Raw genomic sequence first — 116,234 nt, 5'->3', positions numbered from 1 at the left:
TTGGAACTATGGAAGTTGTGCACTTTTCTGCTTGCAACCCAAATGAACCCCATCGAAAATCTTAATTAAGAAATTAACCATAAGTGACACAATTCAATTTTGATACTTCCTCCGTGTTTAAATAGAACTAGATTAAGTCCCGTGCCACACACAGTTTTACAAAATTTTATAACGAATTATAATGTTAATTCAAAATCTACCAAAATATAATCCTCATATTTTTAAATGAAATTGAAAAAGTTTGAATCTTAATTTATATCAAGAATTGAGCCCCAAATTCTGATTAGACCAAACAGTGAACAAGGTAAAACATCAAAAAAAAGGTAAAAGATATAAAATAATATTTTATACAATAAAAATATGGAAAATATGTGAATATTTTCTTAGGAAGTGAATCACAATTATATGATTTGGTGAATATTTTTTTTTTTAAGAAAGTGAACTGCAATTATATAAAGAAGTGAATTTATTTTTTTTAGGAAGTGAATAAAAAAACAAAGAAAAAAAATTTTGGAGGGAAAAAACAGCACCAAGAAGTGACACGTGTCATTCTTGGCGTCTGTTTTAGTATTATGTTATTGATTTATTACATACTCTTAAGGACTATACATAAGCATTAAATACGCTTCTTAAAATGGAATAAAGTTGGGAGTTCATGTCATAGTCACGTGAAAATCGGTGTAATTAATGTTTATCTATCCTTAAACAGAGTATATTTTTTTTTTGGCTTCTTAAGCAAGCTATGTTTATCATTTTTCGCATTCTAAAATTACCATTTTTTTTCCCTAATTTTGATAATCTCAAATGGGTAATGCTATATATAGCCCTTACGGCTATGAATAAGAATTTAATAACCTTTCTTATTTGGTATTTAGTATTAATTTAGGAATGCATGATAAATCATGCGCAAATCAGTGTAATTAAAGTTATTATTTCATTTTATTTTTCATCTTTAGCTCTTTATGTGTAACCCTGACGATTATGTATAGCATTTTCGATCTCAAATTACCTACTAGTATTTGGATAAATCCAATGACTCAGCAGCAAGTCAAATGAGATTTGTCATAATTAGCCATATTTATTGTATCCAAATATTTGGATTCTTATATTGTTTCTCCACGAAGAATTCTTGTGGAAAAATGCATATGGACTTATAAGACTTGATCACTGAAGCCCACTATAGCTCAACTCATATGGAGACAACTTGGGCTAACCAGCCCACCAAACTCACTGACCTATCATATTGCCAGTAAATGCCAAAATGGGTCTTGAAGTTTTTGTATTTTTTGTTTTTGTTTTTTAGATTTTAATTAATATTATTATGAATAATGCACATCCTCAAAGTCTCAAACCTAGATACATTTGGTTGAAAAATAATGTGGTGAGGAATATGTGATATGGTGAAAAAAAAATTAAAAAAAAATCTCTATTTTATGTATGATGAAAATTGTATGTATAATCAGTGCTTATTAGGCTGAACATGAGGAGTAATATTATCTAAGAAGATGTTAATCCCTCGTATTTTCATTTCTTAGGAATGGGTAGCTGATTGTAGACTTGTAGTTTTGTAGTTTTGTTTAGCATATGAAATTGAAATTCTACGGGCGGCTCTAGAGTAAGTAATTTCATTTGGTGAGAGCCAAAACCTACTAACAAGTGTAACTTCCCATAAATAAATATTACGATATACAATCAAACAATTCCACCTTCGCCCACTTCTTAGATTTGTTAATTTTTCATAAACTTTACCATCAACCAAACAAGCACTCAATGTACACAAGTCACCCATTGTCACACAAACGTTAAACAAACTTCATCCATCTGTATTAGTCGCTATACTGCTAATATTCATGTATACCACATCATCAATGTGATAAGTGCAACGCATCGCAATGCAACACAAGCCTAAGCCAAGTGTTGAACCATTTTTGAAGATTTTGGGACCAATGTTGAAAACTCGGGTGAAGATAGGTTATACATATTGGGGTTATATGATGTTGTTTGAAATCATATGTATATATAAACCACTAATCGATCATATAAAGCTCGTGGTGGACTTAACATGAGTTATTAAAGGGAGGTGTGTATAATAGTATAAGGCAAAGTTGATGGCTTCAACCATCTAACCTCCTAAAGTCTTGTGGGGTCCATGAGAAATTTCTTATCATTTTTTTTTCTAGGCCCAAAAATAAATAAATTAAAGTGGGGAGGGGTGGGGGTGTCCTCCACAGTCATAAATTTTGGTTTGCATCCATAATAGACGTACAAACAAGTTTATAAAGTCTCGAGATTTCGAGATTGAGTTTGGTTTAATTATATGAATATTCTAAAAAAAATTGTAATGAAAATAAAAAAGATACAGGAGATGGTTCCAATATAATAATTGGTTTGCAAAATGAAATGTGTCAGAAATTCTTCATTGGGTTACCAAACCTAGCTAAACTCACGAATTACCATTGTTGATGCTTGCATGGGTTGAAATATTGATGTTACACATGCCATTACCATTGTTAATTTTGGTTGTTTACAATTGTCCATAGCGAAGCCTTTGTTCATGAAACTTCATTTCATGGGTAGCAAGAATAATTATTGTTAATGGGAAATCATCACAGTTAATTTTGTTTTCACCAACATTCCCTTTTATCCCTATTTCCCTAATTTCTTTTCATTTTTTTTCACCATGATTAAAGAAAAAAAAAATAATAAATAAAATCAAGGCAATGATATATAGACTGATAGAGTAGTAGATTTTTCTCTCAAATTCTTTTACCAACACACTTATTGCAAGTTGAACATGAGAAAATAAATATTCCATACACTTCATATACCCAATTATTAAATCATTGCCTCAATCAAATAGTTTATTCTCACTTTGTATATCAAGGAATAGAGAGTAAAAATAGTCATTTCAATCATGTAGTTGTATTTTGAGTTCTCAACTAACACGACATTTTGTATGTTGAGTCCCTTAGGTTTTGATTGATAGTTTTGAATGATGACAAACAGCTAAGGGAAACAGGTCCTTGAAAGTGTTCGATACAGTTGGGGGAACCAGCTAACATAGAACACTGTTTCCCCAGACAAGTTATTACTTACATGAGTTTTCTTATTGAACTAACTTGTCTTTATACAGGGAACAGTTATATGATAAAAGTGTTATGTACTGGTAGGGAACCAGTATGTACTGTTTCCATGGTTGCTACGTGGTACAGCAGTCACTTACTTTATGTTGTGCATTAACCATGTTACATGTGCAGTAGTTGAGTTGATTCCAAGACTTGGAGCATAGAAGCCTTTCGAAGATATTTCGAAGAAAGATTGTTTGCTCATAATAGAAGTATTCAAGGAAGATTCAAGTCTTGAAGATTACATGAAGAAAAGACGATTTATGCTTTAATATGTTATCTAGGTTTTCATGTAATATGCTCCGTAGTATGCTTGCATGTTTGGGTTATATAAGTGCTTAAAAGTATATTGAAGTATGATATGAAATCTGGTACAAAGTTGGAACAGGTTTCATAACATGTTTCAATTCAGGGAACCAGGTCGGGGAACCAGGTTCACTGTATTCGAGCTGCCGTTTTGGAAAAAGATTTTACAAAAAGATTTTTTCGAAAAGATTATTTTGAAAATATTTTGTGCAGCTGGAAATAAGATGAAATATTCTTGGTTACCTAAAAACTAGGAGTATTTATCTTAATTGATTCTATCTTTGTGATTAAATCAAATAAGATAAAAACTTTCCTAAAATTACATTATATCTTATTCTCTAAGATTGTGTGATTTAAGGAAACTAGGTTTTAGGAATCTAAGCTTATATAAACTCATCTTATTTCACATATTTCGTGTGCCTCTCCAGAAATTAAAAGAGCAATTATTTGAGAGCATATACTTAAGCACTAATCCCATTCATCAAGTCATATACAAGAGCATTCTAGTACTTAAATATTTTCTCTTAATTAGCTTCGTAGAAGTGAGATCAAAGGGGAGTTCTTGATTCTTGTATTGAGTCTTTAACAAAGTGGTTAAAGGCTGGGTGAGTGTTTGTGAGTTCAAACACATTGGGCTTACGAGTGTAAGTCGAGAGCACACTCGGAGTAGAGTGTGGGGTTTGCTGGTTCCCGGAGTAGGGAACAGCAGAGTGTTCTTTGTCTTTGTTTTTCGGAGTAGATTAATAAAGAACTTAGGATAGGAGGACGTAGGCCTGAGTTGGCTGAACCTCGTTAAATTTGTTGTGTTCTTTATTGCTTTGTTTCGTTAAATTTGTTGTCTTCTTTATTGCTTATTTATATTCCGCTGCGTACGGGAACCAGCACAACTGGTTCCTCACACATAATCCGAAAAGAAGCAAAATTAGCCAACGATTACTTAACACTCAATTCACCCCCCCTCTTGAGTGCCCATTGAACCTTCATTGTAGAAACTAGAAATACTTCTTCATAAGATTGCAAGAAGATACCACCTTTCAAGTATAAATTAGAATATCCTTAATAGTGTCATGTAAAAATTTATAACTTGCATACAAAGTTTAACAGAAAAATAATGAATGATTGAATTGACAAGTATTTAACATTTCATTTGAAATAATGAGAAAACAACAATCTTGTTTTTCATTTTCCAATCACTACAACACCATAATTTTATTTTAGATCTTGCAAAAAAACAGTGACATTTCGCCTTTCGTCCCAAGAATATAACACCACAAACCCATAAACCAAACAAAAACAGAACACTGTGAAGTCCTCCTTACTTTGATACATAGTACTTCTTACATTACCAACATCTCCCTATAATCTTAACTAAAATAGTCCATAATTTTTCAAGTTCTCAACCTACAAGATTGATATGCGCCACATTTTCATTTTCCCCTGCTTTGGTCCCAATATTTGTGTTCATCTCTACTGCTGGACCACAGGGCTAGTTTTCTGTTGTTGCTGTAAGAGGTCGAATTTCACGAGCGAGCACGATCTTACCATGTCTCCCGAGAGAGGAATCACTGGGAGGTTGTCGCAGTTGCATATTTCGATCATGAAACCGTCTGGATCATGGAAGAAGAGCTGATCCACGAATATTCCACCTTCTTCGACTCGTGCTCTTATATGCTTGATCCCCATTTCTTTCAGCTTCTTCTCTACTGCTCCCATGCTTTCACACTACATGTATAAAATAGTATAAAGTATAAACATGAGATAACTACTTAAGCTATGTAGATATTTCAAATGTATACCTACAATGTTTATATGATCATTTGAGTTAAATTCCTGAAAAAGAAAGTTAAATACACTAGCTCAATCATATGACTAACATTCTTTTTTAATTTATAGAAGAAGATTAAAGATGAGAAACATATAAGTCTAGTGGGTATTCCACCTATTGTCGATTGATTTCGGATGGATGGATCCCCAACCAGCCTTATATATGATCATCCTCTTCTTCAATGCGGACCTTGAATTACCATTCAAATTTTTGAAATGATATCAAAGCCAAGGAGGATCTCATCCGAACCCTTCAAAAAAACAAAGATCACATCTCTTTAGGAAGAGTTAGTTATAAGTCACCTAAATTGCTCCAAAACAAAAATTGAATCCCTACAGTTCATTTACCATACTTGCCAATTACTATAGCTATTACATACAAAACTTAGTACGTAGGACTACTCAATCACCTTTGAACTATAAGAGTAACAACTTGTTAAAGTCGCGTTAGTTACATATACTAATATTTTGAAAATACTTTGATCCAACAATTTATAGACATGGATAAAAAAAAATATCTATTGTAGCGTACCCTGTGACTAGGACCATCATAAACACATCTCAATCACGGCATGAGTTGTTGCTGACTCTTCTAATGGATAACACTATTGCGTATTACGTAACGTAGTACATGATAGTCTAGAAATTTCGAATCCTATATGCATAGTTCTATTTCAATTTCTTTATATCAACTTCAATTACGTAATCATAGTGACTTTCTTGTGCATTGAAACAACCTGTGTCGTATAAAATGACAATTATATATAATTTTTTTATAAATGATGAAGATATCTTAAAGGTGATTAGCCATCCATTCGTAATTATAGCAAGACGACAATGATATCTTCAATAATCAACATCCCACAGATTGTACATTTAGATCACCCTGGGTTCTCTCATGTATCGTCATGTAGACTCGAACTTGAAACCTCCAAATTCACCATTGTTACTTAATAGTGAACAATAATAAATGAATAATATAATTCTCTTTTTCATAATTCATTTGTAATTGAAGTAATGGACAAACGAGAATATTCTGTGTACACTAATCATGTGCATTAGAACGTATAAATAGTATGCTTCAAACCCGATAAGGACTAAACACTTGTCAGTTGTAGGTAGCTGAATGTACATGCATTGTGAAATCACCATTTTGAAACTAAAACACGTTTCTCTTTTTATTTTGGAATTTTCAATTGATGACAAATTGATAATGTTGCCCAAAGTAACAAATAAAAGTGGTTCATGAATCATGGATCATGGCCTCAGGTCTTAAACATGTCACTTTTTATGTGTAAATGTTAAGGTTGACAATTGACACGTAAAAATAATTTGTTCATGTAAGAGTATACGTCCAACTAGTTCATTTGTTTGTATACCACTCAAAAACAAAATTCTCATGGCATAAAATCATCTTAAACAAAACTTGATCACATCTTAAACAAAACTTGATCACATAATTACGTACGAGTGTACGACTATATAAATTCAAGTCTTTAATCAACTAAAGACATGCTTGATTTATCTGATTTTGTTTGAATTTTTTTTATTGACAAATATTTTTGTCTAAAATTATTATATCCAATTTTTTTTTAATATAAGCTTATTTTATTTTAAAGTAATACTTTAAACTTTTTTTTCTTCTAAAATTATTTTTCAGAAGCAAATTAAACTAAAATGCAACAATCATACCCTTAAAATAAAATCACTCTATATACTTAAATTAACATTAATTCCTTCTTTAAAAAAAAAAAAAAAAATCCTAATTTAAGTGCACTATTAATAGAAGTAACAATTACCTGAAAAGAAATGTGGTTATCCTTTGGATTAATTTCTGTTTTTTTGGGCAATTTCTCTGGTTCAGGCGCCTGTAACAAGTGTATTCCAATTCCGTACCCAAACAGCCTAAATTTTCCAAAAAAAAAAAACAAAATTAATAAAAAAAATATATAATCAAAATCAACCCCAGAAACCAAAATCATTACGACATACTCCCTCCGTTTCTCAATACATTGCCCGTTTTTAATCCGATGCATGGATTAAGAACTGGAGATTTTATATCGAAAAGAAAGCGAACCCTTTAAATTAAAATGAATTGAAAATATAGGAAAATTACCAAGCTCCATCAAAATCAAATGAACCGGGTCGTCTAATTGGAAAAAACCCAAGAACATCTTGATAAAAGCTAATGGATTCTTCAATTGAACGACAAAGAAGAGAAATATGATTTATAGATTTTAGGTGAAGCGGGTTTCCTTGAACATCCTTCATTTTTTTCCTTGATTTTTGCCCCTTTATTTTTAATGAAAATCCAAAAAAATCGGCACTTTTTAAAAATTAACTGATTAATTTGATCACAAATAACCTTGAAATAGGGAATTGATTTGATAATTTAATGAAAATTATTAAGAAAAACAGAGGAATGATGAAAAAACAGGGGAATGATAATATCAGCAAGTTTTTTATTTATTTTTAGAGTTTTGGTTGTGTCATTTGTGGAAATTGGGAAGGGTTTATATAGATGGAGAATCGAAGATGTAACTGCCACGTGTATCTTCAATGATTCTATGACACGTAGGTTCCACGTTGATGTACACATGACATTAAATGGAATTTTATGATCCCCTAGTTTAAAAATAATTGGTACACTTGACTTTGTAGAAATTTTATTCGACACGCTTTATTTTCATATATGTCTAATTATATGTAATATTACATGTTGGATTGATATGTTATACAATATAAAATAATTTGTATAACAATATATTGGAGTGTATTTCATTTGATATTGTTCTAATGTTCTCCTAGTACAATGTACGCTCATGCACCGCTCTTTAACTAGGTTCTCATTTAATGTTAGGATACATTAAACGTTGACACTTACAGACTTATGTAATTTATACGAAGTATATTGTATATGATTAAGAAAATGTACATATTACCATTTGAGAATTGAGATTTCTTAGATTCCAATAATGTAATTGTATATTTTTATAATGTTTTAAACTGTTTAGCATTATACTTCATAACTAAAGATGGTAATGCTTAAAGGTGTGCATTAACCGTAACATCTCAAATACATATGAGAACATTTATACTACGTAGAAACAAAGATAATAACTAATTTGAGAAAAATATACGGAGTACTTTATACCGGAGTAGTATTTAGTTTTACCCAAGGAACATGATTTTTCCCTTTAAGGCAATTTTCTGATGATTATTGTAGTTAAGGTTGATGATAATGATAATAAGACCAGACAATTTCTGATTAATACGTCATTAAAAAAAATGTGATTAGGCTGATAAATTTTAACTACTTCACAACTTGATTTTAGTCGGATCTGAGTCAGCTTTTCGGCTAGAGTTTTTAATCAACAAATTAAATCCAGCTCATCGATAATTCTATACAACATACTTCGTATTACATATTGTAATTAGTATACGCGTATTAAGTAGTACTTAATTTTTTCCTTGTGTTTGGTAATATAAGAAAGGTATCAACCAATTAGAAAAATTCTTCTTTTTTTTTTTTTCGAAAATGCTAAAAAAAAATTATTGTCACAAATGACTGATGATATTTTGGATAAGGACGATGATGTGACAGGTAATAAATTAGAAAAAATAATAATTAAAGACAATATATGACATTAGGAAATTGGAAAATATGGAGATCATAACATAAATAGAAAGATTACTGGAATAAAAATAAAGAGGTAACAAAATCTTCTTAAAAAGGCAATATATAATACAAACAGATGGAAGGATATACAGGATAAGGATATGATATGATATGAATCATAAATTCATATGATAAATGGGTTTAATCAGGTTGAATTCATATTGTTTGGTTCAAGTGTTATTAATTTTAGATGGGATTTTGATAGTATTGTTGGGACCGGTCAAAAATTATAAGCTCAAATTACTCAGACCGACTTCCAAAGAAATATGCAACACTTCCTTAATACTTGTACAAATGTTGTCCCATTATTAATACTTAACGGTATGTAGTCTCACTATATATCTTTCTTTCAATCGATACTTAATAAAAAACGAAGTAATAAAAACTGTGTAACATAAACTTCGAGTTGAACATATATTTAGAAATAAAGGGAGTAACAAATAAGTCATTGCAGGATCGGATGTTGTACAAAGACAAGAAATATAAGAGCCACTAGCCAGCAATAGCATCATATGAGAAGACAAAGATAGGCAGTAGTAGCACCAGGTAGCCGTGCACATGGGCTCGTTCGCACCGAGTGCTAGGTGCATCAATGTGCGAAGAGTCGTACCTACCGGCTTTGTAATTATACGATTAATTACGTCAAGTTGAATAAAGATAGCCACGCTTCTGATAGTTTTTGTTTTGGTGTCTTGTTAGTAATTAGTGATAAATTGATAATAGTACGTATAATTTGATTTTATTTTTTTTGAATAAAAACATAGTTTAAATATAAGGAATTTAACTGGTATGAAGTCTCACCATTTTCATGGTTGCAAGATCGATTCTCATATCTTACATCTACCGGTTGAAAATTAATCTCAATTAGACCAATCGAATGAATGCATGCATTATGTACGCAGTTGATAAAAAAACAACTAAAAAAAGGGTGCTTAGCATTATAATCTACAGCTAATTAATGTCAATCAATAAGCAACGTATGATTATGATCAATAAAAAAAATCATGTAACCCTAGTTGCACTGCCGAAAGCCATGTGATTTTTGGACTGATTTGCGTATAGTTGTATATTAAAAAAAAAATGTAGTAAAACTTACCAAATGTTACGTATTTACACTGTCTTGTATGTTTGATTTTAAAAGAAAATTATCCTTCCCTACTTGAGGTTGACAACACGGTTGCTGATTGCCGTGAATTTTTTGTTGTTAAACACGGGTGAATGGTTGATGATGTAATTTCATTGTATACATTCACTAAATACAGAACATGTATAATACTCCCTCTGTTTCATAATGATGATCCTGTTTATGTAAATCGATATAAGTTTTTACCCATCTTTAACCGCAAATATCTTTAGTATCACATTAGCAAAAATTATAAAAGTTAGATATTAATAATGTACTCATCAAGACGAATCAAACTAGATACCACATGACTATATTTGTTCTTATAGATTGAGAGAAATTAAAAACATTCTCTTTTATTTTTAAAATGTCAAAGATTTCAAATAGGAACATCATTATAAAACGGAGGAAGTATACATGTTTTTTTTTAATATATTTGCTTACGTTGAATTTGATAACATGTAAAACGAACGATCAATGGTAAAGAAGATGTAGATGGGAGAATGAAAGCGATGAAACCACATGATTGTAAAGGAAGTGAACTAGTGAAGTATACTTTTAAGGACATACCTAACAAACCTTGGACATACTTTTAAAGGTAGAGGATTTAATTAAGTAAAATGTTATTTTGATTTTATGATTTGATTAAACTTAATCCTTATTAATATTTTATTAACCTTTAAAACTAAATGTTACCAAATTTGTATTAATGTGTAAGTTCACATATGAAATTTTTATAATTTATTAAGTACGTAATTAATTAAGATATTTAGTGATAAATCAAACACAAACAATTTGTTCTCATTTGATTTGATGTCTAATTAATTCAAATATAAGTGAATATCTACTACTTAATCAAATAAATTGAACTGAACACAACCATCATTCATTTTTTTTTTTTTTGGTGTTTAGAGAGCCACAAGGACGGATGATGAGAATCGATCTCAGGAGCCCCTGAAACCGAGAGAGAAACTTTAACCACTTGAGCTATCCTCACACCCCACACAACCCTCTTTCATCAATTCAAATTTTTATTCATTTTTTTTTTTTCAATTCACTTGAGCTAACCTTTTTTATTCAATTTTTTTTTTTCCTTAATAGATCTTATTTAAGTTAGTGGACCTTATATAAGATCCTATTCATGCTTGTATCAATTCTTCTTTTATCTATATATTCTAAACATATCAACCGTTATCTTTATCTAAAGTTATTAGAATACTTTATATTATCTTATTTTAACTTGTTAGCACAATAACACTTATTTTATTTGAATTGATTAAACATAAAATCAGTAAAAATAAGATAATAAAAACATATTTCCTCAGTTTCTTGTTAGTTGACACGTTTCTTTAGTCACGTTTGCCAATGCACAAACTTAACCACTAATATATTTAATTACTGATAAGCAAAAATTATAAAAAGTTGATATTTTAAAAATATATATCGTGACGAATCTCATAAGATCTCACATTACTATCTTTTTCATTACATATAAAGATCAAAATATGATAAAAGAGAAGTATGTGAATAGTGCTAAACTCAAAACGTGTCAACTAAAAAAACGAAGGTAGTGGTTCATATATTTCGTCAAGCTATTGTAACTAAAAGTATGTAGAGGGTGTTTGATTATTCATTCAATCCCAAAAAAACCAGGATAATTCATTCGGATATTTATGTAGCTAGCTGTGGGCCTTGTGGCCCTCTAAGATGATGATAAATTGATAATGATGAAAGATAATACGAGTAAGAAATTTAGGGTTCGAAAGTGATAAATAGTGTAGTGTACTGTGTACATGTTACATGTATAAGGTGATTCACGGGTAACCGACCAGTGGGAAAGTCTGACATATGTCAATATCTTTTACATGTCGAGACTTTGAGATACTTCCAATCTTCCAGACTCTTCTTTTATTTATCTTCGTTTCTTTATCACATTTTGCTCACTTCAGTTTTCCACTTAATTTTATTACGTAGTATTATAATTTTTGTCTTATCTCTCTTTCACATTGGATCTTTTTCACAATTGCTTTTATATGTTGACATTGAAGACTACCTAATTAAACATCACTATAATTCGGTGTTTCAAGTAGGGCATATATTGTGGGGCATTCAATGTTATTACTCTTTTGATTCTTTTGCATTGAAAATTTGATATCATAATTATTTTTATTGAGTTGGTCCATTGGTGTTTTATGTTGTTGAACCGTAACATGACAAGGTTACAATTTGTATCAATCTAATAAGGTTCTTAAAACTCCTGCATTTTGAAATTTACACTTATGCGTGCTATTATGAATAACATGTAGAATCAAAGAATACTAAGATTATTATATCCAGTTAAATACTTACGCTAATATGAGTGTTTTATAGATTCAAAGAATTATCTCCAATATTGAAAAATAAATAAAATGTTAAATAATGCACAAAATTAAAGTTTATACTTACCGTCTTACGAATCTAAATTTTATATTCATTTCTTGTTATTAAGCCTTTTCAATGTGGTAAACTTGTGTTAAGTAATCTGCTACTTCGATCCCTCCATTTTATATTGTTCTTTTTACTAAGAATTTTTTATGTGAGATAAAATTGATCAAAGTAAGAAGAACCATATAAAATGAGAGTATTTCTTTTATTAATGAAATTATGCAAGCACGACGATAAACACTAGAAAAGTTGCGGCTCCCTTTTTCACATGTAAACAAACTTTATTTTTGTCATATGAGAGTTCAAAACTTCCATTGTTCCATTGAATTGTTAAATTATATTACCTTTTGTAATGTGAGCAACCACAAACAAATTTCATTACAATAAAACACGATACTTCATTACTTCCTTTATCTATTTTCTTGTTCCTTTAAGAAAAATCATTGGAAATATATTGTGAGGGTAATTTTGTTGTAAAAAGGAATACTCTAAATAGGAACATCATTGGTGCTCCCAAAAAGAAAAATGATTATGAGAACAATAAAAAAAGACTAATGGAATAATAAAATTGTGAAAGAAAATTTAAATTTATATCAAACATTAACTCTAAAAACAATTTGTTTATACATACACACAATGAATTAGACAAAAAATTGTTCATGGCTAATATTTATGATGTATACATTGAGACAAATCTAATTAATAAGATCTCAATGATATAATGACTATATTTTTACTTAAGTATAAAATACTCCGTACTTGATGGTGTAAGCGAATGCTGAAAAGTTGCAATTTAAATTTAAAATTGGTGTAAAAATTGGAAGTAGTGATTTTTATTTTAAAATGTCGAATCTTCTATTTATAAAAAATATATTATAAGCAGTTGATATTCTAAAAATGCCTATTAAAATATTATACTTAACATATTAAGCTTTGTTCTTTTCACGTTATTCTTACTAAACTAAAATTATATTTTTAACAACATTAAACTTAAATTATCTAGACTAAATTGAACTTATATTTACCAAAATAAAATTTCTTTAAGGTGAACAATGGGCCTAACATTCATTCTTAATATCAACAAAACCTAATCAAAATAAGACATAAAGAATGTAAATCAATATGAAAAAAAATAATGGAGGGAATATTTTCGTAGGTTGCCTAATCATTTATGAAGATTCTTTCGTGGATGATTAAAGCTGGTTGGTCCTCTATTATTATAATTTATGATTGTATTCGAATAAAATATTTTACTCTAAGAAGTTACTAGAAATAGTAAACTTGATTGCATAGATTAAAAAATACGTAGTATAAAAAAAAAATCAGGAAACAAGTTCAAAAATTGTGAGGTTGCCATAATAGACCAAATCATTTTCATGTGTTTTTTGGCTTGGTTCAACTTCAACAGTGGCAACTAGACGCGGTTTTATCTCAATAAGGTTTCATTAAAGATTTTGGCGCACGTGGTCAATTGCACCCCTTGACTCCTTGAGCCGCGCCATTGCTAGTCTTTTCATCAAGTGAGCCAGGATATATTAGTTTGATTATAACCCAAGTTCGCAATCAATCGCCTAAATATCATATCATATCATATCACTAATAAATAAGTTGGTCCCGCAGCTAGGCCACGAGACAGCGACACTTGACATTCTCGTTTTTCGTCAAGTGTCGTGCGCGACAAATAGGCTTTTATTATGACACATATAATGCTAAATAATCGAATTTTGGATAGACTTTTTAAGATAAAAATGTTGTATAGAGTTTTATTATCGATATACTACTAATATTTCATATATACAAAATTAATCATAACTTTTAATAAAAATCTAATAACTCGGTTCTATTTCCATCATAAAATTTGTTTTAAAAAATTCTGTAAAAAAAAATTGGATTAGAAAAAAATAACCAAAACGTAATGTACTAGGAGAATTAAAAATTTTATATGCTTAATAAATAAATAAAATAAATATATTAAAAAAACACGCAACTTATTAAGACTCTAGAAATCTAGATCATCACAACTTTATGAGCGATGGTACAACTTTACGAGCGACGGTAACATATTTTTTATTTTACAAATATGATTATCAAGTGGTTATTAAATTATGAGTAGTAAATTCGAATAACATAGATATTTTTCTCACATATAGTTATAAATCTATAATATGTATTGCGCTTTTACAAAATTCAATGATATCCGACATACAAATATCCTAAATTAAAAGAGATATACACCTCTTACATAACGCTGTTTATATCAATGATATATATGTTATAAAAATTGACATGTAAATAAAATGTTAATCTTATTAGTAAACAACTCGGGCATTGCCCGGGACACAAAACTAGTCTTTACTTAAAATTAAGCCTCGTGCTTATATGAGTACATGTCAAGGGATTGATTATGGGTGAATAAGATTTAATTTGGGGAATGTTCTATTCACCAATTTTCACTTATCAAAACTTAGATAACCCTTGTTAGAATTTATTATTCGTGAACTTATTATATATGAACATAACTGAAAAATAAATTAAGGTGAACAAAACAGACTCTTAAACTGTAGACCTTCCTAACCAAAAATTTAAGTTGATGGTTGAAATTTAAGATTGATCTATGTTTACTATCAAGCAATGTGAGCTAAGTAGACATTTAGCCAAGAGTCAATCCATATATATCTTAATTACGGAGTACTTAAATATATTGGCTAAATGCCTAAATATGTTGAATTCCACATAATATATCCATATATGTGTTATGTTTTCATTGATTATATATACTTCGTTTAATAATAGGTATCAGAATTATTTTGTGAATAAAAGGATACCATGTAGTTAAATACTTATCACAATCAATTTAATTTTTTTTAATCAATTATAATTTGCCATGTCTACTATATTTGCCACATAAACTATACGAGTAATATGACACTCTTTGGACAATTTTGTTTGGATTGAGGTTCATTATAGATTATTAGGAAAGCAACCTCAAACATTATTATTCAAGTGAATATAAAATAATTCAGGTTTAGCGTCAGAAAATCAATGAAAGGCGAAATTATGACAAGCTATGCATTAAACGATAATTAAATATGCATGTATTTACGCTGTCAAACAGTCGGACTAGGAAAATAGATCATAGATGGTAATTGGCACAAAAATAAATTTACTACATATATATACAATACATATTGCAAAGAGTAGCCAGTTTAGTAGAAAATTAATACGAAATATAGATAAGTTAAGTTAATGCCATGCATAATGTTCTGATAACCTTATTTTCACTTATGTCACAAAATATATATATATATATATATATATATATAAAAATAAAAATAAAATAAATAAAAAAAATAAAATAAAATAAATATAATTAAATAAATATAAATAAAAAAAAACTTATATACAGGATAATAAATTGAAGAAAAATATGTAAGTTCAAATAAGAGTTAATAATTAAGAAATACTCAAGTTCAATTTACAATTAGAATATGATTAAACAAGGTCTAATATATAATTGATGATTTTAAATAAGTGAAAATCAGATAAATAGAGTGCAACTCAAGCAACTTAAGTATGTAATCTCAACAATAATTATAGTTTTTGACAATATAAATACATGATTAATGAGCAAGTTGAAAGAAGATTATTATTAAGGAGTACATATTTTATACGTAAATTATAATACATGCATTATTGTTGGAGGTGAAATCAATGATATAGCAGTTTTCAACTCCTAACTAATATAAGATCCAGGTGGAAACAATTAATTAGCGATAATTAAATATTAATTAGTCTGTGGTAATCAATAATAGACCTTAGTACAAATTGTTTACTAGTACTACGAAGTAATTAAATTGACGGTGATATAATGACATGTGACTAATGTACTTGTTTAAGAAATCTTAGACATAAAATTCCAAAAAATTATGTATAATGCAGATGAAAGTAGCAATCACAGATCAGATCATCAATACAAGGTGGGGCCCTCGCATATTTGTACATTTATATACAAAAAGAATACCATTTGATGAATGAATTATAGGATTATTAGGTAATGGGAGTATGTACATGCTCCGTAGTTTATTAGATATGAATAATACTATTTTGTGATATGATCATTAAGTAGATGAAATGTGACAGCAATATTAGCTTAGGAAGATTAATTAATGAATTATATGAGGTAGGGGAGGAGAGGGGGGTTTTCGGTGAAATTTTTTATATACACTCGGGTGCAAGGTGTACATAAAGGTATTTTCTACTCATTTAATAACCTTCATTGGGTGCATCTACCTATATGTGCAATTGGGTGTACAGAAAATGTTCTAGGTATTCGGCGGTAAGGGAGGGACAGGGTTTATTTTTGATTGGGGGTCAGGGATCAATATGAGAGAGGGGTTGGTTTTTGGTGGTGAAGAGGAGTTGGTCTGTGGTGGAAGCAGAGGTAGTAAGTCGAATTTATATAATTTTTAACCAATTAATTAGGTGTTGACATGTGGTAGGAAGACTGGTTAGAATAAAATCGAAAACTTATTATTTGAAGCACGACATTTATAGTACTAAAATTACAAGAGGATCTTATGACACAAGAAAATGTAATTTTAGTGGTTTGTACAACGAAATATTTGTACTGATGTAACCTTCAAAAACAAATTAAGAAATTGTAGGAAAAGGACCCCTTCAATCATTTTGGTGGAATTGATTTTTACCTATTGATATTGGTGGGTTATGGGTCTACTATATTTGCTAACAAAAGGTCTATAATTGCTAAGTTTTCTTCACTTTGTTGAAAAATTGTAAACTCTCTTGTTGCATAAATCGATCGAATGATGGCCAATCTTTCTTTTTTAGCCGGTGTATTTCTCATGATTTCCAGCATAATGATTATTAATTTACACTCCTTCCATTTCTGAAAGTTCGACTCACTTTACATTTACACGGTATCTAATGAGCATCTTTGACCACTAATAACTTCGGATATATATAAGTAAAATTTTTAAAAAGTTGATATTTGAAAAATATAGCATTAGGGGAATCTAATAAGATCAAACTTGTTAATTTATTTTGATTGTATAAATCATAAAATGTGGTCAAAGTTATTTTATTTTGACCACATGAATAGTAAGTGAGTCGAACTTTCAGAAATAGAGGTAGTATATTATGATGATATCTAGTCCAAATCTGGCACAAATTTTTCAATTGTGTACATATGACAATGGTTAATTATCTATATATATATCTAATAAACGAATTAAATCTATCAATATTTCACTTGATTGAATATTTTTTTTTTTAATAGATATTCACATGATCTAGTAAATGTAAAGGCTTTTCATGTTACATGAAGATAGTACGTATATGTTTCAAACAAAAACTAAATATTTCATTAGCTAGAAGCAAAGCTACTATTGAATCCAGTTAAGAGTCAATTTGAGCAACCATATATATATTGTTAAATTATTGTTCTAGTATTCTAATTGTTAGAAGAAAAAAAAAATCCATGCATATATTGTAAAAGAATTATTCAAATTACCCTTATTGTAGGATTGATCAACGACATATATAATACAGAACTAACTGTTCTTGGAGAACGAAGCTAAGGACTTTAAGTGTACACACCATGTGATATGGCAAGTAGGCAACGTTACATGTTTTGAGTTTATGACTAATAATGAGTGTAAGTGTGTAAACCCACCTTATAAAGCGTTCACCCGGCCATGAAATTTCTAATGTGAATTGAACTATGAAAGCAAGCCTTTGAGTTTGTCCCACCATCGTTTCTCGTAATCACACCTAGGGAAAATCGGGAAATGAGATTATGGTATCAAATTAAATAAAATTTGACCAAAATATTTGCAATGGGACAAACACTTAGAGACGGAAGGAGTAACACCTACTCCATATGAAGGTATACCAAAATTTACCTTGTTGCTAGAATGAATTCTAGGTAAGTGACATGAATAACCATGGTGCTGTTTGCAAACAGCACGTCGTTTTGTTACTTTGGCATGCCCATTACATTGCACGGCCCTTCCAATTCCCATGCATGCTGCATGCTTCTTTTGGTTTCTTCTTTTCTTTCCATGAATGTTATGTTAACCCACTAAAAATAGAGTATGAAACTGTACTTAATTATCTTGACTTAGATATGCTACCATGCATAAATTAATGTCTAATTCTAGTGATATAAATATATAAAAAATATAGAAAAAAATGATGAAAAATATTACCCCCTCTTTTTTATGATATATTGACACATGTTGACTTTTTGCACTGTTTTTATGTAAATATTGACTGTAATTATTTTTTACTAAAGAGTTTCATTTTATCAAATTTTTTAAACTTTTGCAATTATTTATAATTAGGGCCAAACGGTGTATTGCCAAGTGTTCCAAATTTAACTTTATCAATTATTATAGGATAACTATAGTATTTTTATTGTTAAATTAAACCTCTAATTTGCTTCAGAATTTCTTAAGTTAAAACGTCAAAATAGATAATATTATGGAAAAAAAATACTCATAAAAATGTATAACTATAGACAATGGCCAAAAGCCATTGTATTGTATTTGACTACTCGAAAATTTTGTGGACGTTTATTGTATAATGGTTATGTGATGATGAATTTGATTAATTTGTCCCTTGAAATTTCCAAACTAAACAAAGTGAGAAATGGACCAATAGAAGCTCAAAAAGATGTAATTATTTACCCCTTTGAAAAGTTGGGATTTGGGAAGAACATTTCATATTAATCACAATTGAAAATACTATCTCTAATTCCTGGCTATCAACGACTAATATATTTATACATAACACACACACACAAAAAAAAAAAAAAAAAAAAAAAAAAAAGACAAATGTTCCGCATAGTTTTATTAAAATATAAAGCTTTAGTCCAAGTGATTGATTGTTATAATTTAAAATTATTTTAATTTCAACGTAATTTTATAATACATCAATCATCTATAAAACGAGTATTATGTTTATAAGATACGGTGACCTACTGACGTATATAAATTGTTGTTTGATATTCAAGCAACCACATATTTGTTTGGTCACTCTTTTTGTAGTTAGCAAGTTCGTAATACCTAATACTCCTATCCTCATATCACATTTTTATTAGGTATTTAAATGCATCGTCAACATCATCTATGATTATGAACTCTAATCCATATGTATTATACAAACAATATCTCTAATATACTCCGTATAAGCAACTATCAAAATTCAAAATTTAATGTAATATGATGTCATAATTGTTTTTAAAGGTTTACACACATATCATATATACAAAGTATATATTTAGAAATTCACTTTATCATTAGAGATTCAAGTGTTACGAATTAGGGATGTCAAATAGCTTTATTGGTTCAAGACTTCAAGTACGAACTTACAAAGTATGTAGCTTCTTACAACTTTTACATGTTATTAACTTTTTATCGTATCCATACTCAAGTCCAGCTCACCAACAACGCATTCACCTAAGGATTTACGCACAATAGGTTACAAGTTCGCCCCCCTCCTACATTTGCTATCTCCTTGTGACACAATTGAAATTTGCATTGCAAATGTCTAGTTCCATAAAACAGTGTTCAACAAACTACACTGCTTAAATATTGACAACAAATCATCAGCCTTTAATCAGGCAAACAAAAGCTCTACAACATGCGTACTTAATCCGAACACCCAGTATCATGGTAGCAAACATTCACACAATCCAACTTCTATACAATGAAGTCATAGAACATCCACAAACTTCACAAAATTAGCTCAGTTTAGGAACGGCAACTAAAAAATTTTACACATTTGAGCCAGCTTGGAGCCGATGAGACTCCAAGAACAGTCGTATGGTCTTATAGATGAGAGATGGTTCAGCCATAGCTCCATTTCCGTAGTCTCCACAAGCCAGCCTCTTTGTAACAGGAGGAATCAAAGTAATGCCGAGCTCATCAATTGACAGAAGATGCTTCTCTGTAAATGGGTTGTTCCACATCATGGTGTTCATAGCTGGAGCTACAAATAAAGGCTTGCTGTAGTCCCAGGCCCGTACAACGCATGTCAGCAGATTGTCACATAATCCTCCAGCAATCTGTGAAACAATAAATCAGCTACATATTTAGACATCGCTGACATATATGTACTGTACAGAATGTAACTAGAAAGAATAATGATGCTGAGTGTGAGATGCAGATAAGAACCAATATCCACCAATCTCTTTAAAGAATGATACATTGATCTGGCGCTACTAAAGGAACAGATTGGGTGCTTGAAAACTGCAAGGTTCATACACATTCAACTTTTTACCCATTTAAAGTTTAAAACCTAATTCCCTCCTATGATACACAAATTCAGGTACCATGTTAGACAAGGGTACAAGTCCAAGTGTCACACTCGACCACCTATTTCATGAAATATTTCATGATTTAGGGGTAGTTTAAAGTGTGAATAGTCCATACCCAGGTCAAAGATCCGACGTGGATACTAGTAATAGAATGAAGATTTTAAGTAACAAGATTTCCATCAGCCCAAATACATTTTAATTGTTAAACATCTTTTCTAGTTTTCCAATCTAGTTAAGGGACAAGAAAGTTTGATCAAAATGTGGTAGTAAACCTAATTCAATGTTAGTTAAGATGCTTTAATCTTTACAGCTGGCATCAATAGGGGAAAAGACTTCTCATTGTGTCATACTATGCATATTTCACCCCTGTGACTAAAGTGTGAAGGAATGCTACCAACTCAGCCATCACTAAATCCCTTTATCAACTTATTACATCACAATATTTTGTATTCACCTAGTATAATGATGCTCACATAAAATACAGAATGAAGGCTATTTCCCAATCCCAAAAAATCATCCTAGTGCCTTAGGTGCATTTCAATGAAACCACAAAAGGCAAATGACCCTTATTTGTATCCTCGTGCCTCATACACTGGTTTGCATAATTCCACCAAAGCTTTGTAGAGCAAGAAGTGATCCCAGGGCTGGTGAATAACGATCTTAGACTTAATCGTTTCTAAATTATCTAGCATTCTAGTTCCAATGTTTTCTGGCTCTTATTTAAGCTAGGCACCTACTACATGTACAATGAAAAACCCCATATCTTAGTGGCTTTTTGTGGCTGGTTTACCCCCATTCCTCCAGTGCCAAGCTAAGAAAAAAAGGGCCCCAGGATGAGGGGGAAAGGTAACTTAATGGTAACTGAACCGCAAACCTAGTCTAAAACGAGTAATTATAAACAGTGGCAAAGCTTTACTATAAGATATGTCATCACATCGCCACGATATAATATTATTGGAAACAAAAGTCAATACAGTTGAGAAGCAAGCATACAGATAGGAAATATGAAAGGGATCACAGCTCTATAAAAAGTTTGGTGTGACTTTTGCAAAAGAAACACTATACTGTGATCCCACATCTAGTTAAATCAAAAAGTTGTTTCAACAAGTCCTCTTCGATTGTCTCTTTCTCTTCACACGGACTGTGTTACAAAGCTTGTTTTTGACAAGATGCTTGATATATCTACTTTTATGGGTACAAAACTTTGAATAATTCTAGCATTATATAACTAATTCACATCATGATTTTTAAATGTGTATATAAGTGACGCTAAAACTTGGGTATTTCTAATGTCACAAAACATCTAAATTTTCATTTGGGCTGGTAACTGGAAAGGCTGCCAGCAGTAAAGCGTCATTGTTATGCTGGCCTCACCTTTCTGATGCAAGACCTGCTTGGGGCTTAGGGGTCTGTTGTAATAAGGATGCAATGGAAAGTATCTTTTCTGTACAAGATTAAGATGAATAATAAATCAAGTGGACTCACATTGAGTATTATATCAAGAATTAGGTGGGTAAAAACTGTGCCTCAAGCAAAATTGTTGGTTTAGCAGTTGCGAGATTTCATGGTATTTTTCTTCACTCTAATACTAGAAAATTTCTATAGGCAGAGTACAAACTACAAAGGCCAAATAGTTAATTAAGACAAAACTGCAGCCCACTTATGCTGCTTCAGGAAGTAACTTCATTATGTGGCTTCAGGCCTTGTTCAGGCTTCCTAACAAGGACAAATAAAATGCATCTGGCCATCAACTGGATCTTTCATGTGTTCTTTCTTTTCGGTTAAAGATGATATAAAGTTAAGTATGCTTTTTGTTGTCTTATAGTGCTTTTACATGTAACATTTGGAAGGGGCACTAGCAACATGGTAAGTCCGCCTAGGATTGTCTTTTAAATGTACTGTAACTTCAACTACAACAGCCCCTAGGCCAAACCTTAAAAGAAATACTCCTATCAAAATTTTACACACCAACACAGTCAGGCATCATCACTTTACTCCAATAGAGTGGAAGACTAAAGATGAATCACAGTTTTCAGCAATCAGGAGGGTTTAGCTGGAGCTAAGTAAAGAATTTAATGAATTATACAAATTTATGAAGTTATGGAATAGTTTGTACCTTTCCAATTTTCTTAAAATATATATATAAAAAAAAAAAAAAAAAAATAACTTAAAAAAAAAAAAAAAGGGCAGTCTAAAAAAGATTGCATTTGATTAAAATAAATAAATAATATAAATAAAAATCTATATACATGGAATTAAAAATTCAGCTACTGAAAGACTTGAAATTCAAGTGTACTGTAATAGATAATTAACATGTTTCCATGACAGCCAGTACAAAGAAGATTGAATGTATGAGTTTCATTATGAACTAAGAGAATCATACACATTATTTAAAACATGATTTAGCACAAGAGTCCAATTTTGCTAGAAAGGCCGCATTGGATCTTAAAGTTATAATCTTCAATCTCTGTCGGATTAAACATAACGCTATACTATAAAGCTGTAAACAAAATTGTAAAATAGATTAATACTAAATTGCATGAAGATGAGGCATTGGATCTAAGGGATGGAGGAGGAAGATTTTTGTCGATGACTACACGGAATAATCACTTTTGGTTCATGTAGCCGACCCCACTTATGGGATTAAGGCTTTTGATTGATTGATTAATACTAAAATTCATTCCTACTTGCTATCTTGACATTCCCCAACTCAAGTTTCCAAATTGATTAATGCACGAATTATCTACGCTGCCTTCCATAAAACAGAATGACTTCATATATCCATATATTTTAATCAACTACACAAGGTTAAGTTTGAGACATTGGCAAATCATCATATACAGTCTTTCTTAACCTGCATGTTTATTCAACCTAAAATACTATGAGAGAGGGAGATAGCAAGACTGATTACGTTCAAATTATACACTGTTATGACTTAGAAAGTCTGAAGTCATGATAGACATAGTGTTAGAATCCAACTCCTTTCGACGTATTAGATGCTCTTTAGATGCTTTCCTAGAGTTTACTTTATGTTTTCTAGGCCTGAGATCCCATTATTGTGTTACTCTCACTGGAGTGTTCACTAGGGATTCTCCTTGTAATCAAATTATAGCTCTTTAGAGGGTGAATGATTGAATGAAATCTTAAGCCTTCTACCAAGTGTTGCCTTGCTTTTATGCTTGTTTGTTGTTAGACCTTTAAAGATATTGTGTCTTACTTGCATAATAGCTCCCCTCCACACCAACTTGATGCACTAAAAACTCGTGGTTCGGACCCGCTTGTGCCCACCTTGAAGTATCGGCCGTCACAAGCCCCGACCACCCGCACTCCGTCGCCCAAATAGACGTGAGTGCTCCTGAGATTTAATTGCCCGCTTGTGTTGCTTTGTGCTCACAAGCCCCTCATCCGCACAAGGCTAGCATTCTTGCCGCCAAAAGGCTAGAGCGCGCCGCACGTTTCGGGGCCCAAAATCCCGGACTGTGACAATGTGACACATAGCCTAACAGCCTTTAAAGAAATATCAATGTAAAGGCAAGATAAAAACTCAAAGTGAATATACACTCTCCAATCCATATTGAGTGCTAACTCAGGTTATGCACATCTTTTTATGTAGTGAGGTTAATGCATTAGTGCTTAATACTAAAGCAGTGCATTGACAATTCCGCAAATGGCATATTTAAATCTTGAATGAGAAAAGTTAGATACGTGACCAGATGATACATAATGGACAGTTAAATTACCTTGCCAAGAGTATTTGCTGAAAGAGGGGCAATAACCATGATGTCAGCCCACCTGCGAAGCTCAATGTGAAGGACATTGTCACCTATTTTACTCCAACTGGACCATTCATCCTCATCTGTGTACAGAATCACATCCTCTGGAATTGTCACGCTGTCAATAAAATGCAATGCAGATTTAGTCGCCACTGCTTTTACATCAGCCCACTCAGAAAAGCAATGACAGAGGTTCCCAAACTTGATCGCAGCAACACTTCCACTTGCAGCTAGAAGGATCCTGGGTCTCCTAGGTGTGTCATTAGCCTGTACAGGTTCTATGTGAGTAGTAACAGGTTCTCCTTGTGCCATGACCAAAGAACAAGCCAACTCTGTTCAAAAATCTGAGATATATCCATAGCCATAAAGTCACAAATTAAAACAGCTTACTTCATTCTGTCCTATTTAATGCAGCTAATGAAACTAACAGATGCAATAAAATGAGAAGATTACAAGCAACCACATTTCAGAATCAGATTACTTGAACCAGCTAATGATTGGAACAACTAAAGCAAATCCTGCGGTACCCTCACCCCCCCCCCTCTCCTCCCCACACGGATTCACAAGCTCAATACTTAAGAGAAACATCAAACTCAGCAAATGCAACTACGGAGAATAAGAGGGCTTCTAAATCAATAACTGTTTTTGACAAAACAAGAACAAATTCTCGTGGGTATTTTTAACTCTTATGTCGATACAATAAAAGTACCTACAAGGATTGTTGGTACTTTTACATCACATCTTGGTACAACATTGTACCAACGGAAGATCAAAAAGTACCAATGAGGACTTGATATTGTCCTACAAGTCAAGAACAGTTTTTTTTTTTTTTTTTTTTTTTTTTTTTTTTTTTTTTTTTTAGAGAGCCACAAGGGCGGAACAGTTATTGGGAGAGACTTTCTCCCGAGCATAGACCAGATGCTGCCAGCATGCCTGGTATTGCCTTATATAGCTTATATTCTGGTTATGTTTGGTAGCATTACAGATAATGAAAATTATAAGTCTTGTAACTCGCAAATTCGAGTTTAAACTTCGAAAGTAATTCACAATCAATTCTGATGTTTGAAGTCCCATTTGCATGCATATATGTCATAATTCCCTTCATTTTCTCTAAAACTCTAATCCAAAAAAGCAACATCAACCTAATTTCATCCACGAAGATGAACAAGAAAACCCCTAATTGCGAAATCACAAAACCCTAATTCATGTTTCCGCACACAAAATCCGTCTTCCGGAAGACAAAACAATCAAGATACAAACTCATAAGCAATATAAAAGAAATACTAGCATAATTCGTGTAACGTAATAAGTAAATGCTAATACTAATTTGAGACAAAAGCAACGAAGATTGAGGAATTTAAAAAGAAAAATGAGAAAAGATTACCTTGGCGTTGTAGGTGGAAGGAGCAACAATGGTATCGAGATGGTAGGCGATGGTGTAGGCCGAAAAGCGGCGGAGATCGGCGTCGGAATGGCAGAGGAGTTAATAACGAGGAGAAAGAGTGTGAAGGGGACTGAGTCAGGGGAGAAGGAAGCGCCAATTTGGTTTAAGAGTTCCAACTATTTCACGCTTTGACTTCCTAATTCCTAGTTTTCCTAATATAATTAAAAATGAATGGTTTAAAAATAAAATAAAATAAAATAAAATTGAATTGCTAAACACCGCCGTAAAAAATACCAGTACTAAGGGTGTACATCGGTCCAAAACCGGACCGGATCTGTTCGGAACGGGACCTGAATTAGTGAATTCTGAGGACCGGAGACCGAACCTGATTCAACAGGTCTGATTCCGGATTAGACCTGAACAATCAGTCCGGTCCGAGTTTTGGACCTAACAAACCTGTTTAGTATTTTTTTCGTTTTTTTAATAAATAACCTGTTGGACCTGCATATGGACCTGCTATGATAAGTTTAGACCTGTTGCATAATTTAATAATTTACATAATCTCAAATTATCAATCACAAAATTACATAAATTCTATAAAGTCCCAATTCTCAAATTATCAATCCAATTAGACCAAACAAATAATCCAAGACCAAACCCATCAAAATTAGCAAACTAAACATCAACAGATTCAACACCAACAAAACCAAAATGAATCAAAATTATACCGTGAGGAGCAAAGTAACGCCATTATAGTCTCCTTCTTGGTCATAAACACATAAATCCTCACACTTAATTCAATATTTCAAATACAATTATACCCAAACATTATTAGATTTATATTTTTAAAAAAATACATACAGGTAGTAGCGGGGCTAGCGGCGGTGGCTGTCTGGCTGATGCAGCGTGCAGGGAGGGTTGTCGCGCTGGTGGGCTGTGGCTGATGGGCGCTTGGCCGGTGTCTGGTGGTCGCCTGAGGGGAGAGATTGAGTGCGTGAGGCGTGACTGGGTCTGGCCGTCTGGGTGTCGTGACTGAATGAGGCTGTGAGGGAGTTCTGGTTTAGAAAGGAAAACTGATTTTTTGTTTTGATTTTTGAATTTTTTTTTTTTCCTTTTAAAACACAATTTTACCGGGTTTTAGGTTCGGACCTGAAACCCCCGGTTTTAGACCAGAACCGGAATCCCTGAATTTCAAGGAGGGACCGAACCTGAATCTACAAGTCCGGATCAGGTACGGTCCCAACAAGTCCAGTTCGGGTCGGTTTTTAGGTCCGGTCTAGTTTATGTACACTCCTAATTATCACCGCCAACATTTGGTGCGAATGGACAACCATGCCCTTACTACTTCGCCACCCCTTATCCTCCCCGGCGACCCACCACCCCATCCGAACGGCGACAACCACCACCACCCTGATCGGTGACCACATCCCCCTCGACCCACCACCTTCCCTCATTGGCGGGAAAGTGGTAGTTTTTTTTATTTCCGGCAACTGCGGTAATCGGAGCCCAAAACCGATTATCGGGGCTCCAGTTTTCGTGCACAATAAACGGTTACCGTGGAGCCCAAAACCGGTTACTGTGCTAAGTGGAGCCCAAAACCGGTTACCGTGGCCGATAACCGGTTTTGGGCTCCGATTGCCGGAAATAAAAAAAAACCACCACCTTCCCTCGCCCGAGGGAAGGTGGTGGGTCGTCATTGAAGGGGATGTGGTGGGTCGTCGGTCAGGGTGGTGGTGGTGATCGTCAGTGTGGTGGTGGTGGTCATCGCCAATCAGGGTGGTGGTGCTAAGGTGTTAGTGATTAGTGGCAAGAGGGAAGATAGTGGTGAAATACTAAGGGCATGGTTGTCCATTCACACTAAATGTTGGCAGTTTTGATCATTTTTTATGGTGGTATTTAACACCCAACGAGGAAGCCCATTTTATCGATAAACAACAATTGTTTATTTAGTGGCATTTCTATGAATAAATGAACAAAAAAATCATAGTCGGTATGGTAATTTTGTATATAAATCAATATTTTTGAGCTTATATTTACTAAAATTTTGTTGATTTATTTGTCAAAATGTCACTAGATACACGTTTTTGTTTTTTTTTTTTTTTTTTTTTTTTTTTTTGTTTATCATGATGATAAACTTGTCCTTTCTCATTAAAAACAATAAGATCGATTACACTCTCTATGTAAATAGTGTTTAGATTCTAAATAATTAAAAATATTTAAGAACCAGCTGTTGTTGTTCACGATGCCTAGTGTAACATCAGCATCGCAAACCTATTCTATAGAATATGATTTTGGCACACATATTGTAAGAGCATAATTTTTTAATGCTCTTGTCACATGGAGGTGTATTGTCAATATCAGTTTTTCTGTTCAATGGGTTGACTATTTATAAAAGTGAAATTGTTTGTAATCAAATAAGACCCCAAATAGCTATATCTTAATATATGAACGATTTTCAGATTCAAAATTAATAAATTAAAAAAAAAAGTTTTAAGAACGAGAGAGATATAATAATTTGTTCATTGAGCCGTTAGTGGATACAATTCTAGTGGGAATGAGCAAGGGTCGAATACTCAAATCTTTATTATTATAGAATCGAATATCCCATAATCAATAACATTAAAAATGATATCTAATCAATTGGTTGTTGGTCAAGTGGTGCTTGGGGTTGCACTGGGTAGGAAGGACCGCGTGTTCGATCCTAGCAACAACAATTTGGAGGGGATTGGAACTTAACCAACCATAATTGAGCCCCGAACCTAGATTAACCCAAAGGGTGAATCGGGTTGAACACCAAAAATTAAATAAAATGATATCTATAAACTGAACCGATAAGCTCAGGTATCCGAATTTAAAATTTACCACATAATCTCGACTTAATTACTAACAATATTACTATTTGTTTAAATTATAAAGTGATTATGAAAAAGAGTGAGTTCATGTATAGGATAAATATATTTAAATAAATATAAAAAAAAAAAGGAAAAAAAGTGCTTATCCAAATAGTTATTGACTACCCATTAATATTACAGCAAAAATTGTTACCAACAATTGATCCAATATTAAATTATCAGATTGAGTACCCAAACTACTCTCCCGTAAAAAAAAAGCCCTGCTATAATCATCGGATTAGGTACGCTTTGTTTCAAATTAGTTACAAATCGAATTTTGGGTTTTCGGGTAAATTTGCTCTTCCTAATTTTTAGACATTAAATTAATTATAGGAGACTTTTTATTACGATAAATTGTACTTACCACATCAAAAAGTCTAGTTGTTTATGTAATCAATTGTTTTAGTTTTTATTTTAAAATACCACCTAAAAAATTAAAAAAACTTTGATTTAACCTCCACTTTATAACTTCTGGCAAGAAACCGTTTGCAACTACTTTTTTCATCTTGGGTTTTTCTATGTTATGACCCCATTTTTTCGCTTTTTCTACGTTGTGACATGACATTTTTGATTTTCTACGCTGTGACCTTGTTTTACGAATAGTCACTAAGCAGTAACCTACGTCAGCATGCATTTACGACGGACGTTAGATATGCAATTAATTCGTCACCTAACCGTTACTGTTCAAACAAAGGACATTCTCTCTCCTTCAAAATTCCCTCCTCTTCTCTGACTTCATTCCCCCTGTTTCATTCATTCACTGATCAAAAAAGAGAAAAACCTAACCCTAAAAAGAGAAATTTTCACAGAATTGTTGCGCAAAATTCGCAGTCTGTCATTCGAGGAGAACAATCTCGGAGGGGCGTAGTAGCGTGGTAAAAAGGTATGTATTTCATTCGCTTATTCTTCGTTTTACACTTAATTCTTCGTTTTAAAATTGTCGAATTATGAATGTACTGGGTTCATTACTTGAAAAAGCTTGGAAATTTCGTTGAGTTGTATTGTTTGCATTTTGGTTTGTGGGAATTTGCGTTGATTGGTTGTGGGTGATGTTGGTTTTGGGTAATTTAGTTTGTGTGTTTTTTCGATTTTGTATAATTGGCGTGATTGTTGTCAGTTATGTTGTACTAATTTGTGTGTGGGGGGGTGTTTAATTGTTCTGGGTATGATGTGTTATTGTAACTAAGTTGGTTGATTATTGATAGATGTATTGGTAACATATTGCAGATGGAGGAAGAGAGGATTTTGAAAATCCATTATCTTGGTAATTGTGTGGATTTAACAATAGATGATGTTGATAAATGTTTGCTAATTGATGTGATTAATGATATGTTTGAGGAATTTGGTAATAGAGGGTTTGAGTTACCTGAGTATCCTGGGATACATTATTGCTATAATCAGAAGGCTGTTAAATTAGTGGATGATGGGACATTGATGAAAATGTTTGGGACTATAGAAACCAAAGAGATAAATTTGTGGGTTGGTTGTTTGACTGAGCCTAATTTTATACTGAATTTGGCTAGGACAGTGAAACCCCAACAAAAAAAGCCAAACACACATGCCTCAACTTCTGTTACAAGCCCAGATTGTGCTACTGGGCCATCTTCTGCTAGTGGTCCATCTGTTGTTGGTGGGCCATCTGGTGGTTACCTAGAACCCCCTCCCTCAAGCCCAAAAGAAGCAAGCCCATCTAACCCATCCTCATCTAAACCAGGTTTTTGTAAACCAGGCACCTTCAAATCAGGCCCACCTAAAAAATTTCAGACCAAAGTTAACCACCTGGAAAGCCACAAAACCTGTACAACTTGAACACCCAGCCATTGGATCAGGGACCCTTACTACAGTAGATCCTCTTAGGAGGAGCCCAAGGTTGACTGGGTCCTTGTCACCCCAAAAGTTACCCCCCCAGTCAGTGGGCCTAGGTTACCTAGGATGTTAGAAGAAATATCCCCTGATTCTCCCCCACATGTCATACTATGTGAAGATGATTGGTTTCATTCAAATACCTCTCAATCCCAAATGCTTTCTCCTCCACACAGAAGAAGCCCAAGACTTTTGCAAGCTAACCCCAACCCTAAGCTTAATGTGGCACCATTCAGACCCCCAAGAAGTAACCAAAATTCATCCCCATCTGAGCCAACCAGGAAAACCAGAACTTGCCAAACCAGAGCTGTTATCTTTCCTCATGGTAAGAAATTGCCCAACAGCACTGCAAAGCTTAAGGGTGTGTATGTTCCAAGCCCACAACCTCAGTCATCCCAAACTACAACAGAAGTTCAGAGTTCTAGGGTACTTAGGAGAAGAGGTGCAAGTGGTGAGGTTAATGATGATGATATCATGCAGTACAATGATGACAGTAGTTCTGAGAGTGATGGTGAGTACATACCTGATGTGGAGCAAGAGGTTGAGAATGACAGTGAAGGTGAGGAAGGTGATCCAGGTTTGGTGGAGGAGAATGTGGATGAGTTACTACATCAGAATTATGTAGATGGAGGTTGGGAACCATTCAGGTCTAGTGTGAAGTATGTTGATAAGGAAGGGGCTCACATGGGAAAGTTGCTTAAAAAGGGTGAGGTGTATGATGATGCAGAGTTTGGGAGAATTTCCTTAAGGCCTTGTCAGTTGTTTGTTGATAAGGATCACTCTAAGGAAGCCCTTAAAGACTATTGCATCCAAGAAGATTTTAGTTTGGTAGTTAGGAAATCTGAAATTGGCAGATACATTGCTGAATGTGCTGATATCATATGTAATTGGAGGATATATGCTACTGTGCTCCAAGATGGGTTTACTTGGGCCATAAAGAGCATAAATCATGGTCATACATGTGACCTGAATATGGTGAATAATCCAATGTGTAATTGCAAGTGGGCAGCCCAGAAGTTGTTGGAAGATATTAGGGCCAGCCCAGATATCAAAGGGAAAGCCCTTAATCAATTACTCTGGGAGAGATTTGGTATTACAATGGCCTGCTCATCTCTGTACAAAATGAGGAGTATTGCTATAGACCTCATTCAGGGAAGGCATGATGAGTCCTATCACAAGCTTAATGTGTACTGCCATTTGCTGAAGGAGAGAAACCCAGGGACAGTGGCATTTTGTACCTGGAAAGCCTTGCAGCAACCTGAACAACCTCTACAATTCAAGTCTATTTTCATCTCCTTTGCAACACAATTTGAAGGCTTGATTGGTGGTTGTAGGGGCTTAGTTGGTGTTGATGGTTGCCATTTGAAGGGCAACTATGGAGGAATCCTTTTATCAGCTGTGTCTTTAGATGGGAATAATGAAATCTTCCCAGTTGCTGTTGCTGTAGTAGACTCAGAGAACAAACAAAGTTGGTCTTGGTTCTTTCATCACCTGAAGAACACTCTCACTGGCACAGGAAGGGTTGATTGGACTATAATGTCAGATAGGCAGAAGGTATGTAATTGTTCTAAGTAAATACACTAAAAACTAACTTAAGTGAGAATTTCTTTTTTTTGTTATTCAGTAACACTAATATGTCAAAATTTGTGCAGGGAATTGACCCTGCTTTGGATCAAGTGTGGCCAAAAGTACCTAGAAGATACTGTGCCAGGCATTTATGCAAAAATTTCAAGGCTGATTACCCAGGCATCCTGATGCACAAACTGTTCTAGGGGGTGACTAATGCTTACTCTGCCTTCAGCTTTAAAAAAGCTCTTCAAAAAATTCAAACTACTGCTGGACTTGGAGCTGTGAAGTGGTTTAAGGAGGTGGGGCCCCTTGAGAGGTGGACAAGATGGAGATTTAACCCACAACTGTGTTCTAATGAAAACACTAACAATTTTGTTGAGAGTTTCAACAACACTATTGGTGTTGATAGGTGTTATCCAATCCTAACACTACTTGAAGGTATATCATTTAGGTTAACACTTATGCTATATGTTGTTAGTGCATGATTAATGACTTCACTTTTTTTTAAACCCTTTACAGGAATTAGAAGAATTGCTATGGTTAGGCATGCTTCAAGACAACAACTTGCTGAGCAATGGATAGAGGAGGGCATCTGTCCTAACATTAGAGAGAGGGTTAGGGCTTTGACAAAGGAGTCTAGGTTATGCCATGCATATCCTTCTGGGAGGGGAGAGTATGAGGTGTCTGATGGTAGAAGCATGCTACCAGTTTCTTTGAACAGCTGGTCATGTGTGTGTGGTAGATGGCAACTAAGTGGCATTCCATGTAGGCATGGAATTAGGGCCATACTTGATGTTGGGAAAGATCCAACTGATTTTGTCAGGGAGTGGTACTATGTGGCTAGGTATAAGTTGGCATACAGTGGAAATATATTTCCCATTCCATCCCCTGAGCAATGGCCTGACATGGATGTCCCCAACTTGGTCCCACCTCCAATGAAAAGAAGTGTGGGCAGACCTTCTAGAAATAGGAGAAGAGAAGAGGGAGAGAAGAGAAAAGGGAAGAGGTCTGCTACTGTTCAGTGCAAGAAATGCAAACAGCATGGCCATAATGCTGCTACTTGCAAGGGTGGTTTGACTAAGAAGGAGAAACAGGCTCAGCAAGGCAAGACACCCAGCACTGCTACCAAAGGCAAGACACCCAGCACTGCTTCTAGAGGCAAGAGAACAACCCAGCAAACTAGTCAGAGTGAGATGGATTTCAACATGATTTAGCAGATGATTGGTGGCAGCTCATCTCAGACAAATGTAGGGTCCTCAAGCCAACCAGTGATGCCATCTACATACACAAACAGCGACCCTCCTGCTCCTGAAGGCCCTTCCTCTCAGCCTAACCCTGCTACATCTTCTAAAAGGCAAAAGATAATGAACAGACTTGCCATGTTATGAGCCCCTGTGTTCCAACAGGCCATGGATGATTTGAGCATCAATGTGGGATTTTTTGGACATATTAACCCTACTGTTAATATTTTGGAGCTTCTTTATGGAACATACTTGGTTGCATTTTGTATTTACAGCCTCACATCTGATTATGGTTTGTTTTGTTTTGTGAAACTGATGTTAGGAAATGTTGGATGATTTTTTGGGTGTTAAACACTTATGCTGTATATGTTGGCTGTCAAACTATTAACATTATGTATATATTGGGCTGTTAGTATCACTTATGTTGCCTTTTTATCATTGTTGTACTGTGGATTCTTACAGCAACTGAAACAAATTCAAATGTCATTGAACATAAACAAATGAAACAAAATGGTTTTTCCACCAATTTTATTAACACATAAAAGATACATCTTACAATAATTTCAACTCCCTCTTTTAAACAACACAATTATGACTAACACAACATACATGAAAACCCCAAATTTAACTACTTCCCTAATGTAGCTAATGAGCTCTGTTATTTTCTCCTTCAAATCTGCAATTTCGATTTCATCACCCCTCAAAGCTTCAAGACCTTGCACATCCCCTTCATCCATCCACTTGAAAAACCCACAATCGTTGCACTTAAAGAACGCTTTCCTAGGGTTGCGAATTGTTGTTGAAATCTTCAACTTCGCCATTTTTGGAGGGTTGCAGAAACATCGTGGGCTCAAGAATTACAAGGAACATGATGAATTAGAGGGGAACGAGCAGCGAGAACTAGACATGGCTTCTTCCTTCAATTGAATCTGCAACTACTTACAATGGAGCCCTAGAAATATTTAGGGATTTATACGGGGAGGAAGAAGAAAGGAGGGAAGCACTGTTTTGGAGGGAAGTATTCCCCCAAACGTAATAACAGCCTAAAACTAACCACTCCCATAAACTTAACGGAAGACATTAACGTCAACTTAACGGCAGTGTCACAACGTAGAAACGTTAGGTACTTTAGGGTCACAGCGTAGAAAATCAAATGTCATGTCACAACGTAGAAAAAGCGAAAAAAACGGGGTCATAATGTAGAAAAACCCAAAAATTAATTTGCTTGCCAAAAATTTGCTCAATTTAGGTTTTGTGGGTCATCTCTTAAGGATTTATTTTGTGTCAAGACTAAAAAAATTGCCGAAATTATCTCATTTTGCGTAAAAAAAGATATTTCGATTTGCATGTTTCGATTTGAATGCGGGAAATTTATCAATTAAATTTTTTTTGAGGTTCTAAAATACAATTGCCTTTAATTTTTTTTTTCTTCTAAAGAGAAACAGGACATCAAAAAAAAATCGAAGATGTCCCTTAAAATCCTCCAGTGAAGCCTGAAGTAAGTAGTAAAGTCCCAATTTCGATGATTCGATCTACTTCCATGTTCAACCTTTCTGAGCCCTAACCAACTGTTTACTGCACTAATCAATGCACGATTTCTTCTACTTTTCCCTCTTTCTCATCTCCAATCTCCAATTTTTTTCACAAATTTGCAATTGAGATTGCAGATCTTCCCCATTTCCCTCTTTCTTCTGTTCTTCATTAAGATCAAAAGAGGGATTAAACAGAAAAAACCCTCAAATTAAATCATAGAAATGAAGCCACTAAATCAAGCAATCATGCTCTTTAAAAAGCCAATTTGCAGCATTTTCATCCTTTCTTTCTCTCTCGTCCTTGCTTTGGTCTTCTTATCGCCTTCTTCTCTCTTCTCTGAGCTCTCAGTTCCTTCTTCTTCATCCGGGTAAGCCATCAATTTTCATGTCTTTTTTTAATACAGTATTTTATCTATCATTAATATTCTGGATTTTGTTGATATTTGATGTTTTCTATGATTTTCTCAATTTGTTTAAAAACCCAATTCGTTGAACAAGAAAATAAGTTCTGGGTTTTCTTAATTGTTCTTGATTGCTGAAAATGTTGATGAATTTGGCAATATAAGTTATGATTCAGTGTAGTTTAGCTTAATGTCGGTTTCATCTGTTTTGGTCTTTGTTAATTGGACTCGGCTAGAAGTGTCCGGATATGTGTTCAAGTGCTAAGGCATGATTTTCATTATTTTGGAATAAACTGAAGTGTCTATGTCACTAGTTGTCTTGTTCACCTCTAAGTGTTAATTATCCGACACGGGTACTGTAATGTGAAGAGTTGGAGTAACATAGATTTTGGTCACATAAAATTAGTACCAATAAGCTAGAATTCTAAATTTCAACAGTTCAGAATTAAGTTTCAGGCTTCTTTTACTTTGCTCCAAAGCTACAAGTTAAAGGATCACTTAAATATGGATTTTGAGGAGGAGAAAGAGATTGTGGTTTGTAGAAAGTGAATTTTAAGAAGTTGGGCAATCCTTAAGTTAACTGTAGAAGATTGATATTCATTGTAGCCTAGCTTAATGTATAGTGACATACTGACATTGTTGCTCATCTGATTTCAAATTTATGATTTTAGTGTGAGAACGGATATATGGAGCCTCAGGCGTATTGTAGAGTGGAGACCTTGCAATTGGTGGCTTGAGGACAAATCAGCTGGTTAGTATTATTCCTCCGTCTCATTTGTTAAGCTTTTAGCAATTGTTTCCACATGGGATATGTTCTATCTTGGTCTAGGTAATGTGAAATGCGGGAGCAGTTGTCGTTTACTCTCCAAGTGAATATGTGAAATGTGTTTGATTTGCAGACATTTGTTATTGACATACTGCAGCTCTACCTGCAAAGACTAATGGGTATATTCGTGTGGATTGTTATGGGGGCCTCAATCAGATGAGAAGAGATGTGAGTATTCCTTCATTTGTTTGTTGAATGTACTCCGCATCTGTATTACTGTTTAGTTAGCAGAAAGAGGGTAATTTTTAGTTGAACTGATCCTGTCGAATGCATTGTTTCAACAGTTCTGTGATGGTGTTGGCATTGCACGTTTGCTGAATGCAACCCTTGTTTTGCCAAAATTTGAAGTTGCTGCCTATTGGAACGAATCTAGGTACATTTTATCTATCATTGATGATCTATATTTTCCTTTTTCCCTGAAGAATTTGCTTTTATAGTTTTATCTATGTATAATGTGGCTGAAATGGTTTACATTCTTCTTTGTGTTTGTTTTAAACTTATCACATGAATATTGGCATGCCCTTTGGGTTTACTTGTAGCCTCTTAGGTGGAACGGTGGACTGTGGTAATTGGTAACTAAGATGGCGGGTATGTTAGTGAATAAAAGATAGTGAGGAAGAGCAAAGAGGATCTTTCATCTCATGTAATTCAGCTCTGATTTATTGTGTTTTTTTGGAGAGAAGAAATACTGTAGAATGCAGCTGCTCATAAATTAGGGTTCTGCGTAATTTGAGATTTGTTGCCTCTAGATATTTTCTCAAAAGTTGTAATCAAGGAATGTTGACAATGGATCACTTCCCTCCACACCACTTCTCCTAAGGACCTAGCTAGTGTTGGAATCTAAACCCTTACCATTTCTGTTGATTTCCAATGCATGCTATGAGTGTGATGCCACATGATAGATAAAGCTATTCCATTGTCTAGTTGGGTATGAGGATGCATTGAAAGCTCTAAGCTCAACAATTGTTGAATGCAGCTAGGAAGAGCATGACAATATTGACAATATTGTTCATGCAAAATTTATAAACTATCAAGCATATTTGGGCTGACAGGTTATATGCATGCCTTAGTGGTTTTGCAGATGTTTTTGATGTTGATCACTTCATTCAGGAGATGGATGGTTTTATTCAAGTAGTCAAAGAACTGCCAGCAGAGCTTACATCAAAGGAGCCATTCCAAGTTGATTGTAGAAAACGCAAGGGCCACTTTGATTACATTGAAACAGTGCTTCCTCCCCTGTTACAACATCGATATATTTCATTTACTCCCCAAATGAGCCAAAGAAGAGATAGGTATTATCATATTGAATTCTTGGCTATTGGATTAGAGTTGTAGCTTTGTTTGAAAGCCTGTGTTACCTTACTAATGTCTGATATGACTAAATTGTATGGTTGTCTGACCTTGTTACAAAAGTTAATTCTTTAAAAGAAAGAGAGAAAGGGAAAGGGAAAGAGAAAGGGAATGCAAGGATAGTAAACAGGTTTAATTGATCAAGGCTCATTTGTTAGTTAAATTGAGGGAAATTGATCTGATTGAAATATAATAGTCTTTTCATCTTGCAGGTATCCTCACTATGCCAAAACTTCTCTCTGCCAAGCTTGTTATAAAGCGTTGCGCCTCACGGAAGCTTTGGAGAAGAAAAGCGACGAACTACTCCAAGCCATACCTAAGCCATTCCTTGCCCTTCATCTGCGTTTTGAACCTGACATGGTTGCTTACAGCCAGTGTCAGTACTCAGGACTCTCCACTGAATCCATGAAAGCCATTGACGCTGCTAGAGGAGAGAGAAAACCATGGACTGGGGAAGCAGCCCATATTTGGAGAAAGCGTGGAAAGTGTCCTTTGACTCCTCGTGAGACGGCCTTTATCCTTCATTCACTTGGTATTCCAAGAAACACAAATATATATTTAGCTGCTGGGGATGGTTTAATGGGAATTGAAGGGTTGACATCTATCTACTCCAATGTATATACAAAATCTGCCCTGCTTCGGGATGAAGATTTCAAGGCCATGCATGGGAACACCAAAGCTGCCCTTGACTACCATGTTTCCATTAATAGCGACTCCTACATTGCCACTTATTTTGGTAACATGGATAAAATGGTTGCTGCTATGCGAGCTTTTAGAGGCATGTATAAAACTCTCTTCTTGAATCGGAAAGCTTTCTCTGAGCTGACTTTTCAAGGGCTGAAAGGGAAGCAATTGAAGAGGGAACTATGGAGGGTGCATAGAGATGAATTTGTCATGGGTAGAGGATCGGCTTTACCAGATTGTTTTTGTGAATTCAAACTGTAATCTAAAATAGGAAGTGCCATAAATTAGTTTTTCGTTTCCTATTTCAGATCCATTGATGTTATACACCTTTTTACCAGTGTGTATCTTACATGTATGATATTTTATAAGGCTTAGAAGCATAGAAGTCATCATTCTTTTGTACTAGATATCGTTATGACATATAACCGCTTCTGTTTATTCACAAGATATGATTGGATTTTCATAAGATCTCGAATAAGACTCCATAGATGAATTTTCTTCCACGACATTGCAGGTTCTTAAAGCTTGGGAAGGTTGTGGATCATTTTCTGGTCTGTCACCATATTGTTCATGATAGAAAGATAGGTTTTATGTCCTCTGATTCATTGTATACATTTGAACTTTGAACCAAAAGAACTACAGAAGTGTTCCACTCAAACATTGAATCAACAACAAATGTCAAACTAATGTCGTTTAATAGGAAGTAGATTATATCAGAAGGATACCCCGTACATAAGTCAAAAATTCACATAGGAGCAATGAAGCACCACAGTGAAAAATTTTCCCTCACAAAATACAGTTACAAAAGACATCATCCATAAGCTCCCTCTTAAGTAAAATAGCACATTAAATCAAACTCAATCACATCATTTTTTAACTTCAAACCCATGTAAATGCTCATATTGATGTTGTGTTGTTCTTCTGTATGTTAGCTGGCAACTTCATATTGTATTCAGGGTCACATCATCATCATCAATTAGCCTAGATATTTAGACAGATTGTTGCTTACAGAACTTGGAAATATGTAGCACTCCGCAGAAGAGATTCGTTCACATACAGAATCACATATCAGAAGAGATGTGCTCACAGAAAAATGTAGCACCTCTGAGGAAAGGCAGCAATAGTAAATAAGACGTTCATGGTTGCTAACAGAATTATGTAGCAATATCTCCAACAACGTGACAGAAACTAGAATGCCCCGGCCCTCTTCCTCATTTTCTGTCAAAACTGAGAAAAGATGGAGGATGATATTATCAGTTACAGTTCAATGACCAAACAAGAGCGGATGGTAGGAAATACCAGCTGCAAACTAAAGAAATTCAGAATTGCATCATGCACTCATGAAGCATCAGGCATAAAAGGCCATTCCTCTTCACTAGATTCTGAGCTTTCATCTTCCCTCCTCCGTCTTCTCCGATGAGACCTATGTCCTCTCATTGTTTTCGACAGTTCTTTTATAGAGGAAGAACTACTTGCCTCCATTTTATCAGCCAGTATCTCTACCTTCTCCATCATACCCCATCCCACAAAGCGGTTCCTCAACTGCTCAATAGTCGAAGAGTAAGGTGGGATGCCTTCATCAATCATCATCTCAAAGTATTTAATCGCGTCATCTAGCTTGCCTTTCTTCTTAAGAAAACCATGGATCATTACAGCATAAGTAGAAACTGAAGGATAAAACCCCTTTCGTGGCATGCTACCCCACACCTCTTCAACCTTATCAAATCTCCCCACTCTAATTAACATTTTAAGCAACATATTCCATGTATGCCGATCTGGCTTACAGTTCTCCTTCTCCATTCTAGAAAGCAATCTGACAGCTCTGTTAACCTCATTACGATCACAATGGAAAGCCATGATTGTATTGTAACTCCATGTGTCCGGACTTACCCCACCTTCTATCATCTCATCCAAAAGTTGGTGCGCATCTTCAACCTTCTCAATCGAACATAACTTCTTAATGATACAATTATAAGTATATAAATTAGGCACCAACTCATATCTCTTCATTCTATCAAGCACCCTAAAAACCGAGTGAATGTTATCTCTTTTGCAATAAGAACGAATAAATATCGAATAAGTACAAGCATCCGGAGCAAGTCCCTTGGATTCCATCGCTCTAAACATAGCATACGCCTCATCCAAATCCCCTCCATTACACAAGGCCTCCAACAAACTATTATAAGCAGGAACATCCACTACACAACCTCTCTCAAGCATTTCATCAAACACCTTGCGTGCTTCCTCAGAATTACCAACATCACCCCAACCCCTGATCAAAATCGTATAACTTTTCACACTTGGATCAAATTTACCCTTAATCCTATCAAAAAACTCCTGCCCATCTTTGACAAATTTCTTCCTACACAACAAATACAACAGATGATCCAAATCATTCAAACTCGGCTCGAGTCCGAATTCATTCATTCGATTAAAAGCTCGAATCGCATCATTTGGTAAATTTGCTCTACAATAAGCACCAAAAATAACCCAGAAAATTTCTGGGCACAATTCAAAATTTTCCCCTGATTTCACCTCAGAAAGCAAATCCCAAATCAGAGGAAATTGCTTACTACTACCCAAAACATCAATAAGAATCCTATAACTATGAACATCAGGTTGAAAACCCGGCAATTTTTTAGCCCAAAGAAAGAATCTGTGAGCAGAAAACCCCAGATTTTTGGTTCTTTTCAATACTTGCTCAACCAAATTTGTAGAGAGTTTTGAAGAAAATGGGGTAAGAGCAGACTCAATGTCGTGCTGAGGCCCCCGGAAGTCGCTGAGAACTCGAGAGATATCGTTAATGTCATCGGGGGACGCAGGTGCCGAGTCCGATGAAATCGGGAGAGAATGGCGGGAAGAAGCGCCATGAATGAAGCGGAAGAAGATGGTGGAAGCTGCTCTGCTTCGAGAGCAAAGGGTTGTAACAGCCATTTTTAGTGGGAAGTATTTTTTTGAAAGTTAGTTAGGTTGCATTTTTATTTGGTGATTTTTAGATTTCAATTTATGGGGAAAGAACTTTTGTTGGAAAATTGTTTATAGTGTGTATCTATGTACATTGGTATATGATTTTTGGAAAACATTCTAGTTCTTTCTCCATCAAGATAAGGCCTTCGTAAAGAGGGTAGTAAATGATCTCAGCCACATCGAGTTTTAGTCTGATTGAACTAAGCTTGATAAGAATTATTAGTGTTCAAATTATTGATCTTAAGTTTGAACAAGCTTTTGAAAATCCTGTTGGAGCTTGACTTGTTAAGAATTTGGCTTATTTGAGTTTTGCTCACAAATGTACTCGTTTGCATTTCGAGTTTAAGTTCGAGATTGATTGAATAAATTTATCATTAAAAAGTGATTTCTTTTAAGTTTTAATGCATGCATTTAAATTTATATAAGATGTATTCATTCTTTCTATAAAAAAAAGGTTATGACGGAGGTTTCAAGCCTACATATGATGGAATAATTAGTAATTTTAACAAATATGTATGTATGAGTAAAAGATACGAAATATATAAATATGCTAATAAAGTACTTTTAATATTAATATAAAATTATTCGAGCTTGAACGAGTTTTGACTAAGTTTTAATTGGACGTGAACAAAATTATAAATGAACATGCATGAACGTAATCGAGTTAAACACGTTGTTAGAGCTTTGTTCATTTATTGTTCACAAGTAGTTCATGAATGTATCAACTTATTTATACCCGTATATGTAAGAAAAAAATTATACATTTGTGAGTGTCTTTTTGTAGAAATTTATCTAGACGTGGGTAAATATTATAATATTAGGTTAGGTCCCGTGCCATGCACGGTAATTTTCAATAACTATTCTTTAAATAACATTATATTTAATTATAAAAAACTTTATCGTTATTAATTTATAAAATGAATTTATTATGAAAGTCTATTATTAGCAAAATAGATACTTTAAAATGCGTATATATATATATATATATATATATATATATATATATATATATATATATATATATATATATATATATATATATATCGTTTTTGTTTTTGTTAATCAAATGAAAATCTTAACAATATGTATTTAACTTATAAATAGATTTCTTTTTTGCAAACTATTATTCATTCTATCTTATGTATGTTGCATTTTTTTTTTCTCAATAATCAACGACTTAAAATATTTTTTCATATCTTTCTTGGCAAGGTTTTCATACATGATTAAATACAAAAGGCTATATTTTTTTAAAAAAAATCCTTGATTTTATTAATGGTTAAGTAGTACGTAGTTCTACATATGTCATAAATTAGATTAAAAAGTTTATGATATCTATATATATTTGGAAGGATACATTAAATCTTTTCTAATTTTTTTCTTTTTTTTTGAAGAAAAATCTTTTGCAATATTTTATTTATGTATAATATTAATTTCCTTTATATATATATATATATATATATATATATATATATATACAAAAAAAACTAAAGGACACACCGGAAAATGACACGTGTCATTGCTGGTGTGTCTTTTAGTATATATAGTTATTGATTAGCACGATGCCTAATACAATTATACAAGGTCTACGATTCTCAATCGACCTAATATTCCTATTAGGATTTTTTTTTTTGAAACTACCCTATTAGAAATGTAAAAAGATATATTACTGTGATATATTTTCCATATGAACCTATTATTATGATATATTTTCCACATAAACATATATTATTATGATATATTTTTGATAAATTAAGATCTCAATGACAATTAGAATATTATCTTATTGGGAAGTTTAAGGTGATAGGAATTAGCGCGGAAGTCTTGATTCTCGTCTATAAATAAACCCATTAATTCTCAAAAACTCACAAAACAAATTCTCTGAATTTCTTCTTCAATAATTCCTCAAAACCAAGAATTTCTTCAGCTAAGAATCATGATAATCCCAAAATACGAAGTAGCAGGTCCATCTGAATACTTGGCAATAACAGGATGGAAAATAGACGAAATAAAACTATCAAAGAAAGCATTGATATTACCAGGGCAACGTTACGTTCGAGTGAACGTATCACCCGTAAATTACACCTTGAATGTCCAAGCAATGAGCGCGGAGAAACTCCCTTTTGTGCTCCCTGCAGTGTTCACAATCGGCCCTCGAGTCGATGAGCCTGCGAGCCTAATTCTATATGCTAAGCTGATGGCACCCCACGACATGTCCTCTAACCATGTGCATGAACTTGTACAAGGGATCATTGAAGGCGAAACTCGGGTTCTTGCGGCTACTATGACTATGGAGGATATTTTTAAGGGTACTAAGGAGTTTAAGAAAGAAGTGTTTGAGAAAGTTCAGTTGGAGTTAAATCAATTTGGACTGTTTATTTATAATGCTAATATTAAACAACTTGTTGATGTTCCTGGTCATGAGTATTTTTCTTATTTGGGTCAGAAGACTCAGATGGAGGCTGCTAATCAAGCTAAGGTACTTCTTGATTATACTTGTTGATTTTTGTTTTTTTTTTTTTGTTTTTTTTTTTATGAATTAGTTATTTCATTATATGGGTTTAGATTGATTAATTAGTATGTTGAAGGTTTTAATTTTAAATTATACTGAAATTTGGGGTGGTTTTCAATTAGCTATTTGATTAATTTTGTGCAAAAGCGTTGTTAAATTTTGACAATACATGGTGTATATGTCTAGGAATCTTTGTAGTATTCTTGTATGAACTTGAAAATAAAATTTGGAAAATTGTTTATAATTCATATTTGAGGGATTAATTAGTAATCTTATTTTTCTTGATCTAATTATAATGCATGTATATGAAAGACATTTTTTTTTTTTTTACAGATAATCAAAGAGATGAATTTTTTTAGTGTAAATGTGACAACTTGAAGTCTAAGATTTTTCAAAACATTAAGGCAGGGAAATTTCTAATTGATGATATGTTTTGGAGAATATATTGGTTAATTTTTGCTTGCAAGTTGCAACAATTATGTTAGAGAAGAGATTCATCAACTTAGAGATAAGTTCACTGATATATTATTAAAAAAAATTAAGATTGGACTGAGTTTCTTTGATGTGTTTGTATCTTTAAGGTGGATGTAGCAGAGGCACAGATGAAGGGAGAGACAGGAGCTATGCTAAGGCGAGGACAAACTCAACAAAACGCAGGGAAAATCGATGCAGAAACCAAGATCATATCCACACAAAGGGAAGGAGAAGGCAAGAAGGAAGAGGTCAAAATAAAGAGAGGTTATGATTTTTGAGAATCAAAAAGAGGCTGATGTTGCAAAAGCCAATGCTGAACTGGCAGCACAAAAGGCCGGGTGGTCCAAGGCGGCTCAGCTAGCAGAGGTCGAGGCTAAGCAGGCTGTTTCAATCCGACAGGCCGAGCTGCAAGTCGAGGTGGAGAAGAAGAATGCTCTCACCAGGACTGAAAACCTCAGGGCTGACCTCCTCAGTAAGGCCACTGTTGAATATGACATCAAGGTACTAATTTCTAACAAAACTCTGCTTAATTTGTTCAATTTGCTGGTCTATGAGATTATACTTCACATGACAGCAGACACATCACTCTGTTTAATCTTCTAATGATGTTTACGGCGAAAATTTTTGGTTAACAGGTCCAAGAAGCAAACCAAAACCTATACAACAATCAAAGAGAAGCGGATGCCATTCTCTACAAGAAGCAAAAGCAAGCTGAGGCAGAGAAGGCATCAGCAGACGCTGCCTTCTACACTCGTCAGCAAGCAGCTGATGCAGATCTCTACAGCAAGAAAAAAGAAGCAGAGGGAGTTGTGGCCCTTGCTAATGCCCAAGGATATCACCTTAGTACCCTACTTAAGGCCCTTAACGGAAACTATGCTGCATTGAGGGATTACATGATGATCAATGCTGGAGTGTTCCAAGAGATGGCAAGGATCAATGCTGATGCTGTACAAGGTTTGCAGCCGAAGATTAGCATATGGTCATCTGGGTCTGGTGGGGCTACCTTGGAGGGTGGAAGTGGGTCTGGTGGATCCATGAAAAGTGTGGCCGAGGTCTATAGCATGCTTCCCCCACTTGTGAAGACGGTCCATGAACAAACTGGGATGCTGCCACCTGCTTGGCTTGGCACTTTGACTGATACCAATGGCAATGATTAAGTTACAGACCTTGCAGTATCTAACTGAAGTTTTGATAAATTCAAACTTGATTGATATAGGAACTGTTTTATATCTAGTTTACACCACTAAGTAGATATGGAAACTGTTTTATTTCTAGTTTTCACCACTAAATAGATTTTATAATCGTATATTATTTATAATAATTTTCAAATTTGCGAACTTTTAGGTTTCTTGCATTTTCAAATTGCTTATTGAATACATAATATGATTTTATTAAATACTCTTGCCAGTGCACATCTTTAACCATCAATATTTCTTTTTATTTTTATTTTTTTGACGGAGACTGCAGCAGCTAGCAGTAGTACTATAAATCAAAAAAGGCCACATTGTCTGCACTAACAACAGAAGCAGCAGCCGGAGGAGTTTCCTGCATCCAAACCCTCACTTCTTCAAGAGAGGATTTGACTAATTTTTGCACAACCATAATTCCCTTATTTTTTAATATATTATGGCAAAAAATGATTCAGAAGTATGAATAATGGTAGGTAATAATGGTAAAAGTTGAATGTAAAATTTACTTCAATTTAAACTAATCATCATCTAACTCTCAAATGGTGGAGAGAATTGAGGTCCATTGTAGGAAGTTTAACAGACTTGAGCATTCCCAAAAATCTGTTCAAACTAAGTATACACTTCTGTCAAACATCTGACTTGATAGGCTAATTTACAATTGTCCATCCTAGGAACAGAATTTGCATATTCAAGAAAAGGAGAGGAAAAAGAACTGAGTGAACAGCTCAAGGCTTCAAATGTGTTTGATTAATACGTAACGAGGAGTGTCGTTCAGAACCCTTGGAGAAGGGCAGCCAGCTACTTCAGGATGTAGGTATGCCGTTTCTTACCCTTCACCTGTGATTTGAGCCTAACAGAGTTGTTTTCAGCTACTGTAAGCAATACACCTCTCTTCCTTGAATCAGTGAAAGCAATGAGTTTGCACAAGACACATGAAAACCACAAGTAGGTGAAGTAACCATTATTTGGTGCCTGAAAAACAGGGACAATGTTCAAACAAAATCTTGCGTCTTGTTATACTGCAACATACTCAGATAGCTGTGGGCAAGTCACGCTTGAACAGGCAATGTACTTCAGTAGCAATTTTTCATGCACATGTTAACTGTATGGTTGTATTCATACCAAAAGGAAAAAGTTAACACTTCACAGGAATATTATGTGACTGAAACAATGCATTATTGTCTCAGCACTGATTCACCTCGTACAGACCATGCAGTTTGTGTCAAAAAAAAAAAAAAATAAAAAAAAAAAAAAAGACCATGCAGTTTACCGGATTGCTAAGGCAGTTTTCTGAAGTGAAACCAAGGATGCCAATATGGAATTAACCTAAACAATGACAGAAAATTGTAGTCAGCTTCTACTAATAAATTGATATGGTTATCACACTAATACATCCTTCTCTTTTACACACAATACTCCCAAACTTAAAAAAAATGAAGTGAAAACTTGCAAGTGAAATTACAAAAAGCAACCTGACCCCCAACCCAAAGAATAGTAATGTATGTGAAAAGAAGACAATTGATCAAAGATTACAACATGGCAATTGCACCAAGGCATATTTTAGTTTGTCATTCCAACCAGAATCAAGAGTTTTACCATGTCTTGTACGGTAAAAGTATGTTACACCAACTCATCATGATGTGGTGTGAGTTACATAGTTGATCAGCACCTAAAAAAAGGGATGAGGGAGAGTGTAGTTAGCAGCCTACTTGGTCATGTTTTATAAGTGAAATTTTGGTTAGAAAAATGCTAGAATATACAAACCAATAAAGTAACATTAATTTCAGATGTATCATTCATATGCTTCAAAGTAAATACAATCCAGGTTCGTGCTTCTATCAAACAGTAAGCAAGCAAATCATAAAGAAAACCTGCCAGAAGTTCATCTATTATCTCTCATTGAAAGGTCAAAGATTATACTTTCATAGTAACTTTTTAGTGTAGGATTCTATACAAAGTGAGCTTGTTATTCCAGCTCCGACAGGGAATAACATACTTGAAACTCTTGGTTAGAAAGAAAGAAAATCATTACTACATTAGATACGAATCTACTCAGTTTTGTGAAAACATTCTTGGACCTCAATTCCAAGATATTATTGTCTCTCTAATGGCCCCTTCAACTCTTCAATTTTGTTTTACATATGAAGAACCAAATTGAAAGCACTCACCAGAATTATCATCTAAAGGCTATGATATGATGCCAGTTGCATACAATATGCAGAGAACAAGAAAATTTTGCTAGTTAAGACTTCAAAAGTAGTCATGATCAATCATCTCTAAAATCAGGTGCTCCATGACCCCAGAAAATCTCAGCCCCCAAAACCAGTGTTAAATTCTTTTCAAGATACCACCAGACAGTCCAGTAAACATCCATCATAGCTCTAAAGTTTTCCTCTAATCATCTTCTTCAACATATATATTTTTTTTTAACAGATAGTGTGGCGTTGGGGGTGGGAAACAACAAGGAAACACTTGACTAGGGCCCAGGAGGAAACACATAAAAACACCGAACAAATTAATTTGATAACTAAAAAATCCATGCATCTATAAAAAAAATATTATATATAAAAACAAAAAAAAAGGCACATGGTTGAAGAAAAGTTGGCAACAGACAAAGTTGAATAAGCAATAGGATTTCAAAACATACCAAAAGCCACAACAGTCAGAAGAGGACAGATCACGGTGCTCTTGGGACCAAATATATACACGATTCCTCCAATATGTCTCTCCTTTAAGTCTTCAACCATTAATAAACCACCAATTTATCAGGTTCATGAAGACTTTATCAATATGAAAACCCACTGATGAAATTTTAAGCACTACCAATCAACTGAACCCAAGAGTATAGTCATTTCTTGGTCTGTACAGAGTTAAAGTTCCCTCCCCATTATCATACAGACGCTGTATGGTGTTCAGCTTCATGGCTGGTAAACTTGCAATCGTCAACCAACTGATGCAAAACTTCCCATTATCTCGCAGAAGCTGTACGATGTTCTGCTTCATGGCCGTTAAACTTGCAATTTTCAAGTAACAGATGCAAAATGAATGAAACATCAGATGATGTTCCTTTGGGGAGATACATATCCAACAACTTTGAGTATCTTAAAGCAATATAGATCTCCTGCTCATTCAAACTAAACGTGATCAAATTTCTCCATTCCCTTGATCTTCCTTCCAAGCAAAGACCATGGAGCAAGGCAACAAAAGTAAATGATTCGTCAAGGATATTCCTATTCATAATTCTTTGTATCAGCTGCAAAGCAGTTGTGAGCATTCTGTGCTGACAAAGATAGATGAGAATGCAATTATATACCGACTTTCTGGGAGACAAATTATCAGAAAGCATTCTTTTGAAGAGGTTCAGAAAGATTGAATTTTCATGCTTTTCAGTATCATATTCCTTCTCAGCTATTGCAGCAGGCACAATATTGGTAAATCCATTAACTAGATAGTTAAATGTAACATTGTTTGGGGTGCATTTACTCATCAGCATTCCTTCAAATGTGGATGCTGCTTTTACAAGGTTGCCCTCTTTGCAAAATCCACCAATAAGTATGCTATATGTAATTACATTAGGCATCAAACCATGACATAGCATCTCCTTGAAAATTTTCTCAGCTCCAAATGTATCTCCTTGGCGACAATACCCATTAATAAGAGACGTATAAGTGACGACATTTGGTTTAAGTTTCTTTTCTACCATCTTTCTAAACATCCTTAATGCATTACTAAGGTCATGTTGCTTGACATAACCATCTATTAATGTTGAATAGGTGAATTCATCAGGAGAGAGGTGTCTCTGAGTCATTTTCTGGAAACAGAGCATTGCATCATTCATCCTCCCCAGTCTGCTGTATGACTTAATCATGGCATTGTATCCCACAACACCAGGATCTAAATCTTTTTCAACAGCAAGTTCAAAAATCTTCTTCGCTTCATCTAGATTACCATTTCTGGAAAATCCGTCAACCAATGTAGTGTAAACAAATGCATCAGGATGTACTTTATGGTCAAGCATCTCACAAAGCAACTGTTTTGCAGCTGAAAGCATCCCTTTTCTGAATAATCCACTCATAAGAACATTGTAAATTCCAGCATCAGGGATAACTCCCCTCTCAATCATTTGCTTTCGAATGTTTGATGCAGCTTCAATCTCACCACGAACAACAAGTCCATGCACAAGTGCTCCATAAGTAACCATATCAGGTTTATGACCTCTCTCTGTCATTTCAATGAGCAAACTGGAAGCCCTATCAGGGTCACCTTGTTTGCAATAGAAATGAACGAAAGGAGTATAACTATATTGATCAGGTGTCAAACCCCTTTTTCTGGCCTGCTCTAGAAATGCATTAGCTTCCTTCACATTCCCGTTGTTACATAAACCAGAAATTAGAATGTTATATGTCATAATATCTGGCTTACAGTAACTCTCCTTCATTCTTCTAACCATGTCGTAAGGTTCCACTGAACAACCATGTTTATACCGGAAATCAATTATATTATTATGAATCTGAACATTGACTGTCAAACCCCTCATCTTCATCTCCTCCAATAGTTTATCAACCTCTTCAAACTTCCCTTCTCTGCAAAGTCCATTTATCATAGCTCCATATGTCTCTACAGTAGGTAAAAACCCTTTCAACTTCATCTCTAGCAAAAGACAATTCGCCCTCGCAATCTCACCTCTCTTGCAGTACCCATCAATAAGAGTATTATAAAACACAACATTCGGCACACAATCCTTTCCCCACCTATCCTCAATCAATTTCCTTCCCTCATCAACTTTCCCTCGCTCGCACAAACCCCTCACCATGATACTCGTACTATAGTTATCGAAACAACACCTCCCACCACCACCACCGCCATCTCTCTTAAGCATTTCATCATACACCACTAGTGCAACCTCCATACGACGACACTTCACCAAACCATTAAGCAATGAATTGCAAGCATAAACACTAGGCATACAATCAAACTTATCATTCACTAATCTATACAATTCCCTAGCTTTATCAACTAACCCAGAATCAGAATAAGCTCGAATTAACACATCAAAAGCATCAATAGTAGGCAAAATACCATCATTTTTCATGCAAATTAACACATTTTCAACCTCATCAAATACCCTATTACTTCCTAAGAGCTTAAGAAGGGAAGAAAACGCATACCCATCAAGAGGAGAGCAATATTTTCGATTAGTAAACCATTCATAAAACTTCAACCCCAAGCCAACATCACCAATTCTATCAAAAACAAGATGGGCAATTTCTGAAGCTTCAATTGATTCTTCAGCGAGCTGGGGTTCGAGAAATTTGTCCCAATTTTGGTGGGTTCTGAGTAAATTGCATGCTTCATTGGCCAATTTCTTGATATGGGGTTCATAATGGGGTATTTTTGCTGGTTTTGAGTTGGGGTTTTGGCGAGGTTTGATGAGAGAAAGCAGTCTTTTGGACATGAGAGAGAGATTAAAAGGAGAAGTGTGTTAGAGTTGAAGAAGTGAATCTTGAGTGTTGGAAACATTGACGTTTGAATTTGTATTTATGCGCAGTTTTTCTGGGTTCAGTGATGAAAATGAAAGTATGGGAGTTTGAAGTTGTTGAGGGAAAAATAAACCAGGGAAGAGGAATGGGAAAGTGGACTTGACCCGAAACCTATCCATTGGGCCAAAAGAAAATTGTGTGTTAGTCGGGGTCCGATAGAATTGTCAAATTGGGTGCATCGTGCACGGGTTGGTTTTGAGTCAAGTCATTTTAGTCTCTGTTAATGTGGGGCTAGCGGTTTGAGGGTTGCAAATGAGCTGACATGTTCATAAGCCACTTGTGAACAAGCTCGATTATCGGCTTGCTTTGTCAATGAGTCATGTTCAAACACCAATACATCATTATGATTTCAATCGTTAATATCTCTAATTACCAATATATTAAGATTATAAACATTTGATATTAAAATAGTATAAATCGAGACGAATTTAACAAGATCTCACATGACTATATTTTTGTTTAAGTATAAATCATTAAAGCTAGTCAAAGTAAAACACATGAATAGTGTAAAAGTCAAACTGTTACAACTATAGTCACTCAAGGTCATTTTAAAAATATTTAAACTTTTTTCTATGGCACTAATTGTGAATAAAAAGAAACGAAGAGAGTATGGAAATTGATACCATAAGAGTACTATTATAGATGTTTGATTATGAAATACTACCTTTATTGATTGTTATATGCAACTTTAGAATTTTTAATATCTCACAAATAATACCCTAATGTTGTAGATAACAATTAACAGAGGTAGTACTACAATTCAAAATACTTGACACGGTTTGACTTTTTTAGCTCATCACTAACTAAATTTGACTATTTAAGTAAAGTACACTTTTTAAAAAAAAAAAAAAAATAAATTGTGTGTATGAGAATATATTAGAAATTTATGACACGTTCTCTAGCGCCATTGTGATCACAAACATATAACTAAAAAGATTTAAATGGTATAGAGGCGAATCTAAGATACTAAGTTTGGAGGGGCACTTAGTGAATAATTATGCAGACATAGTCTTTTATATAATCAATATAATTGAATTTTAAACCAAAATAAAGGAAACAAAAATATTTTTGGTGGGACCGGTGCCACCCAGGCACCCATCTAGGTCCGCCTTATGCATCGACCAGTATGAAAAACAGAAATATAGCAAGTAAAAAAATGAAGGAAGTCCAAAGTATTATAGAGTAGGATAGATAAAACAGGTCAGAATACAGGCAGAAATGAAACCAAAAAAAGAAGGAAGTCAGAAATGTAGCCAATAATAGAATTAGAGATTAGACATACATACCTCCATAAAACAGGTCAGGATACAGCCAAACAAAGATAAATGCTTAACACAAGACAAGGGTCTGATGAAAGAAACCAGAATATCTTCATGTATTAAGACATCATTAATGGTTTGATCTGCTTTCACAAGACAAGGAATTAATGAGATAGAGTAATTGTATGCTATGTTATCCAACTCAGATACGCCAAATTAGGAGCATAGCTGCAGTTTTTTTGATAAGCAAACACAATTTCCGAAGGGAAGTTGAACAGATAGAAGTGTGATGGACATGGTTCAAGTTGTAAATGTACAGAGTACTTTTGATCATCAATATCTTTAATTTATAAAGAATGTACTCGGTACTCGTACATGGTTTTGAATGTTTCGAGGAACTCCAATCCATACATCTAAAAGGAAAAAATGAGAGGATGTTGTGAACATATTTCCTTTCCCCAAACTTCCATGATTATAGAATTATTATAAAATTATTTTGATTGACCACAAATTAGGGACAGAGGAAATGGCATAAGCAAAACAATAAATATGAGCACACTTTTCGAATCAAAAGGCAAATTGTTGTTCGACAAATCTCAATTAAGCAAAACATGGACAGATAATAATGCATATATAAAACAGCCCACAAATGATTAATTAGAGGATATTTATAGTGTCAAACGTAAATACCTGAATTTCTATATGTTTGAATTAGTACTGTAAAAATTGATTGATTCCCTCCTTCAATTAATATCATAAATTAAAGTCAAACAAAAAAAAATGATTGAGATAATTATAATTGATTTTATAATCAGTGATCAGATACAATTAGGGTTATATAAAAATTACTTGACAGAAAAGAATCAATTAATTAATCATAATAAAATAGGATTATTTAAGTTAATCAAATTTATCTCTATCATTATTAACCCGTAATTTCATAAGCAAACTGAACTAGTATCAAAATCCGAAATACAAGAATATACAGAGTTTAATTGACGACCTAAAGGTGGTCAGGTAGTTCGGGTCGCCGGCAGTGAAAGGGGAGGGGATAAGGGTGGAGATGGTGGTGTGGACGGTTGGTGGTTATTAATTTTTTCAAGTGTAAAACCATAGTTAATTTTAATTGACTATTTAATAATATAAGGTTATTAGTGGGATAAAATTCTAAAACAAGGTCATTTTGTATAGATAAAATTCTAAAACAAGATCATTTTGTATAATTCAATTTCAAGAGGATTACCATTTATGTGTAGCAAAACTTAGGGGTCACCATTAAGAATTTCCCTATCAATTTTCGCTCTCTCACATTATACCTAGTGGTCCCCAATCATATTTCTCTCTTATTTTTTTCAAATTTTTTATTCCTAACCATACCCGTTTATATATTACTTTACTCTTTTGCCTTAAACTTCGCACACAAGGGAGGGAGTAGCTAAACTTGTGTCAATTTATATCATCATTGTATCATGTCTACAACATCAATACATTTTGGCCAAAATCTCCATGTAAACTTTTGAATTTTAGTTTCCGAATAACTGATACATGAGGCATTAAGGACTAAATAAATGTTGCTAAGTCACAAAACACGTCGTTCTTGGCACCAGCTAGTCCTTTGAAGTAATGACAAGTAAACCCAGGGCACCTATCAATATATACTGCAACAAGAAACAAAAAATGGTTGTTACTCTAAAAGTCTGAAAATGAAGATAAACTGTTAAATAATTAATTGAATTATACGCAAATTAAGATATCTTGTGAAAAGAGAAACTAAATAACGTGTACACGAGTATTGAATTAATCCCATGAACATGCCAGTAAGAATTAGCCCCGTTTGCTTTTTCATGCCTTCTTAAACTACTAAAAGTAAGGTACAAGGGGGCAATTGGTCACATGAGAAAAGGGCCGAGAATAATAAAAGCAAATACAAGAGGAAAACGAAGAAGAAATTTCGTTACAAATTGTTAAAAGTGTTTAATTTAAGTTGGAAATGAAATCTACATCTGTATTAAAAGTGCGTGATAACTCAATTAAACAAAACAATTTGAACCTCCCATTCCCCCCACCCATCCACTATTTGTAAATCAATGATTTCAACTTCACTCTTACCACTCATCATCTATAACAACGGTCCAGCACCACTCCTAAGAGTCCTAACCCAACGTACAACAATTGAGATTTAAGAAATAACAAGGGTTAAAAAAGACAACTTAACCGACATTACACAACAATGAAACTCTTAAGTTAAAATTTGGTAGAAACTTTTACATGAATTCAGGATTTCTTACCTTGATCACTGGCTTTTCAGTCATGATGATTGTAACCCAGCCAACATATGGTAGGAATCTAAAGTATGGATATTGGGGGGAAAAAAAAACAAATATAAACCGTTAGAAGCAGAAACACATATTACTGTAACATCAAAAATATAGCAAGACATCTACGTGATGAGAAAGCCCAAAAGTGCAATTGGTTACATTCTATAGTAATGCTTGACAATACTGGTATGGCCAAAAGACTGATCATTTACGGCAAGTTCACAAGCAAAAAGGTAGCAAAGGCTTACCCTACAGCTCTGCCCATTATATGGTGTCGTTGCAGCCACTGTTGACCATGAGCATACAAAAGCCTGTCATCGCCATAATTGTTGTCACCTGAAAATGGCATCGAAAGATGAAGTCAGAGGGAGACCGGAAGAAGAACACAGCAAGTCATGGCATGAGAAAAAGAGTGCCAATAGCCATAGAGTGACAAACCCAGCCAATCAAGGCCTACATTACCAAAATGGGTAATGCTACCACCCAACAACTGAAACAGAAAGTTTAAATTAAGATATGATAGTACCTTTTGTAAGGACGTCAACTTCGCCAGTATCTTTTCGCTCGTGAACCTGTCATAGATTGATAACAGTAAATAACCATATGTTGAAACATAAAAGTTAAAGAATTCTACTCATTGAATTGCATCCGATATTATCAAAGGATTAATGCAGTTCTTCAGATCTATCACCAGAAGATTAAGAACATGTGGCTGATAATTCTATCACTTTATCTTGGAGATAAACTTCATCAATTTTATGCATAAATGCAGTATTTTGTTTTCATACCAACCCCAAAACACAAAGAGGATGATTTCCAAGTAACATTAACTAAGCTTTACAAAGCTGCATTTGGTGCATGTAATCAGAATAATCTATTTCAACTCTAAAATGTAAAGTAAACACAAGACTCAAATTTTGATTCATTCATTTCAATCCTAAAATGCTCACACGGCCAACTGAATTCAGAACAACCAAATCATAGACTTTGCAAGCTGGAATTTTTAACTACTTATCTATAACCTTCTAAAAGAGATAGTAATTAGTATGTGCGACATACCTTGATAACTCGATGGACAATTGGAATTTCACGGCCCTGCAAAGAAGTAGCAAATAACTTTATATTGGTTGATAAGCAAGGCAAACGGCAGAAGCCTGGTAACAACCAATTATGCACAGATCTTTACAAACCAAAGATAAACAAAAGGCTGTAATAAAATGTCTCCAATAACAAGCAGTAAGACAATTATGTTATAGCAATCAGCCATACAAAGAAAATCTTGCGCTCCTAATCAGTCATACAAACATATTGTAGAGTAATTAAAGCCATATAATTACCAAGAAAAGAAAAAAAAGAAAAAAAAAAAAAGCGTTGTTTAAAATTTAACCAATCTGGGTGCAGATCTCATTCAAAACAAAGCTATAAATACAGATTTAATCCTAATTAGTTAGCAAGTTCTAATTTTTATTAACTCATATAAAACTATAACATTTAAAGCCAAAAAAAGCAAAATAGTACTTACATCAACGTTAAACACAACTATTTCCCCAGCACGAATAGGTTCCTTGCTCATATGTAAAAACAATATATCTCCCTGTCACAACAGAATAACATCAAGTTAGGCATTTATCTGAAGAAAAGCAATTTATCAGTCATTTAATTGGAGTAAAAAACATAAAGTGGCAAAAAATGTGTGAAACATGTTCGACCAAGGTGACTAAATGAATGAGCACAATTATGTCTTAGTTCTTAGTTGTCTTGCTAAATCAATCAGATGAGCAATGACATAAATTTAGACAAATGATCACCATGTAAGCCTAAGGCATTTTAAACAATTGTTACTCACAATAAAAAAAAAAAAAAATACAAAATAAAAATTAAAATGAAAAGTAAAGAGGAAATAAGCAAACCATTCTATTCAGCCGCAAAAAAAAAAAAAAAAAAAAAAAAAAAAAAAAAAAAAAAAAAAAAAAAAACCATCCCAAACATACATTGTAATCGATAGAAAATCTATTAATCTGTATATGCCTCTAAAGGTAGTCAAAGTAAATCAAACTTTGACTACCTTTACTATCTATTAACCTGTATATACCTATGAAATGCTTAACCATGGAAACTCATAATCAGGCATGACTCACCCTCTTGAAACCAGGTTCCATGCTTCCAGAAAGGACAACGACGACAGGAGATTCACTACCAGTAAAGCACATCAACGCCTTCCATATTATTAGTGCAGAGGTAACAATCATCCCTGCGTGACAGTAAGGCAAATATTAATTACCAAATTAAAACCTACATCACATAAGAAAGCACACATCAGTAAATAATATTATGAAATACTATGGAGTATTCGTTAATTCAATTGACGCTGTCAATTAACTTTTACATGCTTTCATGTCAGCTATATCTTGCAGCGTACTATACATGTCTTAGCCAAAGTCACAAAAAATTACTCCCTACATAATTCAAGTATTCAACACAATGCATTCAGTCAAAGATTTTTACTTCTGTCATTTTCATCATCACACAATTCCACATTGTGCATAAAATTCTTATATTGCAAATTTATTCAGTTGAACACCTTTAAGAAAAAAAATCTACCAAATTTTAAAACATTTTCGAGCTTCACCACCATCTTCACCTAGGAAGTCAGTCAAACCTTAGGGAGGTTGTGATGTGGATCTCTTGCAAACTATAATAATATTGGATCTTCGAATTTTAGCAAGAACTAAAGAATTACACAAAAATTGAAAGGATAGATCCCAATTGAGGGTTTCTTGTCAATCGCAGTCAACAAGATGTACAAAAGTCGCAGTTTTGTGTTTGGTTTAACTCCCTAAACCTAAACCCTATGTTACATGGACTCGGGAATGGGTGTCGGACACGGGCACATGTCCAAGTGTCTGATCCGGCAAATCCCAATATTTTAGGACACGAGGACTCTTTCCGATATTTGGACACGGGTATGGGGCACGTCAATATATCACTTAAATTTATATAAATAAATTGCAAATTACAAAAGCTTTAAATTTTTCATTACGTCCACCCCTATTTTTTTTTATTTTAGTTCTTTCCTCGATAAATTCTCCTAATAAATGGCAATTTTCATCTCTCCATCTTCTCTATATCAATTGTACTCTTCAACAAGATGTGTTCTTCTTTCATGTTTCTCCTCTTTTTTCCTCTCCACTCTTAATGAAAGTGTCCGAGTGCACAATGAAGGGTCAGGGTCGAACACGTGTCCGTGTCCGTGTCGACACGACACAGACATTTCGCGATTTTAGCCGTGTCCAAAACTCATCAAATGAAATTTTTATCATCATCTCTCGTCATAAAAATCATTATTGATATGCACCCATATTAGGGTGAAAAATCGCACAAAATAAGATAGATAACTAATAATCATATCCCAAAATAAGATAAAATATTAAGTATCTTAATCCTCATATATCTCCTAATCATATTTGTAACCAACTACTAAGAAAATTCAAATTGCACTATTGCTCCCGCGTTGGATTATAATGGCCTTCACTGGAATTTCCTTTTGTTTTTTTGGAAACAGAGAAATACATTTATCTTTGGACAAAAGAAGTTTGATCAACCTCATGACATTGCCAACAAAGCCCTCTCTTGCTTGGGAATGCACTGTAGCCCAAGTCTTGCCTACTTAGATTTTTGAACGCCCCCCTAACTTTGCATTCCTGGCACCATGTCCAAATTGATGCACCCTCCATTCTAATGTTCTTTCAAGTGAGTTTAGGAAAGCAGCTTAGTGAATGTAACTAAGATTGCGGAAAATATATATCTGTCGGATTGTACAAGGCTCTACGCCATGAACTCTATTAATTACTGTAATTTCTCCCTTTTCAAAAAAAAAAAAGACCTTTGAATTCAACGACGAGTATTTCTTTGAATTACAAATCTTTTAACTTCCCTGGTAACAAATTGACCAATTTGATACAAAAAATCCCAGAACTTTCTCAATGCTGTAATCAAGCATGACTCAATTACCCTAAAAAAAACAAAAATCAAATTTCCATGAAATCAAACAAATTAACACCAATTATAACAAAATCTCATATAATAACCTATAATTCCAAAACCCTAAAATAAGAGCAAACACCAATTGAGCAACAGTCGTATACAATCAAACACCAAAATAAAATCGATCAATTAAGCAAACGATGAACGATAATAGGTTAAAATTGAGGATTGAAAAAGAAGAAGGGGCTAAAGGACGAACCAAGACTGACGGCTTGATGGACAAGTTGTCTGATCTGAATGGATTTGACAGCGTCGATTTGATCGCTAACCCACGCCATTTTCTCTCTCTTTTGACCAGAATCCGGCGAGATTTGACGCCCGGTGACTCAACCTCCTTCTTCTCGTATTGGGAAGCTATAAACGATGTTTACTGTAAAGACATTGGCTTAAGTGAGCATTTATCGGAATATTTTTTTTTTTTTTTTTTTTTGGGCTTCAAGATTATGGCCCATTTCTCACTTTTCTCTATAAGTATTGTAATTTTTATTATCTAACTTGTCTACGGCCTTGTTTAGTTCAAGTTATTTTTACTTACTTTAGAAAAAGAAGTTTAGATCACATCAGATTAGAAAAATAAGTTCAAAACATATTAGATTAAAAAAATATAAGTTTAAAAAAAATAAGTTCAGATCAGATCATTGTTTTATGTGAGATTTTTTATCACTAAATATCTATAATTTCGTAGTGAAAAAGAAAATATGAAAATTATACATTAATAAAATACACATTTTTTCTTACCCCACTAGATATTTTTTTTATTTTTCATATAGACTATTGTACATATAAATTCAGACTAGACCAAATCACATCAGATAAGTAAAAAAAAAAGTGAACTAAACAAGCCTTGACTATAATCATTACTTGTATACTATTAATAAAATGAACTTTCACCTTAACGATGTTAATGAGCTGAGAAAATGAACAACAGTGAGCTTAGGCTGAACTCGAGCTCAAAACTTGTTGAGCCTTAGATTTTGAGCTCGGGTCGGGCTGTCGAGGTTTGCTCATAAATGCTCAAGTATAAACTAATAATTAAACTTTAGGAAAAATACATTTAATAATCCCAACTATTGCCGATTCACTTCTAATAATCCCAATTAAGGTTTATTTTTTAATAATCCTAACTATGAGGTCAGTTTGCCTCCAATGGTCCCAACCGGTCAACAATGGATCAATGACCTGTTATAACTAGTGACCATGACACGTGTCAAAATGTGATTGGTCCAAATTAAACAAATAAAAAAAAACCCAAAACCTAGCCAGTCAGCCAACCTAACCCCCACCACGCACCAAACCATAACCCCAAAAACCGGCCGGCCAACCCCTTTAACCACCAAAATCGGCCAGCGACCCTCTACCACCCATCTAACCCACCCCCGACCTCCGAAACCACTAACCCAGCCCACCCCGACCCCAAAAACCACCAACCTATCCCACAACAACCCTCGAAACCAGACCCCCTACTTGAATTCGCCGCCATAACCGCCCCTCCTCCCTTCTCCCACCGCCGAAAAGGTCGAAATGGGGAGGAGGGGCGATTTTGGTGGCGGAGGAAGGGGCGTTTTTTTTTTGTTTGAATTGGTTTTCCGGCGAAGGGGAGGAAAGGGAGGAGATTGGTTTAGGGGGTTGGGGTGGATCGGGTGTGTGTGTTCTGGGGTTTGGGAGGGCCGGCCGACCATTTTCGGGGGGTTAGGGAGGTGGCCGGCCGGTTAGCTGTTGGTTGGCTGGGAATGGTGGGGGTTGGTTGGGATCGATTTTTGTCTTTTTTTTTATTTATTTAATTTTTTTTTTTTAAGAAAAAAACTTTGGTGAATCATGTGATGACATCTGACGTTTGAAAAATAAAAAAAAAAAACCCCTTTTAGCAGGTAACTGATTTTTGGGACAAAATACACTTTAATAATCCCAACTTTGCTCAATTTACTTTAAATAATCCCAACTTTTACCTGTGTTTTCTTTCTTCAATCCCAAACTGGTCAACAAAAGTCAATGACCTGATATTCCAGGTTACCTGACACGTGTCAAGTTGTGATTGGTCCAAAAATAAATAAAAAAATAGATATAATTTAAAATTAAATTAAATAAAAAAAATAATAATAATAAAAAAAAATAATTAAACCCAACCCCAGCCTAACCTGCAGCAGCCTCCCCTTCCCAGCCCTAACCTCTGGCAGCCTCCCATTCCCAGCCCACCCACTTAACCACCCCCCTCCCTTGTCGCACTACCAGTTACAACCCCCTCCTTCTGTCCACCGCCGAAGTTGCCTCCCTTCCCAACCCACATCGCCGAATAAAACCGCCACCACCTTCCTCGTAACCCCCCTCCCTCCCCTCGAAACCCCTCCTCTACCCCAACCCACACCACCAAAAGCGCATTAAGTCTGCAACTACACACTAGTTGTCTTTGTACTATTTCCAAATAAAACCCTCTTAGTTATGGCCCTTATGGGAAGCTCACTATGAGTATCGATCTAGCTAGGAATGAATTAATTGTGTTTGTTTTCAAAGGCAATATAGCATGGAAGATGGTGGTCAGCTCAGAATGTAGTGATGCATGGGGCCTGGAGCCTTAGGCCCCATTCACTTCACCTTATTCTTTCTAAACTGAAATTATTTTTACTGAACTGAAATTAATTTTACTAAATTGAAATTATTTTTGCTAAATTAAATTATTTTTACTGAATTTCTATTATATTTCTTCTTTAAAGTTACTGAATTTTACTGAATTGAACTTATTTTTACTGAATTGAAGTTATTTTTACTGAAATGAAATTATTTTTACTTAATATTATTTTTTTAAGGTGAAGTGAACAGGACCTTAGTCAGAGTGCATCACTATTGAGTATGAAGGGGAAAGGTGTGGGTGGGGTCTAGAGTTCCGGTGGGAAGGGGATAGTTTTTCCTTTTTCTTTTTTTTTTTTTTTTTTTTTTTTTTTATAAAAAAAGAAACTTTAACTAATTTTTTTTATTTGTTGAACATCCAACACGTGGCAAACAACTTGCTTTAATTTTTTTTTAACGTATTCTTCGAGTAACCGGTAATCGAGATTGAAGAAAGAAAACGTAAGCTAAAGTTGGGATCATCGTTGTCAAAATCGCGATCCGGATCGTAGGATCGTGCGATCCTACGATCCCATTTTAGCCAAATGATTCGCATCGGATACAGAATCGCAGAGTAAGCAGGATCGTTGTAGGATCGGTCAGGATCGCACGGGATCGGTCAGGATCGTACAGGATTGGGTGGGATCAGACGATCCTGTTTTTCATTTAAACTATTATTAGTTTGTACAGGATCGGATAGAATCGTGCAGGATCAGTCAGAATCGAGTAGGATTGGTCAAGATCGTACGATCTTACTTTTTACTTATTAAAATGAGCCTAATGTAATCAAACTTTTCTCTAAGCTAAGAAAATTACTATCCAACTACTAAAACTTTAAATTTTACCATTTTTATGGCTTAAAAACTGTTATCTAATTATGTAACAACCCTTTTATTACTATTTTTATCAATTTTGTAGAATCTTACGATTCCACTATTCGATTTTGCCGATTCGATCCTACTCCTCTCACCGATTCAAAGTAGGATCCCGATCCTGATAACCTTGGTTGAGATTAATGCAGAATAATCAATAGTTAGGATTATTTAAAGTAAACGGGCAAAGTTGGGATTATTAAAGTGTATTTTTCCATGTAAACCTTAGTTGGGATTATTAGAAGTAAATCGACAATAGTTAGGATTATTAAAGTGTATTTTTCCTAAACTTTATATACATATCACTAAAATGCGTCTTATAATACATATCTTTAGCTCGTTTTCTTTGTAACTGACCACACCGTAACAAAACACAATCTCTAACCAAATAACCCCGATCATACGGTGTAATCATCCACCTATAAACAGAATACACCTTAAAATAGGTAAATGGTGACAAAATATCCACGTGGATCACCTGCACACACGCCTTTCTCTTGTAAAAGAGTGAAGCAAACTCTTAAACAACCAAAAACGGTAACAGAAACAGAAGCTCTCTTTTTTATTGACAAAATGGCGACAATGTTTGCGGGCGGATTAAGCTTAGCAGCGACGGTTCCCCGTCGAATTCCGATAATTTCTATGTCGGCGACACGTGTCTCCGGCGATAAAACGGATTGGATGGAAGCCACTTCTACTTTCTTTGACAAGGACTCCCGCCCAATCATGCTCTATGACGGTAATTTTTTTTTTTTTTTTTTTTTTTTTTTTTTGAAGATTTGTTATATAAATTTCTAAATTTTTTCGTTGATATTAAAGTTTGGTGATGAAATTCTTTTTAATGAATTAGTTATTAATTATTAATGTGTGGGTTTGAAATTATGTGATGAGAATTAATTGTAATATGAACTAGTAACGTGACAACTAAATCCGGGGAATAATCTTTGTAAGTGGATGATTCACATTAACGTTGTTTAGCTCTTTTAATGGCTTAAAGGGCAACTGGATTGTGCTTTGATTCAATCTTAGGGTTTTGGTGGATTTTTAATTTTGTACCATTGATTGATTGGGATTTTTTAAAATTTCAGAATGGATGAAATTGAATTTTCATTACAATGTGAAAATTTCAATTCTTAAATTCGTATATCATTTACAGCTTAGGCCTTGGTCCATTTGGAAGAGCTGCACTTTTACTTGATTGTGATTGTGTTTGCATGCCTTTGTGATTGTTTGCAGACATAACTGTATTAGGTAGGCTTGGTTATGTTAGAGAATTTGATCGTTTTTGCTTTATTTGGAAAGCATTATGTAAGAGCATTATCTGAACTATTGTGTCATGTATCAGGTGTTTGCAATCTGTGTAATGGTGGTGTGAAGTTTGTTCGTGACAATGATCGCAATAGGTTGGTTCCTTCCCTTTCTCCACGAAGATCTCTACCTTTTTTTCCTCCGTTTATGAAGTTATCATATCAGTGACTTAATATCAGAAGGAAGTCATATGATTGTATTACATGGCTAAATGAACGTCTGTAAGAAATGCGAAGGAATGTTTGCCTTGTGCTTATAGGCCGTATTCTATTAGTACGATATTCTATTTACATGCATGTCTGTATAAAAGAAAAAAATTTATATGATGCTATATTGCAGGAATATTAGATACGAAGCTTTACAAAGTGAATCGGGAAAGATGTTGCTAAGGAGATCAGGAAGAAATCCTGATGATATATCCAGTGTTGTCCTGGTTGAAAAAGAGAGGTATGCTATATATAGCCTTAGAAGCTAAATGCTTAAGTACATTAGTTTGGATTGAAGGACTAGTTTTTTGTTGAGATCATTTGAGTTTATTGGCCTACTATTCTAGAGTAGAATGTAGAACGAGAATTCACTGCTCTGCCTATTCATAAACCTGTATGAGAACTGAGAGGAAACCAATCTGTATCGAGTCATGTAGGAAATTTATGCGAGTAATGTGCACAATCAATGAGAATTACAGAAGTTTCTTTTCTCTTAGTATCCACTGTTATGAATTATACTGAATTCACCAATTTTTTGAAATTTTCAGTGTCTAACTGCATGTCATTCACTCTTTGCATCACCATACACTGAGGATAATGTGATTGTTGCTAGCTTGCTGCATATGATAATCTTTACCAACATTCATCGAGTTTATGTCTCAGAGACTCAGAACCAATAAATTTTTAAAATCAAACGTGTATTTTCTGCAGATCTTACATCAAGTCTGAAGCTGTATTAAAGATCATGGAATACATCAATTTACCATTCCCACAGTTGGCATTATTTCTAAATCTTGTACCTCTGTGAGTAACCTTTTCTTTTTTGATCCTGTTTAAGAAATTAAATAATCCATACTTCTCATTTGCAGCTTGGCGAATCTCTAATTTGACCTTTAGCTTCTATTTTTTGGTAACTTCCACAGGTTCATTCGTGATTTTGCATATGACAACGTAGCAAACAACCGTTACAACATATTTGGTAAGTCAGAGTCATGCGAGATATATGCAGATCAGTGAATGTCATCATTTAAAATATGTAGATAGGCTATAGTATTAGTTATAATATCATCTGAATATACAGGTAGATTGGTAATGTTATGGAAAGTTGATGAAGCACTTTGCTCAGCTTTCGACTGTAATTGAACCTTTGTACTTGATAAAGGAGAGCATATAGAAGTCATTGTATACATACATAGATATCTTTACAACTATCTTAACACACTAATTAGCTGAATATTTAGAGGAACAGAAGTACAGAACACAATTAACACAATTTTATGTTCATCTTGCTAACAACCAATGATAAACTACAAAAGCACAAATAACGTAACAAATGCAAAGTACTACTTAAGCTTCTGAAACCATTACATGAGCATAATAGAATGATAAAGAAAGGATTAAAAGAGGGCAATAAAAAAAGGCATGAGAAGAAAGAAACCACATTGGTGCATATGATGCAGGCAAACTTAGCAGTAAGGTTTATATAAGCTCCACGAAGCTGGATTTCTTTGGTTGTTCGTGATCCACATCGAGTATTTTCTGTGTAGAGCACTGATACAAGATGATGAAATTTTTTGCCCATGGATGTTGTCGAAAACATAATTAGTCTATTAACCTAAAGCTATTCTGATTTTTCTCTCTCGATCGATTTAAAAAGCTCTGTAAATCCACACACATACCTGCAGAAGTCAAAGATTAAGACAGGTAAATTACTCTTTAAAGGTCACTAATCTACATTTCCCAACAAAAGCAAAAAAATAGGGAAAGAGAGAAATGGGTTGAGATTTTGTTGCATAAAACTTACAGAATAATCAAGGCGATGAGAGCGAGTACGAGGAAGAAATACTGGTAACACTTGTGCCTGGATTTCTGTTTGTAGCCAGGAGGAAGGTATTTGCTGTTAACATGACCGAATTGAGGCCGCATTAGAAGAACAAAACCCAGCAAAAACCCCGAAATGAAACCTCCTATATGTGCTGAACTGTCCACCCCTGGGATCAATCCTACAGCCAAGTTCAAGGCTATCACCACCATAAGTGATGAAATTGCTGAACACTGCAACAAAAATCATAATTTTAATCTCAGAAATGTTCCTTTTTTGATTCCATGCAAATTATAAACCAAGAGTTAACTTTTTGTGGCTTTGGTCAGAATTCTAATCACATCAAAAAGCGAAAAACTTTCTGTTTCTAACAAAATGAAACCTTCATCATCAAGATCACCTATCTAGCAGCAAAGAAGAAATATGAAACATAAATATTAAACGGAAGGAGTAGTAAACAAAAGAAATGACAAAGTGACCTTGTTGGCGTAAATAGTCCAATTAGTTATGAGCTCCGAAAGCATGGCACCAAGAAGTCCAAAAAGCGCGCCTGAGGCACCAACTGAAACCACCCCGATTTTTTGGTGGCGGAGGGCATTCAGGCAAGACATCAAACTTCCTCCTAATCCAGATAGCACGAACAGTGGTCCTACTCTCCCTGCAATTATACAGAAGTATATATGTTCATTGTTACTGTATAAGATACTAAGATAAGGAATAAGGAGTTTTTTTTTTTCCCTCTTTCATTCGGCTTCAATCTACCTTTAAATCCAGAGTACTTATATTACATGTATCTCCTACATTGTTATGAAACCTTCCTTACAAAATTACTAGCAAACTTGTTTTCGTTACTGTCGTCTTTTATTACTGCTTACCAAACGGGGCGTTCTAGGAGATTATATCAGTTGAGAATTACCTTGGCATGCTCATAGTTTCAAGTGATTTAGAGCAAATAAAAATCATACGAAGTATAGTAAATCACTTACAAAATCCAAATTCTTCTTCAACACGAATGCCCATGAAAAGAAGGCTGATCATATTGGCTATCAAATGTACAGCTCCAGCATGAAGCCATAAGCAAGAAAATAATCTCCACCATTCACCATTTTGTAATACTAGCTCTAACCGAAGGCCTCCCATTTTTTGCAGCCTGAATCAAGTTTTCACCAACATTAGGTGTTTAGTGTACAAAGTTATATACAGGTACGAAGTTATAGGTTAAATGTTACTATTATACATGAAATTTATGTGGATGTCAACCACTATCATGTTGTGGACATGTTTGTGGGCATGTTACAATGTAATTTCTTATCTATCAAACAAACAAATTTTTATAAAGGCCAAAAATTTAAATCATAGATTTTTTTATTTTATTTTTCAATCTTAATAAGTTGTTGAAAATTATTGATAATCTTTCAAAATATCCATCAACTCTTTAATGAGATGCAATGAAGTTTTTAATAACAATTTAAAATAAAAAAAAAAAAATAGATTCCAACATTTAATTTTTTTTATCTTTGCTATCTATATGTTGAAATAAAAATAGTAATACATAAATAATAATGGCAAATTTCATCAAATGCATGATATCATAATAAGTAGGAAAAAGAAGAGACTTACGTAGAGGTAGTAGGGCCAAGGAGAGGGTTTCGGTTAAGAGGCTCAAAGGAGAATCTGCCCAATTTTTCTTGAAAAATGCATTGGTGATCAGGGTCATCAACAAGGGTCTCAGGGCAATTGTTTTCGTACATTGTTAAGGCGAATAAAGCTACGTCGATTATGAAGATGAGAGGAACTAGCCATGAAAGATATGGTTCCCTAGGCGGCGGGTGGATGGTTGGCGGTGGTGGTGTGTAGTGGTAGAATGTACCGCCTATGCCGGTCTCAAGGTCCCTCTTCCCCATTGTTGGCAGGAGGAGGTAGGAGAGAAGGAGATTAACGATGGAGGAAAATTAGGAGGAGATAGGATTTGATTGTTGGAAGGTTGTAACACAAGGTTAGATTTTTTTGTGCATGTACAAGATAATTGAGAGAAAATTGGGTGTTTTACACCTAAATGTTACAAGTTAATGAATTATGTTATCAATTAAGTTTTAAAATTTTTACAAATGTAACCTTTACCAAAAGAGGAAAAACAACCGTCTTTTTTTTTTTTTTGGCGTTTTGATTTATTTGATTATTTAGCTTCATCAATGTTGTAATCTTGTACTTGTGGTTTTTTAAGGTAAGGAAAAAAAACTCTTTTGACCAAATGAATTGATACTTCTCACAGATCAATTCAATTCAACTTAATTATTTTTCTACATATATTACTTTTTGTAAGGTTAACAAAATAATTCGGGACTTACTTATTACGGTACTTTTATCCCTTATCGGTGAAACATACTTCTTTTGTTCCACAAATATTGCAACAATGATGAAATTACGCATCTTCAAGCACATTTTATATGTTAAATATCTATAATTATATAAGAGTAAATATTATAAAAAGTTGATATTGTGAAAATATTTTACGAGACGAATCTAACTAGACTCCACATAACTATATTTTATTTTACGTATAAATCATAATATATGGTCAAATAAGCGTGATGAATTGTATAAAAGTTCAGTTGTTGCAATATTACTAGAACGGAGGAAGTATAAGACAGTCTTTCACGAGAATTTGCCCTTTATTTAATAATTACCCCGTAGAATTTTTAATTACAACTATAACAAGACATTTGCAACGACACACTAATCCTTTCGTCGTTACAAATTACTTGCTTTTGATACCTTTTTTGCACTAATAATGACAATTATTTATGGCAATCTTTTAAACTTGGTACATTATTAGACGAGTCGCTATTTTGAATATGAGCATTGAAGCAATCAGCCAAAGTTTGTTCCCCAGGCTTAGAAGATATAATGTTAGCTCCTTCAATTTGAACTGAGCATCCAAAAGTTTGGCTACAATGTAATATAATTGCATTTTTTGATTGCGATGTCCCTGAAACTCTCCTAAATGCAACATCATTTATTTTAACTGCATTTGTCTGCAAAAAATAGTACTTCTTATTAATTCTTATTGCAAATTATGTAAATCTAGGCTTTTTTCGTGAATATATGATACGGAATGTACCATGAAAAAAGCAAAACACGTTAAAATAGTACTAGTCATACTTTACATATATGATATGAGTATAATTCGGAATATAAGGAGTTAAAATAAATGTATCCAACCATCCATCTTTTAAGAAAAAAATATATTCTAAAGTACTAGTAATACTGTAGTTTTCTATTTTTATTTGTTAAATTAAATATTAATTAAATATTTAGATGTTTAGTACTCACTCCGCTCCTTAATTAGAAGCATATTTCTAATATTTATTACTTCTAATTTAGAGACGGAGGGAATATTATCTTATTTGTTACCAAAAGCCGAAAGATGAATGAGTTTTAATAAGATCAATAAGCATGGGGGGTTGAAGATGTGTTTTGTTTACCTAATTCTTGCACTATTGTCCAGGACAGTAGAATTGATCAATAATGATGGGGTTAGAAGCATTTTCAAACAAAAGATCTTCGTAGATGATGTTTCGAGCAAATCCTAACCCTTCCTGCAAACCAAAAAGTTAATCCAAGGTTTTATTGAAAAGAACAAAAGCACATTGTCAGTCTGAAATCTATAGTCAAAATTAATAATACTCCTTCCGAATCTTAAGAGTATGTCAATGTAATTCGTACATAATAATTACCTGCCACGTTTTAATTCGGGCGCCATTTGTTGTATCTTTGAAAGTACAATTCCACACATGTACATTTTGTATAGTATCATTGCCTCCCCCTTTGCCTAAGCTTCCAATACTGGTATCTCACCAGAATTTTGGTGTGCATCAATTGAAGTTATTCCATTAATATTTACTAAAATCATTATCATACAAAATTGTCTAACTTTTGAAAAACAAAATATAATGTATTGATATTCTTAAAAATTACAAGTACTTATTATTAGAATTATAAATATGTCACCTGATGCCATGCCCTGGTCCGCAATGAACTTTGGTTATGTTTATATCATGTGATTCATTTGTTATAGCAACACAATCATCACCTAGTTAGGATATTGTTAAATACGAGTCAGAAAATTATACAATAGAAAGATAAATAATTTGCCAAATTTGGTAAAATTAGTTCACTTAACATGCTGCATATATCAGATAAGTAACATTATAGGAAAAAGATTATTAATTAAGACTCCATATTTTGTAAAAACACATAATTGTTTAAAGTCACCAATGACATATAATAATAGTATAATACAAAGTACCTCACTATTTACACGTGCGCAAGCTCAACTTTGGATTATGCAATTGTAGCAACAAGTATACACTTTGCTTATAACATATCCTTATTATTTAAACAAACTCTTGATAAATTTACTATCCACCTACAATACTTAAAATGTTCTTACTTTTTACGTACTTACCTGTTACAATGTAACATTGGTTGATCGCAACAAAACTTGAAAAAAGTTATGTCAATATCGTCTGTATTGACACTATCACCAGGGGCTTGTATTATGAGACGTGAAATAATAACATTGTTACAACTTCTAATGGAGATATGATTTCTTGAGCTATTCACAAATGTTAAACCTCGAAGGGTTAGGTTGTTGCAACTGATGAATGCCGCTGTCTGTCCAATTAGTTGTAAATTATATTAAGTATTAATTAGGGTTGGAAAAAAAAGGTTTAATTATATGATCCTATTCTTTTCATCTATTAGACACAATTGAGCTTATGTGAGCTTGCTATAACTTATTGAAAACTGATTTTGGTCCACCTTTGATTGATTTTGATACACCTCTTTGTGTTATTAAGAGCATAAAAAATTATATGTTCTCACATTGGATATGTCAAAATTAATTTTTGGTGCATCAAAATCATTTCTTTTAACTCATTGAATCATGTTTAACTTTTTCACTTTTTTTTTTTTTTTTTTCTTTTTCATTAATTAAAGGGGAACTTTGTCTTTTCCTTCCCATTTTTTAATCCTTCACCTTTATACCAAAGGTATATCCAACTCATTTATAGGTATATACTCTGTAATTTGATTGGATTAAAGAGGTGTTTTATCCATATCCTTACCCCTCCCTCTCTAATCCACATTCCCTAAATAAACATTAGATTTCTTCTGCCCTATCCTCCTTATCCTATAAACAAATTGAACCATTAAACACCCCCTATAGTTGTAGAAATTTTATGAAGCTTACCGCTGGTCTTCGAGGACAATCATTTCCCTGCCAATATTGCGAAAAATAAATAATTAAATAAAAAAGTTATAAGAAAATATGTTACTCGTATTAATTAGGATATACAAAGTACAGAGTATGTATATACCGTAATACTAGTATTTGAAAAAAATACGGAGTAATAAAAAATTATTAAGTAGGTGATGAACTCACTCGGCAAGTCTTCCACCAAACTTGTCGTCTACCATCAATAATTCCATCTCCACTAACATACAGTCCATCAACCTTTGAAATTTCCAACCAACTATCTGGTGTTGGTGTTGGATAATCAGATAGTGATTTTGGTCCAATTATTTTTCCCAAAATCTACATCATTTTTTCTTCAAATTGTAGGAATTTAGGATACAATTTCACATAATTTGCATGTAATAAATTTACGTGCTAAATCTTGTTTATCAAATGATCAATAGCTTTGAAATGTAACCCGATGATATATACTAGGATTTTATGTGGACCTTATGGGACAAGCAAGAATATTTTTTTTCATTTGAAAAATTCTAGTTGATATTAAACGAAATTAAAGAGAAAATTTTAATTTACTCCATATTAATTTATTATTCTCAAGAATTGTTAAAAATTTAAAGGAAATTCTTCTTTAGTCACCCAAACCAAATATAGTAGGTTTTTTCTATTAATACTTTTTCTAATTAATAGCAATAATAATCGAATATATTAATGATCAAACAATATACCATGTTTGTAAATTAAATGTGCCTAAAGTAGAGACACTGAAAATTATTTTGAATTTCTCATTTAAAATCTCTTTTTGAATCAACTTGAGATTTATTTAAAATCTCTTAGCTTTTTGTATCAACTTGAGATTTATTTGCATTCTCATTTAATTTATTTTGGATTTGACATTGATAGTTCATGGCGCATAATTTCACTTTTCCATTAATAAAAAAAAAAAAAAAAAAAAAAAAAAAAAAACAGAAACCAAGCTAGCTAAGTAGTGGGTTTTTTTTTTTTTTTTTTTTTTTTTTTTTTTTTTTTTTTTTTTTTTTAACTAATAAATATCAAATACGTTGCAAATTATATATATGCAACATTCATTTTTGGTGTATAGAAAAGTTTTCATTACCACAATATTGATATTAGGAGAGTTGCATGGACCTTGAAGCTTCAACGGTTTTACTAAAAAGGTTTTTCCATTTGGAACAAGAAGAGTGTTCTTCGGAGACTGCTTCCCATGCTTTTGTCAACGCTTGTAAAATTTCACTATTTCTATAATATTTTTCAAGAAACACAAAAATAATTTTTTTAAAACAGATTCTCGAAGAAAATTTACCTGAGAATCATCTATATTTCCATCTCCTATAGCTCCAAAATCCAACAAATTGAATGATTGTTCGGATTGAGCATGTACTTCATTATTCCATAATGTCATCAAGATAAGTGAATAAACCAACATCAAGAAGTATGTATCCTATTACAAACGAATACGAAAAATGAATTAAATTAATCAAGTTGATTACTACATTATTGAACAAGAGCAACTTTAGTTTACCATCTTGATCTCTTTTGAACCAACTATACTATTAATATGAAGTTTTAGAACCTATGAGTATTTATACACAAAATTGTTGCTGATTTTTCTATAAATCTAAATTGTAAAGGAAACAATTATAATTAAATGATTTTGTGTAAATAAATTATTATTCATAATAATTGGAGCACCATTGTATGTATCTATCTAGCCATATGGCAAGAATAATTCGAAATCACAAGTAACAACTAAGCACATGCATGCATGAATTTATACACAAATAAATTAAAGATGATCCTTATAGTTTATTCTCCTTAGATCCTCAAATGAATCAAAAATATTTGGATATAGTTGATACTCCTGAGTTAAGAAATCTACAAATAAAGAAATTAACTTCAACTTATTATTTATACCCAATATGATAATATTTTCACCCTAATAATATCTTCATGATTCCTTGAGTACTAGAATAATATATCTAGATGAGGATTAGAATGGATCATAAATTAGTACTCCATCTCCATCAATCCTTAAATAATAGGTTGTATATTTCTATTTTGATTTATCCGCAAATAATTGTTCACTTTCTACTTTCACCTTTAACCTTAAGGAACGTTATCATGTACTCTCATAAGAACTTAATTACATCATATCAACAAAGACAATTCAAAAGTGGAGTAGGAATGTGGGATTGGTTTTAAATTACGAATCAAAATTCAAAGTCACTTGTTTTACATCAAATATTCGACTAAAAGAAGGATAAACATGGATGGTGTTCAGACCAAATTTTTTTAAAAAGACCTTAAATCAAATGTATAGTAGTGACATACAAAATAACCTAGGAACATGTACACAAATCTTATTAACATTGTAATAAATAATACGAAGTATAATGAAAGGCGTCCTAGAAAAATACTAAATATTATGTTCACCTTCTTCATACGTTTAACTTCGTATTATTTTTTATTTTAATACTACAAGATTTAGGTTTGAAATCACTTTATACCTAGCGCACTTTCAAAACAAATGATTTAAATATTAGTAAAAAAAAAAAAACGAAAACCGCTATTTTTCGTTGGCTCGTCGACTTTATTTTACTACTACGTATCTTTGTTGTAGTTGCACAAAGCAAGTTCGTGGAACTACGCAATTTGATTTATAATAATCGTCTTTAATTACTATCGAATACTTGATGGTATTTTGCTACTTGTTAATTTTTTTTCTTCGGTTACACTAAGGATTTATTTATTATAACCCCTAATATATATATTATAGCTTTTTGGTAGATATAATATTATAATGTATCATTAGATTATTTTGATATCACATATTAACAAGATATGTTAATATGCTTCTCTCTCCTCCCCTCCCCTCCCAAAGCAATTCCTTCTCCCTCCTTCGCACAACCACCGTTGTGGCTATAATCCGGCCGACCGGCTGACCAAACAAAAGACACCCTAGTTGCAAAGCATGTAAATTGATCCCATACTAACCCTTTAGGGAAATTAAAGGAATTTACTCGTGTGGTGGTGTTAATGGTTGGGTGGTGGTGCTAATGGTCATGTGGTGGTGGTGTTAATGGTCGTGCGGTGGTCGCACGATGGTGTTAACAGACGTACAGTGGTCGTGCAGTGGTGCTAGTGGTCGTGCAGTGGGTGGTGCGTATGGTTGTGTGGTGGTGACGGTAATGGGCTGATGGTGTAGATAGAGGAGAGAGAAAGGGGGTTGACTGAGAAAATACAAAATTACCCTTGATATTAATTTAAGAGATTAACTTATATTTTCTCATTTATTATAGCCTTTTAGTAGATACAATATTATAATATATCATTAGATCATTTTGAAAAGCTAAGTACTCTCATAGAGTCGTAGTCTTATAGTTGTTGATTTCACATTTCACCAATATGTTTTAAAAGTGAAACTACAAATTAAATAGTTTATTCCGCCATATAAAGAAAAGGGTTAATTATGATCAGTAGGAGGAAATACATGGTTTTGGGCAGTGCTTGTCATGTCTTGTCTCATGTTAAAGCAATCTAGTTCACTAATTTTGCGTTTTGAACTTGTGACATACATACGAAGTATACAATTTTCATCAGGCCAAATAAGGCTTGATGATGCATATTAGGAAGATATGTAGAATAATCATTTAAAGTATATCTTTTGGGTGGTTATTATAGATAATACTTAATTATTATTTATCTTCTATTTTAATAGATTTAGTTTACAAATTACTTTATTTTTGGTTTTTACAAAATTCTAGAGTTAATTTCGCCTAAATAAAGGGCTTTAGGTTGTAACGTTTTCGGGAGAGAAGTTTTGAGTTGTAATTAATCAATTTGTATGAATTGTTTTAGCAAGAGAATTGCATATGATATTTTGCTGAGAAAGCTACCAATTTAGTTGTTATTTAGTCTTGGTTAGATTAAATAGCTTCATATCCCTAAATTTTCTGAAGATTTCATAAAATACACATCAAATTGGTGTGGCTGCTGGGAATTTCCCGAAATTTGCTGAGAAAGCTACCATCCTTTTAGGCTTTTGGTATATAAAATGTGACTTGACTCAAGCTAACTCGACCTAATATGTCTAGTGGCTACTGGCGTGGCTAGCGATATCTTTTTATATATGGAGGAGGAAATATTTTATAGGCAAAGTTGCAAAACATAGTTAAAAATTATTGTCACTGATGGCAGCTCATACATACGAAAAGTCACTTGTGTGAGTAGATTCCACATATAAATGATAGAATCACTTCTTTTTTTTATAGCACCTCATATCATCGGTGGTTCCATTATTAAAAACTGTAACATAACCTAATTGGTTGTATTTCTGCAAAGGGTAGAGAATACGTTAGGTGAACCATTAAATAATTTAAGGTTATTGTAATTATTATCCTCCAACTTAACTAGATTCTAGCTCAGTCAAAAATAATGGACGAAAGCAAGCTAGCTCAATCGATAAATAATAATAATGGGCGAAAGCTTACCAACTATTTATGTATTTTATGGCAAAAATCGATCTTTAATTTAATTAAAATGTAACGACTTCTTTATCTACTTTTAAGTCAATTCGTAGTCCACTTTTTCTTATTAAATCACAAAAGTTATTCAAAATAGGTTTTATTAACAGAGTTAAAAGTCAATACGTGTCGATTAAAAAAAAATAAAAAAATAACTATATAAATCTATATTAGTTGTAACTCCCTGTAACACTTAACATTGTAGCATGTATTGTGAGTTTGTAAAGCCAAGTAAAAATGGTAGAGGCAATTATGTCCACAGTAATTCTTAAGATTACTTGTCTCATAACACAAAAAATAACAGATGAAATTAAGTTTGAGTTGGGTCTTTCAAGAGAGCTTGAATCTATTAAGAATGAACTACAAATCATAACAGCTTTCCTTAGAGATGCGGAGGATCGAGGCGAGAGAAGTGACTCAGTGAAGGCTTGGGTAAGGCAAGTGAGAGACGTTGCGTACCGAATGGAGGACGTTATCGATGAGCATGTTATGCTTGTATACACAAGACGGAAAAATCAAGCTGACGAACTATATTGCTTAAGCTTCACCTTGAGCATACTCTCATGTCAAGCTACTCAATATATTAAAGAGTGGTTCCCACGTAGAAAGATTGCTAGCTCTATTGCTGATATCAAAGCGGAAGTCCTTGAAATCCAACAAAGAAAAGTATTGTACAATCTTGAGGTCACGGAGAAAGTTGGTCAAAATATGAATACGGATACAGATACAGGTACAAGTAAATCACCACGTGCATGTGCACATATGTGGCAAGATCCTAGGGTCGGATTTCTCTACCCTAGAGAGTCCGATCTTGTTGGGATCGAGGATCCTAAAAGTGAGATTTTAAAGCTTTTAGATTTGGATATGAAAGATCTAAGGTGCTTGATAATATCGATTGTTGGTATGGGAGGGATCGGAAAAACTACTCTTGCTTGGAAGGTGTATGATAACATAGAGATGAAGCGACACTTCTATGTACGTGCGTGGGTTAATGTAACTCAATTTTACAATAGGAAGGATGTGTTTAGAAGGATGCTTCAAGAGTTTTACAATAGTGCTATGCAACCTATTCCTGCTCAAGTTCATCAAATGGATGAAATGTCACTAGTTAGTGAACTACGGACCTTCTTAGAAGACAAAAGGTGCGAATATATATACTTCCCTCATATCTTAATACTTGTAATAGCTTGACTTTTGCTCTATTTTCATAATTTTGACTTTAAATTTAACTAATTTATTATAAAAACAAATTACATGTTAGTGTGAAAAATGTTGTTAAATTAGTGTCAAACTCTCAATATTTATTCATTTTTCCAAATACGAAGTATATAATTAGTGAAATTGATGGCCAAAAAATTGACTTTAACAAGGGTAAAGGTAAAACTTTTCTCGTGATTGGTTTTTTTGCCAATTTCGTTGCTGGCTGGACCAAAGAATATAAGATTGGTGCCAAAAAAAAGTCCAATGTTTTTTGTTTCTGATAAATTTTAGTTTCTTCAATTTGTTAAATGTTACTTGGTAAATGAACCATAGAAACAAAAACACACACACAAAAAGCATTATACTTCTTTTATTCCTAAAAGTTTGACTAGCTTTATTTACTTTTATAAGGTTTTCAGTGTTTATCGTTGAGCAATTATTATCTTCAATTGCAAAAAAAAATAAAATTATATATTCTGAAGTTTTATATTAAGACAAATCTAAGAAAACCTTACATGCTAGCTACATTTTTTTATATAAATCATTAAATACAGTCAATTTTTTTTAATTATTAATTATTAATTATTATTATTATTATTATTATTATTATTATTATTATTATTATTATTATTATTATTATTATTTCTTTAATATATATATACATATATAGATCACATAAATAGTTAGTGAGTAAATTTTCACAATCGAAGAAAGTACTTTCTTCTTAAACTATAAACGAAATTTCATCTACAAAAAAAAAATGTAAACAATGTATTCCGATTTAATAGATCATAATATAATCCTGCAGTGATTATCCATTTAACTACTCCGTAGTATCGAAATTCTAGCTGAAAACAACAAAATATCAAAGTACAGTCAAACATAAATACATAATACAAAGTAGAAATAAAATAAATAAATAGCTAGTTATAGAAAATTAAAATTATGGTTTATTGATTTTCATATTAGGTACATGGTTGTATGTGATGATGTATGGGAGCCGGAGCTATGGAATTACGTGAAAAACGCTTGACCCGGCGACGACAACGGTAGCAGGATCGTACTAACAACACGGCAAGAAAATGTGGCTCTCAATTGGAAGGGATCATGGACTAAAAATCACATTTACAAGTTACAACTTCTGCCTCATAACAAAGCATGGAAACTCTTTTGTAACAAGGCATTTGAAGGCGGTCAATGTCCTCAATGGTTAGAAGAGGTAACGCATAGTATTATTGCCAAGTGTGGCGGGTTACCACTCGCGCTTGTCACGTTGGGTGGTCTATTATCGACGAAAGCCAAGGCCTTCGTCGAGTGGAAGAAGTTCCGGGATAGCCTTGGTAGTGAGCTTGAACAAAATCCACAATTATCTAACATTTCGAGGATTTTGTTACTAAGCTACAATGGGTTGCCTCATTTTTTGAAGCCGTGTTTGATTTACTTTAGCATTTTCCCTGAGAGTTCAACAATAGAGTGTAACCGGTTAATCAAGCTATGGATAGCCGAGGACTTGATTAAGGAGAAGAGAGGGATAACTGTTGAAGATGTCGCGAAAGAATATTTGCTTGAGCTTATTCAAAGAAACTTGGTACAAGTTTCTACGTGGTACGATTGTGGAAGGGCTAGGACTATTCGTGTACATGACTTGTTACATGATATACTTCGACAGAAATTGGAAGAGTTAAATTTTGGTCAAATTTTGATGGCAAAAGAGGAGAATCGTGAGGTTAATATACAAAGTAGACGCTTATCAATTCAAGAAGATAGTCTTCAAAATGAAGCTTTGAAGTACATCAATAGTACTACTACTAAGTGTAGTATTCGACCATTGTTCACGTTCGGAGTTAAGGAAGTAGCAACTACACTTTTGCGTAGCACATTCTTGAATAGATTTTACCTCTTAAAAGTCTTTGATCTTCAAGCTGCACCCGTCGAAGAGCTTCCTACGGAGATAGGCGAACTCTTTCTCTTGCAATACCTAAGCTTGAGATCTACCAAAGTAAAGAGAATTCCTAAGACAATAGGAAAGCTTATCAATCTCTTAACTTTGGATCTCAAGAAGTGTCCGGTATGTGAGCTTCCGGTTGAGGTTGGTAACTTAAGAAGGCTAAGACACCTTATTGTGTATCAAAACACATGGCATAACACCTTGAAAGTTTGGGAGATACGAGCGGTGAGGGTACCGGAAGGTGCATTAGGTGGCTTGGAGAACCTACAAAAACTCGCGGATGTCAATATAGCCACTAGCGACGGCTTTATTGATCAACTATGTGCCTTCAAGAAGCTTAGGTATTTGGCAATCTCAAATATCAAAGAGAGAATAGTTGGATCTTGTGCAAGGCCATCGAAAAACTCGATTGCCTTGAGTCACTGAATATTTCAGTAGACTATGAGAGTTGTGATCCTCTTGACTTGCAACATATAACATCTCCGCCTTTACAACTTCAACGTCTCTACTTGGCTGGGCCTCTAGAAAAGTTTCCGGATTGGATAGGCAAACTTGAGAACTTGAATAAATTGCGATTCAAGGGATCGCGACTAGAAGATATCCCATTCGACATCCTTCAAGATTTGCCTAATCTGACAATGCTCGGAATCAATAAAGATGTATACTATGGTGAACGATTAGTCTTCCAAGAGGGAGGGTTCATGAAGCTCAAGGCCTTGTATTTTAACGCCTTGATCAATCTAAACCTAGTTGAAATACAATGTGGTGCTTTGCCTATACTCGAAGACCTTTTGATTACTCGATCTCCAAAGCTTAAAGAAGTGCCCCATGGTCTCCAATACCTTACTAAGCTTACTTCTCTTAATATCGTTGAAATGCCGGAAGACTTTGTGGATAGTATTAGCTTGCTTCCTCATATCACTAAGCATGTAGCTGACATTCGTGTTGGGTATCAGACTCCAACTGGAAATTTCATCTACAAGAAACTTTGAAATGAAATGTTGTTAATAACAATTCAATCGTTAGTGTTGAAAATGATTTGATATTATTGTTGTTGTAATGTTCGACCTTTATTGCTTGTTAGATGGTTAGTGTTGGCTAATGTACTGTTTCCTCGTACATTTCTTGTATGTAATTCATATGTTCATCTAACACAGCATCGTTTCATACCACTTTTAACAAAATAAAACTATATTGATTTGTTGTAGCCAAGAAAATGATTTCATCTTATTCATTTAATTTAGTAAAATATAAAAATTAAAAAAATTAAAATTAAAAGTTCAAATTTCAATATAATCCACGGATAGTATTTAAATGTTTACAATAAAATTATAACCATTATACTAAATTAAATCTTAATCATTCATTAAATTTTGACTAATTCAAACCGTTTATGGGATGACTTTGTGGTTTTAAAAAATATTTTGATAAAATAAATAAAGAAAAAGAAAAAAAAAAAAACCTACACGTTTTTTTTAGTTTCTATCTTTTAATCTTACTGTATACTTTGCTTTCCTCCCTTCTCCTTATTGTTCAAGATTTTCCCAGAAACAAAAATTACTGCTAAGATCCGGTTACGGTAGACATTGTTTGTGATTACTTTTTTTTTTTTGTTTTTTAATAAACTAGATTACAATTCCTCACACGTCGTCCTACATGGGGTGATGGGAGTTGGGTGATTTTTGTAAGGCATGATGATGATGATGAATGTTTAATTTGGGTGGGAAAAAAAATCCAATTGCATATTTGATGGAGATGTCCTTTGTTTTGAGGTAGAGAAACAACCATTTACGGCGATTTTTTTTTTTGTTTTTGAGTAAAAACCATTTTTATTTTAGTACGAAATATAATAACAGTTTTTTTTTTCAATTATATTTTTTTTATATCAAATAACTACATGAACGGAGTAGATTAAACCCTAACATTTGAACGGTCAAAATTAAAACTAGTTACAATGGCTATATTAAAATGTAGCCATTGAAAAGTCTTTCCTATAATCCACCCATCCTCTCTCATCAACATATAAATTCATACAAGATATTAAATTCAAAAAACTCAAACTAAACATAACTCAAACAAAAACAAATAAACTACGCTTAGCTTATAAGATGCATGCATGTAGATTTATTATACTTGGAGACTATAACTGAATTAAACAAAGGGTAAAAATAGTATAATTTCTAAAGAAATTGACTATTTTCAGCCTAACAAGACCACTGCTTGAAACTCGACGGAGGAGGAAGAGGAGGCAATTAACATGCATATATTGATTAGTATTTGTTTGCAACAAGGTAAAGGGTGTTCTTCTTATGCATCACAATACTAGGGAACACGTTGTTGTCGATGTCTTCCTTGCTTACACCCGGAGGCAACTCCCAGTTAAAAGAGTACAACAAATTGGCAAGCGCGAGCTCAAGGTTGGCAACGCCAAGAGAGTAGGCAGGGCACATCCTCTTTCCACGACCAAATAGAATCATTGCAAAGTTTTCTAGGAGGAAATCTCTGTTTCTCACCGTGAGAAACAGAAATGTTAATGGGATGCTGACTAGGATGCTGACTGGAATCAGTGAAAACGGAGCTTCCTTCCACTGTTAACGGAGCTTAGCTTAGGCGGGAAACTATTCAACACGTCAAATCGCTTCTCTTTCTTCTTCTGTTCTCTTTCCTCTGTTCTCTTTCCTCTGTTTTCTGTTCTCTTCTCTTCTTCGTCCAGTCGCTTCCCCCACTGCCTGTCAATCTTCACACTATCTTCACACATCTTCGAGTTGATACTTCGAGACCCAGTTGAATTAACAGGTAGTTTTCTGTTTAGGTAATTCTCTTTCTTCGTCCAGTCGCTTCTTCCAGTCGAAAGTAATGGTATTATGAGGTTAATGGCTCTGTTTAAAATGGGTGGGGGTCTGAGGTTGCTGGAAAATGGCCGAATGATTTTGTTGAAAATGCAATTCATACTTTTTTTGATAATGTGTTGTCTTCGTACGTTTGAAACAAATCCCTCCTGTTATTTTTTGAAGATTGGTTGTACTGTATTACTTTGGTGGTTGTTCAACTGGTTGATTGATTTGTGTTGGTTGGTTGTATTTCTGTATTTGGGTCGAATTTGTGCTTTGAAAACGTGTTGTTAATTAAATGGTTTTATTTTTATTGTAATTTGGTTGATTAACTGGTTTTATTTGTATTGTAATTATGTTGGTGTTCTACTATTAATTTGTATTGTAATTATGCTCGTGTTCTGTATTTGAAGGGTGAATTGTTTTTGATGGAGAAGACTGGTATTATGACCGATATTATGGAAATGGAAACTGAAGGCGTTATTAGGGGCAGTGAGGTTGGTGTTGGTGATTGTGGTAGTGTCGTGAAGTTTAGGAGTAATGTTGATATGGAGGAGGAGGAGGGCAATGATATGGAGGGTATAGAAGACATAGTTGTTGCAGATAGTTGTGCTGAGGGTGTTGGTGCAGCTGACATGAATATGAATGTTAGGTATTTATCCCCCGTGAAAACAATTCATACGACTTACACTGTGGTTGGTAGCAACAAAATGCGTGTAACTGTTGAGGAGCCTAAGGAAGGGATGGTTTTCCAGTCTTGGCAAGAGGTTGAAGCCTACTATAAGGAGTATGCTGAGCAGATGGGGTTTGGAGTGTCAAGGGTTCAAGGCGTAAATTCTAAGACGGCGGACAAACAAAGAATTGCAAGCACGTGGAGGTGTGAGTGTTGGGGTAAACCCGACATGAGGGCTAGGAGGGAAGCGAAGAAGAGGGCAAAGGCAATGGGTGTTGGAGGTTCAGGTGGTTTAGTTGATGGGGTGGTATGTGAGGATGAGTTAAGTCGTAGGAAGAGGACTTCGAAAATGTGTGAATGTGAGGCCCGTGTTTATGCTAGAGTGAATGAAGAGGGCATGTGGGTGTTGAAGACAGTGCACTTAAAGCATAATCACAAGGTTGATCCGGCAAATTCTAAGCTTGGGTAGGAGTACCGCATGAAGCAAATGACCTCAACAGTGAAGAAGAAGCTGATGGATTTCTATGAGCAAGGTTTACCAATTTCTCAAATACACGGTTGCATGGCGACCGAACGAAACGGTAACATGGCTCTCACCGTCAAAGATTTACAACATGAGGTGTACAAGGCTAGACGGTTGAAGATGGTTGGAGGGGACTCGGTGGCAATGATGGAGTACTTTGAAAAAATGCAATCCGGCAACCAAATTTTTTTCCATGCTCAACGTTTGGATGAAGAAGGGAGGCTTAAGGATGTGTTGTGGGTGGATGCAAGAAGTAGGGTAGCTTATGAGGACTTTGGTGATGTGGTTTGCTTCGACGCGACATACCTAACAAATGAGTACGAGCTCCCATTTGCGAACTTTGTCGGTGTGAACCACCATGGGCAGTCGTTGTTGTTGGGATGTGCTCTTGTTTCACATGAAGACTGCGATACGTTTGCGTGGATATTCCGACAGTGGCTAGCTTGCATGAACAACCGAGCTCCTAAAGCCATTTTGACCGACCAAGCGGCAGCTATGCGGAGGCCCCTAGCTGAAGTCATGCCGAACACGGTTCATCGTTGGTGCATATGGCATATCATGAGCAAGATCCCTGAGAAACTTGGCAAGTGTGCATGGTATGTTGTGATATTCTGCCAATTTAAATTTATACAAATCTGAAATCTCAAGGTCTTGAGATCAGTTTCATAGGAAGAATAAACTGAATCACTTATTAAAACAGAGGCCTTGAAATTCAAGTAAAAGCTGATAGACATGCTATTGACTTTTCAACAGACTGTAAAATTGCGAGTTAAAATGCTGTTTTATACTCTAACGTTGGTCATTTTTGTCTAGTTACCAAGAGTTCATCAACCCCCTCAAAGAGTTGGTGTATGAGAGCTTTGACCCCGAGGAGTTCCAAACCCGAAGGGCAGAGTTTATAGCCGAGTATAAGTTGGAGGACAATGAATGGCTTCAAAGCCTACACAAAGAGAGTCGTATGTGGGTGCCTGCTTACATGAAAGAGTTTTTTTGGGCTGGTATGAAGACCACACAAAGGGTGGAGAGCATCAATCGGTTTTTCGATGGCTATGTTAACCGCAAAACCAAACTACATGAGTTTCCTGAAAAGTATTGCAAGGCCTTGGATCAACGCGTTCGAGATGAAGTGAGTGCAGATGAGCGTTGCTCAAAGTAACTTAGGAGGTTGGTTAGTGGCTTCAAAGTGGAAAAAATATTTCAAAAGTTATACACGGACAACAAGTTTCAAGAAGTTCAAAAGGAGTGTACGAGAATGATGTATTGCAACGTCCGAGGAGAGAAGGTGTTGTCTGAAAACCTTATTCAGTATTCGGTGGTCGATCGTGTATGGATAGTACCTCCCGGTGGCAGTAAGGATGTCATTACAGATAGGCGAAGAACCTACAATGTTACTTTCTTTCAAACGACAAATGAGGTGCAGTGTGACTGTAGGAAGTTCGAGACAAGTGGCATACTTTGCAAACACTGTATTAGGATTCTCGATGAAAACTTGGTTGAAGATCTGCCAGAGAAGTACATTGTAGCCCGTTGGCGGAAGGACATACCCCGGAAGCACACTAGGGTGAAGGTGGCCTACCATGATCCGGGCGACACTGTCACTGTGAAGAGATTCAACAAAATGATGGGAAAATTCGAGCCCTTATGTGAAACCGCTGCCATGGTGGATGATCAAACGGTCCATATGGTATTGGAAACACTGTCGAAGCTTCAATTAGCTGTTAATGACCGTAGGGACAAGAAGAGTCAGCAGAATGTTCCGGTAGTTAGTACACTATCATCATCAGCAGGTGAAGACATAACGATTTCCTCAGTTAGGAATCCCGCTCCTACTGCTCCTGCAGAGCCCGGAGACCCTTGTCCAGCTGCCATGGACCCAGTTCTCAAAGACCCTATAATTAAGAAACGGAAAAGGGGCAGGCCTAAGGGTTCAAGGCACAAAACGTTAGCTGAAACTGGCTACAAGAAAACCAACAAGAATAAGAAGCCTAGTCCTGTTAAGATTTATGCTTTGTTCTTTGTTCAATAACTGCTTATCCTGTTATTATTCTATTCACTCTCTGATTGCTGTTATTATTCTATAGGACGCAGGAGATGATGTTGGTGTTGAGGAGGATGCAGGAGATGGTGTTGAGGAAGAAATGGTGTTGCAGGAAATGGTGTTGAGGAGGATGCAGGAAAAGGCAGGAACGGGAGAACCAGGTAAGACAAAGGGGAAGAAAAAGGGGAAGGGCATTCCAATCGAGGGGAAGTCAAAAACTTCTTCTCGACCTGTAAGTATGAAGGACCAAGTTTATGTCATTCTACTTCCAGTGATTATTTATATCACATTTAACTAACGGCCGGTGAGTGACCATTTAAGTTTGCTGATCACAGGTGAAGCAGAAACGTCTTGATGAACTAATGGCCGATGAGTGAGTCATGTTTAAATATGAAGACTCTGAGCAACTTCGACAACACTAAAGAACACTAAAATATCTGCCAAATTGTAAAAGAAAAAGAAGCAATTACTAAAACAAAACACACAAGGAAAAACAAAACAAGCAAGAATACACTGAAACACTTACTACGGCAAATATTGCACACCCGCCGCATCCACTGGCAAACCCGTTAGCATAGAAACGTCGAGCAAAATTTTGAACGCTATCCAGCAACTTCGACAACACTAAAGAACACCAATCATACTCAGTTGCCTCCATAGCACAACTTACTGCAGGTAGTAGGTCAGACGCAAGCCGGGGGGACTGCGTGGGACACAACACCATCTCCAAAGCAATTATCAAGAACAACGTCTTGAATTCCTCTTCCTCTCCAGCATCAAAGTACCCCTCCAACCGATTCATCATATCTGAACTTAATGGTATGCCTACAGACGTGTATACCTGACCAGATTGTCCAACAGACTTCTTGGACTCCCACGATTTACCATACTTCAAAAAAATTCTCTGAACCTTTTCATGATCACGTTCGGTCATGGTTTTAGTACAAGGAACAGACCTAGGACCCATTGGTATCCCTAGTACCCACCGAACCTGATTCTTTGAAAACCTAAACTCAACACCGTTGGTACTTCTAAGTATTTTACTGATTGGATCCATCCGTGTCATCACCTAGTATGCCAATTGTCTTGGTAAATGCATATCTAAAGCAAGATGTAAAAGGCTACCAAATCCCATCTCACAAACCCAACGTCTTCTCCTGTCGTCAAATTTCTGACATATGCGCCCAAATGACTCAATGCGGCAACTCATGTTAGGAGGCTGCCAATGAAATTAGTAATTAAGTTAATATCCCACACCAATGACCACAACTGAATCAACAAGCAAACTTACCCGGCTTCTGGCCTTTGAATGTTCAGCCATCACCTCCGCTCTACCTTTGACAGCCCCTCCATAACTTAATCCGTCATCCTAAGAAGCACACACCAGTAACCTTAATCATGCAAAAACACCAAAAAACACCAAATTCAAACGCACCGAACAGAATTCCATGTTGTAGTACTTTAAACAATTCCGGATACAAATGCATGGTCTTCTGCCCACATACCTTACTCTTCTTACTGCGCCCATACCCCTCTTCATCATCTTCAGCCTTCGTTACCAAAACATAAAACCATAATTCAAAACAAAATCACATCCCAGCCTCACCATTGTATCTAAAAAATCTAAGAATATATCTAAAAAAAACCAAAAACCCTCACCAATGTACGTTTACGCTTACCATTCCCCGCTGACATTTTCGTAATCCTGTCAAATACATCAAATACGGTGTGTTAATTACATTACACAATACTCAATCTAATCTAATCTAATCTACCCACAACCAATCATAACAAATCGAAACTCGATACGATTTCACACCATAACACAATATCACATATATAGAACAAATAATGAGCACCAATGAATGAATAATTCACCTCATTCCATCAAATGAACATTTCAAATGCAAAATTCACCTCATTCCATCATTTCAGAGCAGCATAACGCATCTAATTCCACTATTTAATTCCAGATAATATAATAAATTAAAACAATTAAAGTCGAAGTAATCCGAACTGCCTTGAAATAATCTGCAAATAATTCTGTCAATATGAAATAATTCTGCAAATAATGTCAATTGAAATAATCCGAACGAACCCTAAAAAAATCCGAACTGCCTTGGCCGAAATAATTCTGTCAATTGAAACAATCGACGTACTGAACAATCGACCCTTAACTCTATAACATTCGGAAAAACAACAAGCCAAGTTCGAATTGAGAAAAAAAAAGAACCCAAGTTCGAATTGAACATGAATGGGGTACAACCCGGATAAACCAAGAGTTCGAATTGGGACCTCTTCGAGTTGAGTTGAGTTTCGCCCAGCTCTTCCACTTGAATTGATAACCCGGAAGCCGTGCCTTCTTCGACTTGAGTTTCGCCCAGATTTCGAGTCTTCAGGAATACCCCATTACCGATGAAGCTAACGGCGTCACTGTGAAAACTCCATAAATACAGCTGGGCAAACCAAGTAAAACACGTCAGAATAATGAGGCCACATCACCCATCCACCAAATGACTTATATGAGGTATAATGTCGATTATACCCCCATGAGAAACATAAAATGTTTCTCATGGTGAGAAATGGGGGCCTCCTCGTTTTCTAGCGCGATTTTGACAACATCCACTGAATTTCCTAGAAACCTCTCCGGCATAAAATTTTCAGGATCTCGTCCAATAGCCCATGCATTAATAAAAACCTTAGTTTTTGGTAGTATATCATATCCTCCTATAACACATTTTTGGACCGCTTCTCGGGGAATTAATAATGGTGCTGGGGGATGCAGCCTAAATGTTTCCCTCACTACTGCCTTGAAATATTCAAGCTTTGGGAGATCGATTTCTTCTATACAAATACTACCCCTTTTTTGTGCTGCATCCCTTAGCTCTATTGTTATTTGTTGTTTTACATTAGCTTTCGTGTTTTCTAATACGAAGTATACAACTTGTCTTTAATAAATTATATTCAGTAGAGTACCCCGGCCCATATTAGTTAATTATTAAAAATTTTGATTGTTTAATATAAGAAAAATACATGGAGAAAATTCAATATGTAATACCGTTAAAAAAAAAAATAATAAAATATAAAAAATTAATGTGTTATAAATTTAAATTCCACATCTTTTTCAAACTAATGCTCAGATTTAACTTTAGCACAACTTACGTACTCACTTTGTACTAAGTTATATAATTAGCTTTAACAAAACCAGTGTAAAAACTCAAAAGAAATATTGTAAGAAGTCAGATTAAATTACCAAAAAAATTGCTTTAATATGGTCCGTTGTGATCTTAAATGGAAAGGAATTGTCATTCATGAGTCGAAGAAGAAAATCAACGACATCTTCGTCCTCTGAACTAAGCTTGTTATCACCAAGATGATCGTTGATGATTTGTTCAAAAAAAGCGTCTAATTCCTTAAAAATCCTTTCAAGCCTTGAAGATTTTCCAGTGATCTTATCAAGTAAATTACCAAAAATTGGGAAATAATCGTTATAGAAGAAAGCTGTAAACATATCTTCAACTTCATGTAGAAGCCTATGATATTTGTTTCCTAACACTTCTTCGGCATTGTACCTGCAAATCAAACATAGGAAACATTTTAACATATTAAGGCTATTAGATAATTAATAGATATCGTTAGTAAAAATAAAATGTCATGTTAATTTTAAATCTAATAACCCGCTGGATCTACCTAAACCCGATTACGTATACATAACTATAGTGTTTAATCGAAATACTAAATGACTAGAATTGAAGTGAAAATAGGGCAATAATGGCATAAGAATAATAACAAGTTATAGATTTAATCATCACTACTTTTCTTAATTCTTAGGTCAATATATGAGATTTTTAAAATATACAAGTTATTAAACATTATATTACAGTTGTACCATCATGAATTCATGATTGTGAAATGCGCATGTTATCGATTACTATGGTCAACTTCAAATCTTCATTGACTAAAGTATAAATTTTTAAGATCTATATAGTATGTACTTTTTGATTAATTAAACTATACGGAAATTAAAATGGACCATATATGGCATATAGTATCAAGGAGTATTAATCAAATTAGTAATATCAATATATAGACCATAAAATTTGAATAATACTAACAGTTAGGGGTTTGACAAGCCAAAAATGCTCGTGAACTACTCGTTGCTTGGTTCGGTCATAGCTTGACTCTATGGTGCTCGAATCAAGCTCAAGTTCTGACTCAAGATCTTAAGAAGCTAAGTCTAAGCTATCCTTAACTCGACTTGAAAACTCGTGAAAAAGTCGATTATATTTTTATAAAACAATATATAACCTAAAATAATATATTATAATGTGGGCATTAAGGGTTATTGTCATATTTGGGCCATATTTGAGGAAAGCGAATCATCAATTAAAATAAATTGATAAATACAGGTACATTTAAGGCTAGATGATCAAGCCCTAGGCCGAGCTCATGTCTAGGGGTTTGGAAATCGATTTCGAAGCTCGAGCTCAGCATGAAGTGTCAAGCTTGAGGCTCGATCGGCTTGTTAACAACCCTGCTTGCAACCTTACATATGCATGCTTGCAATGCAATTAAGTTAGGCTAGGATATGCATGTACTCCGTAATAAACAAAATTTTTGGCGTATAACAAATTAAATAGCAGACGTACCTCTTGCCAAAACTGAACCTACTTGCATCTGTGCTTGCATAACTAATAACCAATTTATTTAAGTTGATGAGTTTAGAAGCAGAAGACAGAGAAGAAACCTTTTGAATAAGCCTTGAGACTTCTTCCTTTCGAATAATAGCAAAAGGTTGTATATTTTTAGAGCTTATGAAATGAGTAGAAATTAATTTCTTCATTTCCTTAATATAGTCACTATACGGGCCAAACCCTAAGTCTAATAAGTTATAGGTAACCTTTTTTCTACCAGTTGTTACTGGTCTATCGCATATGCATTTGTCATTCGTATGCAATGCCTCTTTGGCCAACTTTGCTGATTGAATCACAATCATTGATTGATTCATCCATTGAAGCATCAAAATCGGGCCGTAGGTCTTGCCTAACACATAAAAATGGGTGAAATTTGTATTTGAGGGGCCAAAGTGGCGGGGGTTTCCGATTATAGGAAGCCCTTTTGGACCGGGAGGAGGATTGTAAGCTTTTGTTTTTTGGTTTTTTTGGAAGAAGAAGAAGAATGAGAAAGATGACAAATAAACCTGTCAATAGTAAGATTTCTAAGGAGACCACCATACTTAGCTTTTTATTTAATTTTTTTTTCAACCAAAATTATTGGTTCTTTTGTTTATCTCCTAGACTCCTACAAGTAATTCTTTTGGCTATTTTCTTGCCTTCACCATGCAAGAAGAAACACTATATTTATAGCGTTGGCCGGGAGGCATGCACACAACATTATTGCAATTGTTTATTTTCTCAATTCCCTACGTACCTTACTCTAATCTTGGTATAAGCCTATAAGCCTTAACTAGCTAAGTAGCTAATAATTATACTTCCTCCGTTTTTTTTAGCTACATCATTTTGTACATTGCGGACTCCCAGTCCATTTTTAGAGATGAGAGAGTTCAGAGATAGATTTAATAATAAAAAAGACCGATGTGATATATAGGAACGAGAGAGATAGAGAGAGTTTATTTATTAACTAAAAAGGAAAGTGATGCAACTAATTTAAAACCTTCGTTTTAGAAAAGTGATGCAATTAAAAAGAAACGGAAGAAGTACATTGCTTCTTGTTTCTTGATCCGATCTCAATATATTATTATTATTATTATGAAAAATAACAAACACCTACAAAGTCAACCAAATTACAAGAAATTAGTGGGGAGCCGAGATACAATCAAGGCTCTCACCCCTCTAGGTATAACAAACCCGATCCTATTGAAGATGTGAGCAGCTGCACAAGCACCAATATCCTGAGTCCTAGCAAACGCCTGAACCCGCTTCAGCAACGCAACAATCTCCTTCTTTAATTCCCCCAATGAAGAAAAGGAGAAAGGGAGAAAACCATATCCAATAGCCTTGCAACGCGCCCTATACTTGTCCCGCTTCCGCTGAGCTGCAACCAACACAACACAACTAGGTATGAAGTCCGACAACCCAAATTGTGTTAAAGGAGAAGACCCCGTCAAGTCAACATACATCAAGGCCTCTGTCCCATGAATAAATTAACACATCTGCAGGTCGAAGAGTCTCGTCGTTCCCTCCGGTCAACCCAACGTTAACCTCCTTTCTTGCAAAAATCCCAAACCAAAAACAAATATCAACAAGGGTCACTACTAGAAAAAGGCCATTTTCCGACGAAATCGTTCCGACGTACCTCAAATTCCGTCGGAAAATTCGAAATTTCAGATGAATTTTAATCCGTTGGAATATTCCGACGAAATTTAGCCGTACCTACGGAATATCTCTCGCAATAATTCCGACGAAATAAAATTCTATCGGAAATCAAAACTTTTATTCCGTCGGAGTATAGTTTTCGACACAATATTCCGTCGGAAGTTTTGATTTCCGACAGAATTTTATTCCGTCGGAAAGTATTTAATTAAAAAAAAAACGAGTTTAGATCTGCTCTTTTGTCGAACCAGAAAGAATAGGGTGAAGAGAGAGAACGACGGAAAGAAAAGGAAAGAGAAGGAGAAACGGAAGTTTCACATCCACCGTTTCCCCGAAACCATCGGCGTATCACCGCCGCTGTTGTGTGAAAGGGAAAGAACGAGAAAGAATAGGGTAAAGAGAGAGAGACCGACGAAAGAACGAGAAAGAGAAAGGGAAAGAGGAAAGGGGGCGCCGTTTCCCCGCAACCACCGGCGTCTCACTGCCGCCGCCTTGTGACCTCTGGGCCGCCGCTTGGTAAGTTTAATAAATTTTGTATTTGGTTTTTTTTTTTTTTTTTTTTTTTTTTTTTTTTTTTTTTTTTTTTTTTCCGTTAAACCCTAACCACCATCACCATTTCTACAGGATCCACCTCTTCCTTCGTCGCTGCGACCAGACCCGCCACCACCTCCATCCTCCCACCGTTGTGCAGCCGGTAAGACTCGCCCTTTATTTATTTAAATAATTAAAATTGTCCAGAACCGCCATCACCTCCATCTGCAGTGAAAACTAACGCCTCCTCTACGGCGTTTTCCGGGCAGCCATCACCGAATCTTCCTCTACCCTTGGTGAGTTCTTTCTCCCATGTTTTCTAAATCAATTTAAGTTGTTTACTTAATTGCAAACCCTAATTAAGTTTCTAATTGTAATTATTTGTAGGATTTGTAGATTTACTTGGTTTAATTGTCAATAAAAAGTGCAGATCTAGAGGTTAGTGGCATTATATACCCTAAAATTCTTAGTTTAGTTTATACATGGCATGTTAGTGACTAATTGTATATAGATATATGTAAGTTTATCATTGTTTTTAGTGTAGTGTATACATGTTTGTTGTATTTTATGCTTGTATATGTTAAAAATTTGAAATGAATGTGTTGTATTATGATATGTTAGTTTAGTTTGGTTTAGTTTAATATAATAATGTATGTTAGTTTAGTTTAGCTTAATATAATGTATGTTAGTTTATTTAGTTTAATATATTTGTTTTATATAATGTTTAATATATTTGTTTAGTTTAGTTTAATTATGATATATTTGTTTAATATAATGCATGTGTCCTTTAGTTTATATATTTTTTGTAAATGAATCATTTGCATAATCATATGCCTAGATACCCGTTCAAGGCATACACATTAGGAGTATGTCTTGAATAATCCCCGGTTGGGACTGTCCTTGTACGTTTATTCTCACTTAGGTGGTGAATGTATGCCTTGTTATTGATTCTAGGGGATATCCTCGCTTGTCATTTCTCTACAATGTTCTCTGGGTACATATGTAGGTGTATCTAATCGCCTACATCGTGTACTTGGAGAACTGTTGGGAAATGTTGCCGAATTTTTCTAGAATTGAAAACCTGGCTTACATTCACTAGTGGGATTAAACGTACAAGAATGGGTTAGGTTGGAGTGATAACAACCCTTGGATATCATTTCAGATCTCATTTGCATTTCCATAACACTTTGATGGATAATGAATATTAAATACGCTTTGTGACTAGTGTAATTATACATATGCGTGGGTTGTGTAGAAGTTGTAATCATGAAACGAACAGAACGTAGCTGATGTATGAAAAGAAGGTTGGGCATTGCATTAATCCAGAGTTTGTGAAAGGGGTTGATGAATTCATTCAGTATGTCAAAGATCATCCTGAGATTAGTAACCCGAATGAAGTTAGGTGTCCATGTTTTAAATGTAAGGACAAACGACTTTGGGATGCGGAAACGGTTAAAATTCAATTGTATCGCAAGGGTTTTGTACCTAATTAATATGAGTGGATCTGTCATGGGGAAGAGTTTCCAGGAGTTCCTGAACGGCGGTCCAATGAATATCGTGAAATGGTTTTTGATGCTTTTGGCCATACTCAATATCAAGGGCATTCCGAACAGGCTAGTGTTTCATCAGAGGAGGAGCCTAATGCACAAGCCAAGCATTTTCTGGATTTGTTGAAGGATTCTGAACAACCATTATACAAAGGGAGTTCATTGTCTGTGTTAGAGATGGCTGCTAAAATTACTAGTCAAAAGTGCGAGTATAATTTGCCCCACAGATTTGTTGATGGGTTTGCTTCTTGGTCAATGAAGCGATTCCTAACAACAACCATATGGTCGACACATTCTATGAGGTGAAGAAGATTGTGAAGGGGTTGAAGCTGCCTCATGAAAAGATTCATGCATGCCCAAAGGGATGTATGTTGTTTTGGAAGGATGATGCTCAGCTATCTACATGTAGGGTGTGTGGCAACGATCGATACAAGAAGACTTCTAAAGGTAGCTTAGTGCCTTTGAATGTTTTATTTTATTTCCCGATCACACCCAGGTTGCAAAGACTCTTTACAACCAAGAACATTTCGGAGGAAATGACATGGCAATAGAAAAACCCTCAAGTTCAAGGCACAATGGCACACCCTAGTGATAGTGAAGCTTGGAAACACTTCGATAGTTGCTTTCCAGAGTTTGCCTCCGAGCCTCATAATGTTCGACTTGGCTTGTGTACAGATGGTTTTTCTCCTCATGGTAAGTTTGGGGGACAATATTCTTGTTACCCTGTCATTTTGACCCCTTATAACTTGCCTCCCTCAATGTGTATGAAAAGACAATTCATGTTCCTTTCGTTGCTCGTTCCTGGTCCTAAAACCCTAAGGGTAACTTGGATGTGTACATGAAACCATTGATAGAAGATTTGAAACAATTATGGGAAGTTGGCGCAAATACTTACGATATTTCGAGGAAACAAAATTTCAATCTTCGAGCAGCCATCTTATGGACCGTTAGTAACTTCCCGACTTATGGTATGTTGCCTGGTTGGACCACATGTGGTAAGAAGGCTTGTCCATATTGCATGGAGAAAAAGCAAAGCATTTTGGCTCGAACATGGTGCCAATTTCTTTAGACAGATCACCCTTTTCGGAATAGTAGAACTGCATTTTGTAAAAACAAAGTTGGAAAAGGTGCACCTCCACACATCATGTCAGGAGAGGAACTATGGGAATATGTGAAAGACCTTCTAAAGGCTACAGATGGAGCCCAAGGCACTTAAACGCCTCAAAAAAGCTTAAAAGGGGTGGTTCAAGCAAAGTACACTGTGGGAGCTTTCATATTGGAAGCATCTGCTCATTCGTCATAACTTAGATGTCATGCACATTGAAAAAAACTTCTTTGATCAGTTAATTCACACTATAATGGATGTAAAAAAGCATACATGTGACACGCCATCAGCTCGAAATGACATTGTCAAATATTGTAAACGGTCGCAGCTTCATCTTCAGGAGGATGATAGAGGAAAAGAGTTCATGCCAAAGGCTCAATTCGCTCTTGACAAGGTTCAGAGAAAAGTTTTGTGTGAGTGGGTTAAACAGCTGCGGTTTCCTGATGGTTACGCCTCTAATTTGAGCAGATGCGTAGATTTGCAAGCATGTAAGCTACATGGAATAAAAAGCCATGACTGTCACTTGTTCATGGAGAGGTTGTTGCCCACTGCTTTAAGGGAGTTGCTACCTGGCCATATTTGGAATGCAATTATGGAGATCAACCAATTCTTCCACGATTTGTGTTGCTACACAATCACAGTTAGTGACATGGAGCAATTGGAGAAAAACATAGCTGAGATCCTTTACAACTTGAGAAGGTCTTCCCTCCTGCATTCTTTAACTCCATGGAGCATTTACCTATTCATTTTCCATATGAAGGCTAGTTATGTGGTCCTGTTCAATATAGATGGATGTATCCCTTCGAAAGGTAAATCAAAGACCTTTTCACATCCTCTTTTTTACATCCCATTTATTGTCATGACTTGTTTATACATTTATATAACTATAATTGCAGGTTCCTCAATCACTTGAAACGAAAAAGTTGACACAAAAACACGAGATCTCGGTTGAAATGTGAATGTCGACATGGACTCCATAGTGGATAACGCTGAAATTCCAGAGTTGTTAACGGTGGATAGCGGTCGTGTGCCAAATGAGGGTAAAACTCGGTTTTTAGATGAAAAAGAACTCGAGTGTGCTCATTTGTTCGTGTTACGAAACAGCGGCATTCTTAGTGAATATGAAAGGTATAATATGTTTAGGAATGAATTGTATTCAAAGTTATGAATAATTAAAATGATTACAATGTTGATTTACCGCGTGTCTTTGACCTCGTAGGAAGTTTGAGGACTACATTATTAGTACTATCTGCGTAGAGAAGAAGTCATGGAGAAATGCGAAGCTGAAAATCTGATTGGTTTCATCACAAGGTGATATAAACGGTCTAACTGTGACGTAATTATGAATTTTACATCTAGCACTTCAATTGATTCAATTCATGCTTTGTGACGTTTATATTCAAAACGTTGATAGGTGGTTGAAGAGAAAAAAAATTCGGATGTCTTGCGAGCGTTGTGCATGCGTCCTTTCAAGCGTGTTCGAACTTGGAGGCAAATTTTTGTCGGTGGATTTAATTTCCATACACATGCCCATGGCAAGCATAAATCTACAATGAATTATGGTGTGTGTGTATCAAGTGAGGATGGTGGAGAGTACTTCGGCATTTTAGACGACATAATTGAACTTGTCTACACTGGTCCTGAAAAAGAGTACAAGACTATTTTGTTTAAGTGTTGTTGGATGGATTGTGGTAGGGGAATGCACATACATGAACAATATAAGCTTGTCGAAGTAAAACATACTAAGAAATACCCCAAGTATGATCCCTTTGTATTATCTTACCAAGTGACTCAAGTGTACTACGCATCATACCCTATCCTGAAACGGGATCGAGTTCAATGGTGGGCTGTGTTTAAAACACAAGCAAGGTTAGTGGTTGATGCTCCGGTGGACTTAGAGTTTTTGCAGGCACTATCCCCACAAGTATATGCATTGCTTTTCCCACCGAATGACATTCCAGACTATGTCCTAGATGATGATGTTGAAGATGATGACTATGGCTTTGTTATCTCAAGCGATGAAGATGATGAATCTAGCATCGACTCTAGTGATAGTGACGAGGATGATGACATCGATGTATTATTAGATGATAGTAGTGATGATTACAGTAGTGATAGTAGTGATGAGATTAATGAATAGGAGAATATGTTAAACTCCTTTAAGAATTTGCTTGTTATTGTAAAATTAAAATATGACTTGGTCTTATAATGAATCATTACTTTTTGTAGTAGTTATTTATTACATTGCACTATACTTGTAATTCATAATATTATGTCATGTTACTAACAACTATTTCAGGTGGTCATGGCGGGGGGTAAAGATGGAGAATCATCGAAGAAAACAAAGGGGAACGGGAAAGCTCAAATGGTGATCGACGATGATGACAAAGAAATGGAGGAAGCAGAGGCACATGATTTGGGTGCCACTCAGGAGCCCGCCTTCAACCAACCACAAAATCAAACACAGCAGCATTCAGAGTTGCCAGTATTAGACCCTACTACGCTCTGGTATGTACGTACATTTAATGAATTGGACTTATATTCTTATGTTCGAAAAATTAACCTATTTATTACTTCTAACAAGTTCTACATTACTTTTTGTTGATGATCATCTAACATTGTTGTTTCTCGTTTATTGTAGGTTTGATGATAACAAGGTGAGGAGTGTGGTCTCTTGTACGCTAACTGGATACTATTGAGACCCTTGGAGGAATTATGGAGAGGTTGATGAAGGAACGAAACAACATTGGTGGAAATTGTTCAGCGTATTCTATTTTTAACTTAGTTAATACATGTTTTATTAAGTGTATTGATGGAGTTGAGTTTATAACTTTTAAAGTTTATCATTCGTAGAAACAATTCACATGGGCACCTCAATTAAACGAGCATGTGAAGCAAACTTTTGAAAGGTAGTTTGCAACTCGCCTACGTGACATGTTCTACACAGTTACAGACAAGATGAACGACGCCAAGCCAGGCTGGCTCAATGAGGAAGTCACAAGAAGATGATGGATATTTTTTCCACAGATCCGACGTATAAGAAGCGGTCGCCCCAAAATAGGAAGAACAGAAGGGGCGGTTCCCTGGAAAATGTGGTTGAACCAACCCCTTATCAGGGTTCTATGTCAGCTATACAACATGCAAAAAGGATGGTAAGTTTAATTAAGAGGCAAGTAAAATAGAAGGCATTTGTGTATTACTATGTAATGGTGGTGTGACATTTATAACGATGATTTTCTACATGTATAAACAAAGGCAGCGAAGAATCAAGGCCAGTTACCAACAACTCCTGAGCTTTTTCTAAAGACGCACTTCAAGGATGTGCATGGGAAAGGCACAGTGCCAGCCAACACCAAAGCGAAGAAAATTGCGGTAACAACTTCAATTGGTTTTTTTCATGAAAATGGGGCAAAGTAGAAGTCATTTAGGCTATATATATTTGGATGAATTTGGATGAAAATGGTTCTTAAAACTTAGTTAATTGGTTTTTTTTTGTGATTTCAAGCCCTATACACCTAAAACTACCTGTTATGAACATGTTATGAGAAATAAAGAGTTCATTTGGTAAGAAATGAAGAAAATGGGCAAAGTAGAAGTCACTTAGGTCATATTTGGATGAATTTGGATGAAAATGGTTCTTAAAACTTAGGTAATTGGTTTTTTTTTTTTTATTTTGTGATTTCAAGCCCTATACACCTAAAACTACCTATTATTGACATGTTATGAGAAAGAAAGAGTTCATTTGATAAGAAATGAAGAAAATGGGCAAAGTAGAAGTCACTTAGGTCATATTTGGATGAATTTGGATGAAAATGGTTCTTAAAACTTAGGTAATTGGTTTTTTTTTTTTATTTTGTGATTTCAAGCCCTATACACCTAAAACTACCTATTATTGACATGTTATGAGAAAGAAAGAGTTCATTTGATAAGAAATGAAGAAAATGGGCAAAGTAGAAGTCAATTAGGCCTTACTTGGTTCTATTTTGTTGAAAATGCTTCCTTAAACTTAGTAAGTTGCTCTTTTTCATATGTATATCTTGTAGGAGGCCTACCTGAAAAAGGTTGAAGAAGCAAGCACTCAAGGGATTCAGAAGAGTTCGAATGAGTTGTACTGGGAGACTGTGGGTGGTCGCAACAAGAAGGGTCATGTGAAGGGACTTGGCCAAAGTGCAGACCTGTACTATGGCAACCGAATGGGTCGAGTTTCCATGTCTTCACAGCAGTACACGCCTTCCATTGTTTCTCAGATGCAGGATCAGATGTAGCATAGGGTGTAGGCTCTTCGCAGTGAAATCCGGAGTGAATTGGAAGTCAAGATGGAAGCCTGATTTCAAGCCCAAATGGCCGCAATAGAGAGGAGAATCCAGGAGAAGTGGGATAAGTATATGCGTCGTTTCTCGAGCGACACATGTTCCACCATTCAACCTTAGAGTCGAGACCCCAGGAACGACCCGGGTAGTGGCGGAGCAGGGAAGGGTACCCGGCTATAGCTTAGCTTTCATTTATGTAGTATGTATATGTACTTAATTTGGATTATGTTTTATGCCTGCATACAATCTATATATAATATTATATATATATTTTCGTAATTAAGTCATTAATTTAATTTTGTCTTGAATTAGGTGCAGGAGGTATAGGTTTTGAATGGTGGTAACTAAAAAAAATCGATTAATTTGTTAAATTAGCAGGTGAAATTCCGACGGAATTTCTGATGGTATTATCTGTCGGAAGCAAGTTTGTTGCGACGAAAAAAACAATCCGTCAAAATATGGCGGTGGATTTTCAGATGGACAATTCCGTCGGAAATCATATATTTTCCAAGGGAAAATAAATCCGTCAGAACTATGCGACAGAAATAAGCATCGTAAGATTCCGACGAAAATTTAATCCCTCGAAAAATATAGACCTTACGACGGAATAATTCCGTCGGAAAAGTATTTGATTACGACGGATTATTCCGTCGGAAGTGGTATATATCGACGAAATTAATTTCGTCGGAATATTGCGAAGGATTCTCAATTTAAGTCAATCCATACACCGACAAAATCCCTCGGAAAAAGTCGAATTTCCTACAAAATGTTTCGCGACAAACCATTCTGACGGATTTTATCCGTCGAAAAACAGTTGTTTTCTAGTAGTGGGTATCACAAATAATATTATTATGTCGATGTTTAATACCCATCATCCCAGCACATGACACTACATAATCCCCAAAAACATCTCTATCAAAAACCCTTGAGCAAGTAGAACACGGTGTAGAAACAGGGAACAAAGGAACACCCAACCGGTAGCAAAGAACACAACCGTAAGTCTTACCATTCATAGTCTGAACCAAACCCGAGATTAATTGGGATCGCCTGCAGCCAGGTAGAGGTATGATCCCCCTGCTTGGATTTCCATAAAGCAACCTGACGCGAAGATAAGGAGAAAGTGGATTATGCAAATACAATAACCTTTGTGAAATATATATTTGCCAATTTCTTCATGAGTTTGGGGGCAATGATCTCAATAGGGTTACTCATAAGGTCAGTCTCCATAGTCTTATTTATAAGGCTAAGAGCATCATCGAAGGCTGATCCCGGACCAACAATACCACAATTAATATTAATATTATTATTATTATTATTATTATTATTATTATTATTATTATTATTATTATTACTACTATTACTATTACTATTACTATTACTATTACTATTACTATTACTATTACTATTATTACTATTATTATTATTATTATTATTATATCTCAATAATAGACAAAGTCATACAACCTATAGAAAATTAGTGGGAAGCCAAGATACAATCTGGGCCCCCACTCCTCTAGCTATAGCAAAGCATATCCTAGTGAAAATATGAGCAACAGCACGTGCCCCAATGTCTTGAGTCGTCGAGAGCTTTTGAACCCTCTTCAGCAACGCAACAACCTCCTTCTCTAATTCTCCAAGTGAAGAAAAGGAGAAGGGGAGGAAACCATATCCAATTGTCTGACAACTGGATTCGTAGTTGACCCGCTTTCGATGAGCCACATCAGCCACAATCCGATCCAGGAACAAAGTCAAATAGCCCAATCTGTGTCAAAGGAGAGGATCCTGTCAAATTAACACATACATCCCGTCTTCAGTCCCAGAAATAAGTTTTTGGGTGTGTATCCCTTATTAAAGGCCAAAGGGGTAAAATATTACTACTTGCAGTATACAATAACATAAGTAAATCGTATGTAGTTTTCATCTATTTATTTATAATGTGCATTTTCAATTCAGAGTGTGAACTTTGAATAATTTATAAGATCTAACGTAATATATACCGAAATGATCAATTTCGGGATATATAAAATATATATAATGAGTTGAAAACATATGCAGTATATACAAAAGAAATCAATAGTTAGAAGGTGCACATGTGAACCAATCACCATGCACATATCGCATTGTGCTGATCTCAGTGCACATTCTTATGAGTATTGCCATGTTCATAGAACTACGTAAGTAAACAAAATATCTAAATATCATATATGATCACTAAAAAAACCATAATACTACGTGTCTACGTGTATAATTACATACTTCGTATATATTTCAATTGTATATATACAATGTACTCCATAATATTAAAAAAAAAAATAGCTGTAATAATTTTTTAAAAAACAATATATGACTAAATAGTATACTTCTTTCGTTTTGTAACAATTGCAACAATTTCCTTTTACATCTATTTGATAATAATTGCTCCATTTCTTAATTTGGTAAAAACCCATTACTCTTTTATTATTTTTCTCTCCCATTAACCCCACTTTTATATATTTTTTATTACTTTTTTCATTTATTTTAGTTGCATCACTTTGCAAATTGCGGACTCTTAGGCAATTTTAAGAAATGAGAAAGAATAAAAAAAAAATGAACTCATGTGATAGGAGAGAGATAGAGAGAGTTTATTAACTTAAAAAGAAAATGATGCAATTAATTTGAAACTTTTATTTTAGCAAAGTGATGCAACTAAAAATAAATGGAGGAAGTATTTCCCTTTCCAACTAGCCCTACTTATACTATTATCTTGTATTTCTCTTTCCTACAACAAATAAAAAATTAAGTTGTTTGAAATTTGGTTGCCTACTCCATACGCACGTGAGAGGTAGCTGGTCCACAATAAGTTTATTGTGGACCAAATTTATTTAAGAATTAACATTTAATAATTAATCTATTAATATCCAGTCATAAAAAAAATAATAAATAAAAAAAATTATCTTTTAATCTATTACGGAGTATAAAATTCAACCATTAATACCTAGTACACTAGTACCTACCCTATGTTACTTAATTTTGTGCCTATTGCCTAAGGACATGAATAGGTGGACACAATTTACTTTACGAGTATTGAAATTTTTGTTTTTTAGTGCCTTTAGATCATATTTTCGTTCCAATAAACCAGGCCACTATCTATATAATAATTACACAGTTTTATTTTCAACTTTTTACCACAACTCTCAAACCCTTATTCTCCAAATTATGCACAACCTAATTTTGTAAATTTTTTTATACTTCCCTTTTCAAACATTAAAAACTATCGAAAAACACATAAAAACAACCCATTCCGCTAAATTTCTCTTTTCAAACACAAACTATTAGGTGCGGCACTCCACACCCAATAGTTCGTGCGACAGCCCTTTCCCCTTCAAATACAACTATCCATTCATTTCAAATCTCAAATAAAATTGAGATTTAGGGCACATAATTCACAGAATAACATCATTATGCTTGAATCAGCCAACATCATTAATAACTATTGAAGAACACATAAAAACCACCCATTCCGTTAAATTTTCCTTTTTAAACACAAAATATTAGGTGCGGCAATCCACAATAATAGTTCGTGCGGCAGCCCTTTCCCCCTCAAATACAACTATCCATTCATTTCAAATCTTACAAAAAATTGGGGTTTTAGGGCTCACAATTCACAAAACAACATCATTATGTTTGAATCAGCCAACCAAATCAAAGAAAATGACGCATTTTCTGATTGAATCGAAAACCCCTCAAAACGAAGATGACTATGACGGTGACGAAAGTGCAATTTGCAGTGCGATGGAGTTCTATTTGCGTTGTGGACTGTGGTTGGTGATGCGGTGCGATTGCGGCTGCTGGGATTGGTGGCTGCGTGAGAAGGTTGTTCGGTGGTGGGCGTAAGAAGGTCTTTTGGTGGTAGGTTTTGTTGGGTTCGATGGTGGAGTTGGTGGTGGTGGACATTGTGGCGTGAGTTAGTGGGTGTGGTAGAGAGCAGCAACAAATCCTTAAGAGTGGCGAATAATTGGGTTGCATTGATATTTGTGATTGATAATGCAGGTTGTTGTGAATTATGAGATGATTGGATTATAGTACTGTATGAAGGGATGCTTCCTCGGCATCAATCATCATGGCCCTTCTAATTGCATCTTAATGATTTATAAGTTGGTTACGCTTGCTACGTTCATGACCTCAAATTCTTTAATAAGAGTTTGAGTGAGGGAGTGAGTTGGTGGGTGCGGAGTGTGGGAATTTATTTGTTTGTTGTTAATGAGCCAAAGAAGAAACTCATACTCATTTGAAAGAGATAAAAAGAAAGAGAGGAAAAGGGGGAAAGAGGAGAGAGAAGGAGATAAAATACTTCGTAGGTTGTTAATCCTATGAGCCAACAAATGATGCATATCAGCCAATAAAAGGAACATATCAGCCGATTGATGTCTAATATCAGTCAACATTAGGGACATATCAAACATTAATAAAAACGTATCAGCCAACAAAAGGAACATATCAGCTAACAAAAGATACATATCAACCAACAGAAGGAACATATCAGCCAACAAATGAAGCATATCAGCAAACAAAAGCAACAGGTAAGCTACCGGATTAAACACATCAGCCAACAAAATAAAACACATAAGCCAACAACTATGATGTGGATTTAAATCCCTTAACTTAATAAAGAATCTATAATCACACAAGTAACACACGCCTTCCGAATTTCTTAGAAAATCGAACAATTTAAGAACAATGAACCGGATATGACTTTGAAAACGACCACTCCTGGAACGAACTCAATGCCTATTCAAACTACCTACACCACTCCTGGAACTAAGTATTTTGATGACCAAAACTTAGACTAATCCTAGAACTAAGAATTGAACGTTCTAATTATCAAAACAACTCCTTGAATTGAAAACTAACAAAAAAAAGTTTAAGAAAGATTAAACAATTTTTATTAAAACAATCTGATTTTTTTATCTATCTAAATCCACGAAAACTACCCTTATTTATAGACAAAGGAGGCAACTAATTCTACTCCTACAAGGATTAGGATAAACCCCTAACCTTGTGCTCCAAGCATCCTAATTAGAATAGAATTACTACTTCTAATTAGAATAGGAAAATTAATCCTAAACAAACTCTAATCAACTAAAAACTTTCCTAACAAACTTAGGAAGTTTATATCAACTAAATAACAGAAAATAAAACTTATCCTAAGTGCTTAAACCAAGAAAAACCCTTTCAAATCAAAGGTAAAAACTTGCAAGCAAAACTCTATAAAAACTAAGTATAAGAAATCATCCATTTCATATCGCTGCCGTTCGACCACCACACGCGCCGCCTCTTGCCTCACGTGCCGGCTCAGGTTGAAGTTGGGTTCAAGGTGGTTCCGGGAAGGTGGCGTGTGGCCCATGGAGTGGCGCGTGGCCTCCGTAATCGTCGTTGGAACTAAATCGCTCCATTTTTTCTTCCTTAATGATCAAGCTTCCTTCTTTTCCAATTGATTTATTGAACCTTTTCTTGTTTATTTCCTTTCTTGGGCAGCCTATAATGGATTTCTTTAGACCTTCTAAAAGTGTATTAGATCCTTCAAAAGAACTAGCCTCTTGATTCACATCAAACTAAAATATACATATCAACCAACAAAATAAAGTATCAGCCAAATAATAAAAAAACATATCAGCCAACAAAAGAAACATATCAAAAATTAAAAAAATAATATCAGCCAACAAAAGGAATATATTAGCCAACAATGAAACATATCAGCCAACACATGAAACATATCAGCCAACAAATGAAATATATCTGTCAAGCCTGCCGCACGTAATTATGTGTGTGGCAGTCCGCACATAATACCTATGTTTATAGAGTATACTTATTGTTCGCACAGAAAATATCCTCCCATGCAAAATGCACGGGTACATTTGAGTTTGGCATAATTGGACAACCAACTAGTACATAAATAATGCCATAATGGTACCATTTAACCTTTATATGTGTGGCCAACCACCATAAAGTTACTCGGTTAGTTTCATAGGGGTTACTTACTTAGTAATATATGAATTACTATGTTAGTGTTGTAGGGTTTACTATATTAATTAAGGGTTACTTAATAAGGGGTTACCTTGTCAATGTTATAAGAGTTAATTCGTTTATTACAAGCAATCACACGGTGTGATGGTCAACCTCACAGAAAGCGCGTTGTAAAAGGTTTCATAAGAAATTCTTCTCATTCTTCTTGTTTTAAGGATTTTCAAAGTATATTTTGATTTTTTTCGAAATAAATTATTATTGCACATTTATAAAAATGAATGAATAAATATCCAAATCCAGGGCATGTTCTCTTAACCTTGAAAAACATAAGTTTTAAGTCTAATAAATTCATAAATAAACATATAAGTTTCAATAAGTTCTAATAAGGTTTAACATGTCTAATAAATTCCAATAAGTTTAATAAGATTTAATAGGTTCCAATAAGTTCAATAAGTTATAATAAATACAATTAGTTCTAATAATATAGATTCCAATAAGTCAAATCTTAATATATCAAAATTATATTTTAATAATAAAACTAGTTATTGGCCCGGACAATGTCCCGAATGATTATAAATTTGTAAGTTTGATCAATATTAAATTTAGAAGTTTAATGTTCAATAGTTTTTATAAGTAAATGAAAATATAGTAATAATTATTTAATGAATTATATAATAATTATTTAATGAATTATATAATAATTATTTAATTTTGCATTTAATATATAGGACGTACCAAATTTGACTCAAATTTTTTATAAAACATCACGAGTGAATATCATTTACACTTAAAAATTAATAAAAAGAAATTAATTTATATTATTTAATTATGTAAAGTATAATGAATAAAACATACCACTTTGCTACTTTAGCCAACCATATTCAAAATTAAAGTAGCAAAGTGGTATGTATTATTCATTATACTTTACCTAATTAAATAATATAAATTAATTTCTTACAAATTAGATGGTAATAGATTATTGTGTAATTTACTAAAGAGTTACATTATACTATTAAAGATAAAATTAAATTAATAAGGATGTTACACGTATGAAGAGTTTTTCAAGTAGACTAAAATAATTACGATAAAGAGGTTATGCCTATGAAGAGATTTTATAAGAGATTGTACATTAATACGTATGTGTGGCCGTGTGGGTAAAGATCGAGTAATGACACATGGTATTGACACTACGTAGAATTCATATGGGCCCAAATCATCTTGAGGTAAGGGGTGACACATGACAATACCATGTTGTCCCTTTGAGTTTTTATGATATTATAAATATTAAATGCTATATATCCACTAGGCGAAAAATGGAAATGAGCACCGGTTCAAAATCCCCCTTTAGCACCGGTTTTGAACCGGTCCAAATTTGAGGGATTCTAAAAAAAAAAATTAGCACCGCTTCAAAACCGGTGCTAAAAGTATATAAGGCGCGCTTTTTTTTTGGTATTAAATGCAATTGGCACCGGTTAACCGGTGCCCTTTATGACCCAAAAAATAAAATAATTTTTTTTTTGCATTTTTTTCACTTAAATTGTACCAAATACTTATATATAATCATAATATACATAAAACACATATATTTTCTTCAATTACTTGTAATATTACACTTTAAAAAATTGGAAAAAAAAAACCAAACTACACAATCAAAGATAAAGGCAGTAGCAGCACTAAAGTAGCAACAACAGCAGCAAAGATAGGAGGAGGCAGTAGCAGCACTAAAGTAGCAGCAACAACATCAAAGATAGGAGGCAGTAGCAGCAACGTAAAAGCAGCAGTAGCATCAAAGATAAGGCAGCAACAGCAGTACAGGGAGCAGTAGAGGCAGCAACGTGGAGAGCTGATCCACTCTCATGTGAAGAGGCAGTAGTGTGGATAAGACAACAAATGGATAATGTAGCAACATCAACTACGCACCTTCCTCTTCAATATAGCAACATAATGTTACAGCAACGCTGCCCTGCCCAAGACCACCACTTAATCAACAGCAAGCCACTTTGTTTGTTGGCTCAGTCATAATTTCCTTGTTCTTTTTCCAAAGACACATATCATATATGCCACCATAGTCCTAGAGGACTCCTCAATTATTAAGCTTATATAAACAGATGAAGACTCGAAAATTAATCGATCATCACTAAGCCCTATCATGTATGCCAATTGGAGTTAAAAAAAAAAATTTGTGATTGAAGGTAAAGGAAATGTAAGTTCACGTGCTTGTAATTCACAACATCAGGTAATGTAGTTATGTGATAGTAGGTTAACTGATCCTTTATAAGGATAAGATCAAGAAAACTATAGTTAAAAAAAAAAGACTCACATGAGTCACATTTCTCAGCCCAAACAAACAAGTCCAACATCAATATGAGCAACAAAGCAAAAGCAGAAAAGGCAAAAAGATAGCAGATGCATCATTGTTAACACTCTAGAACCAAAATCAAGTGATTAATCACATTGCAGAAATCAGATTACAGAACCAGATTCCAGAAATTCTGTCCTCTGTAAACCAACAAGCCCAACCAGATTGCAAAAATCAGCTCCATCATTCATCAACAGAAACCGTAAATTTCAACAACATTCATCAACAGAAACCGCAAATTTCATCAAAATAAAGCAAATAATTCATGAATCCATCAGGGGGTTTCATCCAAAAACTTCTCAAACTGTGTTACCTCAACGAACAAACCGGAGCAAATCACAGTGAGAAGTTGTACGATGAAAGTGAGTCCCTTCATCATATGGATTATCCTAGTGTAACTATTTACGGCCAAGGGACTCAACGCATTAAGATATCTGAGCACACGTCTTTAAAATTCATCAACCACTAGGACTCAACACATCTTTAAAATTCAAAGAATGTATGCATTTAAAGGGATAATTCATCAACCACTTGGATCAAAATCAGAAGAATAATCCATATATAAGGCCAAAACCGAAATAACAGTAACACAAGCTCAGCATAGGCAAAGGCAGAGACTCAACATGCAACAACAGCAACACAAGCTCAGCATAGGCAGCAACAATAAAAGGGGCTGACCAAAGGAATCAACATCAACAATGGCTGACCACATGAAGCAATAAAAACATAGGCTACGCATAGGTAGCAACAACACAGGCTGAGGGACAGCAGCACAACCTAACCATAGGAATCAACTACAATACAGGCTGACCATAGGAACTAACAACAACACTGGCTGTGCACAGGAAGCAATAACAACACAGACTAGGAATAGGAAGCAACAACAACACAGACTAAGCATAGGAACCAACAACAACACTGGCTAGTCACATGAAGCATTATTAACACATGGTAACCATAGGAAGCAACATTACCATACCCTGACCATAGGCATTCACAACAACATAGGCTGACCATTAGAACCAACATCAACATAGGCTGACCATAGGAACCCACAACACAAATGAGCATATGAAACAAAAACAACAACACAGAATGAGCATATGAAACAAAAACAACACAGGCTGAGCAGAGTAACAAACAACTACATAAGATGGGACTGCAATCCAATTGAGCAATAACACAATTAAAATAGTCACATCTATCCAAATTATCAACAAGAGAAAATTATTTATTTACAACTAATAACATCTTCTCAACCTTATAATCTTGTTATGCATCCACATCAACAATTTAACATCAACAATACCCTAACGTCACTAAAAGGCGGTTGTTATAGGCGATACGAAGGGCCGAACAAAAACAATCAGCCTTTATAATCGAAATGCATTGCAAAACAACTGGACTAATGATTATCAGTTATCAAAATAGAAATATTGACAATTTAGTTAGCTAATTTGATTTATTCTTTCATTATCTAAGCCAAAATTTTGAGCCCAAATATCATTCTAACTATTAAATTTATCATTCATACATTTTGAAAGTTCATTTAAAGGCAAGAAAGTCGAATGTCCCAAAGAAAACTAACTGAATTCAGCAATCAATTAATTTAATCAGCAATGAATCAAACGATGTTAGGAGGAATTTCTTGTCAACATTTTACTAGTAAATTTGATCGATTTCTTCCCTAAATTTGATAAATACAAGTAGATTCAAAATTCGCAATGAAGTAAATTCAACACATATGTAAAACGAGGAATTCAAATGTCAAATTGCAAAGATATCAACAATAACACAAGCTACACATAGTAAGCAACAACCGCCACACAACATCAACGAACACCAACACAAATATCATCAAAATTCATCCTGGCCAACAACTAAAGTTACCGGCATACAATCACAACCACAAACAAATCCTCCACCCTAAACATGCTGCTATTTATAAAAAAAAAAGAAAAAAGAAAATAAACGGAATGATAAATAAATTATGGTTTCACAGATACATTTACCCATCAGCTATAATTACTAGATCTAACGCTTAAGAAGTGAATCAAGGGGGGACTCAAGATTCACATCATCTTCATCATCGCATGAGATTTTTGCCCCAACTCCATGAATTCTTCTGAGGGTCAGACAAGAAACCCTACAAACAGATGGAAGGTGTAATGGGAAAACATTCATGGCCGACATTGAGGGACTCAAACTTAGATCTAGGGTTTCACGATAGCTGACGGCTTTCAAATCAATGACTTGAACAACAAGATCTAGAAGATCTTCAGAAGAATCAGGAGATGGGTTTGCAATAATCTTCGAAATCGCATCTAGGGTTACAGTATTCACCTCCATTTTATCAAAAAAGGGGGAAATCAAATTAAAAGTGAAATTAGGGTTTGATTGAGGAGAGAAATTAAAACCCACAATAAATTGAAGAACGCTAACAATTTACTAATTTGCATACAACAAATCAGACATCAGTTAAAACTAATCAATTACCTGTTGTTCGAAATAATGGTTAGAATACCCCAAACATTTAGATTAGAGAGAGAGGTTGTGCGATTTTAGAACCGTAGGTAGCTGTAAATCGATGAAATCGCCAAACCCTAGACGATGAACAATAACAACAACATTAGTGAGGAAATCTCTTCACACTTTTGAATATCAACACAGCAAATAAACGATTGATTCACTAGAATTAAAACCCCTTCATCAGAGTTGATTGAGAGATGAGAGAGAACGAGAGATGGAGGAAAGAGAAAGAAAGAAGACAGAAATAGGAAAGAAGAGCAGGGGCGAGTTATTTTTTTTTATTTTTTTTATTTTTTTTACGTTAACATTCAATTTGCACGGGTTTGAACCGGTGCGATTAACTTATTTTCGCACCGGTTTGGTTTGAACCGGTGCAAAAACTCTTTCCCTCAATCCAGCCTATTTTTTTCGCACCGGATTTTAAAAACCGGTGTGCATAGTGCGGTGCTCATTTGACTTTTTCTACTAGTGATCATACTTCGTAAGAATTGTACCATTATAGTTAATTTAGTAGAACAATAAAATTGTTAAAAAAAAAGTAGAACAATAAAAAATCTTACAAAGAAAATATGTATTTTATTCTATTCATCATAGTAAAAAATTAGATATAGATTTGATTAGATGGTTCGGATTATAATAAATTAGTTAGATTTTTTATTTATCAATTTAACACATTTAATAATAATAATAATAATAATAATAATAATAATAATAATAATAATAATAATAATAATAATAATAAACCCTAAAATTTCTCGGTTCTCTCTGTTCAAACCTAGCCACCATAGTAAATCTTATGGGTTGCCATCAATTTTTATCGATGGTAAGCCCCAAATTCTTCTTAATTTAATGTTTTTAGCCAATGATAAAGATCACCAACAGTATGGTGATTATAGTCAGTCCCTCCACGTAGGGTATGTAGGGTTTAGTCAGTCCCTCAATGTAGGGTTTAGTATTGTTTGTTTGTTTGTTTTTAGTGTGTGTAGGGATACATATTTGGATGATTCGTCTAGCAAATTTGTGGAATTGCGGGTCTATTGGTATAGGGGTGCAGATTCAGAAGATTCGTCTTGAAAATTTGCAGATCTTGATGACCAATCAAGTTACATCACTTTTGCGACTATACATTAATAGAGCTCCATTAAGAACGATGCAAAGACATCTAAAGTTATCCAGGAGCAGTATGAAGCAATGCCATTAGTTTAGGGGTGTTCAATTTTTGTATTGAGAATTTAGATCTCTTAAGGGATTATTGTAAGTGCTGAATGGCTATTATTATTTAATAAAATCACCCCTCCCATTCCATCAAAATAGAAAATAAATAAAAAATAATAATACCTCGACAATCAGCATTGTGGAAATCGCAGCATGGAGATCACACCTCTGCTTGGCTTCGGGCAGTCCCTATTTCTGGGTTGGGTCAGACGATGAACGCAAAGACCTCGGCAATCAGCATTGTGGAACATTAGATGAGTTTATATAGGATTGAAAAAAATACTGGATTTAAGGTGGTGATAAAGTTTATTAGATATGATAAATTTTATTAACGTAGAACTTAATCTTTTAGCCGAATAAATGATAAACGATGAACATTTTTTTTAGGAAAAAGAGAAAGGATATATTTTTGGTTAAATGATTTTTTCTTATTTTTTGTATCTAATTCAAAATTAATATTTTTTATAATTAACGTGATTTCATACTTTTTAATTTGTATTTTTTTAAATATTTTATTATAATCACTTCTCATATTTTATTTTTTTATTTAGATAAAATTTTTAATTTTAAAAGATAATATTTTATTTTTATAATAAATTTAAACCTTTAATTTTAATCCTACGTGGCGCTTTAAAATAATAATCCTAAGTGGCATAATGCTATACGTAACACTTTATATATATATATATATATATATATATATATATATATATATATATATATATATATATATATATATATATATATATATATATATATATATATATATATATTACAATTTCAGCCTATCAATTTTTTCTAATAAAATGAAACAATTATAAATAGCACACTAATAAATGGACTCCTACATTGAAATATGTATTTTGCGATATTGAACAGGTATTATATTATAATTTTGATGAAAATAAAAAATTTTAAAATTACAAATATTTTTGTACAAGGTGCATAATTCTTATTTATTTTTATCCATTATTTTTTAAATGTACATATTACAAAAATAGAATTTATGTAAACGTGCATCGCACGGGTTCTAACCTAGTTATCTATATATAATAACCACCCAAAAGATAAATATTATTAACAAAAGATATAATTTAAACGACTCTTTAACGTATCTTCCAGATGTGCAACATTCGATCTATCCATGTCGTTCATCAATTTGTGTTGTAGCATTTCATTTTTTTCAGTTTTTGATAAATAAATAATTGTTCTTCAAAAATCTCAACAACAATCATATTTTTAAAGAAGAATTACCTGCATAGGTATTTGGCAATATTGCGGTGGCCGGCAACAAAGTGATTTAGGCTAAATGATGGGTGTTTTCGGCTTGTGTAATAGGAGAAGAAAACCATTCGTTTTTTCTTTTCGCGTCTCAGTTTGATCCGTAAACATGTAATTAATTTTTCGTGAACTTGTTTGTGCATAAGGTAATGACCTAAACTACTTTTGGTCATTACCTATGGTAAACAATGTTTTTTATATTTTGGTTATGACCTTTTGGGTTTCAGGAAATGAGAGCATTGACATTCAATCTGGCATATTCGCTTACGAAATTGAGTTCTTAGGTCTCAAAGCCTGATTGAAGCGTTGTAACATCCACTGACTAAAAGAACGACATAGATCAAATCTTCCTTTTCGTTCTACTTAGGTGGATAGCGCGAATGCGCGCTTCTTTCCTTGCGGGTTATTATGGGCGTGACAAAATATTAGATTATGACATAATTCGGATTAATCAATTTAGGCAATTTTTCCTAGTAGGGTTTTTGTACATGGAAAATTTAAATTGACACTTTTAATTACACTATATTTCCAAATAGGATTTATTCATTGGACCTAAAATTTAGGTTAAACGATTCATTTGAAATTTTTTATTTTGTAAAAGATAATTATGCTATTTTACGGTTATTGTCAAATTAAGGTTTTTTTTTTTCCTCTCTTACGACATACACCGTTTTCCTACCCAAGCTCTTGTGCAGTTAAATTTTTTTTTTTTTAGTTGTTCACACTTTGCTTTCCTAATTTAACACAACTTAAACAATCTAATACTCTTGAACTTCCATCATGGTTTAAAATGCAGATACAAGTTTATTCGTTAATTTTGCTCCAAATCCATATAATTTCGTATTGTATATATTTGAATATTAATTTATTTATAATTTTGTAATTTAATTTGTGGTTATTAATTAGTTTATATTTTTATAACTGTGTTTATGAACATTTCGTTAATTATGCTCCCAATTCATATATTTTTTGAGTTGTGTTTATGAACTTTAATTGATTTATATGTGATATTTTATCCATTAAAAAAAATGTGATATTTTATCTATGGACATTAATTGATTTATATTGCTGTAAGTGTATTTAATTTTTGCTAATCTAATGTTTTATGCACCGTGCACGGTTAGTGTATTTAATTTTTTCTAAACTAATGTTTATGCGCCACTAGGGTTTAGTTTTAGGTGAATGTTTGCTCCTAGCTAGGATTTATATATTTCAATGGTTTCCGTAATTGTATCTTAAAATCAGTCAATGGAAAAAAATTTGATTTCGTGTATGCTTTTTATTATGAATAAAAAATAAGAAAAATTGAGAAGGATGTTAATTCAAAAGTCTCAAGCATTTTGGATCGACTCACTTCCAAGTTCGATGGTGGTAGTATATCTATTGTTCCTGAATCATCCAATGCCAGGCACGCAGTGTTCTACGGTTAAAGAAGGTGATGCCGATGGAAAACTCCAAATCGCTCATGTGATTTACTTGTTAGTTCACGTGTTTCAACCACTAAGCGTAAATTAGATGTGGATACATCCGTTGATTTTGACGAAGATGAAAAACATGTTGAATTTTTATTTCGACATTAATTAGTAGTATTAGATTCACTGAGTCAAATTGAAGGATATATATATATATATATATATGTAAGAAAGAAAAAGATAAAGCTAAACCCTCACCTGACATCAAATTGAAAACTGTGAAAGCAAAATCAACGGTGAAACAAGCAGCTTAATCTGTGAAGAACCAAAGTTAGAGCAAAAGCCTAAGAGTAGATCAAGAGCGAAATGTACAAACCAACAACACTGTGAAAGTTTCAAAGGTGATTTGGTCATTAAAGCCAAAATGCGGGATAAAGAGCAATTCAAACGAACAGGGGACACTGATTAATAAATCAACGACATGCCTACCCGAAAAAGACGACCAAACTCTATTTGAATTGTTAATCATATTTCCAATATTTAACTTATTTTATAATCGCCTCAATGTGGTATGCACGTCACAAAATTTATCAATATACGCAGGCAAAATCATCAAAATCAAAATCAAAGAGGATGCACCCCGAATGCAAACACCGAAAAGGTGACATTCTCCATTGTTGACTCTGTATTTATTCGGTATAATCCTGAGTTTGTTTATTTTAGTTATGCCTATTGGAAAACGGTGATTATGTTTGTAAATTGTAAATAGGAAAATTTGTTTAAAAGGACCAATTCAGTGGTCTCTTTTGTTTAGAAGGACCTAATAAGTAAAGGGTGGCTTAAAAGGACCATATATAAGACACTTAGGGTTGTGGCGGGAGACCTAGTCCAATTTTCAGGCAAGTCAACGTCAAACTCCTGCGTGCATGGCACGTGACTCATTAAGTTGACCCAATTTTTTTTTTTCTTTTTTTTCCCCTTTTTCCACGGTTTGCCCTTTCCCCTTCATTCTCTCTCCTCATTTCTGTAACCCTAGATTAAATGCAACCCATAACTGCGCAATTTTTTTCCAAACGAATTCATTCGGACTGCAATTGAGGAGAATTCGCATAAGGTAAACATTGTGAATTAGGTTTATTTTTGTCTGAATTTAGGGAATTTAGGTTGAAGTAGCCGTTTTTGTTTTGTCTGAATTTACCTCGATTTTTGGATTTTAGTGTAGTTGAATATCAAGTCTTTGAAAATTGTGCTTTTTTTGCCTTAGCCTTGCGCTTTCCTTTCCTTTCGCCATTGATAAGGTCGGAAAAAAAATTGAACAAAATTGATGAGGAAACAGTCTTAATAAGGAAAAGAAAGTGACAAGAGAGAGTAGAAGAGAAAGACTTTACCTTTAATACCCAATTGACTTGCTGCTCTGACCTCACCAACAATGGTAGACAATACTAAATGCCATGAACAGTGCAATGAGAAGAGAGAATGAAGGGGAAAGAGGAAAATTAGGGTTAAAGGGCAAAAATGGGGAAAATCGTGGAAAATAGGGTTTTTTTTTTTTTGGGGTCAACTTAGTGAGTCACGTGTCATGCACGTGACAGTCAATGCCGAAATTCGGCGTTGACTTGCCTGAAAATTGGACTAGGTCTCCCCCCCCCCACCCACAATCCCAAGTGTCGTCCTTTTAAGCCACCTTTTACTTATTAGATCCTTCTAAACAAAAGAGACCACTTAAGTGGTCCTTTTAAACAAATTTTCCTTGTAAATATGCTCATCATTATGTTATTAACCTATCTATATGCACTTTGGATATTACCTGCGTAAAAAACTAACTTGAGTTTGGTATTGTAGGATCTTCGACCCCAATCAATTAAACATGACTCAAGTACAGAGTTATGATGAAAAAAGGAACCTAAATGGATCCTTGAAGTGCAAGCGCCACGTCCAATATTCCTTGAATACGTATTACAGCTATCATTTGTGGAGAAACAGATATGCTTAAAAGTTCAAAACAAAGAAAACAATATAATGATGAATTGTATCGGGCAAAAGAGATATCAATTCACCGGTTAAGCGTGGGTGAATCTTGGTGTTTGTATCACGATATGTGGATAACTGATCATGTATGCAATTAAATTCTTATCAATTTGTTTACTATTCACAAATTTAAATACTTAACCTAAATTTTATATTAAATGATTCAATTGAAGGTTATGAATGTGTACTTACTGAAAGGATAAACGTATTGCATGTGCTAACTTGTACGCGATTAACAACAATTAACAATAACGAAGACGAAAATTAAGTAAACAAAGAGACAAGGAGAATTTACCGTGGAAAACTCGAGAACCAGGAGAAAAACCCACCAATTTACTATAAAGTAATACTTTGATGAAGAATAATGTTGTTGACAAGCTTTCAAGCACCATGAAAGCTCCGACCCCAAATCAAACTCATCCTCTCAAACACTCAAACCCTAGGTGTTTGGGTCTACATTTGAGGCTCTCTCTCTACATTTCCCTTCATCTAATTCTCTCTTAGTCTCTCTTACACTAATAAAATGACTAAACATGAGTATATACATATAGTGCAAGACATAATAAACTATCATATGTTCAAGATTAAAAACACGTAGCAAGAAGGAGAAACAAGCCACTCAAAATAGATCCAGCAAGGTTTGGCCGAACCTACCTCAGGTTCGGGCAAACCGGGTATGGTTCCGTCGAACTCCCTTTAGGTTCGGTCAAACTTCAAGACAGTGACTTCGACAGCATGATATCTCTTCGTAAAACGGCCATAACTAACTTTCTTGATTCATGACCAAATCAAGCTTATGACCAATCGTTTGAAAGCTCTTGATGAGACGAGTTATCACCTCCAACTTGAATCATCTCAATATCATTTCTATATTTTGTGATATGGACATTTGAAGTCAGCCCTTACCTTTCATTATTGTTGCTTTGCACCAAGCAATCAATCCATAGCTTAAATCCAAAGCTATACACCCTTATACCTTTTTGAACCATTCTCCACACTTCTCAAACCCAAATAGTATCATTCATAATTAGGATGATTCGTTAAGTTTTTATTATTTTTGTTAGTAGGATAAGTATAAATCTAATAAATCTAGGAGTTAGGACTTTGTATTCGTTAAGTTTTTAT

At 34.3% G+C, this 116,234-nt stretch overlaps 13 protein-coding genes and 1 pseudogene across 19 annotated transcripts; 5 read left to right on the top strand and 9 right to left on the bottom strand.

Annotated features, from left to right (window-relative positions):
• Nucleotides 1–4,543: 4,543 nt before the first annotated feature.
• On the bottom strand, nt 4,544–7,752 carry LOC110698670 (metallothiol transferase FosB-like). The gene is made up of 3 exons (XM_021876167.1): nt 7,372–7,752; nt 7,055–7,160; nt 4,544–5,153 (listed from the first exon to the last, which is right to left on the bottom strand). Exons 1-3 carry the CDS (start codon nt 7,524–7,526, stop codon nt 4,899–4,901), a joined length of 516 nt encoding a protein of 171 aa, XP_021731859.1. The 5' UTR covers nt 7,527–7,752; the 3' UTR covers nt 4,544–4,898.
• A 12,268-nt stretch (nt 7,753–20,020) lies between these two features.
• On the bottom strand, nt 20,021–27,271 carry LOC110698668 (phosphopantothenoylcysteine decarboxylase-like). The gene is made up of 4 exons (XM_021876166.1): nt 26,838–27,271; nt 25,977–26,188; nt 24,560–24,936; nt 20,021–20,567 (listed from the first exon to the last, which is right to left on the bottom strand). Exons 3-4 carry the CDS (start codon nt 24,902–24,904, stop codon nt 20,277–20,279), a joined length of 636 nt encoding a protein of 211 aa, XP_021731858.1. The 5' UTR covers nt 24,905–24,936; nt 25,977–26,188; nt 26,838–27,271; the 3' UTR covers nt 20,021–20,276.
• A 7,538-nt stretch (nt 27,272–34,809) lies between these two features.
• On the top strand, nt 34,810–38,771 carry LOC110698667 (uncharacterized protein At1g04910-like). 2 transcript variants are annotated; one of them, XM_021876164.1, is made up of 6 exons: nt 34,810–35,440; nt 36,145–36,224; nt 36,397–36,467; nt 36,584–36,672; nt 37,370–37,591; nt 37,862–38,771. In XM_021876164.1, exons 1-6 carry the CDS (start codon nt 35,295–35,297, stop codon nt 38,592–38,594), a joined length of 1,341 nt encoding a protein of 446 aa, XP_021731856.1. In that variant the 5' UTR covers nt 34,810–35,294; the 3' UTR covers nt 38,595–38,771. The 2 variants fall into 2 exon arrangements, with proteins under 2 accessions (XP_021731856.1, XP_021731857.1); XM_021876165.1 differs by lacking the exon at nt 34,810–35,440 and having other exon boundaries at nt 36,373–36,467.
• Nucleotides 38,772–38,840: 69 nt separating this feature from the next.
• On the bottom strand, nt 38,841–41,579 carry LOC110698666 (pentatricopeptide repeat-containing protein At1g52640, mitochondrial). The gene has a single exon (XM_021876163.1). The coding sequence runs from the start codon at nt 41,265–41,267 to the stop codon at nt 39,672–39,674; it is 1,596 nt and encodes a 531-aa protein (XP_021731855.1). The 5' UTR covers nt 41,268–41,579; the 3' UTR covers nt 38,841–39,671.
• Nucleotides 41,580–43,233: 1,654 nt separating this feature from the next.
• LOC110698892 lies at nt 43,234–45,440 on the top strand (annotated as a pseudogene).
• Nucleotides 45,441–46,016: 576 nt separating this feature from the next.
• Nucleotides 46,017–51,261, bottom strand: LOC110698665 (pentatricopeptide repeat-containing protein At1g52620-like). 5 transcript variants are annotated; one of them, XM_021876159.1, is made up of 4 exons: nt 48,121–51,261; nt 47,070–47,142; nt 46,744–46,799; nt 46,017–46,575 (listed from the first exon to the last, which is right to left on the bottom strand). In XM_021876159.1, exon 1 carries the CDS (start codon nt 50,926–50,928, stop codon nt 48,442–48,444), a length of 2,487 nt encoding a protein of 828 aa, XP_021731851.1. In that variant the 5' UTR covers nt 50,929–51,261; the 3' UTR covers nt 46,017–46,575; nt 46,744–46,799; nt 47,070–47,142; nt 48,121–48,441. The 5 variants fall into 5 exon arrangements, with proteins under 5 accessions (XP_021731851.1, XP_021731852.1, XP_021731849.1 ...); XM_021876160.1 differs by having other exon boundaries at nt 46,017–46,445; XM_021876157.1 differs by having other exon boundaries at nt 46,017–46,799.
• A 2,443-nt stretch (nt 51,262–53,704) lies between these two features.
• On the bottom strand, nt 53,705–59,061 carry LOC110698664 (signal peptidase complex catalytic subunit SEC11A). Its single transcript, XM_021876156.1, has 8 exons — nt 58,834–59,061; nt 56,729–56,841; nt 56,113–56,184; nt 55,650–55,685; nt 55,117–55,162; nt 54,839–54,926; nt 54,561–54,618; nt 53,705–53,930 (listed from the first exon to the last, which is right to left on the bottom strand). Exons 1-8 carry the CDS (start codon nt 58,910–58,912, stop codon nt 53,880–53,882), a joined length of 543 nt encoding a protein of 180 aa, XP_021731848.1. The 5' UTR covers nt 58,913–59,061; the 3' UTR covers nt 53,705–53,879.
• A 3,559-nt stretch (nt 59,062–62,620) lies between these two features.
• Nucleotides 62,621–64,826, top strand: LOC110698663 (DCC family protein At1g52590, chloroplastic). Of its 2 annotated transcripts, none has more exons than XM_021876155.1 (5): nt 62,621–62,846; nt 63,453–63,510; nt 63,764–63,862; nt 64,333–64,425; nt 64,545–64,826. In XM_021876155.1, exons 1-5 carry the CDS (start codon nt 62,681–62,683, stop codon nt 64,636–64,638), a joined length of 510 nt encoding a protein of 169 aa, XP_021731847.1. In that variant the 5' UTR covers nt 62,621–62,680; the 3' UTR covers nt 64,639–64,826. The 2 variants fall into 2 exon arrangements, with proteins under 2 accessions (XP_021731847.1, XP_021731846.1); XM_021876154.1 differs by having other exon boundaries at nt 62,624–62,846; nt 63,755–63,862.
• Nucleotides 64,827–65,242: 416 nt separating this feature from the next.
• Nucleotides 65,243–67,697, bottom strand: LOC110698970 (RHOMBOID-like protein 5). The gene is made up of 5 exons (XM_021876474.1): nt 67,064–67,697; nt 66,430–66,593; nt 65,923–66,101; nt 65,426–65,676; nt 65,243–65,300 (listed from the first exon to the last, which is right to left on the bottom strand). The coding sequence occupies exons 1-5, from the start codon at nt 67,345–67,347 to the stop codon at nt 65,243–65,245; spliced, it is 936 nt and encodes a 311-aa protein (XP_021732166.1). The 5' UTR covers nt 67,348–67,697.
• A 1,152-nt stretch (nt 67,698–68,849) lies between these two features.
• On the bottom strand, nt 68,850–72,123 carry LOC110698969 (probable polygalacturonase At3g15720). Its single transcript, XM_021876473.1, has 8 exons — nt 72,025–72,123; nt 70,890–71,042; nt 70,698–70,724; nt 69,912–70,120; nt 69,622–69,629; nt 69,455–69,536; nt 69,181–69,289; nt 68,850–69,042 (listed from the first exon to the last, which is right to left on the bottom strand). The coding sequence occupies exons 1-8, from the start codon at nt 72,121–72,123 to the stop codon at nt 68,941–68,943; spliced, it is 789 nt and encodes a 262-aa protein (XP_021732165.1). The 3' UTR covers nt 68,850–68,940.
• A 3,042-nt stretch (nt 72,124–75,165) lies between these two features.
• LOC110698968 (disease resistance protein RPM1-like) lies at nt 75,166–78,842 on the top strand. Its single transcript, XM_021876472.1, has 2 exons — nt 75,166–76,423; nt 77,481–78,842. Exons 1-2 carry the CDS (start codon nt 75,482–75,484, stop codon nt 78,816–78,818), a joined length of 2,280 nt encoding a protein of 759 aa, XP_021732164.1. The 5' UTR covers nt 75,166–75,481; the 3' UTR covers nt 78,819–78,842.
• A 1,820-nt stretch (nt 78,843–80,662) lies between these two features.
• On the bottom strand, nt 80,663–81,150 carry LOC110698967 (cytochrome P450 83B1-like). Its single transcript, XM_021876471.1, has 2 exons — nt 81,020–81,150; nt 80,663–80,894 (listed from the first exon to the last, which is right to left on the bottom strand). The coding sequence occupies exons 1-2, from the start codon at nt 81,148–81,150 to the stop codon at nt 80,663–80,665; spliced, it is 363 nt and encodes a 120-aa protein (XP_021732163.1).
• A 1,233-nt stretch (nt 81,151–82,383) lies between these two features.
• Nucleotides 82,384–83,575, top strand: LOC110698966 (protein FAR-RED IMPAIRED RESPONSE 1-like). Its single transcript, XM_021876469.1, has 2 exons — nt 82,384–83,015; nt 83,233–83,575. The coding sequence occupies exons 1-2, from the start codon at nt 82,384–82,386 to the stop codon at nt 83,573–83,575; spliced, it is 975 nt and encodes a 324-aa protein (XP_021732161.1).
• Nucleotides 83,576–87,701: 4,126 nt separating this feature from the next.
• Nucleotides 87,702–89,453, bottom strand: LOC110698965 (cytochrome P450 71A1-like). Its single transcript, XM_021876468.1, has 2 exons — nt 89,107–89,453; nt 87,702–88,029 (listed from the first exon to the last, which is right to left on the bottom strand). Exons 1-2 carry the CDS (start codon nt 89,451–89,453, stop codon nt 87,702–87,704), a joined length of 675 nt encoding a protein of 224 aa, XP_021732160.1.
• Between the last annotated feature and the right edge of the window lie 26,781 nt (nt 89,454–116,234).

The sequence above is a fragment of the Chenopodium quinoa genome, unplaced genomic scaffold, assembly GCF_001683475.1.
Source record: "Chenopodium quinoa cultivar QQ74 unplaced genomic scaffold, ASM168347v1, whole genome shotgun sequence".
Classification (NCBI taxonomy): Eukaryota; Viridiplantae; Streptophyta; class Magnoliopsida; order Caryophyllales; family Amaranthaceae; genus Chenopodium; species Chenopodium quinoa.
The sequence above is the reverse complement of the archived record's forward strand: the minus strand, read 5'-3'. Positions and strand labels throughout refer to the sequence as shown.

What these genes read in the sequence shown, in the direction of transcription:
- LOC110698663 (XM_021876154.1), top strand. Translation starts at nt 62,681, where the DNA reads ATGGCGACAATGTTTGCGGGCGGATTAAGCTTAGCAGCGACGGTTCCC. An exon ending in CGTGACAATGATCGCAATAG is followed by an intron (nt 63,511 to 63,754) that starts GTTGGTTCCTTC and finishes GCTATATTGCAG; the next exon opens with GAATATTAGATACGAAGCTT. An exon ending in TTTCTAAATCTTGTACCTCT is followed by an intron (nt 64,426 to 64,544) that starts GTGAGTAACCTT and finishes TAACTTCCACAG; the next exon opens with GTTCATTCGTGATTTTGCAT.
- LOC110698968 (XM_021876472.1), top strand. Translation starts at nt 75,482, where the DNA reads ATGGTAGAGGCAATTATGTCCACAGTAATTCTTAAGATTACTTGTCTC. An exon ending in TCCCTCATATCTTAATACTT is followed by an intron (nt 76,424 to 77,480) that starts GTAATAGCTTGA and finishes AACGCTTGACCC; the next exon opens with GGCGACGACAACGGTAGCAG.
- LOC110698967 (XM_021876471.1), bottom strand. Translation starts at nt 81,150, where the DNA reads ATGTGTGAAGATAGTGTGAAGATTGACAGGCAGTGGGGGAAGCGACTG. An exon ending in AAAGAGAAGCGATTTGACGT is followed by an intron (nt 80,895 to 81,019) that starts GTTGAATAGTTT and finishes GGTGAGAAACAG; the next exon opens with AGATTTCCTCCTAGAAAACT.
- LOC110698970 (XM_021876474.1), bottom strand. Translation starts at nt 67,347, where the DNA reads ATGGGGAAGAGGGACCTTGAGACCGGCATAGGCGGTACATTCTACCAC. An exon ending in TGAAGAAGAATTTGGATTTT is followed by an intron (nt 66,102 to 66,429) that starts GTAAGTGATTTA and finishes GTATAATTGCAG; the next exon opens with GGAGAGTAGGACCACTGTTC. An exon ending in CTCATCGCCTTGATTATTCT is followed by an intron (nt 65,301 to 65,425) that starts GTAAGTTTTATG and finishes TGACTTCTGCAG; the next exon opens with GTATGTGTGTGGATTTACAG.
- LOC110698665 (XM_021876157.1), bottom strand. Translation starts at nt 50,928, where the DNA reads ATGTCCAAAAGACTGCTTTCTCTCATCAAACCTCGCCAAAACCCCAAC.
- LOC110698664 (XM_021876156.1), bottom strand. Translation starts at nt 58,912, where the DNA reads ATGGCGTGGGTTAGCGATCAAATCGACGCTGTCAAATCCATTCAGATC. An exon ending in CCATCAAGCCGTCAGTCTTG is followed by an intron (nt 56,842 to 58,833) that starts GTTCGTCCTTTA and finishes ACTGTCACGCAG; the next exon opens with GGATGATTGTTACCTCTGCA. An exon ending in ATAATGGGCAGAGCTGTAGG is followed by an intron (nt 54,619 to 54,838) that starts GTAAGCCTTTGC and finishes TCCATACTTTAG; the next exon opens with ATTCCTACCATATGTTGGCT.
- LOC110698668 (XM_021876166.1), bottom strand. Translation starts at nt 24,904, where the DNA reads ATGGCACAAGGAGAACCTGTTACTACTCACATAGAACCTGTACAGGCT. An exon ending in CAGCAAATACTCTTGGCAAG is followed by an intron (nt 20,568 to 24,559) that starts GTAATTTAACTG and finishes ATTGTTTCACAG; the next exon opens with ATTGCTGGAGGATTATGTGA.
- LOC110698666 (XM_021876163.1), bottom strand. Translation starts at nt 41,267, where the DNA reads ATGGCTGTTACAACCCTTTGCTCTCGAAGCAGAGCAGCTTCCACCATC.
- LOC110698667 (XM_021876164.1), top strand. Translation starts at nt 35,295, where the DNA reads ATGAAGCCACTAAATCAAGCAATCATGCTCTTTAAAAAGCCAATTTGC. An exon ending in GTTCCTTCTTCTTCATCCGG is followed by an intron (nt 35,441 to 36,144) that starts GTAAGCCATCAA and finishes TTATGATTTTAG; the next exon opens with TGTGAGAACGGATATATGGA. An exon ending in TCAATCAGATGAGAAGAGAT is followed by an intron (nt 36,468 to 36,583) that starts GTGAGTATTCCT and finishes TTGTTTCAACAG; the next exon opens with TTCTGTGATGGTGTTGGCAT.
- LOC110698969 (XM_021876473.1), bottom strand. Translation starts at nt 72,123, where the DNA reads ATGACATTATGGAATAATGAAGTACATGCTCAATCCGAACAATCATTC. An exon ending in GAAATATAGATGATTCTCAG is followed by an intron (nt 71,043 to 72,024) that starts GTAAATTTTCTT and finishes AAAATGATGTAG; the next exon opens with ATTTTGGGAAAAATAATTGG. An exon ending in TTTGGTGGAAGACTTGCCGA is followed by an intron (nt 70,725 to 70,889) that starts GTGAGTTCATCA and finishes CAATATTGGCAG; the next exon opens with GGAAATGATTGTCCTCGAAG.
- LOC110698965 (XM_021876468.1), bottom strand. Translation starts at nt 89,453, where the DNA reads ATGATTGTGATTCAATCAGCAAAGTTGGCCAAAGAGGCATTGCATACG. An exon ending in AGGTTCAGTTTTGGCAAGAG is followed by an intron (nt 88,030 to 89,106) that starts GTACGTCTGCTA and finishes TTTGATTTGCAG; the next exon opens with GTACAATGCCGAAGAAGTGT.
- LOC110698966 (XM_021876469.1), top strand. Translation starts at nt 82,384, where the DNA reads ATGACCTCAACAGTGAAGAAGAAGCTGATGGATTTCTATGAGCAAGGT. An exon ending in AAACTTGGCAAGTGTGCATG is followed by an intron (nt 83,016 to 83,232) that starts GTATGTTGTGAT and finishes ATTTTTGTCTAG; the next exon opens with TTACCAAGAGTTCATCAACC.
- LOC110698670 (XM_021876167.1), bottom strand. Translation starts at nt 7,526, where the DNA reads ATGAAGGATGTTCAAGGAAACCCGCTTCACCTAAAATCTATAAATCAT. An exon ending in TTTGATTTTGATGGAGCTTG is followed by an intron (nt 7,161 to 7,371) that starts GTAATTTTCCTA and finishes TGGAAAATTTAG; the next exon opens with GCTGTTTGGGTACGGAATTG. An exon ending in ATAACCACATTTCTTTTCAG is followed by an intron (nt 5,154 to 7,054) that starts GTAATTGTTACT and finishes TTATACATGTAG; the next exon opens with TGTGAAAGCATGGGAGCAGT.